The sequence below is a fragment of the Hypomesus nipponensis genome, chromosome 19 (assembly GCF_054491055.1).
Source record: "Hypomesus nipponensis isolate SF chromosome 19, ASM5449105v1, whole genome shotgun sequence".
NCBI classification, from domain to species: Eukaryota; Metazoa; Chordata; class Actinopteri; order Osmeriformes; family Osmeridae; genus Hypomesus; species Hypomesus nipponensis.
The window spans coordinates 12449754-12592208 of NC_140379.1; the positions used below are offsets into that span (position 1 = coordinate 12449754).

Genomic DNA, 142455 nt, shown 5'->3' on the forward strand with positions numbered 1-142455 from the left:
ACGAATTTCACAATTTCAAGCAGTGTAAGGGTGTCAATATGTGGCAGCCTATATCATTTAGCTTACAGAAGCCTGGAACTGTGAAATGAGCGCGCGCTTGTCTTCGCTGAAGTGGATGTACAGATTTGGTTGTCCACGAGCAGCGCTGTCGAGGTCATGAGTAATATTGGTTGTCATCTTTAACATAATACAATAACAAATAGTGTGATCAAGACGTAACACGTAGGCTACCACTAATAACAAATGACTGGGCACTTTAGGCTATCGCTGATCCATCTAATTTAGGCGAGTTTGTTGGAGAAAAACAAAAAGGTTTTAGACCTACAGTTTTTTTTTTTTTTTTTATATATATACACACACGCACGCACACACACACACACACACACACACACAAGGCTACAATTATGAGTTGCCTAATTAAGGCCAGTTTGTACACACACACATACCTAAATAGTAGGCTACAATAAGAAGTTAATGTTTGAAGTTGTTGCTGTCATACTGTTTTGCTCATGAATATAGGCAATAGGCAAGATATGTGTGTGCGTGTGCGTTTTCGCACGTGAGCGTCAGGGAGAGACAGTGAGTTGGAGGAAAAGGGAGAGTTAAAATATGTTATCTGTTCATAAAATATTATCAGTATTCAGAATGTGCCAAGATGTGCCCATACAAGTTCAAATACATTTTCTGCTAAATTCCGTATTTTACCCATCCGGGAGTGAGGTAGGCAATCGCCCAACCCCTAGTTTGAGATCACGGCCTTTCAGTAGACTAGTCATACAGCCACTCCAAATCCCGCCCCTCACGTGGAATTCGGCATGGGTTGTATTTTTTGGGATCCACCTTGATTTATAGTAAAATTAAATTAATCGTGATGTATTTGTTGCATACATGAATGGATTATCACAACTAAAATTACATCTGACGATAAATAATTAACACATCGAGAGATTACATCAGTTCTCTGAACAGTTCAAGTGTATTGTCATATGAAAATGTACTCAGTTATTGTCAATGAAGTACTTGATTCAGAGTTCCTTAACAGTGCAGTCAAGTTAGATTAGTAAGCGTAAAAACTAAATGATGAATTGTCAACATCGCCGTCATCATCATCATCATCATCATCAAATATTACAGTACTACTCATAATCATCAGTATCAATAAACCTAAATATTTACCAAGTGATGACGAATCACAAAATAATAAATGTTAAAGCTATTCATAAAATTCTATAAATCTCCGGCCACGATGTGTAAGATATTAAGGTGAAACAGAAAGTGCAGTAGCGAATTAATGACGATGTTACTATATCCTCCTGTGTCTTTTCATCATCATCTGCTGTGCCTCGATTATCTCTGCCAAAAACTGGGAACATTTTGCAGAGGCTATTGCTTTAGATTTCATCATTTCAATTAGATCAATTTTAAACAAAAAATCTGTGAATTATCATTGTACAAGTGGATGTTGACAGTTTCCTTCAATTTAGCCTAAAGTGAATCATCTGGAACTATAGTAGTCTTGCACACAATAAGTACTGCTTGGATTTTCAGGTGTTTCAACACCTTTATTTTCTTTATTACTTCTTTCGGCTACATTACTTTCAACTCCTACTGTTGGCTACTGCTGTGCAGTAGAATCACTATCATACATATTTTTTCATTTAGATTCTGAAGTTCACGAACATGACAATAGGAACAAGCCTCCTGCCAGTCATGACTCAGCAACTGGTAAGAGGGTCTGTGAAGAGAGGGCTGATCAGATTTTGACCTCTTTAGATCTATCTTTACTTACTGGAACACAATACTGGAGGTATGAGCCTAAAGTAGGATGTCACTTATAGTTTGATCATAGTTGCCACGTTGATAATACTTCCTTGGAACACACACTCATTGAGCACTCTCATGGATAAAACCCATCAGTAATCGCTCTCATTCTCCACATGTAATACGTATGTGCGTGTAGATGAATAATTGAGCCGCTCCACCTAGAAAGTTCACAATACCAAAACCCCCAGGGTTTTAAAGGGACTCATTGGGTAATTTGATATTCGGTATTGAGGTATTATTAACACATTTCCATCTCCGGCCATTTATTTGAGAGAACTCTGGGCTATTAGCTAGGAGCCTTTTGCATCAAGTTTAGCAGGCCAATTAGCCAGGGATAACCAGTTTGGTGTCAGTATGTCAGAAAAGGTGAAAAGAAATGTCTGCTTGTCAGTGGTAAAAATAATTGCATCACATTTTAAGATCTCATCACGCAGCTCTTTTGTTCTGCAATAGGCTTAGCTTATCTCAGACAAAAAAAGAGCAAGTTGATGTCAAAACAGTTCATCTTTAAGACATAGCCGTGGAAGTCAAGGAGCAAACATGTTCTGATAATGTGATTTCTGCCAAGCCTATTTCAAGATGATGGATAAGGAATGTTCTAAAGGGGTATGACCATACTGGGCTATGCAGTGTCAAATAGTAATGTAATGACATTTTAAATGTGTCAAACCAGATTCTACCTAGATCTCATGGGGACATTTATTTAGGTGATTGACTTTTGCACAGGAGCACAATGTATAGGCCCTGTGCCACTGTTGTAATACTGTACTTTTAAACACCTCAAACCAGACTCTGGAAGATCTTTTAGGGAAATTCATTCAGGTGATTGACTGTTGCACAGCAGCACTAAAACCTTACAAAACCTGGAACTGGGAAGTAGGCCAGATTCCTCTCCACAGTTTTATCTCTAGACAACTCCTCTGATGTTGTGACCTCTGAACTGCAGTGCTATGATCTATTTCACTAACCTGAGCTCAAGTAGAACAAAATGAGAGACTAAAAGTAAATGTCACAGTAGTGTTTTTGTATTGTGATATCCAGATCTTTCATGCTGTTTGAGTTAAAACACAAAAAAATTGTTTACTTAAGGCCAGTTTCTAATTCAAATTGTCACAGGATGTCCCCTTTAAGACTATCCCCAATATTGTTCACCCAACCTCTACAGACCTACACGGAGATGAGGCAAGGACAAGTTCAGTGCCGCAAGTTTAATTCAGAGTAAAGATAAATGATAGCTGCTGTCACACCGGAGCCAAAGAAGGATGTGTCTGATGGAGAGCTGGACAGGCTCTCATGCCTGTGTTTAAGAATGATTGATTATGCTGACACACATATGAGGGGGCATCACTGCACCATCCCTCTTCCTGGTACTCTGCATAAACAATGTTTCAATGTTTCAGACAGGGGCCCGCACTGCACTAGCCAGTAGCAACATAATTTCTCAACAACTTCTAAGAGTAGCAGACTTGTTCTATGTGATAGAGTACTGCAAGTGCTTTTACCAGCCCTTCTGACATATGATTTAGTTCATTTGATTCAATCAATGCATTTATGTATGAAATACATACCTGTATAGAATGAGCACATGTGGGCATGACTATGCAGAGACCTGTGCTGTACAATACTAAGACATTTAAATTGCTCTTCTGTCTTCCAAGGGAAAGGATATTTCTCTAAGTCGAAACTGTTGGTTTCACTAAATTCTGTACACACCTATTTTGGGTGGTAGGTTCCAATTTCCAGAGTCTGATGTAATTTTAATGATTGATAATCAGAAAAATTGTACGTTCACATAATGAGTACTTTCATTTCGTTATCAATCCATAGATGGGGGCAGGTACTTTGTAGATTGGAAAACCCTGTGAAATAAATGAGGTGAAATGGAAGTCTATGCTTCAGAGCGTTCACTGTTACCTGAGCTCATTGGTTTGCCATCCATTTTAATCAAAACCATAATAAGACACTCCTCTTTTGTGGATGTCAATAACTCATAACATGAGGGAGGCTTTCCTGAAAAATCCCAAATGTTCCCTTTGTAATATGGCATAATGTTCACATTGAAAGAGGCCATACATGGCCAGACAAATCAAAATAAGTTTTATGTATTTCTTATGCTGCCATTGATTGACCAAATTGTTTTAGCTTGAGGTATGAGCACTTTTGCTTCAGGTGAAAAAGTGGACCTCATTTAGTATGAAACAGCACTCCCTCCGCTGACGTAGCATGAGTAAATATTTGGATTTTATTAACAAGCTTTGTGGAAAACCAAGTTGAGTTTATGAAACTGAAGACTTGGCCAAGGAAAGAGAAATGATAATGGATCTTATTTATCCACTGCTGGGCTATTTAATCCATTTTCTAAGCAATGGTCCAATGCCAAGTGTTGGGGACATTGAATCTTTCTGTAAATGGTGCTGGAACAATGTGCTGTGATCGGGCGCCTTGAATCTTCCAACAACATCTGCTTTATGCACAGCAGGTGGGCAGAATATAGCACCAGTTTTACAAAATGTCTTGGGCAGGTGTATGTTATTCTGCCTATTCAGTGCAACTGTACATTTTGGCATTTGAGCAGACACAATCCCTCCCTATGTGATGTCAGATTTTGCCAGTCAGAAACGTGATTATTGGTGGATTATTATTTTTTGTTTTTTTCTCCCAACCTGCTGTTACTGAATGTGGGGCCTTCCTGGAGTGCTTTCTATTCTCAAGCCGACTTGTGTAACAGCGTTATGGTCATTTATAACCCCATGAGGTACATACACAACAGATTACAGTCTTGTGTGTACTGTGTTATGGGGCTACTATCTCTCATTATGATTCAAATACTGTATGTGTGTGTGTGCACGCATGCATGCATGTATGTGTGTAGGTCTCATTGAACAAATTGCTTCAATTCTGTGGTAAAAATTTACTCCTGGGCCAAATCCAGTGATTTCCCATAGTTTCTTTGTTAAATCCACCATCTTTGCACATTTGGCCAGCTGACAAACTCAACAAGCCTTTGGCTTGAATAGAGGGGTCTCCCCAGTGTGCACTCAACACGACACGCTTCCCTTGTGTACCATTTCATCACAACAAAGAAAAAGAATCCAAATCAATGTTGTAAGTTGTATGAACAGGAAACACACAACTATACAATTTAATTTACAGTATTGAGAATGCAGGTACAATATTGCATTACCATGTCATTGGTATATTAAAGCAAGAGGGATGAGATTGCCTGTAGAAGCATGAAGAGGACTATATTGTTCTGGGAACAGTCATGTAGATGTAGTGGACCTTCATACTCATCACTTCACTTCACTTAAATATTTGATTCAGCTGGAGACAAAAGTAGTACCACACTGAAATTAAATTTTGATCATAGCAATTTGTATTTATTTTGCACATGCACATACTGTAGAATTTATATACTGTAGAATTCCCATGGAAAGCAATGAGTATGCACATTTAAATTGCAGTAAAGAGAAATAAATTGTCTTACCATATGCATGCACATCTGTAGATATGCAATGTTGAGTCAATGCACATGCATGCATATGCATTAGGTACAGAGCAGTGTGAGAAAATGTTCTACAGTACTAATCCCCTCATTATGCCAAATGTTTGCAACAGAAACCAAATATCACCTTCTACGTTTCTGTAACACTTGTGTAAAACACTTATTACCAAAAACTTTGTGTTGTCATAAATGTTGTCCTTATGGAGGTTATACTGTAGCTCACCATGTGAATAATGTATGTCACAAAATCTATTATGCTTTCGATTAACACATTGTCTTATGGTGTATCTGGTATATGGCACTCAGTAATGGCTGGTACATATATCTAATTGAACAGTTGTGAGATCCATTGCACAGTGAGGGCTGGGCAAATGTGGCCAGACATTAGCAGTATGATCCTTTGACATGAAGGTTTTTTAATTACCACGTGGGCATTTAGGTAGGTATATTTGCCTAAAACTGATTAATTGATTAGCCTACAATAGATTATTGTAGTCTTTACCCATCCAACAAAATTGAGAAATGAAAGTCAATTTCAATAAAGGTGGATGTACAAAACCTGAAAAGAGAACGTGTTAACTAGTTCTCATGAACACAGGTCTGAATTGAGACATTAATGTCGAGCACATTTACACCCTTTTGTAGATACCTTGAGGCATACAACCAATGTTGCATAAAAAAGGAGGAGGAGGGGGGGGGGGGGGGCTCTTGCTAGTCTAGAGTAAAGAATAGCGTGCTAAGCTATTTCGCTCTCTTTTTTATAGTTCACTTGAAATTCTGTGCCCTCTCGCCGTGGAGTACAAAGGCAATGCAAAACAGCCTGAGTAAATTAAGTGCAATCGACTTTCTGTGGTTGTAGACAGCCTGACTTCAAATTAAGGCTGCTAAGCGGGGGAGTCAAATTGGAATTCAAATTCTATTAAGCATCCTTGCCCTGCAGCGAAACTCTTCAAGTAGGTCCGGTAAGAAAGCGGAGACTTGGCCTTGGCTACAGGAGGTACATGTTAAAGCGCTGCTAAAACGTTCACTACTGAATTTATATTTAACTCAGCAAAGCTCTTGCGATAGGCAAACAACTGACACGGAGTCGTTTATTGTCAACAACTTAATCTATACGCTTGTGTTGAGTCACTCACCAAGCCCGATATAGAAAACGCGCTGATTTGGATTCAATCGTCAGATTTGGCATTATACAATTTACATTATATATTGTTAGAGAGGAAGCCTGGTGCTGTTGTCCGGACATTGTTCATGAGTGGGAGACATAAGAGGAACTCGTGGAGGGGGAACAGCTGGGTTCCAATCTTCTCTGGCTGTTTAAAGAGCCTGCCTCCTGCCCCAAAGGAATAGAAGCGCCACCTAGGCATCGGATGGAGAGGTGCAAACTAAGAGCCCTCGTCAGGATGACAGCCAACTTTGGTGAGTTCTTCAAGAAACACAAATGTATTCAAGTATCCTTTTGGAGTTTGGAATGTAGGTGCTCAAAGGCCAGTTTATAGATGGTTAGTTAAGGGAAGTACTACAGATCTGTAACACAGATTATGCCAATTAGACACTTCTGTCAGATTGGGGTATTGCAAACATGGTCAGCCTAACTGAAGTTAGAACACAATTACTTTTTTAAGTTAGGTGTCATGGAAAACTTGTGAAAACTGGTGGCTCACTGGGTAAGAACATAGGCTACAATCGCTAATGCCTAGTGCAGGAGCCTGGGTTTGAATTCAGTTTATGCCAATTCTTATATGTCCTCCTGTCTCTCTCTGACTGTCCTATCAACAAATAACACTGAAAAAAGACCCCAAAAAAAGACTAATTATTATATTTGGTAAAAGTATTGAAACTTTAACAATGTAACTAGTCAATCTTTGACTTTAAAACTTAAATACTTTAAGGTTGCACTTTCATATAATTCAGTATCTGATCAAATGAAAATTGCAGACACTCTGCATTTTGAACTTTAAACTATTGTTTAAAGTATTAAAAAATACATTTATGCCTCCCTCGACACCAAAAATGTGTTTATGTTTGGAATGCATTTGTGATAAAGAAACATCTTCAAGAGGACTTGAACAATTCCACTGCAGAATTACAGTGCATAGGACACAATTTCTAATCTCAATAATTCATGCCTACAAAGAAGTATTAAATAATTAACAAAGTGCAGTGGTGATTCACCAACGGCGTAAATAAGAGGTATTGCTGTCTGTACAATTATGCTTATATTTCCCACCATATTGTTCCTGTGAACAAGGACTGCAAATGTATCTTTGTTAATGGGTGTAAGTCAATGGTCAGGTTATTTTTGCTCCAAAGGGCATGTTTCAATTTTGGGTATCTTGTGGTAAATGTACTAGTTTCCCATGCACGGATGAACTGATAGTTGTAGCCTATGAAACACTTTTGGATCAAGAGAGTTTAAATATGTTGCTAATGTGATGGTGTAGTAGGCATATGGTTCTCTCTGTCTTAAGATGAATCAGTAATAAAGTGTCTTGATCATTTCATCACATCTCCCAGTGATGAAAAGGAAACTACAAAGCCAAGGTATAAAATTATAATGCCATATGATTAGCACTCTGAATAATTTCAGCAGGATGCATTTTAATAAGGCGCGTCGCATAAATTTGCACGCAGCAGTATTTCCTAACTAGGAATAAAGCTCTGGGATGTAGATGATATTCTGGAATAATTTCCATGATTGACTTCATGGAGAATATATAACAGTCAAGAAATTAATACAGTTTCAATAATAACAGCTTTCCATACATCTAATTTCTTTGACCGATCCAATCTGGTAAGATTTCAGTTAAAAACAGTGTCATAATAGTAGAGTGCCTTTCACATTGTTCTCCCAATAAATGGCAGGTAATTAAGTATGCGTAGACAATACAGTGGTGCATCTTACTCTCTGCCATGGGGTTTGGTCTAGATTTCCCAAGTGATACCTGGAACATTTGCATGAAACCCCCTTTGCTATTCTACAGTGGCACTGCAAGTCAGAGAGGTATTGGAGAGACAAGGAAACAGCTTAATTTGTGATTTGGCTGCATACCAAGGTGTGTGTTTACCCCCATAGGAATTCATTATATTTACAGGTTCCTTCATTTTTTCTTCCTCGAGACACCAGAGATTAGTTAATTACATTTTCCATGCTGTTAAGATGTTCACAATGACATATATTATAGTCCACTGTGTATGAAAAATGCTGCTTGGGTAAAGTTTCACTAGTTTGTCTTGTTGTTTGCTTTAGTTGGCCTCTTAAAATGGGGCGTTCCTGCCTCTAGAAAAAGGAACATGTGGGACGATGAACCGGGTCTTCTGGCACACCCTGATGTGGATTTAATCACCGCAGCAAAGCTACAACCTAAACCTAGACTTTGGATGCCAAGAGTTACCATGTCTTCCTAAAAGAGTAACTACTTCAAACTCGCTGACTCTTCACTACAGTTCCCTCAACTTTGATATAAATGAACAAACGGTACATGAAATCCAGAACATTTTGAAAATATTTTTATCAAGCATGTTATGGAGTTGTGTTATCAACTAACAATGAATACAAGAGTCATGTATATGAATAATGTATAGTATTTATTCTTTTCAACATGTTACATTGCCAATGTAAAACAGTTGCCAGTTATGGATGACCATACTCTAATAGTATACTGGCTGTTGGCTCACAAAGTTGACAGAGCCCCATCTGTAGCATAGTACAGAATAACTGCTGCTGTTTAAATTATCCCACTCCATTATATTGATGCATCTTTTAAATACCTATGCTCCCCATGACCTTTCCCTCCAACGCCAGCCCAAACCGCCTTTTCACTGATATGGATGTAAACACAAGTGGGTCAAGCACCAGGGATAAATCTTCCATGGCAAGACTTGGCAACCAGTACCTGGACCAGTACGCACTGCACGGGCTGGTGTGACAGGACTCAAGCTGGGCAGCAGTTCAACAAAAGGAGGCTTATTTTTGCACAAATGTTGTCCATTTAAGTGCTGTTGTACATTCCAAGGGTTTTGAAACTTCTTGACATTCTTCCATCAGTGTCAATATATATATTGACCATAAACAGTAATAAAAGTAGGAATTATAATACTACAACATAATCATAGAAATATGACAAACATTCACATTCAAAATGTAATATTAGCATTAAGTGCCCTTATTAAAAGAGTAATTACAAGTTCTACAATACCAAGATCATTCAAATATTTTAATGATCCCAAATTGATCAAGAGCAATGGTCATTCAAACATGTTTTCCTTTTTAAAAAGACAGTTTTTCACTTTGTCTTAAAGAGCAAGGAGACAACTGTGCAGTGTGGAGGAGTAAGTGAGTAGAGCTCTGAATGAGACTGGGGCACCATAGTCTCACTATTCCAGTCTGATGCCCCATGTAGGGCCAGCATGACTGTTGGTTCGGTCCTGCTTTGAACACGTCACAGTGGAACATTAAAGCCGTGAAACCTCAGGGTCGTAAAAGCCACATTAAGATTGTCGGTTCTTGTTCTACATTTATGTCTGAGCTTTCGATATGCTCGTAAAACTGGGCTCCCTGGGATATAGGCCCAGCACTCTGTATGTAACTGTCCGGCATCATGTGTCTAGGTGTAATTAAACTGGAGAGGTTAGTGAAACTGATCATAACACTTCACAGTGTTGTTCATACACATCCATTGGAACACTTTTCTAGTGTCATGGATGCATCGTACATAGTTTCATCAGGATGGCACTACTTGCAATACAGAGCAGGCTGTATTGGAACTAGGGTCCCTTTTGCAGCAACTACACACACACACACACACACACACAAACACACTCCCAGTTCGTAACGTCACTCAGCTCTCCATTTAGGAAGGACTCGAGGGCAGGCACACCTGCGGCTGATGAGTTCTTTCCCTCCACTTGGCGTTACATAAGCACAATAACAGGCCCCAGATGGTATGAGCTAATGCCACATGAGCGCAGGCTGCTTATGTTGAGAGTTGGGATCCTTTCCCCTTGCCTCTATGAGGATTGTTCTGTAGACTGGCTCCCTCTTGCTGTGTGCTTTGCTTAGAATGTCATAAGTAGGGGGTCAATGTTCTGACCCACTGACTGGGTGTGAAGTTCACACTAGGGAGTGAGAACTGTGTTTCATGTAATACAGTGCAGTTACTAGGGTTACACAGCTGTATTATGTCACACCATCATTTTCTTTACCCTTACTTTTTCAAAAAAGCTGCTTGGTGTGCTTGGAGAGTAATGTGACTTCATCAAATTGGGTGTTGCTATATACTGAATCCAGAAAAAGGGGATTTTTTTTGTTTATGTTGCACTCCTGTCATACTCCAAAGTGTAATGGGATGTGGGAATGATCAACACGGTTGTTGTAGATAATGCCTGAACTCTGGGAACAAGTCTATAAAGTATACAACTTGTCATGTTTTCTGCAAAGACCAAAGACCGAACTCAAAAACATACGCCCAAAACCTATATCATACAAAGTTGTGACTTTGATTAAATGGGTTCTATGCTACATTTCCCTCTTTCATATTAGTGAGCGTCACTGAAAGGGGTGAGCAGGAAACATCTGTCTGAACCATTCCCCTTCACAGTGGTAATCACCAGTGGTCATGGGCAGACCAGCCCTGGCAGTGTCATAATCAATACAATTTAATAAAATGTAAAAAAAAAGGTGCACAATATAAAAAATGCTATAAAAGACAGAACTGGATTTGTACTAACATTTACCAGACACTTTTATCCAAAGCGACTTACAATAAAGAGCTTCACAAAAAGTGCATAGGTCAATGATGATAAACAACGAGAGATGGCTACCCGCAATGTTTTGGGGGCTAAGTTAGTTAAACAAATTAAAATTATCATGATCCTCGAAAGTGCTAGAGTGTACCTGGAGGAAAGCAAGCGACAATAATATAATTCAGAGCACAAGTAGTTAAATCAGTTATAACGAACCAACAAGTGCAACAATAAGTGTCATTGTGTTCCTGCAGGAAATAAACTAACATCTGATCCAACAAATCTATGTACGTAGCATTGTACTACCAGAAGGAGTGAGTCTTTAGCCTTTTCTTGAAGGTGGAGAGATAGTCAGTATCTCTGATGGAGGTGGGGAGACGATTCCACCATTGGGGGGCCAGACATAAGAGCTTGGGTTGGGACTGGGCGCTCTTGAGAGATGCGACCACCAGACGGTTGTCAGAAGAAGACAGTAGGTGGCGGGTGGGGGTGTAAGGCTGGATGAGAGACTGGATGTAGTCAGGTGCAGTCCCGTGCACCTGCATCTCTAACCAAATAAGGAGAAGGTAGTTCTCTCCCTGTGGCTTCTTTAAAACATGCATACACCTCTTCCTTTAACTTTAACAAACAGCTAACCAACAACCTGGACACACTGACTATTCTTCTGTCACACATTATGGAAAAAAAGCTGTCAACACAGTTGGAAAGAAGACTTATCACACCTCTCTCCAACAGACAACATTGAGATTGGCCAGTATGTTCAAGACTAACATTGAGAGGATTAAAACATTTGATACATTTTAAGAGGAAGAGGTCTGGTCTGTGGTGAGAGGAAGAGAGCTCATGCCAATTCAAAATTTTGAGTAATTATATTATTTCTTTGATATTTACTTTTATGATGATGATAGAATTTCAATTGTGATCTGAGTAATACAGGTACCAAAACCACTGAGAAGAACTATCATCACCAGCTGCATCACGGGCACTGCACTATGATTCAAGAAATGTGTCTGTGTCACCGACATCGCGGGCACTGTGCTCTAGCTATAATTCAAGTAATCTGTATTTGTGTGTTTCACTGACATCTTAATCACCGACTGCATTATGGTCACTAGTTCGATTTAATTACATTTATATTGCAATAGCAAAATTACATTCAGATTCAGTAAAGTGCTACATTCTGAGAAACTGCAAACAAAGACCAGTTTAGCAACTGTTATTGCTGACACCTTAAATTATTTGTTTCTTGCACCCAACCTTTAAGTCAGTAAACAGTTTGTCAGAGATAAAAAAGGGAAAACCCTCACTGCTGCAGAGGTAAACTTTGAAGACAGAATTGGGCTGAAACCACTTTAATGGTATTGTGTTTGCTTCACAAATATTTAATTTCCTTCCAAAATGAAGAGATCAGCACCATCTTCTCTTTTGTGATGAAGGGTGCCATTGTGCTCTGAAACGCTGCTCACTTTAAATTGTCAAAATGCACAAATACTTCTTAAAATCCATGCAGACAAAGCATTCAATATGCTGCCATTTGGAGTGGGAAGAATAGTGCAAGGTAGACAGGAAGTTGAAAGTAAAAAAAATAAAAAAAATATGCAAAGCTTTTTTCCCCTTGGAGTTTTTAGTCAAGCGGAACTTAGTAATCTAAGTGATTGAAGTCTGCAACAGTTGACTATGGAAGGAACATCGAGTTCCCCAGATAAGAATGATGTTCACAATCACTTATTCTGACCAATGAAATATCTGTATGGAATTTTTAACCTTGTAATGTCAGAAAAATGTCCAGTGTAATAAACACAGACAACATATTTTGTTTAACCAATGTGCACCGGCTCACAAGAGGTCCCATATTTTCTTGTCAGAGTTCATGACCGCCCTGTTACATGGCTGAAAATGCCTGATACATCAACCAAACGATCTCATGTGACTCATCAGTCCTTGTCATGTATAACCTAAAGACGATCACCTAGGGTTAACAGCTAGACTTGGGCACAAGAGGTCACACTATCTGGACAAAATGTCAGCCTTCTGGATACCTGGGCACAAGATATTACATCGCTGATGTGACCTCCCTGTTACATGGCTGAAATTGTCTGACACACCAACCAAACCAACTCAGGTGACTTACCTGTCCTTGCTGGACCTGGGAACAAGAGGTCACATATTTTGATGCCACACCTGTGCCTCGATACAATCCTCTCTCAGAGGTCTATGGACAATTCCTTGGACTAAATGGTTTGGTTTGTGCTCTGACATGCACTGTCAACTGTGGGACCTTAATTAGACAGGTGTGTGTTTTTCCAAATCATGTCCATTCAACTGAATTTCCTATATGTGGACTCCAATCAAGTTGTAGAAACATCTCAAGGATGATCATTGGAAACAGGATGCACCTGAACTCAATTTTGAGTGTCATGGCAAAGCTTGTGAACACTTACGTACATGTGATTGGTATACAGAAAATACAAGACTATTTTACAGCATTGCAAAGGGAAAAATACAAACGTTAATGTAAATATCGCCAACACCCCTTAGGCAGAATTGTACATGCAAGCACTGTATTGTGAATTAAGCCTTTAATTATGAAAACTGGCTCAACCTTTGTGCTTGTATGAACGACATATCTAGTTCAGTCAAGACAATCACGTATTAGATTTGGGCATTTATTAATACCATGACATGGACGTAGGTTTGATTTTGGCGGAGTGGATAATCTAAGGGAAGCACTCCCTGCCTCCTCGATGCTACGCATGCATACATGACATATGAGGCAGGGAGCAATAGAGATATAATCCCCCTGATGGATAGAACATACAGACAGCAAGGGGGAGAAGGGGATGGTGGAAGGTGGCAGCAGCACTGATCATACAACAACAGGGGTGAGTGTGTGCGTATCCGCGTGCCCTTTTAAGTTTTATCAGACCTGGTCCAATGGGCTTGTGCTGGCTACCACAGGTGTGGTAATGAGCGGATGATGCGCTGCCCGATTGCCCTGCCTGAACTAGCTTCGCTCATGTTTGTGATTGTAAGACACTTTAACAGAGAACCAATACAATACATATTGATCAACTTCACATAAGCAATTGATAACGTAGGAAACAGCAGACAAATAAAGGCTACGTAATCATTTGCATAAACGTACTAGACCATTAGCGGCAGGTGGTCTTTCTGCTTTCTAGAAGTTTCTTTTACAACAAAAAAAAAACTTTACCCTGTAGACTCCCCCAAGGACATTTCTGGAGGTTAGGAGAAGACATGACAAATGAACTAATTCTGGGATCTCTTGGCCTGTTGATTTCTAAACTGCATGCGCATTTAGTCCTTGTTACGACTACAGCTTTCTCAGTGTTACAACTGTATTGATAGGAGTTGGGTATCGGAACCCCTTGTACAATTCCATCAACAAAATATTGTGTACACTAAGCACTATGAAGTGTGCCTATTTCTTCACACAGCTTTGTGCACGTTAATATAAATAATTTAAACAGAGCAAATTATATGAACAAAAACATGTTTTAAAGAAGAGCATTCAGGCTATACAGCAATGAGTAAGGCTCAAAACAATTAATCTTCCTGTTAGATGTGTTTGAGAGGCTTCTACAAACACCATATTTCACCAACTTCAGTTAAGTTATTTCAGAGACAGTTTATCCAGAAACACCTGTGATAACATGAAACATATGACTGAGCCTTTTTATTTTATTCCATAACTGTTCCTTGCATTTAACCATTATTCTGGTCAGCCAAAAAGTGCATTGTAAACAAAAAACACCATTACTAATTTAGCTACAGAAAACAGTGGTATGTGAAATTCTTTTCACTGGTCTTCGAAGCCATTAGTGGTACAAATCCTGCTGATATATGCATTTTAATTTACTTATTAGATACAAATCTCCATTCAGTATGATTTTCTTTCATCCCACACAGTGCTGTGATACAATAATTGTTCATGAAGTGCATTTAAGCTTATCAAAAAAATATTTAAAAAAATTAATGCAGACCCATATTTGTATAATAACCCCATACAGCATTTCACTTAATTTAGACCATTAGCAAACCAAATTCAAATCAAACATTTGTCAACAAGTGAATACAATTTGTTATAGATAATTCCTCTCTATATTTTTCTGTTGCACACATTTTACAACCAATCACAATCAAATTGATACCGATACAATCAATAATCTTTTAACTCTTCTAAACATTTTCCATAATATTTAAGGCAGTTTAAGTGCAAACATTTAATGTGCTGGGAAGTTGGTGGTCTCATGGCTTGTTGCCCTGTTTGAGGAAGCGTTGAGATTTTTGCCTGACCATCTTATGCTGCCGTTGAGCCATCTGAGCCCTCTGAATGGCCTCTCGCAGTTTCTGATGGACAAACACATTTATGTGAAACATTCATGCTTGTATTTATTCAATATACAAATGAGAACACATCAAATTATTGGGTTTAAATGGCCAATCTGTACAATTATTTAAAGGACATTGCTGATGAAACAATAAAGACATTATGGCAGGAAGGAATTACTTTCTGTGGTTCTTTCCAGTTATCCGGTAAACACAATACTGTGGTCATTTTAGAACTCTTTGCATAGACATGAGAATCCGGCTGGTCTGGTCACCGTTTATTTATATCAACAGCTGCACAAATTATGGAAGTAAACTATTGTAGGTAGTATCATATCTGTGCTCAGATGTTTCTGTGTTCACATGTACTTCCTACCTGGGCTGTGATTGTGTTTTTGAGATGGACCATTCTCACTGGCTGCTGTCCGTCTCGCTTTTGAATCTTGAGTTTGTTTTGTTCCTGTACGAATGGAAGTTTACATGCATCAATAAAACATACCACTAGAATGAATTAGAGTTGGTCAAGTGAAAAACCCAGACTATCGCTTGAGCAAGTCCTTGGTCTGACAGTAGATTTCCATCCTTACCTTACAGTAGATTTTCAGATCACCCCCCTCTATATCCGGAGGTTTGACAAAATGCTCAAACAGGCACTCCCACTCTTTGTTAAAGTGTCCCACAAACTCAATCTCCTTGACACACATTACTCTCCTGTAACAGGTTCAAAAGAAAATGAAAACATACAACTTTAATTACGATAACTGTGTACCTCATGCTCAATTGTATTATTGCGTTAAATGTACATTACAAAAAGGGATGTGTGGTGTGTTGAATGCAGGTTATGTAAGTACCTGTTTGTCACTATGATGTTAGTTTTTCTTTGTCCAGGGAACTCACAGTGTTCCCTGAAGATCTCCCCATCCAGCTGCTTGATCTCCGACCTCTGGACAGAAGACCGAAGACATGGTGGCATGTAAGAACCAAATACTTCTTCCTACTGGACATGTAATATTTCTAATCAAGGATACGTATTTATTAGCAAATTGTTATTTTGCTGTATATGGTACTGTTCATTTGATAATTTATTCTTGTTTCCTACTTATAATGTTTTACATTTTAAATTAACATATTCTATTTCTAAGAACTACTTAATTGGACAGTAAGTGAACATCTTTAAAAACCTAAAAACAAAAAATTCGGAAATGTTGCATGTTTAAAACATTCATTCAATTAAATTGTTTTTTAATTTTTGTATAGTAACACTTTTGTGTAGTAACACTACATTTCTACTGCTAATCAATCCCATTGTTCAATTAAATCAGAAATACATTGCATCTTATTTTCACATCTACATATGGGTATTTGTTTATTAGGCTGAATAAAAATGTGTGTCACAATAAACATGGAAAGGATAATACAACTAAAACATACATTTGGAAACTTGAAGGCAATCAATTGCTAACTTTGGAACGATTCGGTTATCGAGGCTGTAGCATATATTGGATGTATCAATGTATTTATCAAATAACATCACCTGGTCATGCATTAAACATTGTTTATACAAATACCTTTTGCATAAGTTTATATTAGTTCATACACGAATAAATGTTGGAGTACAACATTTCAACATAGTATATATTGTATAAATACAGGAAATTAGTGGTTATGTACAGGTATGAAAGCAATGATTTGAAAGGTGATGTTACAAACCTTTTACAAAAATATTGCAACAACCTTCCACACTGTAAACATCTGTTTAGTAAAATAAATATCTTCCATTGTGTGCCACTCCAGGGGTAGATAGCATATGAGAACTCTTGATCAACAAAACATATTATTATAAGATACATTCTCCAGAATAAATGTAGATGAAAAATGTTTGTAAAAAAAAAAAAACTGTACTAACCAAACATTTGGCAAAATAAAATGCTTGAAGTATAGTATGAACAGATATATTTGCTTTGGCATGCATAAAGATTCAGTTATGGAGCCTGAATTTCCACTGTAATATTTGAATAGTATGTACAAATATACTGTACAAACTACAAAGAAAATAGGCCATGGCACAGACTTACTGTACTTTGTTACACAACTGTCTTAGTTCATTATAATAATAATATTAACATAAGTAGTTATATACATGGTCATCAATATCACTTCAATGACACGATTAGGAGAAAACCTCTAAGAACTGTAACAACCCCAAACCCTATTCCTCATCATGCTGCATGAAAGAGAGAGAAAGAGAGAAAGACAGAATTGAGTTTAGGAAATTGTGTAATTAACATAAAAACGAACTCCCACTTAGTATAAATCATACAGATAATCCAAATGGCCTGCTTACAAGTTAGGTACACTACTCTTATCAATCAGAAAGAATTAGGGCAGATAAAGAAAAATGAAGGAAATAAAATAGAACTTGTCTTTTTGAAGTGGACAACAACATGAAAGGTGGCTGCTTACCTGGAATAAGTCATAGCCCCGGGACTCCCCCTGGTCATAAGGTCGGATGATGCCATCCTCCCTGATCAACCTGACAGGCCTCAACTTGGTCACCTCCTCCGTCGACTCTGCCACCCTAGCAACCAATCAAAAAACATTGTCAGCACACTATAGCCATATACGTTGTATATACCAATGTCTATATACTCTGCACACAAAGTAGCACATAAGCTTTATCAAACACAAAACCTATCACAATAACTCATACTGGTCATCAATGGTGTTTGATTCAAGTTTGTTTTGGATCAGTTTCTAAGACTTGTGGGAAAACATTATGCACAAATGCCTTTTCTGGATTGGAAGCACATTTTCCAAATAGTGCCAGACCAAACATAACAGCATGTTGCCATGGCATAAAGGGGCATAAGCAGTACATGTCATTCCCAGTGCCGGTATCTCACCTTATGTTTTCTCTAGTGTGAAAGCATGGAACAATAATTTCATCAGGTTATCTAGAATTGACTAGTTATCAGGTTTATGAAGGATGAAGTATTACAGTATTGCATGGACGATGCACTTAAATATTAGGTGAGGTTGGATAAGTTTTTCGGCATTTCAGACTCACAAAGGGGAGGGTGTGAGTGGGAGTGCTTTGGGCATAACGGTTGGTTACACAGAAGCAGGATGGTGAGGTGAGGGGGGGGGGGGGCGAGGAGATATGACAAAGCTGGGGCCAAAGAGAACACCACATGTGGCAGCAGCCCTGATGAGGAGACTCAGGACCACCCCCCACAGAGTCAGCTGGGTGATTCAGCCCCGCATGGAAAGAAAATGCACATGGAACTAACATCCAGATGACAGAGGGATTTCTTTCCTCTTTCTAGAGCGCAAACCCCGGTCCACCTAGCATATACACTACACCAAGGTGCAGTGAGGATGACAAGACTGGGGAGAGATTTCTGACATACATGTAGACTCTCTTTAGACACTTAAGTATTGCCCTGTTGTACTGCACGCCAAACTCTGCATGGCAGTGCAGGGAGCTCGTGCACTCAGGCAAGCCAAGAGGAGAGAACAGCTGAAGGAGGAGAGCACAGTGACCTGGCCAGAAGTCATGGAGTTTCTGAAGAACAGCAACAGAGAATTCCAACTACGAATATGCTAGATTCTCAACTCACTGCAAGTGAATTTAAGAACATCTCAAGGTGTTTCAGATTATACTTGTGCTTATCATATGATTTTCTACAGTACATATACAGATTATATACAGTATATACTCATATGATACTTGTACTAAGACACTTTATATACGGCTTCTAAATTGATTCAACTCCTTTATAATCTGTTCAATTCTCAAGATGGCACTGTTGCTTCCACAATGCTGCAGCAGGGAAGTGGTGGGTGTGGGTGTGGTTGACTGTTGTCCCTAGAAGATTTCTGTGATCGTTAGCTAATGCATGTGCACATAGTTATGATGGCATTACATCAAATGAATGATGGCATCCCTCACTTCCACACGATGCAGCAACTTACCTGTCTTATCGGTCACTAGATAATAAGAAAACCCTTCCATGCTAGACCTCTTTCCCATTCCACAACCCACACACAACTTAATAGACCTTTTAAACTCTTGTGAAATACTCACACAACAATCAAATAAAATAGAAAAACATCTCCCAGGCATTAACTTATGAGACAGAAAATGAAGGAAAAAAAAAAAAAGTCAGCTCACAACAGTATCAACAGAGGACACAGTACATGAATATGTGGGCACACAGAGACAACACTAAACACAACAAACTGAAAATCACATAAAGCACTACATGTTATACAATCACGTGTTAAATTAAAAGATGTAAAAAGCAAAAGTGTAAAAAGTCTACATGCAACTGAGTATAAATGAAATTCATTACTAACTAAATATCAAACCAAGGATTTTTTTTACATGTAGCTAGTACTGTATGTACAATTGATAGCAACTATAAAAAGTTCAAATTTGAACACGTTTTGAAATGTGGTGTTTCCTACCTCTGGATTCCCTGGAAGGTGCTGCTGGCCATGTCTACGATGCCTCCGGTGGGTCTGGCCACTACGCCCACCAGACCCTTCCCAATGCCCTTGAAAAAACCTGCTGCTCCCTCTTTCTTGGCCCCTAGAATTGAACAGGTTGGCTTTTGACCTCATAGATGTTTTGCTACATGCTACCTGGTTGTAAGCCTAACATTGTGTGGAATTAAAGTGAGTGCCACCATCAAACTGAAAAAGAATGTTTCACGTTCACCTGTTTTCAATTAAAAAAAGTGTCTGGAAGTGAACGGGTCATTTTATGCATTTTCCATGTTGCAAACAGCACATGCTCGCTAAACAACAGACCAATAATTTAAAGGACATGGATGTACCTTCAACAGGTTTTGTCACGATGCCGGTTACCCCCCCAACGAATCCCTGGGGACAAAATAAATCACTGTCAGGGTACCATGGAAACATCTTGACGAGTACAATAGACAAAAATGGCCTCTTCACCTCACAAAAAAGCACAGTTCACAGGGAGAACAGTACATCCTGGTTTCTCATTCAGTCTGAGAAGCCTCCTTTGTGTTTTATTTATTGGGTCAACTACTTGACCTTGACTCCTGGTCAGCAGGACACAATGTACAAAAGACATCCTGAAGTGCTGCTCTTTTGGGCACTTAATTGCCTATTACATCATCATCAGAAGGTATACATAACAGGTACGTCATACGTAACAGGTAGTGAAAGGGATTTTCAGTGCTAATAACTGTAAATGACAAATGTACTGTAGATTTATTGTGGCTAAAATGTAAAAGATACGCATGTATGAGACCTTTACATGATTTCAAGGCTGTCTTTTCTATGGCAAAGTGGACCCGAGCACAGGAAATAAGCTTGGACCTTTGCAATTGTTTTGTTTGGTATTTATAAAAGGTTTGGACTTAACCCCAGAACCACTGCTGAGGACTAAAAAGGAGGTAGACAAGACCTCACAATCCACTTAACTAAATGATCAGAAAACTTTTAACTCAAATGATTAAAATGTGTATTTTCATCAAAATGAGTCCAATCCATAGGAATACATCTCAACATTTGGTCACCCCAACAAAACGATGACACAAATATCCCGTCATCTATTAGAATCAAAATCCCGACGTGGCTCAGTGTGGAGGCAGTACCTTGAGGAAGCCCTTGCCTCCCTTGGCCAGACTCTCTCCAAAGTCCTTGGGTGGTCTGTTCATCTCCTCCCTTCTCTTCTGCTGGTACTCCTTATCCATGGTGATGGCCGCCAGGCCTTTCCCCACTGAGCCAGTGATCCTGGACACCATGCCGGCAGCTCCCCCTAGTGGAAGGAAAATGGAACACATCACACAACCTGCACTGCAGCACCAAGGTATAAGCAAAGACTATAGAAGCATAAGAGGCAAAGTTTTGGTGTGTTTTTGACAACCACCAGTAGATGGCGCAAAGGTAGCGCCGCCGCCATTTTGGACAATTGAGCTAAGCCTCTTGTGCTTCTATACTCTTTGGTATAAGTATACATATACAACACTGTATACCCTCGCACTCAAACATGTACTCAACTGCAACAAACACCATGTACACATATAGTCTTACCAACGGTGTGACCGAGTAGGCTGCGCACCCCAATAACCAAGCCTTCCGCAAACTCCTCTGGCCCCTGCACTGCTCCCTGGTAAACCCCACACGTGTTAACATTTGATGTCAGAACAGGCCATGCCCAGTACATCCATTATCACAGATAAGCCCTGACGAGATATCTGGGGCTGTGTGTTTCTTAGCGTGTGTGTGTGTGATATATGTGTGTGTGTGTGTGGTATATGTGTGTATGTGTGTTACCTGAAAGGGCTCGTAGAAGAAAGCTTCCACTCCCTCAGACAAGCCTCGGATCAGCCCGAAAGGATTCCCCAGGACGTCCAGGCCCAGCACCAGCACGTACATCTGCTTCAGGAACTGCAGCCGCATGACAAAGACAGCAGAATAGGCCTTAATGAAACTGCAATGTTACAGCCATATTGACGGGCACAATAGTAAATATACAAAATAACAGGATCCTACAAAGAAATATATTAAACAAATGTTACATTATTTAAAACATTTTATGGCATGCAGTCAGTGCAAACATGCCCAAGGTGTGTAGCCCAGAGTTCCAAAGCGGTGAGCGGTCGTACAGCCACACACACGTCACTACAGTGTTATGTAATGGGACTAAATATTACAGGGGTACATAAGTGTACCAGGGTGCGTTTCATCCAACCTGCTCGCTGTAGTGTCCAATCACAGCCCACATCAGCTTCTCCCTCCTGTAGAACTGGTACTTCACTTCAAAGTAGGCGAGCCTGCAGCCATGGAAATGAAAAGGGGAGAGTAGAACACATTCAGGCGTCACTGTCTCCAAGGCACCTCCTGAAAGGCCCTGACCAGCCTGGGGTCAACGGAGCCGCTGGCGTCTCACTTGAAGATGAGGTCGTCCACATCGGTGAGGGTGGCCCCGATGCTCTTCAGCAGCAGGTTGACAGACTGGATGGCCACGATCTCCTGCTGGTCTGACTCATCCTCGCTGGAGCCCAGGGACAGACTCAAATGCAGCTGGAGACATGAGAGACATGGGTGTGAGCGACTGCTTTCTGTACCATACAATGGTGCACTTCTCTTTATGTGAAGCTCAATGGGTCTATTTGGATTTCTTCCAAGTAATTAAAATGCACAGAAGAAAAGAATGAGGGTCTCTTTGTCACTTTCTCCCCGGTGGTAATTGCACGGAGGTGAGGCTACTTGCTTTGATGGGAGAGATATGGAAGTGTTCAAAGAAGCTGAGGCCAGAGGTGTCGGTCATGGACGCCTCCATCAGCTCTGCCTGCAGCCTCTCCAGGTCCTTCTCTATCAGCTTGGTCTGTGGGACACATTGGTTGTTTTCATGTGAAATGAACATGGTTGATAAAGTCTCATGTGTTAGCCAGAGGCTTAATCAAGTGGATGCATATAGACTGAATACACTTGAGGTTGTGCTGACGGTAAATATACTCATGTCTAGATATATTTCGTACAATGTACTCTGCTCCAAAACAATCATTTTGAGAAAGTAAGTCTTTCTGGTGACAACAGGGGGCGATATTTGATATCCAGTAACTTTGCCCTAATAACACTGTTCTGCGGAGGCCGTTTGAGGTCAGGGGGTCGTGACCTTCAGCTTGTCGGCCTGAGGGTCTGTGGCGGGGGTGAACAGAGCCAAGATGGCTCCCAGGAAGCCCTGGTCAATCTTCACAGCCATCTCCTGGACCAACGCCATGAAGTACCTACAAGGTACACACATTGAACACTTAAATACTCTCGTGTTGGATTGCGATGTGACTGTTACATCTGCAAGGCAAAAAGCATGTGTGTGCTGGAAGAATCTGAAAGGAAATAGAATGAATGCAGGATGTTTTCTCAAAGTGGAACCCTTACTTGAACTGCATCACTTGACTGTGTTCATTAAACCTTGTGATGATGCTCACATCGATGAAAGGCTTTGGTTCTATTTGGAAATGAACAAAAGGCAGGGGGTTAAACTGGCCCCAGGAAATGTCATGCCACAAACCATCTTACGTTTGTTGGGGATGGGGGGCTTTAGTCGTACCTGAGTCCAGGGCGATGGACTTTGGTGGGGGAACTGGATTGAACACAATCGGAAATATCGCTCCTGTTAGCTGGTTATCCACCTGTAATACACAGACAATCACAATACTGAAACAGACTTATATGAAGTCATTCTGTAACTCAATCTTAACTATTAAGGGGGTCTTAGAAGTATCTATTCTAAGAGAGAGAGAGAGACACACACACAGAGATACACAGAGAGAGATCAAGCATCAAACAGAATGTGAAGGAGAGGGCCTTAGTACCTGGAGCCAATGGAGCTGGGCTCGGAGACTCCTCTGGTGGGGAGACTGTTTGAACTCCACATGGATCCCTGACAGGAAATTCCTCCTGATCTTACAAGCAAAGGGAAGGCGCATCGCCATGGGGAGTTTCCCAAAGTTCACCTGGATGGGAAAACGTCAAACACTTCGATCAAAGAAGTCATCCAAATTCAGCCATCTGGTGATCTTGGCTATCGACACGGCACTTTACACAGCAAGTGTGTTTGTGGTCTGACCTCTATGTTGGTCTCCACCTTGACCCACTGAGGATCAGTGGGCCCAGCCAGGTGCTTCTGGTAGGCCTTCTCCAGGAGGTTGATGTTCTTCTGGTTAAAGGGCTTCCAGCGATTCTTTGGTCTCATCTCCCAGACCACCCCAGAGCTGAGGAAAACAGCTTTTATTGTTGAGCCATCTCGACTGGAGATGAGGGGTCACTGAAATGAGCCTAACCTGTTTGCATATGCATAACTGTTTGTGAACCAGATATACACACACACACACACACACACACAGTAAAGTGTGTTACCTGGTGATGCCCACGTAGGCGATCTCCTGGCGGTTGTCGTTGTTGATGAGCGACAGGCCCAGGTTCTGCAGCGACACGTTGACCTCCTGCTGGAACTGCTCCAGCTCCTCGGCCTGCCGGGCCTTGGTCACCACGGCCAGGTCCTCGGTGAACAGCAGCACGCGCTGGCGCCCGTCCAGGAACGACACCCAGTGGACCTGGGACAGCCCGTCGTACGCAAACTGACCACACTCGTCCTTGAGGTCGGCAACCACACAATCCAAACACACACACGTTGTCACCGTACACGATTAGGCGATCAAAACAACACACACACACAGAAACACACGCACACACACCCTGTTACAGTGGCTCTCGACAATATTGACTGTAATTTAATCTATATTAAATGAATACATTCAAGGTTTTGTTTCTTGGCTAAGCTAATGCAACTGATACCTAGATTTGAATGCTCTCTGTGTTTTGAGTTCTGAGATGTAGCCAACACTGTTTTGATTTTTCATGTTGGGTGATATACAAAAGGACAAACAAAGAAGTTAACTATTGTGGACATGAAATCAACTAGGGTTGTGGCTGACCTTGACCAGGTCCAGTTCTCCAGTGTGCTCCAGGCAGCTCCAGCTGAGCTTGCGGGTCCCAGCAGGGTCGTCCCAGGCAAACCTCTGAGCCTCTCCTGGCTTCAGCTCTCTGATGCCTGATGAACCACTGCAAACATAGTCCAACACACACACATATGCTGATCAACACACAGATAGACCCATAAGAACATACAGATATTCTATCTAATAAGTACAGCTATTTCTACACCAACCACAGGCTCATGTGTGAGAAGAACGTGACAACCGCTATTAATATCCCCCCACATGACAATTCAATCAATAATCCAATCAATCACTCGACCCATCTGGATTCAGTACTTAGTACCACAGACTGCGTTGCCATAGTGAGCGTGGTGAAGGTGTGTGGTGACGGCGTGTGCTCACCTCTGCCTGTAGCTGATGCTGACCCAGGGCGTGTGGTTGACGAGGAGTGCGGGGGCGGCTCCTTCGTAGTAGTCAGTGAAGCTGATCACCGTGGAGTGGTCTGACAGGTTCACATCCACGATGACGCCTCCATACTGCACCGGGAGGCCATGTGGGCAAAGAACCATCAGTGCAAAGGCAGTACACGAGAGATATACGGTCCATCTATCTGGTCACTTTGCTCCTGTCTGAGGTAGTGCAGGGATGAATCCATTGCTTCTGTGCAACCCCCAAATGCAACTCTGTGGGGATTTCTCTGAGGTCTCAACTGCAATTTAGGAACTAACATAACCACGTGGGTCACCACGACTGACACATCTGAAAAGAATGCTTGAGTCAAAGTAAACAAATGAGTTTGTCAACAGAGTACGTCACATTTTCATTGTGCTGTTAGCCATGTAAAATAAAGCACTTACAACATCCATGCCCAGCAAGGTGCCGTTGTCTTGCTTGTTGAAGAAGAAGGACTTGGAGGAGGAGTTGGAGCCCACTACTCGGACACACAGCTTCCCTGTGGTGGTCTCTGGCCACAGGGGCAGACACTGGAACACAAGGCTACAAGTCAGACACACCCACACACACACACGTCTTACTATAACCATCAGCAGGGGTGTAGGTTTCAATACACACATTTTTGAAAACTACAAATATGTCCCCTCTCTTTGATAAAAGAAAATGACTCGACAGCCACGGCACCCCAACAGCCTGTCCCCATGACCGTCCCCTCAGGGCCTGTCCCCATGACCGTCCCCTCAGAGCCCGTCCCCATGACCGTCACCTCAGTGGAGGAGATGTAGTGCCACTTCCCGTCGACGAAGCCCTCCTGGTCCGGCACCTCCCCCACCTCCAGCTCGTAGGAGGACTTGTTGACCAGGGTGTAGAAGGGGCTCATGGTCACAATCCGGGTTAGGTTGAAGCTGCTCATCTGGATGCTCACTCCAACCTACAACACAGGGACTGTGAGACACTGCTGTGGGATTCTGCAGAAGCCACATTCAACACAGCTGTTTTGGCGACTTGGTTGGCTGTAGTTATATGTGGATGTGCAACCTAGTGGCTGGGTGAATTCTTTAATGCTCGCTAACTGACTATTATAATTTTGTTATTTCAAATCATTGTACGTGGAGCCAGATATGATGTGTCTTCCTACCAGGAAGTCCATGGTGTTACCAGGGCACCTCACACAGCCATAACTCCCCACGGTGTCCAATGAGAAGCCATCTGACCAGGAACTGGTGGACACGCAAAGTTGGATCTGCAACACAACAAACACTGTTACTCCACAGTCGGACACACGTCAAATGCCTCCATATCATCTTTTGAAGAACATTTCAAAAAAGTCAAAAGAGGCTCATTTGTATTAGGTATTGTGGTTGACCAAGTGTGGAGCAAGTTATTCTCTGCTGCTGGGGGCAACACTTCTATTTGTTGTTTCTTGTGATGTCATGACCAGGCCCAAACGTAATACGCTGATTTTTTTTCACATTTTCTGCAGTTATTCAGACTGGAAATCTGCGGAATTACGCTAGCCTTCCTGTTCTTAAGTCGGAGCGACCGTAGATGTTCCACAACAATTTGACGGCAGATATGGTCGATTGAATGTTGACAGACTTTGCAAAAAAGTGTTGATCCATCCTCATAAAGATCGGCTGAAAACTCCCTGGCCCTGTCTCTTGCTGTAATTTGGGTCGATAAGGGCCTCCTTTTCAATTCTTAGCATTTCTGGCTAACGTTTTAATAATAGAGACGTACTATGAGTTGAAAAGTGTATTTACATTTTGCCTCAGACCAATGCGTTTGGGCCTGGTCATGACTTCTGACTAAATCTACATTTCAGCAGCGACCTTGTTCTTGCTAAAGATGTTCTTCTTCCTGAAGGAGAAGAGGATGACGTCTCGGAAATCGGCCGGATGCTTGACGGCCACGTCCTCCGCCCGGTACTGGAGCACCCTGGACGTCTTGTTGATGATCCAGTAGGGGCTGAAGACGGACAGCAGGAGGCGGCCGGGCGCGCGGACCACGTGCACGCTGGTGTCCAGGCTCAGCTTGGGGTCCGACTCGCAGGTGAAGCACACCTGGAAGAACTCAGGCACGTCCTGGCTGATGCGGATGCGGCCGCACCAGTTGCGGCCCTGGTACTTGACCAGCGCCAGCTCCATGATCTCGCCGCCGATGCGGGCGTTGAGCATGTCGGACGTGCTGCCCTCCTGGAGCTCGTGGAACTCTGCCGAGCCCTGCGGGGGGGGGACGGGGGGACGACCGGGGCGTGAATGTTTGAAGTCATATACAGGATGTTCTGAGTGTGGATCAATAGGCAAAAAACGTTAAAACAATTTGATTCTATATTGAAAGCAAAAATGTATCTTCTTTCACACAAAAACACAGACAGTGCTTAGGACTGGTGTGTGCTCTCTCAAAACGGTTCCTGTGTTTTTGTGGGGAGCAAAAATAAGCCATTTTGAAAGATATTTTTTGACACGGCTCATACTCAGGGACTCAGTCCATGTCCAGCTCCCCTTACCTCCAGTAGGTAGCGTATGGTGTAGGGCAGGAGGTTGCGCAGGGTGGCGGTGGGATGCAGGTGGATGATGTAGGCAGGGTCCCAGTCGTCCTCGCCCTGGCTGGAAATGTGCCGCAGGTCGTCGGGCACGGCCAGCGTGGTCACCATGAGGGGCAGGAAGCTGCTGTCGGTCGAGGGGCACTGCAGGAGGGAGCGCACCTCTGAGCTGAGGTGCACCTGCTCCTTCCAGGCCACGCAGGTGGAGGAGGGGCCGTACTGGCCCTCCAGGGAGCCCGCGGGGCGCAGGAACAGCTGGCACCTGGGGGGGGGGGGGGGGGGGGGCGAAGAGAGCAGAGGGTAGGGTCCAAAAATAGATCACGTGTGCTAGCTACATCTTGCTACAAAGACCTTATCCTTTCAAAACATATCAATCAGAGAGCGTTCCAGCTTCAGCAGTGTGTGCTGTACCTGTAGGACTCCAGAGCAACGTGGAACTCTTTCTCTGGCTCGGCCACTCCGATGGCGACCAGGCTTCTAGAAGTAGGACAGTACTTCAGTAAGGTGAAGGGCACCGAGAAATGATTCTTGAACTGGAATGAAACAGCACAAAATGAGCCTTCAAAGCTCCCACCCATGTTCGGAAGGGAGTTGAATCAGGATTTGTATTTGTGCCGCCCCGTTAATAGCTTTGAACGGGAGTCCAGCAGGCGTCTGACCTGGAGCGGCGAGCGCACTGTGATGACCTTGTTGCCCTCTGAGGCGTCTATCTGCATCAGCACCGACACGGCCTCCTGGGTCATGGGCCCGCGCACATTGTAGAGCCTGCGGCCCGGCTTGTCCACGGCAATGTTGGAGATGTCGCTGTAGCCTGCGGGCACTGGGGGGGGGGACACTTGCATCACATACAATGGCAGTGCAGACTATGCTGGAGATACTTAATCATTGCTGAATGAGAGCGCTTAATGGTATAAGAGAGAAACCACAAATCCCCACAATTGTGATGCAGTCGTCAATTTGCCACGGCACATTATCAATGGAATCAAATGGACAATTCTCCCTTCAACAGGTGTGATTTCATTCATTTGACATGTTTGACAGCAATTCCCTATAGTCATGCTGGAACCAAGAGGATTTAGCATGGGGATACAACTAAAGAGGGGTGCAAGGGGTGAATATAAGCTCATGAATTTAAGGGTTGCACTGACCGATGCTGAGGTTGAACAGGCAGCTCTCCTGGCGCTGCAGGGCCGACAGCTTCCCTCTGGAGGACTGGTACACAGAGTACTCCAGGTCCACACTCTGCTCCACGCCCACCTCATGCAGCTTGCCCTGGGCGGGGGAGTCCAGCATGCGCAGGCTGGAGCTGTGCTGCACGATCAGGGGGATGCCCAGCGCGTTCCTGATGGTGAAGGGGGCCCTCTCTTTCAGGGAGTGGTCGAAAGTGGAGGCAGTGCCCTCGGAGAATGCCTGCTCAGAAATACCAAGATGTTGACACTGTATATAGTAGGCTACACAAAGTCTCAAATAACTGATGAATGCATGAAATGTTATTAACAGAGGTCTGGATAATTACACATACTCCCTATATTTTCTTTTACACAAATGTTAACTGAAGTAAAATACTAAGTAGGTAGCACTTTTAGGGTCCTAGGTATCTTTTTATCTTCGAACATCTCTGACTACAAACAAAACACAGCAGCTGATCCGGTTGTGTTTTGAGTGACCACATGCATACATACCCTCATCTGCAAGCAGTACAACTCGGAGAGAAAATGAGGCCACACAACAGACTGCTGTATGTACCTAGGTCTTATTTAATCAAATCAAAAAGAGCAATGGCCCTAACCAATTGAAATATCTTGCTTATAACACACAATCAAATCCCAATTGGCTTTGTCGGGTGTTGAATCACAAATCTAATCTAGCCGTATTTACATGCTTTATTTCCTGTTCTCGGTTGACCAGGCCTCTGGATTAACATACAGAGCAGAGTTGTGTGTACCTGTGCCAAGTTGTTTAAGACACTGAGGCAGCACTTTGATATGGTGATGTTCATGGTGTCCTTGGAGCAGATGTTGATGGCCGTGCGTGGCTCAGGGAGAATAACAAAGTCGTCACCGGGCATGGGGCTTTTGTCCTGGACCGGATTGTTCTTCATCTACAGGGGAAATGATAAGGAGGCAATGACATTTTGAAAAGAACAAAATCACCACTGTAAAATGCAAACATCACTGCGATAGAAACGATGAGCCGATTAGGGTTCATTCTTGTAAAATGATATTGCTATCTGAGTGTATTGTTAAACATAGTGATTATTGAGGTCAGAGGAGTTCATAAACCTCCCAACTTAATATATGATAGGATGTCAGTAACAAAGCTAAATGGGTTAGGCCAGGTCACTGAGTGATCTGTATTGACATTCTGAAAGACTGTGGCAGTTAACTACTGTACTGTCCTCGTCAGTGTGATCGCTGGAGCTCTCGTCTACCTCCAGTTTGAGGTTCCATCTCCTCCTGCCGTCATCCACTCTCTCAATCAGGGGCTCCCACACTGCATGGGTCTCGTTGAAGTAGTTCACCTGAGGCCAGACGACACACACTCAGCCATCAGCCTTCCTGCACATGCCTGATGCTTACTGGGACCACAAAAGCAAGTCGAGTAACAAACAAAATATCCCACACAATCTGTCTGAAAGTGTATCGGAAACGGGTTTCCATGAGAAGGTGTCTTCAGTCTTTTCCCCCAGTCTCACCTCTAGGGTCATGTCGGCGTTGAGGTGGAGCAGAGACGACCAGTTCTTGGCCGTCCCAGAGAAGGAGGACTCGGCCAGCAGAAGCGGCACCGTCCTGTGACCCAGGCCCGACTCCATGGTCACCTGGACCACCTTGACGTCCACGGCGAAGCTCTCGCCCATGTTCCCCCCGTCCTGGTCCCTGAAGCTCTCGGTCACCTCCGAGGCTGTGTCCACCCCCAGGAACCAGTAGTTGCAGGCATAGATGTCCATGACCGACCACAGGGAGCTGACCTCCTCGTTGGTCTGCTCGCTCTGCTCGTCCTTGGATTTGGTTGTCATGGCCGCGGTGATGGTCATGACAGTGTTGAGGATGACTGGAGAGATCTGGAGAAGACGGATGTTTGAAAATGTTACCAACGTGGGAAAAGTGTGATCAACGTGTGATCAACGGTGTGTTTGTTGCTTAGCGTCGGACCTTAACAGTACAACCTACTTAATATGTACCTTAACAATTACTTCTTCAACAGTCACAGATCCATTTAGAGGTTGATTGGGCAGGGTTGTAGTTTCCAGGGCAACAGAACACGGCTTCAAAACCTATGAAGCAATACCCAATGTGGATTACAATGAGTGAGGTGAACAAACAGCCCCCAAAAAAGAACAATCTACAAATGTACATGTATCACAAATCGTCGTGGTACCGTGGTGACAGACTTGTCCTCCTTGTTCCTAATAAAGGAGCAGGCCAGGACTTTGAGCTCCCGCAGATTGGCCCTGATGTTCTGGGTGCCATTGTCCTGGGCCTGCAGGCAGAAGTCACACTGGAAGGAGGCCACCAGAGCCGGGGCGTCTGCCTTCATCAGGTTGGCCACGAACACCACCTCTGGGTCCACCACCACCGCCCGCAGCTTGGTCTTGGGCATGGCTGGGGTGGAGCAGAGAGAGGGCCAAATGGTTATACAGTTCATATTTCTTTCAGAGGAAAAGTGCTAAAAAAGCCTATGGTTTGGATGTAGTCAAATACTATACACTACAATGTACTCTAGCTAGTTATTCATTTTCTCAGTTCACTGCGATGTCACAGCAAAAATGCTTATGTTTTATTTTGGAGGAATCCCCAGATGTCCTCACCAGAGTTGGTGCGAGCGCGAGGCTCTGCAAGCTGTTTGAGTGGCAGCTGGACGGTCTTGTCGGGCTGGGCGCTGCGCGCGGGCACTGGAGGGCTCTGGGGCATGGCCTGGATGAAGAAGTCCGCCACGGCCATGAGAAACTCCACGCTGGCGCACAGGTAGAGATTCTGCAGCACAGCGACCACCTCGCGCTCCTGGGCGCTCTGTCGGTACGTCACGTCGATCATGGCCTGGTCGCTCTCTTCATCACGCTTGCCCACCATCCTGCGGGTTAACAGGAAAGGGGTAAGTGCTGTCATGTAGGTTCAATTTCATTCGGACCAACAATCAAGTCAACTAAATGAGCGGGTGAGTTAGAGCGTGTGCATCCTTCAACAGAAGCTGCTGTTCAGTCACCACCTCACCAGAACATGGACCCAGGACATGACCCAGCAGGTCTGACCTGATTCTCTCTCACCGTGAGGTGACCCTCTGGAGGCCCGTCCTCAGGTCGTCCAGGGTACAGGCCGTGAGGATGGTGTTGACCTCCATGGTGTCGTTGTTGAACATCTTCCCTGAAGCCTTCATCAGATGGAGGGTGAACTCCCCCAGTCGCATGCCACACTGGTGCTGGCTCACAGCTGCCTTCTGTCAGGGACCACGGACAAACAGTTCACTTGGCCAGCAAAAAATCAATAATTGCTGAACCGTTGTGCCAAACATGTCAGTTAAGCAAACCTAGTAATTACATCCAGTTCACTGCTTGGAACAACAAGTTGCTAAGCGTTCAGATTGAGTGTTTATGTTGTCACACGTTAGCAATAAACTACGTCTGCTTAAGAAAACATTGCCATTCCTGAGTAATTAGTACAAGATACTAACTAATGTGTTTATGTTTGTCCTTGAGGCTTTGTGCATCTATGAAACCCTGGGCAGCTACCTGTTTAGGATCGTCACTGTAGAGGACCAGCCCAAGTGACTCGATGTTAAAATTGAAGGTCATCGTTGCCAGGGGCTCCTCTTCCTCTTGGTCATTATATTCATGTTGCTTCTCAAAGCCACCTTGGGGAGAAGAGAAAAATATCAAGATATTGAAATACATCAAATTAACACACACACACACACGCACACACAAATAACATTTACATCCCGATATCCACGGACTGGATTCAGTTTGTGTTCTACGGTTTGCTTGTGCCTTCTAACCTTTAACAGGGGAGCCCGTCTTCCACTGTGGAGTGGTTGCCAGTCTCTGAGAAGCGTCAACACTGGTCTGGGGTTCAGAATGCAGGCCGCTAGCTTCTCCAATGTTCTCCGTCAGGATCTTCAACAGGACTGTCAGATCGCCCTGACTCAAGGCAACCTGAGGAGGACCCAAGGACCAACACTTGGCTTAAGCTACTCTTGCTAGTGAAACAGGGTAAACAGTTGACTGTAAGGCTACTTTACTGCTGAATTTAAGGCACATTCCCAATAGATTTCAACAAAAAGTCTGCTTTGTGACACTATTGTAGCATAGACCCTTGCACATACCCTTGTTCATAACTGGCGAAAAAGAGTGTATGATGAAACTACGTACACACAGCTAGGTATACACGTACCTTCATGGGTTTTAAGTCTCCATCGATCTCGATGGCGGCCATCTTGGGGTACCATGCAGCTGCCAGGTTCCTCTTCACAGTCAGGACCAGGTTGAGAGGCTCCAGGAGCTCAGTGGCAGGCGGAGAGGACTCAGTATCCAAGCAAATTCTGAGGGAACATTGAATAGTAAATAGACTTACTAACGTATGTAGTTTTGTTATAAGAATATAACATATGTGATGAAATATTAAGTATATCTTGACTTTTGCTAAATGATGGCATGCAATAAAAGAAAAGCATACCTGGAAAGTTTAAGCTGCGTGAGTTGTACGTCCATGTTATCAATAACTGCAGGCAGAGGACAGCCCTCTACAGGAAGCAGAGAGAAACTGTTGCCCACGGTGATCAGACCCAGGTCCACCTCCAGTGCATTGTGGGAGTCAGAGGACTGTGGTATGATGATGAGGGGGGCCTTCAGTCTGATGTCCATGGAGAGACGGAAGCTCTTCTGGGCAAAGTCCCTGACGCTGGAGGCTGCCTTCTCTGCTGCCTGAGCAGTGGCTGCACTCAGGGCCTCTTTGGCTGTCTGGAAGTTGTTGGTGAAGTTCTGAGAAAAGAAAGAACATTTTCAACATATCAATTTTTGAAAATCAAATACACGTAACATGTCATCAGGAAGGCTGCTTCGATGTGAAAATGAACATGTGATGACGTACCAGTAAAGACATGACAAATTTGTGGAGGTAGACCACTTGGATGCAGCCCACGTTCAGCTTGAGCTTGCCGTCCACCTTTGATGTGTCGGCGTATCCGGCTCCTTCCGTAGCTTTGGGGGTCAGACTCATGGCAAAACTGAACACCTCGTCCCCTACTATTGAGATAGCCTGCAAGAAGAAAGAAAACAAGTTACAAGCTTTTTCTCAGTACTAAATGTCAAATTCCTGTCCTAAATTAAATGTATTGACAGCAGCATTTACCCATTATAATGATGTATTTGTCCACAATGATGCCGCAAATGCCAATATTACAAAGTGAGTTGGCAGTATAATGCCGTTCTTGCCTTTTTGTGAATACTTTTAGGATCCACATTAATGACGATGAAATCTCTCAGACGGGAAGATATGTGTGTTTGGGGTCCTTGCATCAGCAGAGATCCATCAATGCCTAAACAAGAACAAAACATTTTCTATTTAAGTCTTTACACACGCTCAAGTCAACCATCATGTTGGACAGAAGTCCAGCACCACATACATAGTAGGTAGGGGCGTTCAAATGAACTTGTTCAGAGTTCAAGGTTATAGTTTTGAGTAAATGGTTACCTTGGATCTTGATGTCGGCCATGTTGCTGTTCTGGTCACACACCAGGACGTTGAAAGCCCCTAACCGCATTGTGATCTTCAGATCTATCACGTCACTGTCCGAAGGCGAACCGAGAGCAGCTGGCATGGGAACGGGCAGTGTCAAAAATGCAGTTGATCATAGAAAAAGCTATGTATCCCCGAAAACCAATACATGAGGATTTTTTCGCCGAGATAACACAATGGTGGACTCTAACGCACTCAATGTGCTGCATTAATCACATTTTGAATGACCGATACCCAGTATGACATCATGGATGGTCTGTTATGCACAGGGCCCTTTGTGAAGCTGTTTTCACACTGCATTTTCCATCATCTGGCTATGGAAGAGCAGATAGGGGGATTTGGAAGCCACCCACACTTAACAGCACTCAACAGAAATACAGGGTCCTTCAGGTGAACAAGGCTCAGAAGTGTGGGGGGTCTATTTTGAAACATTATAGACAGGCTATAGGCTATAATCACAAAGGGTCCCACTGCTCTATTGACACAGTAACCCATTATGGGAAATAGGTCAAGCAGTTAATGTTGTGTGTAACTTGTGCTTGCAAAGGCAGTAGAGTACATACAGTAGGACATGAGTATTGAATACACAGATGATGAGGTAGTGGGTTGAAGTGGATGGCCTACTTATGGTGTTTGCCAGACCAGTTTCTGGTCACTGTTTTGACTTTGCTGTTTAGAACCTGTTAGGGCAGGAAAAGCCTGTGAGACAGTTTAAACTGTATTTGTATATATCTGTTTGACTGTAGTGTGTGCTGTCTCTCTTTACTTTTTACTGTATATTAAGCCTCGCTGTGCTCTCCTCTCTTTATCTCTCTCTCACGTGTTTGAACACAATGACAGGATATTTGAACACACACACACACACAATACAGTAATTACTTACCTCCCAGAGATAATCGGGCACTGTTTTCTCACCAATGTGTTTGAATCAAGTTGGGTCACATAACAGGAATTTGGTATTTACCCTGGTCAAATCCCTGCCCTACCTTGTGTGTGTGTGTGTGTGTATATGGGGGAGGGTATAGTTCAATGGTAGAGCATTTCCCTGTTTAGCAAGTGATCCCAGGTTCAAATCCACCCCGTAGATGTCACAAAAAAACTAAACATGTCTGAATACATGATTTATTATTGCAACGTGTGTGAATGTGGGTGTCTAAATGTGCTTACTTGACTTGGCTGAGACGGCCCTGCTCTCCTCAGCCCTCTGTCTGGGTTCCCTCTCTGGTGAGGGCGGGCTGCTGGGGCACAGGGCCGCAGACAGGAAGTTCATGGTGGACAGCAGAGCCTCAGTGTGGAGCAACAGGTCCAGAGATGAGAATGTCACCTGTACAGAGATGCAGGGGGGTGGCAATGGAAGAGAGAATGAAGTTGGAGATGGACAGAAAGACAAAAGGGCGAGAAAAAGAGAAAGGAAGATATGAGAGATCCGAGATGAGGCCAGTCAGAGTCACTGTGTTCAGTCTCCCGGGCAGATCATTCAGCTGGGACATTTTGCAGTCACACAAAGAGACAGGGCTGTCGGCAGGCTTCACACAGGTTTTTTTTATGACCTTTCAAAGCCATAAAGGAATTGCAATGACTGATGTGTTAATAATCTTACACATGAATGCAAATCAAGCGTATGCAGACAAAACTGTCATTTAATGGCCAACAACAGTCGATGGGCTCACTTACATCCATCCTCTGCTCGATGTTGTTGTAGATTGTTGCAAAATTTGGCCCATTTCGGTCAGCCTGAAGAAAGAAAAAGAGCAGTCACAAAGACCGTGATTGACAATCTTGCTAAGCGATATGTTAAAGAAATGTTATTCCACCTCAACATTTATCAACATATTTGAACCATTCTCACCCCCTCCCATTTCATCAAGCATTGTGCAAGCCTGCATCATCGTCATCACCATCCCGGCCGATGTTTGCTTGTGACATTAACAAATCTCTGAACTGTCTATAATGTAGACCATTACTGTACCTAAATGGAAGTGAACTAAAAAAAACACCAGGACATAACAGGGTTGCCCTGACGCCAAACACCACAGGTGCTCAGCACAAAAAGCCCGGCCTTAGAAAAGGCTGTCATGGGATATGATATGGCAGACGCATGGCATCATGCCTCTGTCAACGTGATTGTCTGTTTAACAAGCCCGGCTGTCTATCCTTCAGCTTGGTGAGTCAGAATTCAAACCCTAGCATTGAAATACAAAGACAAAGTATGAGTCACCTTAAAGTATTGCACTTTGAGAAGCTCAGCACCAGGCTCTACAGAAGAACTGATCAGACACAGCGGCTCGCCACTGGAATCTGCACAGAGAAACCATACACATTTTCAAGAGAATACTCCACAAACATGTAAGTGTATAAGCAAAAATAATAAGGTGTACGGTGGCATGCATTTCAGACTCGGAAACTGAAACCGACCTGCAAATTCCAGGCATTTCATGGTGATCTTCTTGATGTATGTGGTGGCGTCCATGTCGTACTTTCGGACTTTGGTGTTTATACCTAGGTGAGCCACATGCAGAACCAGGAATGGATTCTCCTTCTCATCCCTGGTCTTTTGCAGTTTCAGCACCACCTGAAGAGATGGAAATGAAAAAAAAAAAGAAGCTCTGTATAAGCTGTCATCTACAAAAGGACAGTTGGGCCAAATGGATTTCCTTGGATGGTGGATAAGGCCGACTAGAATAAGGTGTAGGGGTCCAACTGTACTGTACCTCCTTGATTTCAAAGTTGAGGAGGACATTGACTGTGTTTTCACTGGGACCTCCGTTTGTCAAAGCATGCCGACTTTTAGAACCAAGTGGTAAAGACACCATGTCTATCTGCTGTTCGACCATTTCTGCTTTCTCTGTAAATCAGGAAGTCCAATGGAGGCAAAGACAGACTGTGTAGTTCAACTTTCAAGGATGTAGGGTAATTTTCATTGTTGACTGGTTCTGTCAATCATTCTTACCTTGTGCCACCTGCCTCTTCACATCTATGCTGTGCTCTTTGCTTCCCTCCCCTATATTCTCAACCAGGATCTTCATCAGAACTGCAAAATCTTCTTGCCCAAGTGCCATCTGAAACAAGGCAAAAAAGCAGGCTTAAAACATGACAAGAAAACATGCCATGCAAACTTTGAGAACTCACTCAGAATATGTGTGTCTTCTACTAGAGGGGATTTGGAGTGATGGAGGTGGATGCACCTACGTTCATAGATGTGAGAACCCCCTGGACATGGACCCCAGGGATCTTTGTGAACCATGAGGCTGCCAGGTTGCGGTGGACAAGCAGTTCCAAGTTTATTGGCTGGAGTATCTCGATGTCTGGCTGTGGAGAATCTGGTTTCAAACTAGTTCTAAAATAAAAGATAAGATACAATAATTAAATGATAAACTGTACTACCCCACAAGTATATATATATGCTCACACAAACACACACAAAGAAACACCTGGACAACTTGAGGTGGGTGAGCTTCACATCCATCTTCTCTACCACGGCTGGGAGAGGGAGCCCTTCGGCTGACATCAGACTGAAACTGTTGCCCACGGTGATCAGACCCAGGTCCACCACAAAGGCATTGTGGGAGTCGGAGGACTGTGGTATGATGATGAGGGGGGCCTTCAGTCTGATGTCCATGGAGAGACGGAAGCTCTTCTGGGCAAAGTCCCTGACGCTGGAGGCTGCCTTCTCTGCTGCCTGAGCAGTGGCTGCACTCAGGGCCTCTTTGGCTGTCTGGAAGTTGTCCACAAACCTCTGGGAAACATAGCAGATTCCCATCAATACTATACAAAAGGTCTCAGATTGTCTGTGCATGAATCCATAAGTATGTAAGCCATGATGAGGATCAAGAAAACACAGTTAGAAGGAGTTGTTGGAAATGTGTGAGAATTTCACGACCCCAAGGTGATTTGGTGATAGGTATTCATGCAAGAAAATATATTAAGTAAGTAATACAAAGGTTTAGGCTAGTTAGAAATGACTCAATGTCAATTTACTCAAGTGAATTCTCACACGTGTATGACAGGGAGAACAAGAGAAGGAAGAGAACACTGAGTAGGCAAGTTTACAAATGGCAGTTGAGTGATATTAGAAGCGTTCATGAAAAAGTGAGGTTTGGTTACTCTTACATGTTGTGTATGAAAAGCATTCCTTTTTCGTGCTCAGACAAACCATTCCAGTACAGAGAACTACCCAAAGTGCTGACAAGATACTAAAAGGCAGGAGCCATACTAACATGCAAACAAGACCCATAGCATCATATTCAGTGTGTGTTTAGTGTCAAAACACATCTGCATCCAACAAATGCATATATCCAGCTATAGTTTGCTAGCCTCAATCTCTTCTACAGCATGTGCTCATTCGCTTAATTGCTGTTTGTACTCCAAGTTGATATGAACTTTTCACAAATAGGTCACTCTCCTTAAGTAAATATCTAAAACGCAGCTGTACAACATTTAGTAGAATACGGATACCATACCAAATACAATCTGAATTCCAATCAAATATTAATTAGGAGTGCTTTTCATTTTTTATAGTTCACACAACTCAACAATTAGGTCACACAATAGGAGTGGTGGGGAAACACACAAAAAAGGTGGACCTAGCAAGATGATAGTCATCAACATTGAGACTTCTTCCTGTTCACATACATCAATAAAAACTTTCCACTTCATATCTGAGTTGGTGTTTCGGTTGATGTTTGTGAGTGAAAGGTCAGGCCGGTGTTTCAAATACCATTGATTTGCACAGTCAACATCCTAAAGGGTTTGGATGGAGGCTTTACTCTAACTCTAACCCTAAAACAGGGGATGCATGTGTCTCACAGTGACTGGGAACACTAAGGACATGGTTTCCTGACAAAGTTAAGCCAGATCCAAAATCAAACAAACTTTCACCTGGAAAAACTACACTTAAGATGCATTTTGGGAATAGTGTTAGTCTTGGGGAAAGTATTAGACCACTTTCTCTAGTTCCCCCAAAAATGGTCTGGCTTACAAAGTGACATTAGCCTAAAGTGTGGATTTACGGGTGTGATAGCATCGTTGGATAAAGCTGCAAAGCAAAGGTTTAATGCAGTTTAATGCTTCATGCCAACGCATGTACCTCATCAGGAGAGGGATACTGATAGCTAAAAGAGGCCTGGAAAGAACAAGACAGATTTAGGAAGGAGAGAAATAAATGAAAGCAAATACACAGCAAACATGCTCTGTCTGATACAAGAGAGAGAACAGGGAAGTGTCCTCTGGATGATTTCCATCATAAAGAGGTCGAAAGGAGAATCTTACAAAAGCTTAAGGACAGTTTTGGCAAAGAAAAGTGAATTGTACAGTTTACCACACCAACAAAAGCATTATGGACGCTTTGCTTACTACACATTTAAGATCAAAGGATACATTGCCATCCATAATAATAATAATTTGCTAAACATACAACAAACTGCTTTAAAAATAATAATATTTGCAATTGATCTGCAGTCAAACACTCAGTCACTGAGCTATACCCATCCCCATTTATTGTTATCTTGCTCAACTCTACTACAATCGGTTTTGTGTTTGTAGGAACTAACAGATATGCGATGCTGGTATAGCTCGCCCTCACCAGCAGTGACATGAGAAACTTGTGGAGGTAGACAATCTGGATGCAGCCTAGTCTCATGGTGACCTTGCCGTCCACCTTGGAGGTGTCAGAGTAGGCCTCGCCCTCTGTGGCACAGGGGTACAGCGACAACTTGAAGCTGAACACCTCCTCCCCCATGATAGACACCGCCTACAGGAAGTCACACAACATCATGTTTCAAAACACCGTATAGCAAACACCTGTTAGATTCACGAAACAGAATAACGTGCAGGATTCGTCAATTAGGTACCTACTTCTCTGTGTAAAACTCGCAATTATCGACACACAAGTAATCAATGCAGCAAGAGCAATGTGTGAACCAATGGGTTTTAAAGCAAAAATGCAACACACGCAAAGTAAAATACATCTTACTTTTTTGTGAATTGTTTTGGGGTCAACATCCATCACTACAATGTCTCTGAGCCTTGCAAACACTTCTGTCTGTTTGGCCTGAACCAGCACAGAAGCATCAATACCTAATGAAGGAAATGATAATGGAAGGTGTACAACAAAATACATTCATCGGAAGTGCATATTAATGAAACTAAATGGCCTGAATCATTTTTCATTTCACAATCATTCCCATTATATTTAATTCCATTTAACAGAAGCTTTTATGTAAAGCAACATACAAATAGTGCATAAACAGCTGAAGATCCTGGGTCTGAAGTGCTTAGTTCTAACAGTATAATTGTCAGAGTGAAGGACCAGTCTGCATTTGGGAGCCACAGTGCACAGTAGCACATGAAGCTGCTTTTACCTTGGACTCTGATGTCAGCGATGTTCCGTCGGTCATCACAGACCTCCACGCGGAAACAACCCAACATGGCGAACAACTTCAAATTGAAGACGTTGGCATCTTTGGATCCTTTCAACACTGCAAAGCATGGGGAATTGTAAACTAAGTTCTTTGAAATCCTCCAGTGACCAAATACTTTTTCCCCTTTTGAGGGATCATTAAAATGTTCTTGAGACAATATTTGGCTGATGAAACCATATGGATGTTGAGACGGTCCAATGTGAGGCTCCTTGAGGTGTATGAGAGTGTGGCCAGGTCAGTATACCTGTCCTGCCTTGTCGGCCTTTCTGCACCCGTGTCTTGGCCTCACGCTCCTTAGTGGTGGTGAGGTCTTGGGGCACGGCAGTGTTCAGATAGTTTATGGTAGACAGAAGAGCTTTGGTATGGAGAAGGAAGTCCAAAGAGGAGAACTCCACCTGTATACACACACGGTCACATCACTCCAAAGCTGCAGGCACGACATATGTTTGGAACAACAGCCTGACCACTATAGACTACAGTCCAATCCGATTATTTGTGTATAAAATAAATAATCACGAATCTGTCCAAAATTTAGATCTGCCAGGAAATTAGTAAGCCTCTATTAGAAACATTTAATTAAGGGAACATAAAGTGAATCAAACAAATAATTTACAAATATTTGCAACCTCTAAATAAGTTTGTAAAAACCTATTTTGGTAAAACAAGAGGCGTTATATAATCTATATGGTATAGATAATCGGTTATGATCATGTGGAACTTGCCACAGTGATGACATGGAAAAGTGAGGACCTTAAATGCAGCTTTAAGTATTTAAGTACTTTAAGTGTATAAAATAGTTCCATGCTAAGTGTTTTATAGTCTGTCAATGCTAAAGTACAGAGCTGACAAATGGTGTTTGATAAACACATTACAGGGCACCTCCTCATGCAGCATCTACTGTCTGTTGTCTCGGCAACAGAGAAGAAACACCAATGAATCACCCACCTTCAGTGTTTGCTCAGTGTTGTCAAACATGGTTTGGAAGTTTGGACCATTAGAATCAGCCTGGAAAAAATCATTAAACAAACCAAAACAAAGGGGTGAAAACAAGTATGGGTCTACTTTGGGGCACAAAGAAAGACCACAATTATGTTTTAATCATAACATTTACCAAAATAGATACTTCTACTTGTTCACTTTGCGTTAAAGTGCAAAGCTTTTGGAGTGAATTAGAGGCAAATAGAGGGCTTGTGAGGTCCACTTACTTTGATGTATTCCACCTTTAGTAGGTCAGAGCCCTGCTTGTCAGAAGAGCTGATTAGGTGAAGAGGCTGATTTTGAGCATCTGAGAGACAAAAAAGGAGGTCAGAACTTGTGTTCACTCAAGGTTGTATGCTAATATGCTAATAAAAGAGCGTTTCCACTGCAATAACCTGATTGGAGCTGTTACTCTGAAGTTAGATGCAGAATCATCTGGGCACATTAAAAGGACTGTAGTAAGTGAGACAGCTGTCGTTTTTTAGATGGTACCATTGCCAAACACAGAGAAAATTACCACTCAGATGATAATGTCTTTACTGTTTGGCCTTTTTGTTTCAAAAAGAGGGGAAGCACTCAATGACTCACAGAACCAAGTTTGTGCGTATGTGCCCACCTCTGATCTCACAGTAGTCCAGGCCTACTTTGCGGAGGTAGGAGGTGATGGACAGATCATAGGTTCTCATCTTGCCCTCGGCTCCAAGCTGGGTGACTCTGAGGGCCAGCACGGTGTTCTCCTGGTCTGCCTGACGAGTCAACTCCAGAAGCACCTAAGCAGGGACACAATGACACACACACACGTGCACACACACACGTGCACACACACACACACACATTACAGGTAGGTGTAAGTTTCTTTTACAAGTAACTAAAGAAAACATGATTGTTCGACAATACGTCATGTCTAATCTAACAATTTGATGGTTCCTGCCTAAGACGTACTGTCCATCACAAATAGGCTCAAGTCCACTACTAGTGAAAGTTGTATCTCAAGATCACAACACACCAACTTTTTCTCAAGTCGTGATCGTGAGAATACAAAAACAAAATATCTGTGATTTATAGTATCTTTCATCCATATGTCTTCTGTACCGCTTTGACTTCAAACTTGAACTGCACGTCAGTGAGCTCCTCCCTGGCCGTGTGCCGGTGGTCTTCATCCATCATGGACCTCTCACTGGCATCCTCATCAGAATCTATGGAAGAGCAGAACATGGACACAGTTTTCTCACACTGCATTACGATGCAGTGTAGTGTACAAGTCATACATGCAGCAACAAATAGTCACCAACTATTGACTAAAGAATTCATGACATGGAAATGTATACCATCTTATTTACACTTATAGGGGAATATACCCTTCCTAAATCCTAATCTACAGCCTGTTGTTTTCTTGTCCTAGGATTAGGGTTGAAATCCAGTAAGGATAAGGTAATTCTGCATCTGAGCCCAAGGGCAATTTGTACCTCGAGAGGCAGTTGTGGGGATAATGGTCTCTCCAGTCACCTGGTGGGGGCGCTGTTGTTTCACAGCTCTTCACTGATCTTTGTCACTTGCCAACTGTCCTTGCCTATACCTATGCTAGTTTATCAAGAGATTGAATGTACATGCAATCAATACCTGTTTCCATTGCATATGGAAGAGTTGAGGGGTTTATACTTAGAACTCTTGGTCTAGCATTAGCTAGCGACACCACCTAGAAACACATGAATTGTACACATTTTCCACAGTATTTACAATATTATTCCTAACATAACCCCAAAACGGCCCAGTGTATCTACACAGCCCTAAAATCGAGTGTGTGTGTTTTTAATGGACTGTACTAAGTGTACCTTCCCAGTAGGGGTGGAGGGGGTTGAGCCCATAAGGGGAAGGGGGATGCTGTTGACCAGGTCTAGAACACCTTGGATCTTCTGGTCTGAGATCTTCACATGGAGCAATGGCAGTTCCCCTGACACTTTGAACCTGTCACACAAACCAATACCTTACCTATATTTCAACGTCAAAAACCATTGTGATGCTAGTTTACAAAAACAATGAAAAGAGGTATTAATGAATAAATAATTTACATAAAAATGTGAGGCCACGACCAAAATGTATCTTTGGCCTGAGCCGGTGTACCTGGCCATTCTGGCGTCGTTGTCCACCATGCATTTTGCCAGCTGGACGGTGAAGTCCATTGGCTGAAGGATGTGCTGGATGGACGAGCCCTGGAGGCGAGCAGTTTTCCATGTCTCCCCTGGGGAGAGAGAGATGCAGAGAGATCTGCATGGGCACCAAGACAACTCTGCAACAACACCATCATCTCCCAAGGTAGGCCAATGTAGGTACACATACAGTATTATGAAATATAACTAGAAATGATGAATACATTGACACATTTGATAATCATTATGTTTCAATCGTATACTCCTTTTGCCATTTTTAATACTGTGTGTGTGTGAGAGAGTGTGTGTGTGTGTGTGTGTGTACCTGACTTGCTGTAGAGGACCTGGACACTGCGTAGCTCCAGGGAGTACCTCTCATAGGCTCGATCCATGATCTCCTCCAAGGAGGAGAAGCTGGGAGACGTCGGCTGCTGGTTACCTTGGTCCACACTGTTTAACTACATACAACGCACATATGAGACACACATACACACACACTCGCACAACATTGCTAATAACTTCAGGTTCCTTGACTCACTTGTAAACTACCAAAGTCGATGATCATCAGGTCAGTCTTGGGTTGGTAAAACCCAGACTTGGGCACCAGCAGGTAGGAAGGCTTGAGGTTGATCCTCAGGTCCAGAATCTTACGGTTCTCAATGATGTGTGACAGGCCTGACAGAACATCAAGGTGATAAGCCCCAGCAGCAGCAGAGCAGTCCTCTCGTTTGGAGTACAGGAAGTCAATTGTGCTTTGAAAAGGATCCCAAACATCGCTCTTTGAAGGCGTATACAAGAGTGTGTTTCTAGGTGTTTGTGCAAAGCTCGAGCTGGGTGCGTACCAGTAGCGGTTTTCTCCTTGATCTCCTCCAGCTTCATGAGGGTAGCAGAGGTCAGCACCTCCAGGTCCACGCCTTTCGCCGTCTTAAAGAACTCCGCCATGCTGTTCACTGTCAACTGGTGGGCCGATGTCAAAACACATCCATGACATACATTCAGTACAACATGCAGTAAATTCCTTCCTAACAATATGTTGTATTTGAGCTGTGGTGTATAGTAAATCATAAATATCGACCCTTTAGATAACCCACTACATTATCCACAACATTACCCACTTTGCCTCAAGGGAAAATGAAATTGATTTTATTAACAAGGCTGGACAATGTCTGTTGGTCTGCAGTTAGATACAGGGGGGGCATGTGTGTGTGTGTGTGTGTGTGTGTGTGCACGGGTGTGTGTGTACAGCTGTGAGGCGAGAAAGAAGAATAGTCAGGAAATATCAGGTCTCTTGTATGAGTTCTACAGGGTGGGCGAGAGGTCAACGGGAACAGATGTTAGCATGAGTATCTTTGCGTATGTCCACATGTAAACTACACCGAACCGCAGCACACGTGTGCATAGAGTGCAGTGTGTACTGTAGGTGTCAGAGTACCGCGTCATAGATGATCTCCACAGGCTGCGAGTGCACACGGAGCAGCTGGTCGGCCGGGCTGTCCTCTGGGTTGAGCTCAAACAGGATACTGAGCAGGGAGGAGGTGGAGCCTCCCACCGAGGCGATGAGGGAGGGGACCTCCCCTTGCTGCTCCAAGCCAGTCACGTACCAGTGTTGCAGCCCCGCCTCCACCCTGAGGGGGACGAGGAACAGGGGGAGAGGGAGAGAAGTGAGTGAAAAGAGTGAGAGAGTGTGTGTACTGTAGAGTGGGACACCTGGACATAATGTGTGTGTGTGTCAGGGAGTAAGTCAATTGGTTTATGGGTTTTCAGTCACAAAGTGTGTGTGCATGTGTGTGCAACTTGCACGTGTAACTACCGTGCAACTGAGTGGCAACCATCTAATCTTGGTCTAGAGCTATTGCAGGCTAGATAGCAACTGCCATCGCTGTGAGCCAGTACTATGTTACATTAAGGTTTCATGTGCATATTTCCGCTGTTGGGTTACACCCAAATCAGCGCAGGGTTTCTGTTTGATGTGCACTGATGAGCTGCTTTATCTGATGGGAGAAGCCCAGTTGTTGGACTATCCACTTGACACACATTGACAGGAGTTCATGTGGTCCTTTCACAGCGTGCGAGAGAGAGAGAGAGAGAGAGAGAGAGAGAGAGAGAGAGAGAGAGAGAGAGAGAGAGAGAGAGAGAGAGAGAGAGAGAGAGAGAGAGAGAGAGAGAGAGAGAGAGAGAGAGAGAGAGAGAGAGAGAGAGAGAGAGAGAGAGAGAGAGAGAGAGAGAGAGAGAGAGAGAGAGAGAGAGAGAGAGAGAGAGAGAGAGAGAGAGAGAGAGAGAGAGAGAGAGAGAGAGAGAGAGAGAGAGAGGTGGACCTACTTGATAGCCTGTGCCCCGGGCCTCTGAGATATGCTGGTGCTCAGGTCGATCATCTGGACCTTGAGGATCTCTGGAACGTTAGGCTCCTCCCTCAGCGTGATAGACGTTCTGAAGAGCTTGAAGGTGATGATCACCGCCACGTACTGGAACACGTACAGAACATCAACACCCAAATGATGTGTATGTGTTCCTGTGAGAATGTTAAAATGGTGCGCTTCTGATCCTTCATGTGTGTCTCTAAGAATACAAATGTCTGCTAAATGAATAAAACGTTAGAAGTTAGTGTGAGATTGTGTGTGTGTGTTTCCAAGCACCCACCTGCTTAGGTAAGGCCAGGTTGTGTGAACTGCCACTGTACCCGATGGCAGTGTAGAGTTTGGTCTTTTCATCAGCGGTCATCAGCTCATCCAAGCCCGTGCCTGATGGGTGGGAGAGAAGCATCCGGTAAACTTTCAGTCCAAACACAGTGTACCACTACCACAGTGCATATACAGTATTAAAGTGGGTTGTATAGTCAGCTGAACACTGCGTGAGCTAGTATTATGCTGTGCGGTATTTAATACAGCGTTATCTGCTTTTCCCGCGGCAAAAAGACTCTGTGGGTGACACATGGGTACAGGAGGGGGACATGAAGGGGGACTCACTCTCCTGCTCCTGGGTGTCCTCCAGCTCCTTCTTCTTGCCCTCCTTTCTGCCGAACAAGCTGCTGAAGAAGCCCCCCCGCCCTGCTTCTGCCCCCCCGCCGCCTTCTTGGCCACCACCTTCTGGCCTGACCGGATCACCTGCGGAGCGACGGGAGGAGGGAACGAAGTAAGGAGGTGTGGGAGGCATGGGAAAAGAAAAAAGGCATGTACAGATGAGTGAAGGGAGAGCAGTAAAATATACTGTTTGTTGTCCTTCATAAAGGATCAATATAAACTGAGGTGGAGGAAAAAAAAGCTGCTTTTCTGTACCAACCTCCATTTGCGCTTGCTGTCTGGCCAAGGTTATGTTGAATACATCCAGCCCTTTCTCCAGGTCCTGTCATGGACAAAACAGGTTGAGAACAAGGTTTTTTTGAGATTTCACCAAAAGACTGGACCAACTCCTCTCAACTGTGTCTGGAACTGAAGAATTACCTGGATCTGTTTCTCCACATCTTCTCTTGGTTTCCCCTGTGTCAGCAGCTTGGCTTTGTAAGCTGCCTTGTAGGCCTTCACGTTCAGCCTGTGCTTGCGGATGTTGGACCACGACCACATCTGGTTAAAGCGTCTGATGTGGACCTCAAGCACGCTGGTCATGCAGTACTTCCACCTGCAACACCGTAAGATGAAACTCTCCAGTCGTACCCTGACTAATGCAGGTCTACTCTCAAGTGGTTTATGTGTTCATTATAACACAGACATTTCTTTTGAGAGGTTGAATTGGATTTTGGATGCAATTACCAGTGCTTGGCATTCTGTCTCACAGGGACATCTGGTCTGAACTTCCTGTAGGGCCCATTCTTCACCATGCAGTCGATGGACTCTAGAAGGTCCATCATGGTGAGGTACTGGGGAGGTGAAGATCAGACCACATCAGCGTTTGAAGGACAGGACAGAATCAGGATGATTCATATGAGGATATTCAACATCCTTTCCAAAGTTTCTGGTCATGATTGGTCACCATGAACATATATCATTTGGCAGAATAATGTAACGAGATGCATGGATTGTTGCAACCCATGTTCATTAAGAGTACTTTAAGTACTGTAGTTCCCATCTCCACACTGAAGAGGGACTAACAGACAGTGCATGTGTGATTACAAGTCTGACGGTGAGCTTTCTATAAACAGGAACGCTGGGTTGCTAACCATCAGATGTGTCAGTGAACAGCAGACGACCAAAATGTCATAGTAGGTGAGAATAGCAGACGTTTCGTAAAACATGCACGTGTAATATGTTGGATAATGCAGCAATTACATTTTCTTAGTCTTCACAAGTTCAAGTGCTATTTGTAAGGGGTTTTGGGTGTGGGTTAGAATTGGAGTTGGGATTTAATGATAGTTTTGCGGTTAGAGTTACGAGGGACAGGGTTAAGATTAGGGGTTTGAGATAACAGGATGTTGGGACTGAAATGTGAGTCCCCACAAGAATGACAATGAAAACGTGTGTGTGTACCTGAGGTTTGGTCATCTCTATTGCTATGTCCTGCACCTCCAGGTACAGGTTGGCTTTGGGGGACTTGAGCTCGATCTCAGCATTGGGGTTGATACACATCTTAGCAGAGGCAAAGATGGGTTTGAATACTACAGAGCAACAAAGAGAGAGACACAAAACAAATGGTGAAAATGGTTTCAGCTCATGAACAGTTACAAGACATGCAGTATGTCAGGGGATGGAGAGCAACACCTTCACGTCCAGAATTTTTTTTGTAACATCCATATTATCCAAGAATTATACAGAAGAATACAACTTCAGGTGAAAAACAAGAAGTTTGAAGCTAACATTGAAACAAAATACGACAGGTATTGTGTTTGTTTTCTGGTGTGAATGTATAAGTGTGGCACCAAATGTGTTCCTCATATCCACAGCATTCTGTCTGCACGTGTGTGTGTGTGTGTGTGTGTGTGTGTGTGTGTGTGTATGTGTGTGTGTGTGTGTGTGTATGTGTGTGTGTGCATGTGCACTCAGCACCCAGTGTGTAGGTGTCACTTGGAGGTGAAGATAAAAGCTGTTAAAAGATAAAAGGTGGAATATCCATGATTTCCTGTTAAAATAGTAGGGTTGCCACAGAGGGAGAAGGGAAAGCATTACTAGAAAGAGAACAGAGAGCGTCTCTTCCTTTTCACATGCTAATGGTGTTAATTGTGTTAGGAGCGTTGCACATACTGTATTGGTAGTCTTTGAGCTCCTGCTCTTTGGTGCTGATGCCTGCTTTGAGCTTGTCCTGTAGACACAAACACAGAGGTTGAGGACAAAGCATCATAGTCACAGTTTCCACCTGACCCAGTACACTTACCGGCTCACAAAAGATTGTTTCCGCTGTTACTTCAAAAGGGTGGGTCACATGAGGTTCTGAATTGTTTCAACAATGTGAGGTATTTATAATTGACAATTTAATGTTTTTTTTGTTGCAGCCACACAATTTTGCAGACAAATAATTGGGCATACTGTAAACAAACAAAACACGCAGTTCTTCAGAACCAGAAAAACATATTTAAGAAGAAAATGCATATAAAACAGATTAGTCTTTTTTGTAATATCATCGTAAACATGGTTCAAGCTAAAGTCTTGAACATTTTCATTACTGTCACATTCTGAAGTCTAAATTTAAAGTGACTACAAATCCCAGAGAGCTTTTTGTCATTATACAAGCACTCTGTCCTCTCTCCACACCAGCACAGCCTCCCCAGCTGTCATCCCAGGTGCGTCAGTCGGCCCCTGACAGCAATGTACTGTACACTACGTCAGTGTTTGGAGACGCTCTTTATTGCATAGTGCCGTATTGAACAGTTACCCAGACAGTCAACGCACACAGGTGTGTGTCAATCCAAATTCTGACGTACACTGAACAGACAGTTCCACAAACAGTCATTTGTAATGGCCACCAGCAAGGTGGGTAGAGATAAGCAACGACGAAGCACTTTCAACCAGACACCTAGGGAATGGTTACAACTACAGAAGAGCCACAAAAGACAAGGTTCATCACTGAGTCTGCATGCAGATATGTGGGTTGGGCATTTAGACCTACTGTCGATGTGCATATGTAAAGTGAGGTGCAATGAGTAATTGAAAGAAGATCATATATAATGAGAAGCGAAATATGCTTGGTGTGTTAACACGTCAGTAGATAACGGGTTTTGCTTAGAAGCAAATGCTTACAGCAGGCTATCTGCTATCTGTGACACTGGCCTGCCTGTGCTGTCCTGTCTTAACAGTAAAAACAAGTCAAAGTGTGATGCCAATGGCAGTTCTGTTGAAAATGTATATTATATAAATGATTCATATCAGTTAGTCGAAGTGGTTAACAGGCTCATCGGCTCGGAGATTGAGAAAGATACAAAGGTCAAAGGAGAAGGACAGATAAGAGAAAGAGAGTGGGTGCTTGTGTTGAGTCAAACCCTCTGATGCACACATCCCTGGATGCGGCCGAGGGAGCCTGTTATCCGAAGACCATGGTGACATGGTTTGTGTTGACTATTACCATGTCCATGAGCGGAAAAAAAACAAGACAAAAAAACAAACATGTGATGCGATAGTCAGCTGTGCGAGCTGGTACTGGAGCCTGCAGTCCTGTTGACATACTGGACGCACAGTTGAACCTGATAGCGTTTAAGCTACAATCAAATAAAAGGTCCAAACATGATGAATAACAATGGTTGTCAGTCAATAGTGCCTTGGAAAGGGACCCAGAACCCCATGGATTCTGGCCAGGTCAGATAACATTTTCAGGGAATTCATTTGGACCAGGACCGAGCTTTGTCACTGTTTATTGTTTGTTTAGTTTGTAACTGCAGAAACAACTCCTGTGTATATATACTGTGTATATATGCATATTCATAGTAATCTTACACCTTACCACAATACATTAGGATCCAACTCCTTGTTGAAAACAATGAAAACCAATTTCAACACTGTACTGACATTTACCTCATCGGCTAAAATGCTGATGTGAATTCATGTGAAAAGTCAATCTCATGCTCTAGGTGACACACCTGGGTCACTTGGAGCGTTAAAAGGGGTACGTCAGACCCCTTAAGGTTGACAAGTCATTGTGGAGGAGTGGATCATGTTGAGACGAGGCAGAGCAGGGCGATCTGGTTTGTGCCGGTCACATTACCCTATGTCTACTCTAGTCATCACCGAGTCTCCATAATGCCTTAAAGCCAAAGGCTACAGTCCAAACAATGATGTGGTACAGTACAGCTTGGGGGAAAAAACCCTCCATAAAAGGGTCATCTGTTCTCTGGTGTGTATGTGTGCCAGAGTGTGTGTGTGTATTAAATGGAGATAAAAACTGTGTATAAAAAAAAAGAAAACAAAATGAGTGGATGTTGTCTGGTGTTTGAGTGCTGTGTGTGTGTGATGTGTGCGTACCCTTCTAGTCTCAACTAGCATCTGGAAACAGCACAGACTATAAACTAGGATCTGACACCCGGCCAAGCCCTGATCCATCTATTACCAGGCTGGCACAGCTGAGTCAGGGCACATGGGATTCTGGGAAATCAAATCTGGTCGGAAAGAGTTGAAGGAATCATTTGTTTTCCTGACCCATTTCATCTTACAGTTAGCATCAACCTCTGCACCATGCGACACTATGAAGAAGTGTTCATTCTAAGAAGGCATTTCTTCAGGGGATGGGTACAGCTCAGTGCTAGAGCTTATTGGTTTCAAATCTCCCCTGTAAGTCCCATCGTGAAAGCAGTTTTACAAAGTGTAAAAAGTATAACATAAAGGCTAACTACCTGATGAAAAATTACCAGCTATGTTGTCACCTTACATGCCACTTCAGTGGGGACAATAACATTTTAAAAGCATTAACATGTGGCTGGTTTGTGATGTTCATGACAACAAGCTTCTCTCATGTCTACACCAGCATGTGGAGAAACTAACACAAATATTCATTATACTTCCTAGATGTGACATTTAACAAGAAAAACAAGAGTATGAAATAATCATCCATGGTTGTGGAAAAAAAAAATGTTTACAACAGAAGTGTGTATTTCCCCGATGGTCATTTGCATCATAAATTCATAAATGGCAAACTAATGACTGTGATACAAGAGCTTGACATTAATATTTGGTGTGGAAATGTCACACACACATTAACAATGCCTGTTGTGTGCTGGTGTGTCACATGCAAAGTCCACTGGGCCTTCTGTGCAGTGTGAGCTCATAGCTGTGCTAACATGTGGCTGGGGCACGTAGAATGTAGCTGTTGCATCATAGACACGGCAAGACATGGTTGTATTGCCTGTTCTAAAACTGGTTGTTTCCATCTTTGATTGTGATTGGCTATATTGCGTTCCATGCCGTTGTAAAATCCAGTATAACCTTACAGGTTGTCCTTATAACATTCTTTAACATTCTATATTACTGGGCATCAAATATTTCAAATAAAAAAACACTGCAAAGGTGTCCATCTGGCTGTTGTGTGGCAACGATTTATGTGGGAACTATACTTTGTAGTGGCGGAAGAATGACGGTTTATTATTAAACTACTTTGTTTCTAATTGTTTTTATTTATGAAACTATATCAAATATTTGTAGTAACAGTTTTAGAAAAGCCGCTTCACGACGTGCCTAACAACTCCCCTCACCTGTTCTAAAATCAGCGCAAAACACGGCCTCTTGGGGCTTATTGCTTAATTCAACCATGCGTGGTATATTCCAATTCTTTCATTTGCTGTCACCATAGTCTCAGTATCTGAATGGAAGTTCAACCAATCATGCATATATATATATATGGTTGTTTGTTGGGATATCAAATTTATCATGTGGAATCTGCAGAATGGCTAAAATGTTGGGAAATGTATTCAAGAGGGAAAGGTCAAAAAAAGTAGCGTTGAAATGTCTTACCACTATCTCTTCCCATGAGTCATTGTAGAAAAGAGGGCTGTTGACGTTCCAGTAAGCACACAGACATTCAAGTCGACCCAGCTGGGAAGGAGAAAGACATAGTCATCATAGTAGCATTAACAACATACAGTCAAATAAAATGCAAAGTAAAACATTATGAAAGTCATAAAATATGGGTCATAACGTTAACAAGAATCTCTGAGTTGCATAGTGCAGAAAGACAAATTATGTTACCTTGTAGATAATCTTGGCAGCCTCATTTAGTATGCATGTCTTCCAGTTCTCATCAGCTGTCTACAAAAACAAAGAAAACCACACATTATTTATCAACCTTTAGTTAGTTTTCTTGGTAAATTTGGGTAATGATTTCTATTTATTCAGATTCTTTTTGAAAACAGCATGTATGAAAAAGTCATTGAGAGGTTTCTGAGAAGTGGTAATGATCACAGTGATTAAATTGTTACACGATGATTGCTTTGACTGATGATCCCCCAATTTACCTCCATCGTATCACATCTTTCTATCAAAAAACATGGTGTGACAGTGTACGCATGTCTTGGAAATGTTTTTGTCTGGTTGTGTTTGAGTGTGTGTTTGTCACACACCTGCAAGCTCAGCTCAGCGAGGGTGACTCCCATGGAGAGTGGACAATGGGGGTCCGACAGCTGGAACACACAAATCAAAAAGCCCATCACACTCTCCCACCATGCCATTAATGACATGAAGTCAATTCACAGTATGCCTACCCCCCAGACATTCTAGTTCCTTTCTTTTCACTGATGGGAACTGTGGGAGCAACTTAGGTAGGGTCTTGAAAGAGCGGTCAAAAACCATGACTACCAAACCAAAGGCCCCTAACTGAATGACAGCCAGCTGTTTTATACCCCAGCTGATACAATTATTGCCTTGCTCAGCTGATTGACAAAGTGCTGTGACTACATGCCACGCTAGAGACCAACTAACATGCACAATTCATAACAATCCCATAAAGGCAAAAGGTTAACATTGAAATAAAAAATAAACATAATTTTGGCTCCAACAGGAACCAACTTTTTCCTTCCTTTGCAATGGGTGTGAACACTGGCAGGTGAAAGGAAACAACATTTGAAATGAAGCGCAGCCAAGGAGACTTACATCGTCCTCATATCTGATATGAATGCTGGTGATCTTGACTTGCAGGTTCTTGATGACTTGCGTGGCCATCTTCTCAGCAAACGTGTCCTTCTTCTCATCCTGAGGCTTTTCTGAAATGTGCACAAAATAACAATATAGCATACTATACATCAAATGGAAAACCTATCAAACTAAAAACTCTTGATGTGGAATCCATCCACAATTTGTTTTTTTTTCTTGTAATTGAAAGCAACAGAGGTTAGAATTTTGAGGCAATGTGATAGATACTGCAAATTTCACCATCAAACAACCACAACACAGTGGGCTACCTACCTGGTTTGTGCTCATGTCGTTTAGACTTCCTAAAGCCTTTTTTATGCTTTTTAATCTTATGTCCTTTATACGATAAACGCAGCAGTAAGAGGGAAAGAATTTAGGTCAAGCAAGCAGTGAAACCACACAAATATCACACAGGAAGTAGAAAAGGCTAGGCAAACATTGACAATAACAGAGGAAGTTGAAAAAGATGTGAAAGTGTTTATTTCAGTGTTCTATTCTACAAAAGATTTAAAAATCTGAAACAGGCACGAGTTATCAGTTATCTGTAGTAAAGTCTCGAAAGGAAGGTGGTTTGGAGGGGGATTTTCCAGTAATACCAACTGCAACATCATTTTATTTTCCAGCCTTTTATCTATTAATATCCTAATTCTATAGTCGGCTTTGGTGTAGGTCAAATGTAAGCTAAAACGTACATACAAAGATAGCAACGGTTTTGATGGTGCGACCTTAGTGCAGTCTAATGTTTTCTTGGCCTATAGGTGATGCTCAATTGCCCAATGCTACGATCCTGACTGCTACGATATGGAACCTACCGTGCATGGGCTCCTTGTACACAACACTCTCCAGGTTAAACAGAAGCTCTCCCGTCTGAGAGTCTGTGTCCAGCGTTAGCACAAGGCAAACAGCAGAAAATACACACATTAAAAATCACCCATTCATCATTTTACATGCCGAATAGCTTGGTTTATTCCCATCGAAGGACAACAATTTTCTTGTCTTGTGCCAATAAGCTGGTTAGACAGGTGGTCTCAAAGGACATGGGCTTTATTTATGCATTTCATCCATTATATAAACACCTTTGGGCAGTTTGCACAGGTGGGTCAGTGAGGTAAACATTTTAGAGCGACAGAACAAACTGCCATGTTTTCATCTACCACCAGGCAAAAAAAAACTGACGTGCTGAGGTGACTCAGCAACATTAAATTCATCCCTGATCAAAGGCCATCAGCTAACTGGACCATGGATCACAGGTGGATATCGAGCCAGTTGCCATGGAAAACCAAGCTGATGGGTAAAAAAACAGCACCACCACAGGGGCTTTTGGTTTTCTTTGACCCTGTCTGCTTCAACGGACTGCCACAGGAGTATGTGTGTCTGGGTGGACACTCAGACATGTAGACTAACTGCCATATATGTAGATAAAGTGATTCAATACTTGAATCATGTTGAATAACTAACTACTTCTTCTCTCAAGAATGCATTATGCATTGTGTTAGAAAAAGGGTGACGTTGCAGAGGAGCAGAAAAGGATGAAAAGGAAGATTCAGTGAGTTTCAGTGTAAGCTAGTTTCATACTACACATTACCACTTAGGTCAAAAATAATTATTTATTTTTGTTAACAGTTGTTGCCAGTAATATTTTGGAAGAAGCAGTGTGCAAGTCTCTCCAGATACTCCAGGCTCCAGTTTGAAAACAGTAAAATGGCTAAAAAGCCAATGAGTGTGACTATGGCATAAGCGTAGTCCTAAATACATTTCAAAAGGCATTTTATTTACTAGAACCCTTCTGTCCATGTGGGCACCGAGTCTAGAACGTACACGGAGTGATCCAATCCAGGCCTGGTTGGAGCCACGTCTGTGTGTAGTTCTACGGACGTCACATGTGCGGTTGTGCCTTACCTCTGCGTGCAGCCATCTGCAATGCCTCTTCGATGCGCTGCAGCTCCTTCTGCTTGGCCTCCTGCATGTATCTCTCCTCCTTGGCTGCGTCATACTTAATTGCTGTCAAAAATGAAAACATGAATAACTAAAACAAGGACACAGTGAAATCAAACAGCACAATACTGCCAATGTGATTACAATTGAGGTTTTTCCTCTGGGGAGAAAGTTTGAGAGTCCAAATGTTAAATAATAATTAGGAAAAAGAGAGGGTAGGTCAGTGAACTGTAAATTACATTTTTTTTGTATTCCCATGTTTCCCAGAAAGTAAAACTTTTAGAATGCACTTTCATCCAAGGGTGACGTACAAAAGTGCAGACTGTAGTAAGTGCAGCAGGTGAGGATGTGCACAGTTCTGACAACATGACAGAGGTGAATGCTAAGGAACAGCACGTGTATCCTCAAATTAAATATTTTGAGAGATCCATTTATAAAACAAGATTTGCATTTTCCTTATACTTGGCACAGTGTGCTGGTAATTGTACTAAAAGTAGTTAGCGTGGCATATGCTATGAGGAAGTGTGTTCATGTGTATGAGAGGTTGGGACCATCTGCCACTGGGTCCGGTTCATAATGAAGGCATCGAGTCCAGCTCCAGTTTGGTGTAGCGTGATACAGACATCCAACATGTGTCCAACATGACCCTCTATATGAATGAACACACAGTTCATTGAATAGCTTCCAGAACTGAGACTGAACTTTTCTCATTCTTGGACAGTGATTCAGGACTATCCATGTGAGTGATAAGTGTGTGTCAGTTCTTCACAGAAGCAGCAGGCATGTACAATAGTTTGTTTGTACTGTATGAATTCAATGCATAAGCTGTTGTTATTATTGGTAGTATGACTACAATTACAGGAGTGTATCTCTGAAATAGCCTTCATGAAATAATCCACCATAATCACATATTAAAGGCAATATATAACTAAATATTGCTGGATTTCTATAAAGTTTTTGTTTTAATCAGCCAATTTGTATGAATATACAATTTTGTGTTTTATTAGTTTTAAGTTGGCATGTATGTTGACATTTCCTGAGATTTTATCTTAAGCCAGCAGAGTGAGGATCAATATTTAACTTTACTGGATGGAAGACTCAGAGAAACACCTGTGCTGCTAGGCAACCACAGGGCACATCAAGCTTATGAATAATCCACTGATCACCCAACATGAATACAGCCCAGCCATACTCTCCCTCATTTTACTTTCAAATACCTCTCATATTTCCAGACTAGATGCACAAAAATGCATAGAATCTCAGGGCACAGAATCTCAGGGCACAGGATCCTGAGATAAACGTCTATTTGAACAGACAATGTCAAACCAACACCAGATACAGAAGACATGATAGAGAATCAACCATCCTACCAAGACACTACACCCAGAACTATACTACTGATCATTGGCCAATCAGAAGGCTGAAATGGGTAAACAGAGAAAGATCAGCTTGATTAGCCTCCGTCCACCAACATAGACCCAGACACTTGGGCGATCTTACCATTGTGAACACTGGTTATCACCCGTGTCTCAGCTGTAATACACAGACAGCACAGCTGAACATTTCCTTACCTGGTTGGATTCTAGTAAGAAAGTCTAACTACTGTATCAATGATGTATCCCATGTGGTGGACGGTATTGCATTGAGAAGTGGTCTATACAAAACAACAGGCCTCTATTGGCTCTTTCGCGAATGAATGAGGAAGATCATTTCACAGACTTCTGATATTTAAGGTGAGGTAATACAATTCTGATAATAAAGGGAGGGATAAGGGTATGATACTTATTTAGGAAATAGTACGGTCAAGATCACTTACTTGCTCCAGGAACCACAAGCAGATACAGACCATCTAAAGTTGCAACCACTGCATCATTGTACAGGTTCTTCCAAGGTATCTTCAATGTAAGCTTTCCTGGATGAAGAAAGATACCACTGTTATATCAACGGAAAACCTAAACAAGTAAATAGATAATATAAAGTAAAATATAAAATAATATAAAGTCTGAATATATTTGCTACACTGGCTTCTTAGGTTTGCCTTGTACATATTGTGGTCATTTTGCTATTTTTGTTCCTCTGTGTGATTAAATTACACCAAGAATAGCATCCAGGCTCTGCATGTTCTCAATTATAAAGACCATTCAATACCAACAACACAAATCGTGAGTTTTGGATAACATAACTCAACCAAGGCCAATGCTAAACAGACCCTTCAAATGTCACAAATGTGTAGAAATGATTTCAACATTCCACCCATTCATTCATAGTCTTCTATATTTAATGAGGTACCTTAAGTGTACAACACAAAAAAAGTGAAAGAATCTGAATACTTTCTGGAGGCATTAACTAATTAACAAAGTAATACAATGTGTCTGAATTCCCCTCCCCCCTAAAATAACAAAACAAACACAAATGTATGCAGTGCATTGTCACTGGATCCAAGGATGTAAAGATTCAAATGCATATTACCCCTGCCCCTAAATAAAGACCTGATAAAGTGGAACATAGGCTAGTTGCCATATCATCAGAGCCCCACTCCGGCCCAGACATCATGGTGCAGACTGGGAGATCTTGGCCCATTAGCCTAACATCCAGAGTTCCTCAGCAACCCCCTAGCCCATTCACTTCCCTAACGACAGACACCTGGGCCACATTGTGAACTGGAGATGCTGTGTCATTTACCCCCACGCTGCTTAATAGTGCAACAAGGCCAGGCAGTGGAGAAGTGTCACTTTAAGAGGGACACATTTAAGACAGGACTAAAAGCAAACTCTGTTGTCTTTTAGAGAACACATTGCGTTTCTATCTACCTTTGGCTTGTGTATGTCCAGTCTTTTATGTAAAAAAATCAGTCCTAGTCTATTTACACAGCTTTAATACCTAATCAAAACTTCATAATTACACTTTGCAGGCAATCAATAGATGGTTATGATTACAATGGACAAAGCCATTCTAAGCTAAACAAATTTAAGTAAGAGAAACTGTTTCATGTACTGTATAAAGCTGGCCAAGCTCTGATCTACGTATGCTGGCTAATAGTTGAGATCATCTTTTAAGCAAAAAGTGTTACGGTAATATAATATGCAAGGAATAATAATAAAAGAGTGAGGCATCATTGGTTGAAAAACACCACCTTTCTGATTTAGACTCATCTTTTATTAACACCAATCCTCTTCAAAAGAACCTTGAGTTCCAAAGTGCATTAGTGGGAGTAAGCTTCCTCACAGAGCTGCCTGCTTAGTTAATTCAATCTACTGAGTGGACTTTCTGAATAATGGTAATAAAAAAAGGACCAATTTCAATGTTGTCTACCGGTACTCATTTACACAGATCCTAATAACAATGTATGTAGCAAACCTTTAACAGTTGTATTTATTGCTTTGGGATTTTTTAAATGTGTCAGCCTAATTGTCAGACTAAACTTGTCACAAGACACAAACTTTGTCTTCAATGTGACACACACACTTTTGTCGCCGCACACAGTCAAATGGTGGTTTGCTAGTGGGCTTATCTCAGGATAATAGATAGATAGCTTGTTAGTAGTTAGCTGGAGTTAGAGCAGTTCATTGAGAGACCAATTCCCCTACAGCATTGATACAGTGCTCACACACTTTGCTGCACCATTGTGCAAGCTTTATATAGCCTAGTCATATAAGCCCTCTGACATTGTCACAAGGCGGTTTTAGCAATCATTCATGATTTTCAGTATGCTGATACCAGGCTCAGGTTTTTATAGTAATAATTATAATAATGTATTCGCTGAGCAGGTGCTTTTATCTTAAGCAATATACTGGGCCCCAGGGATTCAAACCTTCAACCTCTTGAGTCTTTGACACTGAGCTGTATCCATCCCAGGTATTTAATAAGGTGTTAGCATTTATTTTGTCAATTGTCAATGGAGATGTTAAAGCATTGCACAGATACTCACCAACCTGCCCTGCCTTCACTTTGAATGGAACATCAAACTCACTCTGTAACAGAAATAACACCATGGAGTTAAACCACAGTCACGTTAGATGTAGTACACAGCTTAGTGTGTTCTTAATATCTGATGGGACATTTCTAAAAAAAGTACAGTAACATAAGTCTTGTTAGCCATCACAGTCTATCTGAAATTGTAATTTTAGTGCTTGAGATGGGAGCCCTGTTCCATGGACAGTTTGTGTTTAATCACACTTCCTCTGACTTAACACCGGGCTTCAGCACTAGCTTGGGTTTAACAGGCATGACCACAGCAAGCTGGAGACATCCTCACAGTAGACTTCCTGAGTCACTGGTGGCCTATCTTTTGTACGAGTGTCTGGGTGACCAGTGACAAAGGGGCTGCCAAAACAGCCCTACACTTTCATATGCTCTTGGCTACAAAGTTATTTTTAATTGTGTGTTTTGTATTGAATATTGCCAGAGCATACATGACTTGGTCTTATTGTGACACCTCATAACATTGGGCTTTAACAGTGAGGGACCTATAGGCTAACTGTTGAAGTGGGTTACCATTCTGTTCTCTGCACTTGATTAGCTTTGAGCAACAACTGATGCTACAAGATCAATACTTACCAAAGCATTTTCCTTTACTTTCAGATTTTCAAGAACAACATTTCCTAAGCAAAGAAAATAGGATTAGTGGTTTGTATTTTATAGGCATATGATGTCCAGTAGGAAGTAGCTCTTTGTTGTTATTCTGCATGGCAAAATAAGAAATTAGCAACAAAGTGTCAAGTCTGGTCTCCGGTTTCTTCCATTTCTGCAAAGGTCATTCTCACTTGCTTGTTAGAGAGCATAGTGGAACCAGTGCTACTGTTCCCTGAACAAGGAAAAATGCAGTGATTCACTTCCTGATCTGAAGTGTGTCAATCTAGTGAGGATGAGAATATTTATTAATTTTTTTTATTGGTCTTTTCAAAGTGCTAAACTTTTCAAGTAAAAAAAAAAAAAAAAAAATTCTATGTTGTCACTCAACAAAATGAAAACAGTTGTTTTGCTTATGGTCTCTGAGCAGCAATTACTGTGACCCCTCGTATTGCACTTTGAGAATTTAACAAGTTAGAATCTTTTGTATAAAAATACAGTGCTGTTTGTAAGGCTTCACAACACAATTGCTAACCTGAAACATAATCTAGAAACAAAGCAAAGCCTATGTATGTGTACCATGACAACATAGCTAGCCTAAGCTATGCAAGTCAAGGAGCTCTGCAGGAAGAAGCTGACATTCTTGCCTAAATGGTATCCCCATGACAAACAGGTTTATAATCTGGTTTATCTACCTAAACATATCTGTTTTATGTTATGTAGAACATTTATGTTCATGTGACATTTAGAGTTTCACTGAATCTTTGTGTTGCAGAACAATGACATGCCCTTGAGAATGTGATCAAGTTTACAAAAAGAAAGTAACTGGAGCTCTTAATGTGTGTCACGATAGGTGTGGCAGTTGTAGCGCCAAGCAAAGTAAAAGTTCAAGTGAGCTTCCTCCTATAGTAAACATAGCAAACCCTATCAAAAGCCTGGACACTTTTTCCTCACTCCCAAACTCACATAGTGCCTGAGTCTGTTAAATAAGCCAAACAAAAGGAGGGGATATACATCCATGAGTATGGGTGGCTATGGTGACACCAGGGCAAGGAGAATGGCATTAAATCTTCTCAGTTTTATTGAGTGACATGCATGCATTTAGTCATTTTAGAAATAATAGGGCACAAAATAATATAAAATAGGTAAAATAACCAGACAGATCAGGCAAACAGGCCAATGAATGTTTACACAAGCTGCAGTGCCATAGGAGACCATGCACCGTGCACCGCCTCTCGAGCATTCGTGACACAACAACATAATTTAGTTGTTGGGAATATTTATTTATATGCTTAGATTTACAGTCACCTTATACATCACAAGAAACCATATAGGCAATGGCAATGTGAACATGATTGGGCACAGGGCTGACTTGCTATAGATGATAATATTTACACTGGCTAGCTAGAAATGCTAGCTGTACGTACACAATTTCCTCAGAAGGCTTACCTCCCCAAATGCCTATCTTGAGCTGAGACTTGTCCAGGTTTTCCACATAATCCCCGATAAACTTGTTCAGTAAGTCACTGACCAGAGATTCAAAAACCATTGTTGCTTACGCGGAACACCATGTAAGTATGCACTACCTATGTAGGCTACTAACCTACGTTACCAAGACTCGTGATCTCGATTAGCAGTGGATAGATGACAGCTCTGAAATTGAAAACGATTCGCTCGATAATCGACTACCAATGAGCTCTGCTAGTGATGTCTGTGGTTGTACTGTTGAGCAAAAGCAAACCTTTTGTGTAAATCTAACTCTCAGCATGCGTGGTCACGGAGAATTATTAATTTGTTTTAGGTATGTAAGAATATTATTTTACCTTAAATATTATATAACAGTTTTTAAAAGACTGAGATATTTATTCTTAGAATGTTTTGCTTGAAGTAGAGTTGTCCGTATATCCTCATATTTTAAGTCCTTAATGATGGCCACCAAACAATAATTTGCTCACTTGATTGTGCATGCCATGGACAGTTAAGATAGCTTCTAGATATTGTATTATGCATTTCAGGAGCAGACGGATCACGCATCAAAAGCCCTTGCCCTAAAGGTGTATGGCATGTCTTAATATAACAGCCATATTTCTTACAAGGAAAACACTTGGTTTAACATGTTTTAATATAATTTGAGTAGTACAAAAAGTATGTTGGAATACATTCTTTTAAATAGACTTGCTCAATACACTATTAAGCAAAATCTCACAGTCCCCCAAAATATAGTCTCTTTTCATTGTCGACATCTTATTCACCACTTTAAATCGCAGAGACCTAAGGTTGATCTCTCCTGCACAAATGCCGTCAAAGAAGAAGTCCTCGTTAAAGATGGGATTACGACTTTTCTTGATGACTGTGCTTCTTTGCTTCTGGACCTTTCCTGGCAAAAGACAGACACTAATATTACAGTTGATGCTCTTAGGGTCCACAGACATACTATACAGTCCCTCTGCACTGATAAGCCTCACTCTAAGTCTCTGGTTGTCTGAACAGTACTCAGCCGAGAGTCGTAAGGTACCTTCCCTACCTACTGGAATCAGACACTCTTTCAGCACTCTCTCTCTGTACATCACCAAGTCCATAGGGAAGATAGCGGGAGGGGCCAAGCTGAAGGTATTGGGCAAGGTCTCCACCAAGCCCTCTGAAGCCCTCCTGACAATATTGGGGCTATTGTCTGTGGAGCTACACTCATCTGTGGAAAGAGAATTGTTCCTGGAGAGTACAGCTTTTTTTGCAGCCCTAGACAGCAGCTTCTCATGACTCAGGGCCTTGAGGAGGCAAGATTTGGCCAGAGGTCTTGCCAGTAGAGGGGAACTGAAGGGGGATGAGTCAGTAGAAGAGGTGGTGTCACTGTCCAAAGTGCTCTGCCTGTGCAATGCTACCACTCGGGGGGAAAGTCTGGAGGTAATTTTGTTGAGACTGTATGAGGCAGTGTGGGCAGATCTGGAGTAAGTGCTTGATCTACCTCGGGATGCCACTAATGGGATTCCGCATGAGTTGGGGTCACTGTGGAAAAGTGACTCCTTTCTTCTGGTGTGAGGGCTTTCCAGTAAGGTGCAGAAGCCATAGGAGGTCTGAGCTTTGGCAAGGTGAGGAAGAGAAAGTGCGGCTTGACTCTGGGGGTCTGCGTTGGTGCTGTCCTCGTCACTGAAGCCATCATAAGATGCCTCATCTACATTTTCCACTTGAATTATGTGAGTGTTCATCGTTTCTCTTGCTGGTGCCTCCTGCTCAAGGCCATCAGTCTCAGGAGAAGAACCTTTCACTACAGGAACATGCTTACTCCAATCCACTGTCTTCAGCTCTTGTTGAGATGTAATCTTAGGTGGGATGCAGAACTCAGGAATGGTGTTCGGAGTGATGATATTAGGACATAATGAGATCTTTTTCCTCTTCTCTGGGTCAGTTTTCTCACCAAACATGTCTGCAAGTCTGAAGCTGTATTCTGTTGCAGGAAATGCAAGGCTGTTCTTCTCCACTGACACACGGATCTGCTCCAACACCCACATGGGCTCAGAGTCAGCTACTGCTCTGTCAATAGAAGAGGATAATTGTGTCAGATATTAGAGCATTTACATCAGACAGATACTGTATCTCAGTCAGACCTATGTGAACTCTGAGATTTGTACATGTATGTTTGTCATTTTTAAAGGGATGCACAAGTAGAAAACAATATTTAGAAGTTCAAAAGCATTTTTAAAAGTTACGTATAATGTAAATTACCTTAGATATGAGAGGAAGATCAGGAAAATTGGTCAGAGATGGGTTGCTTTGGTATTAGCAGCTGCTTTATCAGTCTCAGAGGTGGTGCCTTTAAGTCATGCAATCCCTTCTGTCTGCGAGATGCTGAATACAGACAGGCTGGTTAAATAGTGCTATACACAGAGTGGTGGTCAGTGCACACACCCACTTCTGATGGAGATCCTCCTCCTCCGACTGAAGGTAAGCAGTCTGTTTCCTGGTCTGTTCACATGTGCATAAAACATCACAACAGTGCACCCTGGAGTAACCCGCATGAAATAGCACATCATTAAATTGTAATTAAATATATTTTTGACAGACTTTCATTGTTTAGTCAGTCTCCTAACTTTGTAAATATTTGACACAGGTAACAAATGTGTGGCCTACTTCCACCCTTGTAATTGGTAATATAATTGCATTTTTGACATTTATTAATAAATATTTACCACGGGACAGTGAGGAGATGGAATTTTCTTGAAGGATACGGCATTCCCATCAGTGTGTCTAAATTTACAGTGCTAATTTATTGTATTATTCTGTGTCCACTTTTATGGTTTATAGACGTCTTTGAATTTAGGTAGTAGCAAACCAACTTCATTAGTTGGAGAGAAAGAGAGTGTGTGAGAGAGAGGGTACCTGGGTTAGAGAGGGGGGCATATTAGAATATTTCTATTTACCAAATTATTTGGGGCTTTATTGCATATTGCACAAGGAACAGTTATACCACTGAGGATTTCCCAAATGGTGTTATCTGGCCATGAACAATAGGCTTAATTTGTAGCTCTCTAGGATGTGAGCTAATAATTAGGCCTATGTTATTTGGGTACAACCACAACAGTGATTACCACTACAACACTCGTGATTACAGCCTATGTGTGATTCTGATTAAATGTCATGATGTCAAATATTGCCATTCGGAACTTTGGGGCTTGGTATCCTTCACTTTGCTATATGTTTTCATACATTACAAGTACTACTTTGGTAATGATGGGTCTCCAATTCAAAGTGGACATGCTGCAAGGGCTGGATTTAATATCATATTTTCAATGTTTCTTCTTGATTTTATATCTAACTATAGTCTTAAAATATTGGGACATTCATTGCACTTTGGATAATCTTAAACGGATTGTGCTGCCTTGACAATGGGCTACCTAGACTGATCATCTGCATGTGTTGTACCACTGTTTGCTGTCCACTGTACATATTCCACTGTGTGCAATTGTATAATTGGCCTCCAACACAGGACTGTTAGGCAACACTAGTGCGGTATTTGAAAACTCAACATTTGATGTTGACAATGCATATGGGAGAGTTGAACACCAGCAGAAGAAGATTTCTGTCACCAGTTGCATGGAAGGCAAGGCGTACTTGTCAGGACTCTATGGGATAGGCGCCACCCATTCTAAGACACAAGAAGTTCTGGAAATGTTTAACTGTAATTCTGCCAAGCTCTGGTGGCATTGGATGATGGAGTAGACCGGCAGTAACTGTAAATAGAAATAAAACAGACATATTGAAGCATTAGCGGTTGGCATAAACAACACCATTGAACACATTCAATCCTACGTTTTAGGTCACATTTGAAATGTAAAGATTGGATAATTCCGACACCTGCTTTCAATGAATGAGTTATCTGATTAATACCAATTTAACTCTTGTGTATAATCCCATGCATGTCTAAAAAGACAAAGCACTTTGAAACCAGATAGCAGATGGTGGAATATTAATCTACAGTAATTTTCTGAGTGTGGATAATTTAAAAACATTCGCAAACTATACAATGTACTGTGCCAATAGAACTTGCAGTGAATGTTTAGTGAAAATTTAAACAAAAAAACTGTATATGTGAGCTGTCTTATATTGGTAGAAATAGCTTGAGAAATCTACTTCCAAATTCTTTGAATTAATCTTGAAATTAACATTACGGCAGTAATGCTTTTTTTTGGGGCTAACCCTCTCTTGCAGTATAGATGCAGACACAACATTTGATGTAAATAATGTATGTATATTTGTAGTATCCACTATCAACTACTATTTAAATGGATCGAAAGAATAAGAAGAAAAAGAAGAAGAAGAAAGGAAGGTTGATATAAGGCAGATTTCATCTACCATATGACACACATAAATCACAGTAAAAAAGTTAAAGGGTGTTTGTCCAAGATAAGCAAGAATCATTTATAACTTGGCCTGGTGCGCGAGTGGCAGCTAAAATGTAAATTCTGATCTGGTGTCACTCACCTTGCAAAATTAAGTGTGATTTTGTAAGCTTAGAATTAGAAGGTCATATTTGCATTTAGCATTGTTCTGAGATGTTGAGCGTCAAAGCTTTCACATAACACGTGAAATTGTGTAATAGTACTTGTTAGTACTTACAGTATTTATTTATAATTTTATTATGGTATTTTCACTTTTTCAAGCCTCCTTGTTACGTCTACATGTGATACGCAGTTTCTGTACATGAGAGATTGTCTCTTGCTGAGGTCCAGAGGCCATACAGTGAGGCCCCTTACAGTCCACATATAGAACCTGCTATGCACTATGGTCAGACTCTCCAGACACAGGAATCAGGAAATATGCAGAAACTAACTTATTAGTAACGACATTGTCACGTGTTTGCCTGTTCTGCTTTATCCATGAGTTGACTGTGCTTGACCATGTAAGGAAACGTTCTGTGCACACTATATTTGAACTTGTCCATCCATTGTACATAAGTACGTTTGTGAGACCTGTTGCCTCCCTCATGCTGACCACTCTATCGTGGAGAAGTCACATGATCCGACCTCTTCTAAAAAACGTCAACCCTTTTTTATCATCGTGCAACTCTTTCCGGCCTCTGACTGATGGATTTCATCCTATCAACATGTCTAGCCTAAAATGCAATGCAACCCTCTAGATATGGTTCAGATTTTTCATTATATATTTTTGTATTATAAAAAAACTGTCAAATTGAACCATTTAATTCTGAGCTCTAGATTTGCATCCTCTTATTACTCAAGAGTGGCCATCAATACATAGCTTTGTTTAGGCCATCTGTGTCCCTGAATCTCTGAGGGGATCCAACTAGCTTTTAAAATGACATAAGTAGCCTGGTAAACAAGCAAAGCCATTAGAGCCAAGCAGCTCAAGCAGATGCAGAATCATAGAATTTGCCTGTTAGCCAGCTAAGAGTCTCAAGTGTTACTCCAACACCACTTATAAGTGCAAATGAAATGGCTGTAAGTAAGAAACAAGTGTGGCACAGATGTGGGAGTCTTAAGATTATGAGAAATTACCTAATAATTGGATGCCCCTATTCATGACACTTATATAAACACATCACACTAAGGTGCTAAAAAGCTGGTCCTTGGGAAGATTGACAGAAGACTGTATTGTAGCTTGTAAGATAATTTAGGGGTATAGTACACACAGTAAATGAAACCATTTCCAGCCAGATCCACAGAGACCAGTTAAAATAATGAAATAGCAGTGGTGTGCATTCTATACTTAAAACACAACTGCCCTCATACTCATCTGTGTAGTTTCTGGAATCTGAACTTCTGCACCACAAAAGATGTATGGGAATGGAACAAGCAAACATATATATAGGGCAGGGTATTACTATTGTTGCACTACCTCCATTCTTATTTATTATTTTGCTCATACTGGTAATATCTGTCCTTGTATTGTTTTTCTGTTTGTCTTGTTGTTCTATTTGTGATGCTATAGCCTGCATGGAGAATACCAAATCAAATTCCTAGTATCTGTATACATGGCAAAATAAAGTTGAATTGAATTGGTAATCACACATGGACAACATCTGGGTGATTAGTGTCTCTGGAGGAGGACTGAATTCACTGAATTGCTACACCCAAGGTTTCTTCCATTTTTTCTCATACAAATATGTTTTAATCAAAAAACAAGATTCAAAGCTGAGAAGATATAGATTGTATTGTAACGAGAAATGCACCAAATATCAGTCACATCTGAAACCAACATCAAACTGAAATGAAACATGTAAGGGTGTAGCTCAGTGGTTAGAGCACTTGGCTTTAGATCAAGTGGCCATAGGTTAAAATACCCCTCTGTACTCTACATAACTTTGGATAAAAGCATCTGCTAAATGATTATAATATTATTTTTCACTAGCTGATGAAACAACCAACAAGTGTCACACTTGAGTTAGACAAAACAACACATTTTTCATTGACTCAAACACTCCACTTGAACTAACAGCAGATGAACTGTCACTATCATGTAGTTTTTCTTGAGACATCAACTCTGTTTTCCAATATCATTTTTCATTTCAGAAAAGTATTTCTGAAGTTCTGAAAGGCATTTACACCAAAGAGCTTCCAACAACAACAAAAAGCCTATCAGGGTCATAGTTGGTGCTGCAACGCAACGAAAATCCTTCCATTATCCTGCAGGGCTGCTTCTAAGGAAACCAGGCCCACTTGAATACTATATGAATATTAACATTGAATGTTAAAATGTAGTCTTATTTTTAGGCCAACAAAAGATACTTGGTTAAACCTCAGTTTCTTGAAGGCCAAGGCTTTGCACCAACTATAGTTTTGATACTCAAATAGGTCTGCAGTTGTCAGCACAATGTATTGTAGCTAGTCTCTTTTTGGGTTTTTACCAACAGTTTTTATAAAATAACCTCTATTAAAGTCCACAATGCCACATTATATAAAGTCTTACAGTAAAAAACATAAGTAACATTTTTAAATATTGTTCTCAAATTTTAGTTAATGATTGGTGGTCCACAACCACACGTTTTTAGTGAATATTAAAAAAGGAACGGAGGAATATTTCCTACTTGCAATTGCTTACATGAATGAAGTCACTCCAACATGCCAAATATATATTTCAAACTTTGCCAATGTCCCTTTGCTTGACGGGTACCATTTGTCTGTATAGGCAACCTGAAATATATCCCCCAAATTCTGTCCATATTTCAAACACACAGATATGTGGTAGAGTGAGTGGCACAGATTGAATAAAACAGACCAAACAGCAATCTTCTGCACAAGCAAGTTCTATAAACATGAAATAAATAAGCAGTAAACATTGACAAACAGTTCAGTTCAACAATCCACAACAACAAGCAGTGGCAAAATGTAAACATCAGTGATTCTCATTGGAAAGTCTTGGCTTGTCACATTAGAATCCGAACACTACAAGATTCACAAGAATTTAAGCCGTTTTTTTTATACACATACACTGTATACTGTACATTATTTGATCATATTTTGAAACGTCAACATGAAAACAGTCATTAAGAGAGAAAGTCATTAGGAGAATTTCGAGCCAATTATGACAGAAACAAGGTGTTTGTAAAGGATTACCAGGGGGCTGGACAAGACAGTATAGAAAATCTAGAATTATGCTTCTGCTTGGCAGCGACAAGTTTGTTTTCAGTGAGGATGCACCCAGACAAAGCAGTGAACCTGGTTTACATAAAAAACTAAAAAATCCCTTTGTCAGTCTTTTGAAGTTTGTATGATCTCGCTCTTAGTATGTACTTGTCTTGGAGCCAGGAAGATGCACAGGAGGACAATGTCAGTGGTACAACTCCATATCTTGTTTTGTCCATGGGCAAAGAACCTTTGTTTTCATGCGGAAGACTTCTACGAGCGAAGTGTTGACAACAGGGTTACAGAAACAAGGTTTCAACCTTTCAAATTTCAGCAAAGTTTTATCACAGAAATTTACACAACATTTACTAAACACATTAGTTTAATAAATCAGTATCTATATATTTGCTACTGACAGATATTCAGTGTCTGAAATAATCTATATAAATACATCATATTGTATATTATTTATACAAATGTATATGCCATTATACTGACACAATACTTGATTTAAAGATCACAATTTCAAATATTCTACTTTGTCTACTACACGTGCTCACATGTTGATGATGGAGTGGGTGGTAGAGAAGTTCTCCATGCGAATGCGTACCACCTTCTCCACAGGGGGAGGGGGGTAGATAAAATGGCAGGTGAAGACTTGACGACAGGCCTTCCGGAAGTTCTCAGACAGGAAGGCGTAGAGGATAGGGTTAACACAAGAGTTTCCGTAAGCCAGGCAGTGAGAGACGATGCGGAAGGCGAATGAGGCGTCGTTCAAGGGGAACACGCCAAACTCCACCCACATAGCAATTATATGGTGAGGCATCCAACAAATCAAAAAGGCTGTCACCACAAGCAGGACCGTCTGAGCAGTCTGGAGGACAGGGTAGAAGAAAGATAAAGTTAGGGAAGTACAGTATGTTATTAACTACATGCACCTCATGTCAGTGGTAAAATTATAAGGAAGAAAGCCTGGTAGTGACTGTACTATGTGGTTTTACAGTTTAATCCATGTACCTATTAGTTTAAAATAACACATGCAGAAAATGCATAAATTAGTTGAAACAACAAAAGAAATGTCATCAATAATTTATCCTTGAGAAGATTGTTTCTTCATTATTTGTATGTAATCTGTAATATTTGTGATAATTTAGCTACAAATAAGTCTCTGTGACATTGGGTCTTGTTGACTGTTGCTAGGTGATGCTTGGCGTAAGTAAATAAACTGGGGGAGAATGGATGTGCTCTGTTGTCAAAGGAATTGATGGCTCACTTCACAACTAGGTATTGAAACATTCCTTACTTAGAGTATGTGTGCCAATAAAGGCTTTGAGTGGGAAAAAAGGGTTTCCATTAAGAATGGACAAACCTAGATTTACATAAACCCCTTAAAATGTGACGGCTTCAATAAAAAAAATGTGAATACTGAAAGAGGTCAATTGAAGCAATTTAAGTGTGTAGAATGATTTCTAAACATAACAGTGAGGAGGAATGCTGAGAGATTAAGTCTTTCAAAAACGCAAATATCCCCAACATCAGGCAGTAATATCAGGCTGTTTTCAGCATGAACATTGTTCCAGTACACATTTCACTCAAATGTGACATCATATTTCAGATGTCAGATGGTTGAGCGGTGAGGGAATCGGGCTAGTAATTAAAAGGTTGCCGGATCGGATATCGCTGTGCCATATGACGTTGTGTCTTTGGGCAAGGCACTTCACCCTACTTGCCTCGGGGGGAATGTCCCTGTACTTACTGTAAGTCGCTCTGGATAAGAGCGTCTACTAAATGTAAATGTTTTATTGAGCAATTAGTTCTTATGACATTCTTTATCTAAATTGAAATGTCCTCAAATTCTTAATCCAGTCTGCAATAAAGAAAGGGAACAGATGCATTTCTATTTTGTGTGATACAGTATTATGGCCTTTGTGACAATTGTTCTAAACACTTGATGACTCAATTGTGATGTTAGCAGCTGATGTAAAGGTTTCATTAGAATTCATACAGGCAAGATTACTGATGCAACAATATGATCTGCATTGCACAGTACAGAGATTAGAGAGATATCATTGATCGCTTGAGTATTACTTCAATAACTACTATTTATCTTTGGGTAAAATTCAAAATAATATAAAATTGCGTTGATAACCACAAATTGTGGCCTATAAATCAGGGTCCTCCCATTGAACAGGACAGACATTTTGCTGTAAACCAAGTTTCATAATATTACTGATGGATAAACAGTCTGGGCCAATGCACTATTAAAAAGGAACTGTGAAACTGAGATAATGTTTGACTGTATGGATTTCTATGTGACAGATTTATTTGCTAGTGATTGTCTAAACAACACCAGCTATATTGGTTTCCTTCATACTCAGTTCACACATTCAACTCCAAAACACTCTTCCAGTACCAGGACCAATAAGTACCAACAACTAATGGAGACTTCCATAAACACAGTGCCAGTCACCTTCACCCTCTCAGCTCTAAACAAGCTAATCTAGTCTGGACAAGGTGAGGCAGGGGCACTTGCATACTCACTGTACTGTACACACAAACTACATTCAGTACTTTACACACACAAAGGATTCATCTGTGTAATTACCTTTCCCTCAGACTAACTGTTGTAATTATTGTAATTTCCTCCTCCTGGCACAATGCACCAAGCACTCTGTTGGGTCTATGTAAAGGGAACAAATATCCTTGTTCTGTCCTTAATTGTGCTGCAGGAAGGGGTGGCGTGTTGAACAATGTTTGCAACGAGATGGAGCCCTCTCATCTTTTTCTCCAAACAACATCCAGTTGGCAAGCTTTTTTTCCACCACAAACAAATACAACAGTATTTGTAAAGTGAGAATAAAGGGCTGAGATAATATTCTATTAAGGACTTTTAAAGATGAGGAAGATATTTTTGAAAAGCACAGTTTTGCCTGTGCCTTTACACCCCATCACTGGTATATAATCAGCATTGAAAGTAATCTTGTTATAAATTATTTACATTTAGTCAGTTAGCGGACGCTCTTATCCAGCTTTTATCCAAATTATAAAATTATTAAAATGTGAGGTGACTACAAAAATCCGAAATAAATGCTGATCATCAATATATCCACAGTACAGTACAGTGTTTTCAATGTAAAAGTCTGTCCTTATGCTCTGGTGAAGTTATTTTTACACTCATATATCATTGAGAGAGGAAGACTTAAAGCAGCATGTAATAAATATGACTGCTACTTTGTGTTGTGACAGAAAGCCTTCTCCTTGACAGCCTGATGTTTGTGTGTTAGGTGCTCACACACATCATTAGCTACAACTATGTATAAACAGATCTGCTTGTGAATCATATTGTACAAAGACACACACACAGACATACACACACTTTCTGTCATGTCTGCCAATGTTATGTCATGAAATAAACCATGACACTATACCTCTTACGAGAGAAATCTAGGCCTACTAACTGTTTAGAGAAGGGGTCCACTCTTGTGTGTCTGATGAGATTATACCAACATTGAATACCATGATCTCATACAAGGTGCTCATTTACACTTTCCCTCTCTGTAGATTTCCCTCTGGAGACGCTGAAATGCGAAGACACAGAATATACCCCAGCATATGGGGACAGTATTTCCTGAGGGCAGATGGCAAAATGATGGTAGGATTATCACTGATGCTTAAACAGCTTGAGTCAGGGTTTGTGGATATGAGGTAGAGGAGTTAAATGAGTGTAATTAGTAAGTGCTTTATCTAAGGCACCAGATGTTTTGACTTACACTTTTAACTTTTGTTGCATGTTTCTGACAACAACAACAGTTAAGTCCTCAGTTCTCTTTGAAAGAACAATCATTTTTATCTGTTGAATTGGTCACAATGTTTGATCACCTTTGTGACCATCAGCTCAACTTCTAGCCACAATGATGAACAATAATGACTACTGACTCTAAATGAGATGCTACTCAAACCAGGACAGTTACTGCATCATGCCCTCACGGGTGCATGACTGAAAGAAGAACAGAAGGAATGCCTCTGTGGTTGATTCCTATTCTTAGCTAAGGCCAATCCAAACATTGGACAGTACTGGTGTGTGTGTCTGTTCCATGGTTCTCAGAACAGTGGGGCTCCCCCCTCCCTCTTAAAGCCTCAGTAAAGAGCAGGTTTAAACTCTGTACTGTGCCATTTGAATTGCTGGTAGACAGGACTGAAAGTATAGAGGAGAGTTAACCCCTTTCGATACTGAAGGTAGGCAACAATAGTACATCAATATATGACATTTATACACACTGTTTAAACAGTGTTTACACTGTTTAGTTAGTGTTTACAAGTCTACGTAGATTCCAGTGTTCCTCTAGTGGTCTACACAGACCACAACCCAATCACCTTTTTACACTCGGTGCTTTGTCCAAACCGCAGGTTGATGCGTTGGCTTTTGCTTTTGCAAGCCTACTGTTTAGACATCCGTTACATTGAGGGCTCTGAAAATATTGTGGCAGATGCCTTGTCGAGAGCACCTTGCTCTTAAGTTCTGTATTAATTTTGTCTTTGTTTTACCTGCTCTGTCTGTGTCTCTCTGCTTTCCAAAAGTGTCTCTCTGGGAACCGGAGTTACTAGGTGGCGGGGTTGACTAAGGTTGGCGGTTCCAGGTGGGAACGTTTTTTTTATGGGTGGGGGTGTGATGACCATCCACTCCACTAGGTGTCTTCTCTCTTTATTGCTGGTTGTCTTTCAGGTGTCCTGTTGGAGTGATGGCTCATCAGGCCTGATGAGCCACACCTGTGTCCGGTCTGGTTATATCAAGACTACTCTGCCAGTTCGGGGGAGAGCCCTTCCCGGCCGCAGACGGCTGTTTTCACTTGGATATTGACTTTGGCTATTCGTTAACTTAGTGTTATAATAAATCATTATTATTTTGGTCATCCCTCGTCCGTTTCCCTCGTTTGTTGACAAAGCTCAGAGTCAGGCTGCGTCACAGCCTTGATAGCACCAACTTTTGCACCTCATTAAGAATGCATCACGTCCATCAAAAGTGCAAGACACAAAATGTAGTTTAATTGGCAATAATTGGAGTAATCTACAGGTTATTGCCACATTGTAGGCCTAGAAAATAACCTTACTTTCAAAACTAAAAGAACAAATAGCCTTATTCTGTGACAATATATGATCAATGATTATTTCAGATAAGATAAAGGCAGTACTAAGTGTGAACATTTTCATATTGTCATTCACACTGACTATGCCAGTTGGGTTACCACCTTGCTTACGAAGACAACTCAAGATGATAAGTATAGTAATTAAAATAATTATAATGAGAATGGCAAATGGTGAAGGAACTCTACAGTGTGAAAGGTTAATCAGGCTTTTATTTGAACTTTGAATCACAAAGCCTTTTACTGGCCTATGGTTATGTGCCTTCAACCTTAATATAGGATTTCAACTTGCTATTTGACAGGAATCAATTGCTAAGACAGGACAAAGGGCTTCATGAAGTGTTTTAAAGTGCAATCTAAAAATGCCAGCCAGCAATATTTACATTACAAAGCCATTCAAAACTGAATGCTAAAGGAGTTGACTAACTATCTATTAATTAGAGTGCATTTCCTTTTCCATTCCAATTTGAATATATTTCACCAAGACCATTAAAATGCAAGTGATTTCCTCTGAAAAACCTGCCCTTGCTTTGGGCAAACTGTTTTTGTACAATTTCAACAATAAAGTTGTCTTTATACTTAATTTCACATCAGTTGAAGAGTTTTGTCTAATCTCTTTGACTTTGAAATGTTCCCCTTTTAGAATCAACTCCTTATAGACCTTACTTATTTTTTCACAATGAATTGCATTGAAATTACAGAACATTTATGGTGTACAAGTGAGCAAAGGTTCCCATGAAATCAAATAGGCAAATACAATTTTTGAATGTTGTCAAAGTGGGAGACATAAAATAAAATTGTAATTTACAAATGAAAGGAAAATGAAAACGTTTTGCATGTCATACGTAACCAGACATCTGAATAAATAATGAAAGACAGTCAATTCAATTTCTAATGTAAGAGTAATGGAGCTGGCCATATTCTCATTTAATACCTGCTGCTTTCCTGGTGTTTTCTGCTGCATATTATTTTCTGTCACTGACAGTTCACATAGATACTTTAGCAAACATCTGCAGAAAATTTGCAGGCAAAATCATGGTTTCATGAATAATGCTTGTGTCTACTACCGCGCACTTGTGCACTTCGAGCAATGACTTTCAGTGCTTCGGGCGCTTCACTCACAAAACCAGCAGAATTCAGTGCACTGAAAGTACCCGGATGGCGCACTGCAAACGGTAAAAAAAAACAGTGTACAACGATGGACAATACTCGCCCTAAGCGGGCGCCATCTTGGGTACGTAGCGGAAGAGGAGGAGCCCTTTTGGCAGCTTTTTCCACTTGGGGTGGAGAAGCGTGTTCATTTTGGCAGGTTTCGCGAGGAGATTTGCGTCTGTCACTTCTGCCAAGTGTTTAATGTAAGTGCTCCATTTGAGACAGCACTTATCAGTGACTGAGTTCACTGAATATGTAAGTGCACTGTTTTGCAGTGCATTGTATTGCAGTGTACTTCGTAAAGTGCGCGGTAGTAGACACTGCCAATGTGTCTTGTTCCAGTTAATAGCAACACCATAGTCAATAATTACACCTTTATGGTTTTCACCTTGAGGAGTTAACAGCGTCATTCAAGGTAATGACCAATAAAGTATCTAGGGTTCAATTGGTTTTCATATTCAGCAGCAACTCCTTGGTATAGTCTTATTTAGGTGGGTTTTCTAGAAACTCTGTTTATTATTTATAGATCAATGTCTCTATAACGGGGCAATCTAATCTGCATGCTTTTCCTCCCATAAACAGAAGTAGGCGTCACTAAAGCAAAGTAGAATGTGCTTCTGCACTGGCACTGTGAAGTGGTGACGTAAGATGTCTGCTCTCATATTTCTATAGTTAATACTGGCTTCTCACAAGTCCATCTGTAGATAAAATGTGAAGACAGATGGCTGAGCGGTTAGGGGATCGGGATGTTAATCAGAAGGTTGCCGGTTCGATTCTTGGCCATGCAAAATGACGTTGTGTCCTTGGGCAAGGTACTTCATCCTACTTGCCTCGGGGAGAATGGCCCTGTACTTACTGTAAGTCGCCAAATGACTAAATGTAAAATCATTATCCTTTGCGTGAACTTAAACAACAGCAGATAAACAGCTTTAAGGTCAAAGGTGGGTTGCCATAGATACTGATCTGTGCTATCCCATCCTACATGTGAAAGCAGGTCCTCCCCCCACATTTGGGACTCATTTAATCTCACTGCCCTCATTGCTGTCCTTGCTACCCGTGTCAGCGCGCCGGTAGTAAGGGAACGTGTTATCTGTGTTTTACTCTCACAAAAACATGATTTCTCCATTCTTGCTATGTTTTTCTCCTCAACAGCAAACAAGGTACTCTGTAGCCATTAGTAACAGTGCAGTCGGTCTATTAAAAGACATTTAGTTAGGGGAGACCACTGCTCGGCTGATGGGAGAGAGCAACAGTGGTAAGAACCAGAGTTGCTGCTGAAAAAATATTGCAATTAAGGCCAAATTATCACAGGATGTATTATGTTGACAGAAATATCATAACAATGTAGCATAGCAGGTTCGGACTATATTCCGTTTAGATTTGGTGAACTATCACTACAGCCCTCTGTCATCAGGGGCAATGTTTGCATTAAATTGCACAGTACTGAATATTTTCATATGCTTATAATAATACTACAGTATGTCTAGCCAAATGGTTTGTTTTTCATTGATCATTCTGATTCTCCATCAAACGCTAAGTTGGATGTACCATAATCTCTTCATTTACACTGTACTGCACACAGACAGTAATTGCAAAAGTAACTTTGAACCTTTTACAGACAGCATTTGTGAAAGAAACTTTGGACCCTCATCCTACCATAACAGTCTGTAAAGTACAGCGTCATTATCCAAGCCAAGGAACATACAACATTGCATCTATGATGCAATATTAAGTCCTCATATAAACAAAGTGCCAATTGAATATTGACTATCAATATTAGTCAAATACTGTAGCTACTGAATGATAACATATTTATTTTTACTAGTAAAACAGCAATACAAACTATGACCACAGGTGGTTTCAGAGAAATCACGATTACAGCAACTGGATGAGGTCAATTTAAACCTCATTTTAAGTGAAGTCTATTTAAACAGCATACTTTCCTCCATAGTGATTTTTAACAATTCTAAATAACCTCATACCTTTCGTTTTGATTGTTCTGATTTCTTCGACATATTCTTCATCTTGTTATGCAGATGGAACAACACCTAAAAGAAGCACACATATTTTCATGGCAATCTTTTATATTATTATAATAATAGATCACTACACAGCACATGCCAGTGCAAATGCTGACAGCTATAGATGCACTAGGAGTAGCTATCATCTCATTTAGAGTCAATAGTCAGGAGTATGTCTGTGTTTGAGAGCCGAGGTCACTAGTGCTATTCAGTATAGTATGCCTACAAGGTCCTATAGCACAATTATAATAGGTGTACATAAACATTAGCTTCACTGAGAGTTTGATGCAACACACTTTCAGTTACAGATTAACAATCCCAGATTTTCGATTAGATTCATGGGCAAGAAATTGAACAAGGGGTAGAGCACAATACAATTTCCCCAAACATCAAAATAGGTTGTATTTTGTACTGTATGTGAGATAAAATTATCTCCTAAAAGAGAGATTGTGATTTGAATGTGAACATGAAATGTTGTCTTACCTTTGCATAGCTGCATATTATTAAAACCAAAGGTAATAGGTAACCTATTACTAATATTGTCAATTTGTATGTGTGTTTGGAAACACCGGCAACCCAGATTTCCCAACAAAAAGAACTGTTTGGTGCATCCGGGTGGTTAGTCAGTATTTGGTGTTGAGCGACTGGCACTGCGAAAATGAATGACAGCGACCAAATAGCACAAACCCCTATCAAAGCATTTCTCTTGTTGCGAATGCAAGGAGACTTTTTAGAGTGCACCACGGCGATATATCTGTCCACTGACATTGCCACGAGCGTGAAGATGCTAACAAGCATGCTCACCGTCACAAAATAGTGCACAGATTTACACAAAAAGGCTCCAAATATCCATTCTGGCAGGGAGTAAATAGTTGCCTGAAACGGGACACAAAAAAGTAGAAAACTCAGGTCAGCAATGCTGAGATTCAGGATGAAAATATTTGTAGTACTTCTTGAGCGCCTTGACTTGATTTTTCCTATTACAATCATGACCAGCGTGTTGCCAACAATTCCAAGGAAAAATATACACCCGAAAACCACTGGAACAATGACAACCTCGGGGCCACCTTGATTCTCGTTGGCATCTATCGTCCGGTTCGTGTCCAATGGTCCCGACCAGATGAACGTTTCATTCGCCGGCCAATGCATGGTTCGACGCTTGCGCTCCGACAGAAGTTAGAAAATACCAGCGGTCTTATCTCCGGTGAAAGCGGTGACTGTGCCCAGATACAACCAACGCATAATAGTGGCACAGGCTTCCACGGTCAGGCTTCAGAGCTGTCCGAAAAGCTCACTAGCATTACTTTATTATAATTCATTTGAACTGAGAAAAGTTTGATTATACATACCAGCAGAGCAACATATCTCAGCCTGGTGCTGTACTCATTTTCAATTGTGAATCATATTGCGCTGAAAATGAGACAGGTGTCGTGAAAGACTTGTATCCCCTGGCCGCGGAAGCGCGTGCACTCAAAAAAGCGGAGTTTAACTGCTGCACTTCTAATTCAACTCTTAAAAGGAACAAACAGCGACGTGGAAGACTCGACAAGGTTTTCCATAATAACAAGGACTCATTTATATGTTTATTTGTCTGTTACATTACAAGGCGATGTGTGAATAGTTTATTGCGTCGTTTAGTATTGGATTAATCGACAGTGTTTTCCAAAGTCCCATATTGCCATGCACCTTAGCTACAGGCCGACTGATATGTGACTCGACATCATATGGAGGTTTATGAACAAAATGTTTTCCTTTAATCTAGGCTACTCCATCTGTCCATTCTCTGCGGGTGTGGTCTGGATGCCCCGTCTTTGCTAACCCGTCCTTCCCTGCCCTATAACGTGATTTGTGTTTTAATTTAGTTTAATACGGCTTTTCAACCAACCGCTTTGTTCACCTGTCTACCATATTAGTTACAGATGGGATACACATTATATCAGGCCGTTTTTTCACCTGATATATACTGTGTATATATATGTTATATATATATATATATATATATATGTTTATATATATATATATATATATATATATATATATATATATATATATATATATATACATACATACATGTGTATATATATATATATATATATATATATATACATGTATAATGTGCTGTGGTAGCATGAGGAGTGATGCGATGGCAGAACAAGAATCTTGACAATTCGGCTTTTATGGTGTCCCCTTAGATTTTTCCCATTCCTTTCTTGAAAATCTGGACTGCGGATTATACTACTCCTTTTGTTGAAGGATGAAAAGACTTAACATTATGTATTCGGTTTCACAAATGTATTGCTCTGAAACATCTGTGATCTGTGTTGTTATCTGTGATCACTTTCCCAGGTGTTGTCAACATGCTGAAGATCTGGTGTCATTTCTCAATGGTAGCTTGTGCAGTGGCTGAGGTCATAGGGGACATGTCCATCCATATGAAGCTTAGCACAAGTTCAGTCAGGCAAGACCGATCCCTGCACTCGGGCATAGTCGATAATGTTTCACTACTTACTCCCTCCGCTAAGAACGCCCTTTGATCAATAATTCCCCATGGGGTCTAAGCTCCTAACACTTGCAGTACATTTATCATTTCTGTAAATAAACATAATTTACTCATTCCAGGCCTTCTGATTGAAATCGAGTGGGCATCCATTATCACTAGAAACCTATGCCAACGTATATTCAATATGTATCCTGGACTATGGTGCCTCAAGCCACTCCCAGGGTGCTGCAGGTGGTGACATGGTGCTTTTGTCTTCACACTAGTGCACTTTTTCCACATCTTGATCCATCCCAGGCCACCAGAAGTAGGATCTAGCTCTTCCTTTCATCCTCAACATGCCTGTGTTGGCTGGCATCACTTCTGTGGCGCCGTAGAGCACACATCCATTACACACTCAGTTTTAATCTTCACTGATGATAAGGCCTGAACTGAGAGTCTGAGGCCATACTCATGTACTTGGGCAATGCAACATATTTTGCTGTCCACCATTTTGACGGTCCTGCATCGACTGGGGTCTCATCTAGGACATCTAACGTCAACGCTTGTGTAACAGACGTGGTCTTGCAAGTTCCGTCAGAGGTATACAGGCCACTGTCCGCTCCCACCGGGAGTCGAATTCACCACCTTTGACTTCCCAAGCGCCACCACTACCAACTACGCCAACGAAAAGCTAGCAATTTCCTGACGCGGGTGGCCTCTTACATACTTGAGGAGTCTCTAAAGACTCCAACTCCTTTTTTCAGGACATCTTCATGCTTTGTCACCACCGTCTGCGATGCCTCATCGTTACTTTAACCGTGTTAGATGCGTTTGAGTTTGTTCCACTGTAACTTTAGTTCTTGCAGCCACCCACTGCCGAGCAAGCTAGGTCCTCCTCCCCAGAACGTCACCAGGAGAAGTCTCAAGTTTGATTGGGACTGGATTTCATTTTGGACTCTTTGTATGTTTCCATGTCTCTCTGACTGTCTTTTCAATCAAGCGATGAGTGACATCAGGATGGGTTAATCAAATTACAAACACAGCTCGAGCATGACAAAGAAAACTACGTGCGAAAGCCAGCATGTGATTCCCATTGACAATGAACGGGGGAATTCATTTTCGCCTCTGTGGAAACTGCCCTGTTGACTTTTCTATACGTAGTTTTCATTCTCTTTTTTAGATTCAGAGCGAACTGAACTGGGGCTCCATATGCTTAAAGTTTGATCAGTTTACATGCTTTCCTCCAGCAATAAAACCTATTTTAATGGCACTTTGGCAGCACATCACCACACTTAACCTCAAATAAAAAGGTGCAGACTCTCTTGAAGGATTTAGCTTGAACCTTTCAGTGACTTGTTAGACCAAAATGCATTCATCCCAATATGCAGATTTAAACATCCAGTATCTGTTTGTGCTGGGTCTCAGGTCACCTGTTCCTATTTTGGGAGGACGAAATAAGCGTTTCCATAGAGATCTCAAGCTTTGGTGCCGTTTTGGATAGTGACTTGCAGCCCCATGAAGAATATCGACCTCTTTCTGATGCTTGGTGCATATTAAAGAATGGGAGTTTATTGAAGCACCTGTCACCAGAACATGGATTTGTCAAGACAGTTTTGGGTCTCACCCTATTCCACCCCTAGCTTTCTTAATTGTTCCATGTTGGAGGCTAGGAACATTTCTTAATTTTTTGGTGCTTATGTAACAAAGGTGATTCAGTAATCATGCTGAGGTCATAATGGGAAAAAGTAAACTAAGAAAGGACCAAAGTACTTAGCTTCAAGCCTCAATATTTAAGCTTTGAGATTTGTTTTGGTGGGCTTAGGCAGTCTTAATGTAATAAGATTGCATATTTGTACCTTCAGTCTTCTGCATAATCCCTTTCTTTTGAAACCAAAACACGGTATGCGATAACAATTTACTAAAGAGTGGGGATGATACAGTATTTAGAAAGGATTCATTGAATGAATAGTTCAATACTAAAATGTTTATTTATAATGTTATAATTGAATATTCTTTTTTGTCCTTTGTTGAATTTATTCTTTGTTGAATTTGTCCTTTGTTGAATTAATGTCCTTTATGTTGTATAAGTGAAGTCAATTTTTAAGATTTTCACAGAGCATTTGCTCTTTTGTGGACAGTCTTCATTTGAGGATTTTTAAAGACATGAAATGAAAATGATCTCCCAGATTATTATAACCAGTTCATAAAGATTGCTTGGATTCAGGTTAGCTGACTGATAAAATAGCAAGTGGAGGTGACTTGGATACCATTTGGTTTTCACTCAAAGATGGGAAATAAAAACAATTATTGATTTGGAGAATTGCACAACTTCCTTGAGGTTTGAGTAAGAGGACACAGCAAATGCGAGAGACGGGCATCTAAATTACTCGTCGAAAGCACGCAACCAGCATTCGGCCAACTCTTTAATAGATACATCACCAGCTCCCCATTCTAAGCTTGTAAACACACTTTTTCAAAGGTGAACAAAGAGACAAGGTTTAAAAAGGGGTTGAGATGTGTGATTTTGAAAAATATGGTATATTTCTCAAACTAATTAGATTTCAACGTCAATTGCATGGGGTTGTATATATTTTCTTTCTGGTCATTATGATCTGAAAATGCATATGAAATTGTCTGATGTATAACTTACATAAAAACATTGAAATAGGCTTTCTAATTTCTGGCTGATAGATCATTGTATACAAAGACCAGGTCTATTGTGCTAGTGGTAGTTTATATAGCTAACCCTAACCCTATATCTTCTTTGTGCATTCCACAAGTATCACACCATGAAGCCCGGTCCTGCTGATGCCATTGACAGGATTTTGGAATGGACGCACACTCATTTTCACAACAAGCTGTTTTTTGAGCATCATCTTGCTTTCACACAGAGTGACTCAGTGCTGAGAGCAGGTATATGCATTCATCAGTACTCATCAGTAGCTGTTTTTATCTGTCACTCTGCATGTTACACCACATGCTCGTCCATGTAGCGGTAGTGAATACTGTTCCTGTATGGGAGGGACTTGCTCTGTCTAAATTGTTAGTGATGACTTCAACCAATTTTTTGCTTATCACACCATACAGACAGGTCCATTTCCAGAGATGGACTGAGTAGTCAAGCCTAAAAAGCTATTAAGAACTTGAATCTGAAGGCGGACATGTACTGCATTGCACAAACAACAGGAACCTACTATACCATCTATACTTGTGGGGTTGTGAGTGTTGGACCCATAACTGTTTCCACAACAACCAAGAACACAGCATGCATGTGACATTTGGCTTTTTCTCGTGGATCATTACCGTTTTAAGAGCGTTTTGCTGCTCTACATGCGAATGTCAGGCATGTTAACTGAAACTTATTAAATCAATGGGACTTCAAATGCACTGGGAATCCATACTCTTCAGGGCCATCTTCATGTAGATACTTTAGAGCATGAGGTTTGTAAGATGCACATCCCCTTTAAGGCCTTTTGCTTAATGGACATAAAACTAGCCTGAATTGGATCAGATCCAGAATACCATGTTTTAGCTGACAAATGTGTATCAATTTGTTCACATGGATGGAAATGAGCAATCATGTATAAAATAGATCAAACATCCTCTGTTTTGTAATAAGAGGTTAATACTGGATACTTGAACCAAACGCCAGTATACTGTATATTTGAGTCATATCTGAGGCATTCCCTTATTGTCTGTAAACTGTTTGAACCTTAAGTATTAAAGTACATTTTAAAACCAAATGGTTGGAAACATAGAGGAGACACTGCACACTCACAGTCATTCTTTTTTCTCAGCTTGCTTTTTGCTTTAAAGAATGACATCTTCCAACACAGTGATCTTTAGCTTCAAGGAGGCAAATCACATCCACCAACAGATTGTATGTTATAGCATTGTAAAGAATTGTTTTGTTGAGGGGATAATGTATATAGATGTTATGTGTATATGGTATGTATTATGTACATACAGTATATATACACAGTATACTATATGTATATAGTACATATGTCTTTATATTGATAAATTGTGGAAAAACTGAAATAGAGACGACCCATTCCAATGACAGAATTTTTCACATCCTCAAGGCTTTCTCTGATTAAATCTCATCATTCTTGGATTAGTGTATAGATAGTTTCCTGAGTAACACTTTTCAAGTGGATTAGAATGACTAATTCAGAGAATATTTAAATTGAGATATTTTTATCCTAGACAGTGAGTGTACTGATTGTATGGTGTATAATTGCAAGAGACCGTTCTAAAAGAGGAGAACTAGCTGAATGGCAGTTGCTGGAATGCATCCTGGAGTTGTTGAATTCCCAATGGCATTCGAGAGGTGATATGTTTTGTCTTGTCAATGTAATGTAAGTATAAATTATATGCAAACTCCATCAACTCTAAAACCACTTAAATGTCTGTATTATCTTCCAAATTGGTCTTCCATAGTGATATCATAAGGATGGCAAGAATACATTGATTAACAGTGTGTGACTAGAATGTAGTTACCCATGTAGCTTTGGACACCATCCCTTTGACCTACCACTCTAAATATCTATATTTCCTGCTCCTCCTACACTCTCCCTCTTCCTGTGTGACTGGATCATTGATCCTGGGTTGATTGTAGCACTCACCCACCCCGGATTGAAACTCCCACAATGAGAGCCAAAACCACAGGAAGCCTGATGACTACCCAATCACAGAGCAGACACAAGCTTGTCATTTATTTAACTGATGAGATATCCTCAGCGAAATTACACCCACACAGTGTGAGTTCACCTGAAAGATGAGCTAACCCTGAATGTTATCTCATGAAAGAAGGCAGTGCCCACCCCTCGCAGCTGTGTCTATACCCAACAATCCCACTCCTGTCTTCAATTGCCCTTTTGGAATGGAAGCCATTGTTCTTTATTGGTTGTTTTCAATGTTGATATTTAAAGATGATGCTTTGATTTGAGGGTCTGATATCGGATTTGAGATATTCTTCAAAGCGATGCCATGTGCTACATTAAAAAGCATAGCACTGTAAATTCATTGGGTGCTTTGAACTTCATCATCCCACTAGAACTGGTAAACATCAAACTGTTCTTGATGATTGCAAAGTGGTTTTATTAAGATGGATTTGTTACTGTAGATTGGACAAGCCAAAACTCGCTCCTATCCTGTACGTTTGGGATCAACCAATACTGTTGGTTTCATGAAACCTCAAGTGTTGGTATTTTCAAGAAAAATCTCTTTATGCTGGTGACATTTACGGCACTGTACAAAAGTCTTAGGCACCAAATAACTTTTTAAGAAAAAGTGCTTTACGAATTAATCTAAAGTCTAAACATGTCCTCAACATTGCACTTTAATGCTACTGGCTGCACAAACAGAAAACAAAATATATTTTAATGATATATACAATATACTGTATACAGTTTAACATAGGCTAATTTAATGAAGACCATTTGCACGTAACAAACTTGGGTTCCTAAGTCAGTTTGCACTGTTCTGGAGAATAGACAACTGGTCCAAGCTCCCAATTCTCCTCCTTCTCATTTTAAAGCTGTTTTCTTTTCATGCTTTACATTTCATAAATATCTTAATTTTGAACCTCTTTCGTTCAATGTGTCTCTGTCTCTTTCAGTCTCTCTCATGTTCTTCCCCATCTATTCCTGCTATGTATCCCACTGGTCTCCCTTTTTTTTTTTTTTTACAGTAGCCTCCCCCTTGCCACATCTCTCCTTATTTCTGTTTCTATTCCTATCTTCACCCCTCTCTCTCTTTCTGTTTCTTTCTCTCCCTCTCTCTGACCCCCCTCAGTCTTACCTCCTTGACATTAATAAGGGGATGCAGTTGAAGAACACCTGAACATTGTCACAGGGATGGGCCCGTACCCCAGGGTAATTGAGCATTGATGCTGCATGAGGGTCATTATGAATTTCTTCTGATACCTCCACAGTGAATAGTACCCAAATCAATTAGGCTCAGGTTTTTACAAAGTGGAGGACAGAGGGTGGTACATGAGGGGTTGTGGTTTCTGTCCATGTGCCTGTGTTCGTGTGTGCAAAGAAAGACAGAAAAAGTGTGTGCGAGTGTGCATTTGTGTACGGTTGTGTGGGCTGTTTCTACTGAGTAGAATTTTCCTCACCTCTTCCTTCACCCTTGGAAGAGGTGTGCGACTCAATTGAACTGAATGCATGCATGAAATATAAGCAATCAAAGAAACACTGGTTGATAGGTGATTTCATCAGTGCAAAAAGTTACTATGTGAATGTTTTGAAAATGTTTAAGCATTTTTTTGTGTACGTTTGATCAAATCCTGTCTTGGTGAGAACCTAGCAGACCTTGTTTTCCTGCAGTAGCTAACCAGGTTACCACTCAGTTTCCTGTCCACTTCAAAGCTAATATAGAGATGTTACCATGGCACTGCTGGTTTTATGTAACAAATTGCAGCTCAGATTTGTTTTCCACTTGAAAACTAATTTAAAGTAGTTTCCATGGCAATTAGAGTTGCGAAAGAAATGGTTGTTCAGAGCCATGTGTGTTGCTTTGTTGCCATCAAGGTTCAACTTGTCTCTGGCCTTTGTATTTTGGTTTGGTGAATGTGCTTTCTCTGTTTGTGTATTGATCATCAACAGACACCTCTGTAGCTACTGTACGGCTTTCACAATAACATATATATATTTTTGTTAGATCAATACTTGGGTCAACTTCAGGCAAAAGGTGTGGGTCATACATTTTTGTTACAAAATTGGGATCTGTTTGACCAGTGGTTTGAACTTTTGGCTAATAAGTTCCTTTTTGTTTAGAGATAACTGTAACTACACCAAAATCTTCCTAAACTTTACCGCAACGCATGGGCTAACAGCCCCCCCTTCTGGATCTTTTTGGTACCACTCTTCTACCTCTACACAATAACAATGACCAGACGAGACAACAATAATGTATGTTCATGTAGTTTTATTTGATATGAAGAATACAAACGAGCACATGCCATTTTCCTTCTTAGCGACTAAAGCATGAGTGTTGATATGCTGGTCGGGTCTGGGATAATGGTAGGGGTAGCTGTTGCAGCCTTCTTAGTTGGCGGCCAGGATCTGGTCAGCCCAGGCGCGGAGCTCGGTGACGCGAGCGTAGACAGCAGGGGTAGAGGTGGAGCAGCGGCTGCTTCCCCAGGAGACAATACCGACCAGGGTCCACGCGTTGTCCTTCTCACAGACCAGAGGTCCACCAGAGTCACCCTGAGATAGAGAGGGGGCAAGAAGAGGGTTAGACTCGTCAACCATGGGATGATAGGAAACACAGTTCAAGTCTAAAAGGAAAGAATTAAAGGAGCAAATCTACAACGGAGGGAACATAAAGGGTACACAGGCAGACGGATTCAAAGAAGACAGGGTGTGAAGGTGTACGAAAGGCGTCTGTGAAGTAATGTATTCAGCTGTAAGATTACATAATCATTTAGCAGACCCTTTTATCCAAAGCAACATACATGGAGGGATTTGAACCTATGACCTGCAGGTTTGCAGTCAAATGCTAGACTGAGTTACATCCATCTGCCCATGACAGTACAATTGAAGGAAAGGAGAAAATAATGAAGCCCAGATCCTGTAGACGAGAGAGTGGGCTGGAGGAGCTCACCATGCAGGAGGTGGCTCCAGCTCCACCAGCGCAGATCATGACGTCGGAAATGTTGCTTCCCCAGTGCTTCTTGCACGACTCGTTGGACAGGAGGGGCAGGGCAGCCTGCTGCAGCAGGTTGGGAGTGTTGGGGGCTGGATGGGCGAGAGAAAGAAAAATCTAGATTTACCTCTGTTTTAGAGGCACTGAATGTGTATTTGATGGTTTTGCCAGAGATTGTGCATGAGTTCTTAACATTTCTTTATATTGGGTGACAGAAACAGGGATCCTGAGGTTATGACTCGGCTGGCAAGGACTCACCGTTGTAGCGGGTCAGACCCCAGCCGGAGGTCACGCAGGTCATGCCAGGGGCAAAGACATCGCTGGACTCAGCCAGGCACACAGGGGACACGGTGTTGCCGAGGGTCACGGGCCTGGACAGCTTGATCAGAGTGATGTCGTTGTTGATGGTTCTAGGGTTCCATTTGGGGTGAGTAAAGACCTTTGGGAGTAGGTAGATGGAGAAAATGTGTGTTCAAGTGACAGTTTGAACCTAGTACACAAACACATGATACTATGGAGCTTTGATATCGTACAAAGAAGCCGTGGATGGATGGCACTCCAACAAAAGGCTTTTGTCTGTTTGGGACAGGCTAGGGTTTTAGCTGTTCCTACATTTGATTGAAAGGTTCAGTCCACCTTCAAAGACGTAAGACCACCTCTTAAAAAGTAGTTATCGCTTGAAGGTTCACTCAGGCTGATGAAACCAAAGGTTTCAATTGGAAAATTACAGATTTACATGCACCTGCAATACTTGACATTTCTATCAGATACCAGGCCTAATAATTGATAGATGTCTCATGGATAGAGTGGCATTGTTGTATGCCTACCTTAGCAGGCTTGATGACCTGGATGGACTCAGTGTTGCTACTGTCGCCCTTGTTGTGCTCTCCCAGGATCACATTGTGAGAAGTCCTGAAATACAGCAAAGAAACCATGGACCCTTTCTCATAATATCAACTCATGTCAAGGGCCCAACCGCAAAATGTCCACCTTTCAAAATACTTTCATAATACACCTCATAATACTTTGTTTTCAGTTGCAGTATTTTGATTGGAGGTGAAAATCTAGTAACATTTAGAAGCATGTATGCAGCTATAGTTTATCTGTACTTAAACCGTTCCTTGGCACTAGCCACTAAAATACAGTCATAACTGTACACTTCTAATTCTTGATTGTCTGCTGAACTTACTACATGCAGTATTTGTAAGCTGCTTTGAATGAAAGTGTCTGCTAAATAAATCAAATGTTCTATGTAGATATGTATCTGCTAAACAGTAACTGAGGTGGCGTCCTCACCTGACGTTGCAGTGAGCGGCGGTGACAACCCAGTTCTCGTTGATCAGGGAACCTCCACAGAAGTGGAAGCCATTGGTTTGCTGAGGAAAAAATAGATTATAAGACTTATGCTGGCTATAACTTGGCCTCTACTAAAAAATAAACCTCTATATATAACATATAACATTACTTCCAGAACAATTTTAGACCATGTGTTTGTGTCAAGTGAACAACTTATTGGAAGCAACATTTTGTCAAAAAAGAGAAAGAACTTGTTTAATCAGAGGGTGGCATTGACTGGCACTCACCTGCAGGGACACCTGCCAGGGCCAGGAGTGGGGCACGGCCTCCTCACCGTTGACGATGCGGGCATAGCCGGTCACCTCGGGAGAAATGGCAGGGGTGCCGCAGCCTGGAGAAAAAGCGGAATTATGGCATGCACATGGGCATGTGGAGCATTTGACTGCATATCAAGAGGTCCCAGGTTTAAATCTACCCCTATATCTCATTTTGGATGAAATTGTCCCTTGAATTAATACTTTTTTACATAACTCGATTTGCTGATGTCTACCCTACATCTTATATTTAATTTTGTTACGTTCGGATAAATGCATAAATATTTAAAGGCTGAAAGTAAAAAGCTTAAAAGGCCTTTTGTACACAAATGACAGTAAACTTACCATAGGCTGCACTGACGAATGCGAGGCAAGACACGAACCAGAGGAAAGCCATTGTAAGAATGTACAGATCTGGGAGTAGGGGACCCTATTTATCCAAAAACCCTGTCCCTGGTCTGCCAATGGGAGGCCAGAGTCTGTTTGGCAACTATTCGTCGTTGGGTGAACCTGGAAAACCTGGAGCAGCTGCTTATCAATGTAGGCCCATCAGACTAGTCGCAGGATCTTCTCAGGAACACATTTTGTCCACGTGTGGCTTGGTGCACCTTTCTGTGAATATTGGTCAGTACTCAGTTTCCTTCAACACGGACACTTCACTCAACTCAATAGAATAACGTCATGTTTTTATTCAGACTAGAATCCTTGACAGATGTGATTGTGATTTTATTGTTAATGCAATATCACTAATGTGAGCCATGTTATTTTGGTATATAAATATAAACTGGTGCATGTACATGTATTAATTGATCTGACTTTTAATCCCAATATTACATTTACATTACATTCATTCATTTAGCAGACGCTTTTATCCAAAGCGACTTCCAAGAGAGAATATAATATACAAAGAGAATATAATGTACAAAAGTCCACATGGTAAGCGCAGCAGACATTCAAGCATTTATAATGCACAGTTCTCTCACCAATATAGGGAGTTATGTCAAAGGACAGTCTGTGTTGCTAGACCATTTATGTCAATTGTTGCACTGTTGACTTGGGATGTTGATGCACTCTGCCTGGTGAAATACAGACTGCTCCCTGGCACTAACCACACAAATACTGTTCAACCAAACACTTCTGATCCTTGATTATTACATGCACCATTTATATGACTATTTGTATGAAAGCATATGCTATTTAGATACAAATTTAAATAGCTCTAAAACTATTGAACCTACAACTGCTTGCTTTCAATTTCAAAGAAATTTACTTGTAACACTGAAGATTCTGCCATTACAAAATGAAAACCCTTTAATGCATAGTATAGTATGAATGCTGAGTATCATGATCTAAATGTATTCTTGTTTTTAAAGTAATTGCTAGTAGTAATGTAAAGAAATGTAGTAGTCAAATAATTCATAATGATATGATTTTTATTGTTATTTTGTAAAACCAATAAAGGCATGTGAGAAAACGTTCATTATTATCAGTAAAGCCTCAGGTTTCATCAGGGGTAAGGACACACAGGGGGCATGCAGTACCTGGTTTATAGTGCTCCTAAAACAAATCCACAGAGATTGATAACCCCAATGCTAAAACATGGCCTTCCTCTGGTTTGTCTCCTGTCTTGCCTTCATCGGCTTTGTCTATGGTGAGAAAGCGTGTCTTTGAGCAAACTGTTCAGTGATAATATGAACCTGAACTTTAGAATAGCAAGGTTTGATTATGGTAGACCTAATAGACCTAATGTCAGAAGTAACTTGTTGAAGGTCAATTAAAAGCCTTTTTGTTTGTAGGCTGTGGTACTCCTGCCATCCAGCCTGTCATCTTTGGCTAGCACACTCAGGAGTTCTACTGTAGTTAAATGTGATAACCTGACCATGGGGTTCTATCATTAGGCTGTGGCTCACCTGCCGTCCAGCCTGTCATCACCGGCTACGCCCACATTGTCAACGGTGAGGAGGCCGTGCCCCACTCCTGGCCCTGGCAGGTGTCCCTGCAGGTGATAACATACCGGAGCTGAACACGAGTGACCTTCATGATACCTGTGCGTAGCAGCAATAATGTTTCTATCAGGACTACACTGGCTTCCACTTCTGCTGTGGCTCCCTGATCAATGAGAACTGGGTCATCACTGCTGCCCACTGGGGTGTGACATGAGTGCTTCAACCTGCAAAATACATTCTGCAAGAACTTCTAATACTGATTAGATAGTAGCCTACTTGATTGTAGTGCTTGATGTACTTAAAATGTGAGCTGTGTACCAAACATGGACAGAAATGAGGAGTCAACATTGAACCAAATGGCTCATCGTTTTTGGTTCAGGACTTCTAACCGTGTCATCCTGGGAGAACATGACCACTCCTCCAATTCTGCGGATATTCAGACCATGATGGTCGGACAGGAAAAGTTGGCCTTTTAACCGGTATTGGAACAGTTATTTTGATTGTGTAAATATATGTTATGAATATATTCAGTGGAGTATGCTCATGTGAGGCCTGAGTGTATGCAACACAGTCTACATTTACATTTAGTCATTTAGCAGACGCTCTTATCCAGAGCGTACATACAGAGCGATACATACTGGCAAATAGGCAGAACATTTTGTTCCATTCCATCAACAGGTCTTCAAGCACCCCAAATACAATGGCTTCACCATCAACAACGACATCACCCTGATCAAGCTGGCCAGCCCTGCTCAGATGGGTCTCCGTGTGTCCCCTGTGTGTGTTGCTGAGACCGGTGACAACTTCCCTGGTGGCATGAAGTGTGTGACCTCTGGCTGGGGTCTGACCCGCTATAATGGTAAGCAGGACCATGTCACATGTCCATTGCTGAACATCCCTGTGGAAACTTTACTCAGCCGAGCATCTTGACCATTATGCATGTCCATTTAACGTTGATGCCCTTCGTGGTCTATTTAACCAAGGGATTTTCTTAACTGAAATGTTCCTAAAATAACATTAGAATATTAAGATGTCTTGTATAAAATGTTGTGAGACGTTGAAATGTGCAAATGTAAACACAATATTATCTGAGTCATGACTAACCAAAAAATTGACCAAGGAAATACAACGTACTGCAGTTAGCTATTTAATTGAGGGAATGAAGGAGGAGCAGAAACGTTTTAGGGTCTCACCCCTCTACACTTTTTGCAAAGGAATGAAATAGCACAAATTGTACATTGTTAGGAGAATGACTAGGTTTGTTCCAAAATCAAATGCTTAAAGAAATGCATTAATCTAATAATTGAAGACTTAATAGACTAAAGACAGAACATGTAGTGGATATGGTGCTCCCACCACGTCCACAACAGGCTTTTTTCATAATGAGGATTTTGCATGTACAATACAGTATGGGTAGCATTGCATATTTCTCAGGAGAAGGCAATGTCCTGGGAATGGGTCAGGTGTGTACTACAGTAGTGACCTTGTGTTGTGTACTTGTCTTATCAGTACAAAACGTACAAGTGTCAGTCATCATATTGATACTTTAAAACTGTTTGGGTGAAACTGTTTCAAAGAAAATCTTCCACTGAAGCCCTACCATTGTCATTGAATTGAATCTCAATCCAAGAATCATAATTTGAGGAACCTTCCAGGCTGGAAAAAAAGCTCGACTGTTTATCTCTCAAGTTGGAAACCAGTCCAGTTGACTGTATTTTGCTACTGTTGCTGATCCTGACAGATTACTCACACACTCTGCCCTGAGCAAGCACATTTTCAAGATGCATATATTTAAGCAAGACAAGTTACGCCTGTACATTTGGGAACAATTGAAAAAATGAATTTCACTTACTCCTCAATGGTAAATATCAGAAAGCATGGTGACTGCTAAGGTCATGGTCTATTTTTATGGAAAGGTTTGTCATATTTCCATTTCAAGGTGTACATTATCCCACAAGTCTGGCCCTCGGGTATAAAAGACCCTCAGAAAAGGAAATCCCACCAAGCTTCAAACATGGCCTGTCTCTTGATCTTTTCCTGCCTTGCCTTTGTTGGTGCAGCCTACGGTATAAGAACTTTAAGACTTTCTCTGGTTTTGTCACTGAGTGGTACTGCTTGTAATGCTCTTACTTATGGCATAGGAGTTGAATGCTCAAGGGATTTGCACTCTTTGTAGTTTCTACCTGTGCAAATATTTTTGGGGTGTCTTAATGTTTACTAACCAAATTTACACAAATTAAGACAACAATGTTGCACACTCAGGAGTTCTACTGTAGTCAAATGTGATAACCTGACCATGGGGTTCTATCATTAGGCTGTGGCTCTCCTGCCGTCCAGCCTGTCATCACCGGCTACGCCCGCATTGCCAACGGTGAGGAGGCCGTGCCCCACTCCTGGCCCTGGCAGGTGTCCCTGCAGGTGAGGCGGAAATTGACAGTTTTTATAAATCAGCAATCCTTTGAAATGTTCAAATTTTGTAAACAATAATAAGATTCAAGTAATTATCCTTACAAAATAATGTATTATAATGTATCTGAAACTAGATGTATGTTTGAAATGGAATTAACTTTTTTTTTTTTTTGTATTTTATTGCAGGACTTTGCTGGCTTCCACTTCTGTGGTGGCTCCCTGATAAATGAAAACTGGGTCATCACTGCTGCCCGCTGTGCTGTGAAGTGAGTTCTTATTACCTGTTATGGTCTCCATGGTGATACAGATCATGAGGGTTCCTCCGGTAGGAGGATGCTATTGTTATTGGTGGTAATATTATTATAATGCTGGTTCCATGGGAGTCAATGGCAGCCCCTAGACCAGAAATGTAAAAGTTGAGAAATTTGGCATGTTAAAACTACAGATCATTGGTAACTACCATACCAAACATGGCCCATGTGAGACAATAGATGGCACTACAGGCCAAGCCCCAATTTGTCCATTTTCAAACTGATACCATCAGCAGCCCAAAGGTCCCAACATTCAGATATTTAGTATATATGCCTTATTTCTAACAAAAAAGCGTCAAGAAGCTATAATGACCCATATAGGATTTTCCTGTACAGTAAAGATGTGTCCAAAACCGCCATCCGCCATGTACGGTGAACATTTTGAAAAACGTGTATTGTATGTGTAGGCCACAGCACAGTGTCATCCTGGGAGAGCATGACCGCTCTTCCAAAGCGGAGGACATTCAGACCATTAAGGTTAATGAGGTAAAAAACAACAAGCAAGCTGCACAATACTTAGTAGAATGAAACCATTTCTAGCTGGCTGGTACTGTGGACTGGGATGCTGATTGGGGCAATATGATTTGACTGACAGGTCTTCAAGCACCCCAAATACAATGGCTTCACCGATAACAACGACATCACCCTGATCAAGCTGGCCAGCCCTGCTCAGATGGGTCTCCGTGTGTCCCCTGTGTGTGTTGCTGAGACCGGTGACAACTTCCCTGGTGGCATGAAGTGTGTGACCTCTGGCTGGGGTCTGACTTGCCACAATGGTAACGTATAATCTTCATTTCAAGCTCATGACTGCACCATGTCTACTTATGTTCAAGGCCTCCAATCGTTAAGTATCAAATTATTTAATCGGTTACAGTAACTGTGAAATATCAACTATCAATGAATAACCATAAGATGGATTGTTGTGACTTTTATGAAGGCCCTCTGTTCTTGTTATAGAAAACAAAAAAACTGCTTTTTTATGCTTTTTATTTCCTTACTTATGAATGGGTCGCTTTTACATGAATGCCCTGTGCCTTTCTGTAATCAAAATCAAAAATGTTTTGCATTCAAATCATCTTTTTCTGACAAATGGAGTTGTTGACTTCAGGAATGTATTTTGCACATTAAAATATGATTTCTCTCTCTCCAGCCCCTGACACCCCCGCCCTGCTGCAACAAGCTGCTCTCCCTCTGCTGACCAACTCTGAGTGCGAGGGTTTCTGGGGCAGCAACATTCGCGACTCCATGATCTGTGCTGGTGCCTCTGGTGCCTCTGGTGCCTTCTGCAAGGTGAGACTCTTTCAAACTTTGTCCCCAAAGGATTATACCAAGAGAGGATGTCACGTTACTTTGAACATGTTTTAAATATATCCTTGAAGTCCTGTGCTTGGATTATTGAATGCAGACTGAACTCAAAGCATATTTTGTGTATTTCAGGGTGATTATGGTGGCCCTCTGGTCTGTGAGAAGGCTGGTGCCTGGACTCTGGTAGGTATTGTGTCTTGGGACAGTGGCGACTGCACTGCCTCCCTGCCCGGAGTGTATGCCCGCGTCTCCGTGTTCCGTGACTGGGCCGACCAGATCATCGCTGCCAACTAAAGTTGTGATCATTGCTAAAATGATCAATGATCAATAAACATCTTTGTTTATCTAAGATTGTTTACAACTATACAATTATTCACTTGTTGTTGACCAGCAAAGCATGGAAGGCAGACTTAAGTTTTAGACTTCAATGCAGCTCATACTAGCATCTAAAATGTGAGTGCGAGAATATGTAACTATCAATTAAGGAACAGTATTTACTATATCATCGTTTAAAATGTCAGTTTAAAGACAACTTGCTTTGCAATTACAAAGATGTTTTATTGATTAGAGTTTGATATAATTACAATGTTCTATTTGAACAAAATAACAATAACGCAGGATCTTTTCAGGAACACATTTTGTCCACGTGGCTTGGTGCACCTTTCTGTGAATATTCGTCAGTACTCAGTTTCCTTCCACACTGACACCCTCACTCAACTCAATAGAATAACGTAATGCTTTTATTCAGACTAGAATCCTGACAGACATGATTACGTTTTTATTGTTACTGCTGTATCACTAATGTGGGCCATGTTTTCTGGTATATATATAAATATATAAATATGATATCATATTTTCCATATGTTGTCTGTTGTGTAGTGTAATTAAAGTGGCCTTTTATTTCATTCATAGTATTCTCATTGTGTGACTTCTTTAGTCATCTGAACATGAAGAAGGTATTCAATAGTTCACCACTTCATCTGTTTGACATTGCGATATTCCACAACCATTACTGTCAACACATTTCATTTATGGTTACATTTCTTAAGTAAATATGCTTACATTTTAAACATGTTTTCTGTTATTTACATAATAGTTTTACATTTACATGTATTAACTTATCAGACTTTTATACCCAATATGACATACAAAAGTCCACATGGTAAGCGCAGCAGACAATCAAGCATTTATAATGCACAGTTTTCTCACCATTATAGGGAGTTATGTCAAAGGACAGTCTGTGTTGCAACACCTGTTATGTAAAATGTTGCACTGTTGAGTTGGGATGTTGATGCACTCTGCCTGGTGAAATACAGACTGCTCCCTGGCACTAACCACGCAAATACTGTTCAACCAAACACTTCTGATCCTTGATTATTACATGCACCATTTACGTATATGTCTATGTGTATGAAAGCATATGCTATATAAATACAAATTTAAATACCTCTAAAACTATTGAACCTAAAACTGCTTGCTTTTAATTTCAAAGAAATGTACTTGAACACTGAAGGTTCTGCCATTACAAAATGAAAACCCTTCAATGCATAGTACAGTGTTCTTGTGTTTATGTGTTCTTAAAGTAATTGGTAGTAGTAATGCAAAGTAATGTAGTAGTAAAATAATTTATAATGATGTGCTTTTTCTTGTTATTTTGTAAAACCAATAAAGGCATGTGAGAAAACGTTCATTATTATCAGTAAAGCCTCAGGTTTCATCAGGGGTAAGGACACACAAGGGGCATGCAGTACCTGGTTTATAGTGCTCCTAAAACAAATCCACAGAGATTGATAACCCCAATGCTAAATAACATGGCCTTCCTCTGGTTTGTCTCCTGTCTTGCCTTCATCGGCTTTGTCTATGGTGAGAAAGCGTGTCTTTGAGCAAACTGTTCAGTGATAATATGAACCTGAACTTTAGAATAGCAAGGTTTGATTATGGTAGACCTAATAGACCTAATGTCAGAAGTAACTTGTTGAAGGTCAATTGAAAGCTTTTTTGTTTGTAGGCTGTGGTACTCCTGCCATCCAGCCTGTCATCTTTGGCTAGCACACTCAGGAGTTCTACTGTAGTTAAATGTGATAACCTGACCATGGGGTTCTATCATTAGGCTGTGGCTCACCTGCCGTCCAGCCTGTCATCACCGGCTACGCCCACATTGCCAACGGTGAGGAGGCCGTGCCCCACTCCATGCCGGGAGTGTACACCCGCTTCACTGAGCTCCGTGCCTGGGCTGACCAGGTCATTGCTGCCAATTAAAGTTGTCAGCATTGTTTTCCGTATTATTTCATCCTGAATAAAACAAGTTTCTAGTCAGTATTTTTATTAGCCTTTTTAACCAAGAGATTTACGTGAATGTTCCTAAAATAACATATTACAATATAAAGATGCCTTGTATAAAATATTGTGTGAGAGGTTGAAATGTGCAAATGTAAACTGAGTCATGACTAACCAAAAACTTGACCAAGGAAATACAGCGTACTGCAGTTAACTATTTGATTGAGGGAATGAAGGAGGAGTAGGAACATTTTAGGGTCTCACCCCTCTGCACTTTTTGCAAAGGAATGAAATAGCACAAATTGTCCATTGTTGGGAGAATTAATAGGTGTGTTCCAAAATCAAATGCTTAAAGAAATGCATTAATCTAATAATTGAAGACTTAGTAGACTAAAGACAGAACATGTAGTGGATATGGTGCTCCCACCACGTCCACAACAGGCTTTTTTCATAATGAGGATTTTGCATGTACAATACAGTATGGGTAGCATTGCATATTTCTCAGGACAAGGCAATGTCCTGGGAATGGGTCAGGTGTGTACTACAGTAGTGACCTTGTGTTGTGTACTTGTCTTATCAGTACAAAACGTACAAGTGTCAGTCATCATATTAATACTTTAAAACTGTTTGGATGAACATTTTTAAAAGAAAATCTTTTACTGAAGCCCTACCACAGTTGGAATTGAATCTCAATCCAAGAATCATAATTTGAGGAACCTTCCAGGCTGGAAAAAAGCTAGACTGTTTATCTCTCAAGTTGGAAACCAGTCCAGTTGACAGTATTTTGCTACTGTTGCTGATCCTGACAGATTACTCACACACTCTGCCCTGAGCAAGCCCATTTTAAAGATACATTTAATCAAGCAAGACAAGTTTTGCCTGTACACTTGGGAACAATTTAAAACATGAATTTCACTTACTCCTCAATGGTAAATATCAGAAAGCATGTTGACTGCTAAGGCCATGGTCAAATTTATGGAAAGGATTATGTAATCTTTCCATTGCAAGGTGTACAGTATCCCACAAGTCAACAGATAAGATACCTCTGGCCCTCAGGTATAAAAGACCCTCAGAAAAGGAAACCCCACTAAGCTTCAAACATGGCCTGTCTCCTGATCCTTTCCTGCCTTGCCTTTGTTGGTGCAGCCTACGGTATAAGAACTTTAAGACTTTCTCTGGTTTTGTCACTGAGCGGTACTGCTTGTAATGCTCTTACACACCTTAAACTTCCTTACGGCATAGGAGTTGAATGCTCAAGGGAGTTGCAGTCTTTGTAGTTTCTACCAGTAGCTACAAATATGTTTTGAATGTCTTAATGTATGCTAACAAAATTTAGAAAAATCAATACAACAATGTTGCACACTCAACATTGTTGCACACTACAGTTCTACTGTAGTTAAATGTGATAACCTGACCATGGGGTTCTATCATTAGGCTGTGGCTCTCCTGCCGTCCAGCCTGTCATCACCGGCTACGCCCGCATCGTCAACGGTGAGGAGGCCGTGCCCCACTCCTGGCCCTGGCAGGTGTCCCTGCAGGTGAGGCGGAAATTGACGGTTTTGATCAATCAGCAGTCCTTTGAAATGTTCAATTATTGTGAATGAAATACAATTAATGATATTCAAGTAATTATTCTTACACACTAATTTATCATTATGTGTCCAATGAAACAATTTTCTTTATTGTGTATTTTATTGCAGGACTACACTGGTTTCCACTTCTGCGGTGGCTCCCTGATCAATGAGAACTGGGTCATCACTGCTGCCCATTGTGGTGTGAAGTGAGTTCTGTATTACCGGTTATGGTCTCCATGGTGACACAGATAATTATTTTCGTGATACAGCTGTGTACTGACAAGAAAGGTCTGTTTCAGGACTTCTCACCGTGTCATCCTTGGAGAGCATGACCGCTCTTCCAACGCTGAGGACATTCAGACCATGAGGATTGGCAAGGTAAAAAAAACGACAAGCAAGCTGCACAATATTTAGTAGAATGAAACCATTTCTAGCTGGTTGGTACTGTGGACTGGGATGCTAATTGGGGCAATATGATTTGACTGACAGGTCTTCAAGCACCCCAAATACAATGGCTTCACCATCAACAACGACATCACCCTGATCAAGCTGGCCAGCCCTGCTCAGATGGGTCTCCGTGTGTCCCCTGTGTGTGTTGCTGAGACCGGTGACAACTTCCCTGGTGGCTTGACGTGTATGACCTCTGGCTGGGGTCTGACCCGCCACAATGGTAACGTATAATCTTCATCTCAAGCTCATGACTGCACCAGGTATATTTATGTTTTAGGCTGCCTAAAACTGTGGAACATCAACCATCAATGGATAACCATAACATGGATTTTTTTTACTTTTATGAAGGCACTCTGTTCTTGTTATAGAATTTTTTTAAATCCTTATATAGGTTTTTTATTTCTTAGCTTTTTAATTAATTTATTGTCGTTTATTAATGAGTTATTCCATTGAGTCACTTTTACATTAATACCCTGTGCCTTTTTGTAATCTAAATATAACATGCTCTGCATTCAAATCATTTGTTTTTTACAAATGTATTTGTTGACTTGAATGTATTAGGCACATTCAAATATGATTCCCCTCCCTCCAGCCCCCGACACCCCCGCCCTGCTGCAACAGGCTGCTCTCCCTCTGCTGACCAACTCTGAGTGCCAGCGTTTCTGGGGCAGCAAGATCACCAACCTCATGATCTGCGCTGGTGCCTCTGGTGCCTCCTCCTGCATGGTGAGACTCTTTCGAACGTTGTCCCTGAAGGATTATACCAAGAGATGATGTCACAATACTTTGAACATGTTTTAAACATATCCTTGAAGTCCTGTGCTTGGATTATTGGACGCAGACTGAACTCAAAGTGTATTTCAGGGTGACTCTGGTGGCCCCCTGGTCTGTGAGAAGGCTGGTGCCTGGACTCTGGTTGGTATTGTGTCCTGGGGCAGCGGCACCTGCACCCCCTCCATGCCCGGAGTGTACGCCCGCGTCACTGAGCTCCGTGCCTGGGCCGACCAGATCATCGCTGCCAACTAAAGTTGTGATCACTACAAATCAATGTCATCAATAAACATCTTTGCTTATCTAAGATTGTTTAAGACTATAAAATTATTCATTCGTTGTTGACCAGCAAAGCATGGAAGGCAGACATACGTTTTAGACTTCAATACAGCTCATACTAGCATCTAAAAGGTGAGTGCGAGTATATGTAACTAAATGAACAGTATTAATGCATACAAAATCACCATTTCAAATGTCAGTTTAAAGACAACTTGGTTTGCAATTACCCCCCCCCCAATTTTTTTGAATGAGAGTATGATACAATTGCAATGTTCTATTTGAACAAAATAACTATATTAAGGTAAACTGCACAAAAAAACCAACAAAAAAAAACAACAACTTTTGTCTAAATCTTTCCTTTTAATCATGACTTCAATTCTCCATCAGATGAATAAACATTAGACATTAGCCTCTTGATCATGAGTAACATTTTCTGTTTCATTACATTGTAAATCCAAACCAAAGGGATTATACACATGTTAGAATACATACCAAATGAAATCACACACAGGAATAAAGAATAGACTCACCCATTAAGCCTGCATATATTTTTAGTCTTATAGGAATAAATATACCTCTAACACTATGTTCAGTATAGTCAGACTTGGTTGGCAATGGGACAAAGATGGGTGGAGGGGGCAGTGGATTGTACTAAGTGCGTCCATGGGTACAGTCCTGTCCAACCCGGCGACAGGAGCAATAGGCTCCGTAGAAGCGGCAGTGACAGGTGTCACACGGTTCACAGCAGGGCAGGTGGTGGCCCTGCTGGCAGAACTGAAAGTGGGGGATACAACGTCGAGGTGAACGCATAGCTCTGCTCTGGAGCTGCACTGCCTCAGCAACATCCTGGTGACACATTGCACACACACGTGCATAGACACACACACACATGCAAACACATACATGCACATATGTAGACATACACACATACAGAAAACAGACAAAACAAATACATACATAAAACATATTAGACTTAGTTCTGAGGATTCAGTCATATTATAAAAATAATGTATTGTTCTCATCATTTATAATACTTTTTGTTTTGTCTACCAGATGGTCTGCTATTATTATCATTTTTAATAAAATCACATTAAGCATTTATGATGTGCAGTTGAAAAAACACCCTTTGTATCATAGTAGCTTTGTAGTACGCTATTTTATTGTCTATATTCTAACACATATTTATGTAACTTATCAAGCTGATTATTGAAGGCATTGTTTTAATTTACAGATGATCACAACAATATATCAAAATAAAACAATAATAATTATGTACAGAAAAAATAAAAATCCAAAATAAATAAATAAGTGAAACAAGTATTGTGGGCTTGTCATCTCATGCCGTTAAGTTTCTTAACCAACTTATTGTTCATCTAAAAATATATGGTCACTACATCCTTATGTTACTCATACACATTGTGCACACACACAAACCTCATCATAAGATCCTGTGTCCACCATCATCTGCTCCTCCTCAAATTCAGTTCTGAAATGCACTGGATCCACACTGGATACTGAGCTTTTCCCTATGGAAACACAGTTTTCAGTTAAGTTCCTCCCTTTTTATTTCCCCATAAAATAAATACAAATCGAAGAAACTGATTGGAATCAGTGGGCGGTGCAGTCGGATTCTAAGGCATTTTAGTGTTTCTCACATTAAAGTGCAGTATTTGTATGCATTGATCATTTCCTGATGCTACTTGTAACTGTTCCCTGGTTAAATGAATGTATTGTTGGTTAAATTGTGACACCACTAACCTATATCTGGAAGGAAAGAGTCCTCGCTCCTTCTCAGGCTGGGATGAGTGTCATCCAAACGCATGTTGCCATGGACCAGCCCAGATGCCACGTGGATGAGATTGAGCGTCCACCAGAACAGTATCATTGAGTTGAGCATGTTGACCGAATGCAACAATCCAAAGTTGATTTCTGTTTGAGGAAAGAAAGGATGGGTTTGACGGAATGCACATACTGTAATATTCGGTCACAGTCTCATCATGCAGTTGTTTAAATTGACTGGACCTCAAAGTCCCATGTACAGAACAAAATGACAAAGATTGCTAACTTGCTAGGACAGACACAAAGAGAAAGAGAGGAAAACAAAATGTTTCCAACAGAAAAAAAGAATAAAGAAAAATAACGCAAAGAGAGAGAGTCAGAGAGAGACAGAAAGAGAAGTGTCAAGTAATTCCTCTGACCTGTAGTCCAATGAATTCCTCTTCTCCATTTAGAACTCTGAGGGTTTCTTTATAAAGAGCCATCCTTGATCTAATGCAGTGGTGGTGGAAGGGGAGTGGTCATCATGAAGCCTCTTTTTCAACCTGAAGAGCCTTAGGGCCCATAATAAGCACACACAAAAGTCAACATTAAAAACATGAGGGTGGTGGGAGTGTGGTTGATAATAACAATGACCACCATTAGTTCACTGTCCGGTGGTTTGGCCTCAAGGACATATACAACTTGACTTGTGGCATGCACAGAAAATTGGAAAGTGCAAGTATGAATCATCAGTAATGAATCAACTAATTCATCAAATTGTGTGTTGGAATCAAAGTTTGTGAATGACAAAGACATAAAAATGTGTTTTTACCACAATAATGTTCTGTAGTGCCAATAATATTTATAGACTGGGTCTCTGGTGTTGATATGGCCCATTGTGCTGCTTGAAAAAACATAAATACCTCACGTGCATGATAACAGTGCATGATAACAGGGACACAAAATATTAAGTATCCTCTGTGCATCCTCTGTGTGTCTTTGGCTCAACTAATTGTTTTCTCTGTGGACATGTTGACATATTGATCAGAATGTTATGGTTCACAGGAAAAGAAACTGCGTCATTCTGGTTCTTCCATTAGAAGGCACCCACTTAGTGTTGGAACTGGAACATCTTCCGATAGGAGCTAGTTCATCCACCATATATGCCACTTAACCTTTTTGTGAAATACCCAGAATCCAAATCACAGTCACATTGTCCTGTAATGAAACTCAAAATGGTGCACTTAGCACAAATCAAATAAATGTTTTATGTGTGCACATAATCTATGTGGATTAAAGTTGTTATTTTAGCTGTGATACATTCATTATATAATTCATCAACAATTCTGCAGTACAAAATGTAGGCCTTTATCAACTCAAATGCATCTGTTAGATGAATAAAACCTGGCCCAGGTTCATTGCAATTTCTCCATTTTACTATTATTGGGAAACGTGTCACAGGAAATGTCATGCAACAAACCCATAGCATTGATTTTGATGCTTATAGCCTATGTTTAAAGTTCCTCTATCTGCTCACTTAAAGGCTAATGCCACTAATAGTTATTGGTAGGCCTGGTGATGGAAGGCTGTGTGCGTTTTCTCTCAATATTATGGTGCAATCAAGACCAGTCCAGGATGTAGCCTGGGTTTTTGTTTTGCAAGAATATCTTAGGCTACAATAGGGCAAACATAAATTAAAAAAAATAGTATACACATTTTTTCAAATTGTGTCTTCATAATCACTCAGAAAAATACTGTTGTCATTGAAAACAGTAAGACCATCATTATTATATCTGTGCTCGTTAAAAGTAGGCACACGTTGAAACTAGTCAAACTTTTGTCAATAAAAAATAGACAAGCTTCATTGCTTTACTGAATGCATATTTAACGTGAATGCATGTTGAATCAGATGTGTTGTTTGTGCTCACGTCAGATCCCAACTCACTAAATCGTAAAGAAATACAAATCGTATCTAGTTTTACAGTAACGTCATACTTATCAGATGATGAGTCACATGGTTATACCCAGCATATCACGTGCCTGTCACAGCCGGGTATCTACTTGCCTGGTGCTGCAGCTTTTTAACTAGCTAGCTAGCTAGCTACGGTAGCACTGTATTTTCTATTAAAAAATACTCGTATTCTAAGCCGTCGACATGCCTTTCTCGGAGCTGTATTTCAATGTTGACAACGGGTATTTAGAGGGATTGGTAAGGGGGTTCAAGGCTGGAATTCTATCCCAAACTGACTATTTGAATCTTGTCCAGTGCGAGACACTCGAAGGTGAGTCAGTGCTAGCAAGGAACCCTTCAAGTGTAGCAAAGCTAGCTTCGTACCACTACTAGCTGCCTGTAGATTAGATTTGCGACGTTTAACACATTTGTCGTTGCTGCCTAAAATGATTTTTGGTAATCCTAGATGTTTGTGTGCCAGCGAATTGAATTAGATTACTTGGATATGCCCCCCATAAACACACTACTCTAGCCCAGCGTTGCTAACTAGCGAATTACTCGCTTAACGCTAGCTAGCTAAGTAATTAATCGAGCAAGCTTGGCCTGTTTTGAGAAGCGACTCAGAAGTGTTCCCTGTTCTTCATTTCATTCTGGAATCAACTCATTTAGTTTGGTCTGATCGCACATTTTTTCATAAATGTAACCTACGTTTTTACACATGAAAATGCCGTTTCACTGCAAGCCGTACAGTTCAACCAGCAGCCACAAGACCGGGCTGTCATTCCTGACCCCATGACCACATTGATAAACATTGGGATTTTAAGAGGAAGCGAATATTGCCCAATGACATGCAGCAGTGTAGCTGTCATGTTGCCATCTGTGCTAAACAGAAGGCAGCTTTTAAAATAAAAATAATAAAACATTGTTAAAAGCATTTACTAAACCAGCCTTTGTACCCTTTTCCTGTCTTTACAGACCTGAAGCTCCACTTGCAGAGCACTGACTATGGGAGCTTTTTGGCAAACGAGGCTTCTCCTCTCACTGTCTCTGTCATTGATGACAAGCTCAAAGAGAAAATGGTGGTTGAGTTTCGGCACATGAGGAACCAGTCTTATGAGCCACTAGCCAGCTTTATGGACTTCATCACGTAAGTTCCCCCAGAATAATGCCACAGATACTACAACATCTGGTCCCATGTTGTTGTCTCACCATGTGTTGTGCAGTGGGTGCAACTCAGGGTTCACAGTGGTACTAATTTTACAGTAAGAATAACCTTGTAGGATATTTAGCCTATGATGAATCATCCTACTTACAAATGATAACCCATTCTCACAGAATTACTTAGACTAATGTAATTTTTAAACTAAATTTAAGATCCTTATATGTTTATTGTTTGCACTTTCCTGCCACAGTAAATTCTGTGTTTGTGTAAACCTACATGGCGAGTAAACCGGATTCTGATTCTGTTTCTGCCTGAAGCTTTTATTGCCTTTAAAGACAAAAAGACAGAAATCCAAGCTTCAGTTTCAAATACATTGGTCCTTCAGATTGTTACTTAGCTAGTCCACTCGTACTGAGCTCTACTCACTTATTTTACTCTGTCACCACAGTTACAGCTACATGATCGACAACGTCATCCTGTTGATCACAGGCACTCTGCACCAGCGTGCCATCTCTGAGCTGGTGCCTAAGTGCCACCCCCTGGGCAGCTTTGAGCAGATGGAGGCTGTCAACATCGCTCAGACCCCAGCTGAGCTCTACAATGCCATCCTGGTGGACACTCCCCTTGGTAAGGGCGGGCGAGGACTCGTGGGCCGGTTCAGAGCATAGTCATTGTTGATTTACCACTTCTTATTCATCAGAGAGATGTATTGTGGAAATGCGTAGTGGCTTCCTGTATTTATCTGGTGTCACTTCCTGAAAAAGGGATGTCTCGTTTCCTGTCGTGTGCATAAGGGGGCGCCAGTGCATTGGATGTGTTTAATGGCAATTTCAGCAAAATCCTATCCTTTTAATTATTTGTATTTTATTCATTATTATTTAGCCGCATTTTTCCAAGATTGCATATCTGAGCAGGATTTGGATGAAATGAACATTGAGATCATCCGTAACACTCTGTACAAGGTGAGAAGCATGATTTACACATGGATAGTCTAACCTATGGTCTGTGACTGCATTTGAAACCAGTGGGACTTTATGTGAATCAGTCCTACCTGTTCTTCTTCAGGCCTATTTGGAGGCTTTCTACAAGTTCTGCTCCAACCTGGGAGGAACCACAGCAGATACCATGTGTCCCATCCTGGAGGTCAGTGTGTTTCATGAAGAACTTCATCTCCTTAGTCTCATGAAGTATTTCCAAACATAGTGGACCCCATACATTGTGTCCACTTTTGAATATGTGCACCTATCTTCAGTTAGATTACCTTTCATGTCAACACAAATAAACTCAATATACAAATAGGTCAATAATTGCTATTTAACTTCTACCTTTTCCCTGGTACCCAGTTTGAGGCAGACAGGAGAGCCTTCATCATCACCATCAACTCGTTTGGGACCGAACTGTCCAAGGAGGACCGGGCCAAGCTCTTCCCCCACTGTGGCAAGCTGTACCCTGAGGGTCTAGCCCAGCTAGCCCGCGCAGACGACTACGAGCAAGTCAAGGCCGTGGCCGACTTCTACCCTGTGAGTAGACATCAGATGTCAGGGAAAATGACGGAAGAGTTTTTTTAGTTCACATCAACTACACTGATACCAGGCCTCTTTACAGTTAGGCTTGAAAAAGAATGTCTGTCTTAGCGCCTCCCAAAACCTGATTTTGAATCATAGATCATACATTTTCCCTCCACTCCACCAACAATAGGTCTTAACATCATGTATTCTAACAGTTTTAGTGCCTCCCCTCTAACAATTAGAGTCTATCCTTCCTTTTCTCCCTTTCCTTGCATTTCTCAGGAATACAAACTGCTGTTTGAAGGTGCTGGCAGCAACCCTGGGGACAAAACACTGGAGGACAGGTTCTTTGAGCACGAGGTAAGACACGGGACACCAGTTTCTCCCTCACTCCCAGTACAGACATATATTATCACTAACTGTCACACACACACGCACGCACACACACCCATTAAGATTTTAAACCATATGAGTCTATTTTACACTGCCAGGAAACTGTTGAGAGGAGCTGTACCAAGACTTCCAATGTACTTGTTACAAATGGAAAATTAACCTGACCTAGAACACACACACAGTGACCATACACCTAATGAACATAACGAGGCCAATGTGCTTATGCTTATTTTCTCCTGCGTATGGTATTAAATATATTTTTGATGGATGGGCTTTTTCTCTGTAGGCAGTATAGTCAGTGTCTGTCCCCTAGCTGCTGGCTCATCTGGTGGTAGAATCCTGCTTTTCCTTGTCAGAAATATCAGCGGCCCGTACACAGATGTATACTGGCACGATAGCAAGCAAAATCTTACTGGTCAACCCTGCTTTCCAATGCTCTAATGTCTGATCTTCATATTAACCTGCTGATGATGTGTTGTTCTCTTCAGGTGAAGCTAAACAAGCTGGCGTTCCTCAACCAGTTCCACTTCAGCGTGTTCTATGCCTATGTCAAGCTGAAGGAACAGGAGTGCAGGAACATCGTGTGGATTGCTGAGTGCATTGCCCAGAGGCACCGCGCCAAGATCGACAACTACATCCCCATATTCTAACCTTCCTCCTTGACACCCCCTCCCATTGTCTCTCTCTCATTCTCTTTCTCTCTCTCACACACACACACACACACGATTACTGTCCATCTCCACTGCCTGATCTCTCACATTTTTCTTGCATTCTTTATTTACATCAAAGCTGTAATACCGCCTAATACATCCTGACTCGGAAAAAGAAATCGCTTCTTGGTCTAAATCAAGAACATTGGGAGAGAAGGAAAAAGGGATGGCCTATCTGCAATTTATATGTAAAGAACAGTGTTCATTTGTGTGTTTACTGACGCATACAGAATGATTAACGAGCTCTAATCAATTGCCGTTTGGTTTTTTAGTGAATTGGCTCTAATTACCACCCATTCCTCACTCAGATGTGAATTTGTAACGTAACCTGCACCCGATTTTGGTTTAGAAAAATATCGTAACAGTTATGGACAAATGACCTCTGAGGGGGTGTATGTGTACCCTCCTGTTTAGTGTGATTGACTGTCCTTGTTGAACAAAAATGGTAGTTCTAGACCAGATCCTAATACGTTTGTTTGCTGCTTTCTCCTCTCACATGACCAAAACCAGTAGCAGGGTCCTGCCTGTGGTAGTTGGAGCCTGGCTGCCAAACCTAGCAGCCACATGGGAAAGTTACCGGGCTGCTGCTTGAAGGCTTGTCAAACAACACTACCCTAAACTCATCAGGCAGAGCTGTTTAGTCCATAGAGGTTGTGTCCGACTGCACCACAAGGGCACATAGATCACCTTTTACAATACATCCTCAACCCAGGATGCAGATGACGAGGCCTGAACATAGCAGGGCAGATACATGGTCTCTGTACACATGAAAACATTCCATTGTTTAGTATTGGTATGTCTTAATAGTCAAAGGTGAAAATCAAAAGGAGGATGTTTTGTGTGTTTTTTTTGTTAATGCATTCAATGGTATGGTCTTGATCTTTTCTGAAAGGCAGGAAGGCTCTTGATCAGTTGAATAGAGTGTGGTCTGTGCAGCTTACCTCAATGGAAAGTTGGACCACAGATAAATCCCCTGTTAACTTTTTCTTCAAAAGCATAAAAACGCTTAGTAGGATCAACTGAATCATACTAACACCCATTTCTGGTAGTTGTTGTTCTTTGAAGCTTCAATGCGTGTTGACTGTACTTTCCTTTGTAAATGAGTAAACTATTTGACGTCAGATGATTATGTCTTTGAATGGGAAGAAAATATTGTATGTGCTTATAGAAAGATGTAATAATAAGTATACAGCAATGATGTGTACATATATATTTAAGATTGAATACATAATTGACTCATGCTTGTTAAAAAAAACATGTAATGCTGTCGTGGTGTATGGAGTTTCATGGAGTTTTATGTCTAATTTGTGCAATGTGTGTTGTAAATGTCGAGTAAAAATGTGACAGAATTTTGACTGTTTTTTTATATCGTGTTTTTCGTGTGGACAGTGGACACAAACTGCTTTCTCTGGACTTCCCATAAACGTTGACCCTAAATGTTTGTGTTAGTCACGAGGGGGCGATAAATCCAAACTCACTGCTAGACCTTTTGCAGATGGCGAGTATGGCGGCTTTACGTGCTGCTAAGCAAGCCATGAGAAAAGAAATAAAGAGACGCGTAGCATCCCTGGACGATTATGAGAAACTGCGCCAGTCAAAGATAATCTCTCAAAAGGTGCGTAGCGGATTTATAATTGTTAAATGTGTCGAAACGTTTTGGCAACTGAGTACAGTTTTGTTACGAGCGACGTAAGCAACTGTAGTTGCGTAAACGCCTGGACGGCGTAGTGGCAAGGAATAATTGGTATAAGGCTATGGCTTGTGCGTTTCTAATACGTTTATTCAAATTCGTTTTAATGCCAACGCAAATAGAAAACTAATTTAGACAAAAAGTCAGATGTCTTGCATGAGTCTAATGCTTGGGTTTACTTAGGTGCGCTGCCCTCAAGTGGTGGACCACCAAACATGTTCTCTGCGTAAATCCTTCCGCTCTGAGGCCTGAGGTCCATGTCCATGAATTGTATTCCCTGTTATATTCAGCTTTTTAAACATCCCAAGTATGCAAGCTGTGAGCGCATGGCAGTGTTCCTCAGCATGGCCGACGAGGTCAGTACGGAGATCATCATCAAGGATGTGTTTGAGCAAGGTAAAACCTGCTTCATCCCCAAGTACCGCAGCACAGACAGTAACCACATGGACATGGTGCGTCTGAACAGCCTCGAGGAACTGGAGACTCTGCCTCTGACCTCCTGGAACATCAGGCAGCCTGCTGACGAAGACCACACCAGAGAGGAGGCCCTGGCCACGGGTCAGTCCCACGCATCAATAGTCTCTCTCTCTCTCTCTCTCTCTCTCTCTCTCTCTCTCTCTCTCTCTCTCTCTCTCTCTCTCTCTCTCTCTCTCTCTCTCTCTCTCTCTCTCTCTCTCACTCACTCACTCTCTCTCTCTCTCTCTCTCTCTCTCTCTCTCTCTCTCTCTCTCTCTCTCTCTCTCTCTCTCTCTCTCACTCACTCTCTCTCTCTCTCTCTCTCTCTCTCTCTCTCTCTCTCTCTCTCTCTCTCTCTCTCTCTCTCTCTCTCTCTCTCTCTCTCTCTCTCTCTCTCTCTCTCTCTCTCTCTCTCTCTCTCTCTCTCTCTCTCTCTCTCTCTCTCTCTCTCTCTCTCTCTCTCTCTCTCTCTCTCTCTCTCTCTCTCTCTCTCTCTCTCTCTCTCTCTCTCTCTCTCTCTCTCTCTCTCTCTCTCTCTCTCTCTCTCTCTCTCTCTCTCTCTCTCTCTCTCTCTCTCTCTCTCTCTCTCTCTCTCTCTCTCTCTCTCTCTCTCTCTCTCTCTCTCTCTCTCACACACACACACACATACACACGCACACATACTTACATACTTATTCATTCATCATTTTATTTCCAAACCAGAAGGTTATACAATACAGGCATCTTGTCAAACATTACCTGCAAATCACCTTAATTGTTTGTGATATCAAGCAAAGCATTAGAACACTGGGCAGGCCATAAAACCCCATTCCACATCTTACCAAAAATGATCTTTGTACATGTTTACCAGTAGATGGTGGTATTGTGCTACTAACATCAGCCAAGCTACGAAAGATATACTGTACTAGACAGGGTTGCTTTTCTCACAGCTATATGAAAACAGGCACATATCAGTGGGGAATCAGGCCTAGGTTACATAACACACATTTTAATCACATTGGCCAAGTTTAGTTTGATAAAGATCAATATGGCTGTGGCGTATTAGCATTTTAATCTCCTGCATGAGCCTGCTTTAGAATGTCAACTTCTTTTCTATTTTTAACCAGACACTGTTTTATTAGTTGGATAGGAAATTAAATACCAGCACCAGATTGGTATACTGCTTTAAAAAAACAGTGAACTCCCTGACTGGCTAGTTTGTCCAATGATACAGTTGCAATTGGATGCTCTCTTTGAAAGTGAAAAATAATGGAACAAATCCTGCTCAGAAAGTATGTGTGTGTGTGTGTTTTGGGAAGAGTAGTAATACACTGTTACCTGCCTGGATTGACCCCCTGCTGTGCATCTAAACCAGATAAAAGCTTTTTCCTGTTTCTCTGATACTCCTGTGTGGTGCTGGAGAACAGAGAGAGAAAGAGGGACACTGCGAGGGAGAGAGGGAGACAGAGATAGGGCTTGAAAGAAAGGGATGTCCTTCAAAGATGGCTGACATGACCTCAGTGTGAAGATGCCAGGACCAGAGCAGGACTGGGTCACTGTGGGTGAGCAGACGTCAGATCCAGGTTCTGATGAAGGTCCACAAAGCAAGAATTGTGTCCCTTACCTGTTTAACAAGAGGCAACAAGTGGGATGCCTCTTTAAGTGCATCTATAATGCATGAGTTGGTATGATCACCAGACTGCATGACGGCATCCCCTAACCCTGCTGTTGTTTTTGAAGAATTGATTCATAATGTCCTTTTAATCCACTTCTTTTATTCATGAATGGCGGACACATGAATGTATGAAGGGCTACAGGTGGAGGGTGGGAGGAGGTCTGGCCTCAAAGCCCGGACGTCACATGTCAGACTGCTTCTAGATAAGGAATGGACGTGTTTGTTCTGACGGCCCTGTGATTGACATGTAAATAATGACAAGTTGGCTTCCTCCCAGGCGTGGATATACACACATGTAGGAAACGTTTGGTTTTGGCTGGGGTTGGCCGTCACTCATGTGTAGTGCTAGCTGTCACCATTTCCTCAGTAAACACTGTTTACAGAGAGCTGAAGGCTGCCTGAGAACAAGGCCCTTCTGTAACCAGCGCTTGGTTGGTTCGATTGAGTATTAAGAATTGATCATGCTCTGTGTTTAGGGTTCTTGAAATTGGAAAAAGGTGTTTTTTCTTTTTACCAAAGTCTTGAGGTAAGACATAATGGAATTTGAACTTTTCACATGAAGAAGACATTTAATATATATATATATATTTTTTTTTTTTTTTTTTTTTTTTTTTACACCAGACCGATTTATGTAAGAAAGGCAGACGAGTACAACTCCTCTAATTCATCAAAGCCTCAAAAAAATAGCCATTGTCTGTCAATGTCATCCTTGTCCTTGCATACAACCAGAGGGTACTTTAACTGTATTCAGTTCTGCAAAGCACTGCACTTGAACATCACACTGAATGTTTTCCATTGTCTGTGGTTGTAGTTGTTAAACATGAACTACTCCAAAGATCATTGAGGCAGTACAATGGCTGCTGTTGTACCTCTCTCTCTCTGTCATCTGAAGCAAGTCATGGAGCCATGTCCATCTCTTATCATCCTGTTCAGGAGGTCTGGACCTTGTCCTGATGCCAGGGCTGGGCTTTGACAGGAGTGGGAACCGGCTGGGCAGAGGGAAGGGTTTCTACGACACTTACCTGGATCGCTGCATGAAACACCCCAAGGGAAAGCCCTATACCATCGCTCTGGCCTTCAGACAACAGCTGTGCCAGGAGATCCCTGTGGATCACAATGACGTCCTCATAGACGAGGTCCTGTACGAGGACCTGGAGTAGTGCACCTGTGGACCAGGCCCTGTGGACCAGGCCCTGTGGACGAAAGCTGGAAGTGGACCTGAGGGCGTTGGACTGCATTCTGAACCACTTTCCTCAGTGGTCAGTGGCTTAGATTAAGCCTGAATTGTTCAAATGTTTTAACATTGATTTCAGTTCAATTACAATGTAATTACATTATTGATATCATCATTAAAATGATCAAATACAGCATAAAATTGTTTTCTGCACTGTTTTTGAATAAGGGACCTTCCTGTGGACATCTTAGTGGTCGCAACCAAGAAATGTAGTCCTCCAGCGAATTAATGTCACCTTCTTACGCGCTGAACAATACATAAGTCATCTTTCTCCTCACTTTGGTGTTGCTACAGTTTCATGTGTGATAGATGTCCCTTGTGTGAGCCCCACTACACTCACTCCAACGCTGGTAATGGTGCTAGCATGACATCATTTAAAACTCTGGTCTCAGAGGACAGACATGTGATACCCTGCCATCCTGATTCTCTGGGTGCTGAGATGAGGAGGACTCCTGAACACATGACCAACCAAACAGCTCTAATGCATGCCTCAACAAGACCGCAACCAACCATTGCTGACTTAAAAATAAATGTGATTTAGCTCCTGGTTCTGATATATAACAATGAGCAGGATTTTACTCCATCCCAGCTTTAAGCAGATCACATTACTGTTTACACTGAAGATTAGATATGTGTATCTGTCAATTAGAATCAGCTGGGCTGGAAAAATAGCATAGCAGAGGCTGTATTCTAGGAGTTGATTCTATTTTTAAAAGAGCATGGAGGATTTGAAGATGATCTTGTTTAGGTTTATCAAGGGTGGATAAAGATCAGCAACTACCTTCCCAGCTCTTATTACCCCCATGGATTACTCACCAGCAGGAATCATTGAACACACAAAGGCAGTTGAACCTCGACCACACATTTACTAGCGTTACACACACTTTCACATGATGTGATTTACATTGATTAGAGTCTCAAAGCCCTTGAATTGCTTTCACTGGCACTGGGCAGTATTTCTGTGAGCTTATATGTTTCTGCCCAGCACTGGGTTTAGAACTGGAATAGGGGAGGTGGACAATCTATCACCAGCAGAACTGAGTTGTGCGCACACACACATGCACATACACACACACAGACAGATTGCCTCTTACTATCAGCCAGATTTATGGATCCGCAACACTAATATACTGCAGTGAAGAATGTGTAATCATTAACGTTACTAAGCAATTCACCGTTTTACTATTGTTACATAATTACTAAGGTGAATTACGGTATAACATCAACAATATAGATTACACTGACTGAAAGGTAGGAAATTGTTGTAATCGTAAGAGGAGCCATACCAATTGATTTTATGCAGGTTTAATAACTGAACTAATAGAAAGAGAACCAGGAATAAACATACAATACAGAGCAGAATAAGAAAGAAAGGGCTAAATAAAATATACATTGACAAATCATCAGAGATATGACTGGAGATGGTTACTTAAAAACATTGCAATGCCAAATGTCAATGCCAGGAGAAGTCCATTGCACCTTGTGCGGTGTTGATGTCCTTGGTTAACAGTGGATCCACTGGACAGTGGAGACAACAGCAGCAGGGTCTGACATGGAAGAATCTCAGAGCCGACTTGCTCCGCAGGAGGCGTTGGAGGTCACATGAGTCGACCAGTCGACGGTGAGGGCTCAAAATACCATTGAACTCACATGACAGAGGGTTTGGTCAGATAGACTGCTGGAACAGGTGATGTGCTTTTGCAGGATCCAGACCAGGGTCTTGGTTGGTTCAAAGAATCGTATTCTGGCTCTCCCTCGTGATTGATTATATGTCGGTCTGTCGGCTTGTCTCTCTGTCTGTCTGCCTGTCTCTCTCCCTGTCGGTCTGCCTGTCTCTCTGCCTGTCTGTTTGTCTGTCTGTTTATCTATTTCTCATCTTCTTTCATTCATACACATTTAGACACCAAACGACAGGTTAACCCGAAGACCACAGTCATTTGTTGGAGTCTACAGTCCTGAGGAGTGAAGTGCTGCTCCTGCAGCAGCAGGCTGTGTGTTGTCTCCTCTCCTGCTCCTCTCACTTCATTCTTAGTCTGCTTGATCTCTCCTTCAGGGCTGAGGCTGGCTTCCTAATCAGAGACGTAGGGAGCCAGGAGATGATTAATTAAAGAAATGAAATCTGTTGGGATGGCAGCAGTGCCAAGCCCCAGCACGGGTGCTCATTACACACATCTAATCCAGCCTTCCAGGGGCTGCCAGGTGACAGGCCCAGGCAGTCTGATGCAGACAGGCGCTCTGATGCCACCCTTTCCTGGTTGGCTCCGGAGGCAGCAGAGCATGGCCTAAGACCAGGGTTATCACTGCTCCAAGGTCCACACCAGTGGACCAGGAAGAACTGCACTTTTTGTAGGGAGCTGTTTCTAGTTTTTTTGTTGTCAGTATGTTGTTCTGTCTATGATGTCCTTTGAACCTGTTCTGTATGTCCTAGTGCTCATGGTGTGTTCCTTCAGCTTTTGATCCGCGTGGCCCATTAAGGCAGAATCCCTAGCCACCTCTAAACTGTAAATGAGATTGCTCTCTGCTCTCTCCTCCTCAGTCGCTTGGCAGACTCCTTGCGTTCAACCTGTTGATCTCTCCCCAGAGAAGTGTGTGTGTGTGTGTGCAAATGGCATGTGGAGTGTGCGCATGCCTGTGTGTGTGTCAGTGTGATGTTGGTGCATGGTGTGTGAGATGTGTTTGTGCGCATGTCTGTGTGTGTCCTCTTAGCAATATATGTGTGTGTGAGGTGTGTGTGTGTGTGTGTCCAATGAACCACAACAGTGAAGGGCTCTTCAATATTTCATGATCAGGGAGGGGTGTGTTTCACCTCGAGGGACTTCACTGAAAATGAGCCTTGTGTTCAGATTCCCACTACAGGCAAGCTTGAACAGTATGTGTGGACACCAACACATTGGTCCTGTTTTCACTGGCATGACTAGATAAACTAGCATTGTTTTTCTCTTGTATAATTGTATTTCATGTGTTTACAACAGTACTGGAAGTGCTCAAAAATTGGTTTCATAAAGAAAGGGATCTTTTTTCAAACATGAACCAGATTCTCTGTTGACAGAGTCTGGCCTAGTAATTATTTTTAATCACATTTACTGGATGCTGGGTGGAGCCCGGGGTGTGTGTGTGGGGGGGGGGGGGGGGGGGGGAGGGGGGGCTGGGTCTGTGACTGCAGATCAGACAAGCAAAGCCTCCCGTACAGGTCATCACAGAACTGGGGTCCAAGCCCCTCTCCCTGTTCAGGACATCACCACACCACAGATGGTGAATCAGTACCCAGACTCCACTAGCAGGCATGGGGTAGTTGCAAGGGTTCACACTAGCATGGCTGTAAATCTATAAAGCTGACCGATAGCAGGAGGCTGATGTTGCAGATACACATACACACTCACACATACACAACCACAACCTCACACACAGACATACACTTGCGCATACACCAACACACACACACACATCCCTTTTAAAGCTGAGTGATGACAAGTGGCTTATGTTATACGTGTGGAAGCGTGCCTGTGGAGGCATTTCACAGACAGGCATATTTGTTCTGGGGGCTCATGGATAGAGAACAAAGAAGTAAATTCACTCAATCGCCAGAGAAGTCATTAGTCTGATCCATGACCACTGCAGTTCTGAGACAGACAGAAACACAGACACACTGTATTTAATTTGTCACATGACAAGTGCATTATTTCATGTTTAATTATTCAATCAATGTGATTACAGTCGTGTCTTGAGTTCTCTGATAAATCTCCTACATTTAGTCAACCTGTCAGGCCTCTATCAACACTAATGAATATATTGTACATGAATTCATCTAAATTTATGAAATGAATATTTATGATACATATCTGAAATGACATCCACGTCTGAGTCAACAACAGGCCCATCTGGGACTACAGTCTCTTGCGTGCAGTGAGATAACAGAAGGCTGGAAGGGATGTTCCCAAGGACTTTTTGTCCAGTAGCTGTTGATTTACCATCCTGTTTTTAGCCTTTCAAACAGGTAAGGAACCCCAGAGTGAGTGTGGTGTATTGCCAGCTTCAGGGCAATTGCACAACCCTGTGGACTTGAAGACAGAGAGACAGGACAGAGAGACAGGTTTTACTGTCGGGGTGTAAAACTGGTGGCTGAGCGGTTAGGGAATCGGGCTAGTAATCTGAAGGTTGCCAGTTTGATTCCCGGCTGAGCTAAATGACGTTGTGTCCTTGGTCAAGGCACTTCACCCTACTTGCCTCGGGGGAATGTCCCTGTACTTACTGTAAGTCGCTCTAGATAAGAGCGTCTGCTAAATATAAATGTAATGTAAAGACAGATATCCCCACGTCCGCTGTATGGGTCGTCTCCAAGTTTGTGTGAATGAAAGTCTTGCCAGTGTAACAAATATGGGTCGTTCTTTTTCTAAGCAGAGAACGTTTCGATGAAATAGCATCCCTCGACAATTTAAAAAGTAATTACATGGACACAATTCTAGTTCTTGAACTGGGGGAGGCAGTGAAGAGGTGAAATGTGACTGTGTCCTGTCCTGTCAGCCTGGCCGCTCAGAAGATCTGTTGAGGAGAGATGCTCTCTCTGAGTCACCACGGCTGCCCTGCAGAGTACAGACAGGAAACACTGGAAGTATGAACTGTAGCTCTCAGTTCAGCAGCCAGTCCATTTATGGATTTTATAATAGATGAGGCTCCAACAAAGGAAGGGTCGGCTCACATCACAGAAGTTGGCTATTTGACTTGGGTTGCCAGGTTGGCCCTATTCATCACTTTCAGCTGCCACTGAAACTCCCCTGTGCTCCAAACCCCCCATTGTGTCTATAGTTTGTGTAGGTGTGTGTGTTATTAGTGTGCTGGTCTGTGGGGCTAGTTTCTGTTTAGGGACGCTCTGTGAATTTCAATCTACTCTTGAGAATTTTTGTATTGTAATGTATGAGTGTGTGCCAGGCAGACAGTACTCTGTGCCATTCTGTCACGCCATGTGGGTGGAGTGATGACTTATCTAGCAAAATCTGGGCTGTTAAAGCTAGTCAGCCTGAAGACACTCTCTCTTACTCTCTCTCTCTCTCTCTCTCTCTCTCTCTCTCTCTCTCTCTCTCTCTCTCTCTCTCTCTCTCTCTCTCTCTCTCTCTCTCTCTCTCACACACACACACACACACACACAGACACACACACACACACAAACCCTCCCTCTGTCTGAAACAGAACGTGTCCTGACTCCTGATAGTGGGATGAAAGCCAGGTCAGACAGTTGAGAGAGAGATGGAGACGCAGGGAGAGAGACACACAGAGAGAGACAGATAAAGAGAGAGAAGGCCAATGGAGGGAGACCCCTCACTCCTGTGCTTGGCCTCAGTATGCGTTGTGTGTTTAGAGTCAGAGAGAGCAGAGACAGGACAGAGTGTGATCTCTTTCTCTCAGCTGGGAGGCCCTGACTTCATCAACACCTCCTCCATACCACCCTCTGGAGGTGGAATCTGTCCCTCCTCCTCCCACCATCTTTCCACACGCCCTCCATCTATACCTTTTTCTCGTTTTGCAATCTATCCGTTTCCTGCTTTCCTTATCAACGTTAACTTTCTCTCCCCTTTCCCCCTTTTCTTTCTCTCTCTTTCTCCTTTGCTCCCAACAGAGGAAAGAAGAATCCCACCTGGGCCAGTGATCTTCCTTCCACCCCTCCTCTCTATCCCTCCTCCCCTTCCTCCCCCCTCCTCTCTGTCACATGGTGAGGTGTGGAGGGGGACACGCTGCTTCGTTTCCGTCTTCCTGCCTCACCCCTGCTCACCTCTCTCCTCCTCTCCTCCCTCCTTCTCTCCTCCCCCCTCCCTCCGTCTAACCCGACAGCGGAGGGGGTGAAAGCATGCTGATGTCGAGACTGTCCCTGGACACCCAGCCTTCCTCTCCTCCCTGCTCTGCACATCCCCCTTTCCCTTCCCATTTCTTCTCCCTTCTTGGGTCGCCCTCTTCCACCATCTTTTAGCTCCCTTTTCTTCACACCCCTCCCTCCCTCTTTCCCTCCCTCTCTCCTTCTTTCAGTCCTGCAGATGGTCCCTCAGTTGGCTTTCCTGTATCACAACAGCCCAGCCACAGCTCAGCATGACACACAAAACACACACATGCACAAACACACATAGAATTCAGTCTCCTGGCAGTTCAATATGCATGGCAGGCAGGATTTGGGATGGAGGTCGTGCCCATGTGACCAGTACAGAAAGATGCAGATGCAATAGCCTAAATACACTGCAGTATTATGCTATACACACAATACACAAACACACTATAGTACCTTGGCATACATGTATTACATACATACAGTACTTTACCATGAAGTACACACACTACCTCAAGTTATTTTGTATTCCATTTAGTAAAGAACTCTGATGCTCCCAAAACCAGGGAGGTATTGTGACCGGTGTCCTTGGAGAATGGTGTCTAGATGATTGTGTGATACATCCTATTTCATGTCTCCACAGGTTTCTCTGTGGGACTTAGAGAGGACTTCAGACCCATGGCAATCTCAATCTAGTGTTTTTGATATTTACCGCTGTGCTAGAAGTGTGTGTGTGTGTGTGCGTCTGTGTGTGTGTCTGGGTGTGGCATGTGCCTCTCTCCACGGAGGACCATATTCTTCTATATCACAGTTTCATCTTAGCAGTGTTTCCAGCAGTGTCCCATGTGATATTCAGTGAAGAGTAATTATTCGAGATATCCTCTAATATCTTAAGAACACATCACACAGCCCCCCAGACACCACCCCCACTTCAGTCTCAAACCCCCAAATAAAAGCCCAAATGGATCTTTTACTTGAGACCTGATTCCTTGTCTCACTCAACATCCTGCACCACAGACAGGGCCTACAAATGGGGGCTACTTCTAGTTCTGGTTAGGAGTGGAGCTGTAAAGAATTACTCAATCATTCTAGAACCCAACGTCACTGGCTTTTACTGAAAAACGAAATGTTGCACCTGCCAAACTTCCCCTCACTTGTGTGATGTACGTTTCCCCTCCAGACGTTATTAGGACATGTAATTTGTGCATAGTTTACTCAGATATCTCTCATCCCCGCTGAGAGAGAGATGAGAGTCCTATCTAGGCCATGTTGAATTATTCAGAGTGCCTTCCATTTGTATATCTGGAATTCTATTTATTTTTATTTATCAGCCAATTCTTACTGGCAAACCAATATTTACTAGGAGAGGTTTGAGTATTTCTTGAAGGCCTATCCTTTAAAAAAACAATTTTAATGACACACAACCACACACACACACACACACACATAATCATCAACTATGCTCAGATTCCATCCTGGTGTCTGTCAAGGTTGAGAGGAGGAATCTCAGATCTCAGAAACACAAAGATATGTGTGCAATTTTCTGTCATGGTGTGTCTAAGGTTCTGGTCGATGTAAGGCTCTCGTCTGCCTTCTCAAGCTTCAAAGCAGCAGTGTTAGGAGATGCTAAATGAGACTTCCTGTGTTCAGCTGTCTTTGCCTACTGATCTCTGGAAGTAGACTGGCCTATTTCCGCACTTTTTCTTCAAGTGTTCCTTGATCTGAAGTCTGTAGGTTTGCTGGGTCAGATCAGAGCAAAGTAACAGATGAATATGTCTTCTGAATGACTCAGAATGAACCAGCAACAGATAAGCATGCACAGGAGGATGAAACTTCATGAGTTTCTTAGAGTTGACTCAATGTGCTAACAACTCAGCTCTCCTCCTCTCCTCTCCTTCCCTCCCCTCACACTCTCCCTCCCTTCCTCTGTCTAAGTGACAGAATGATGGAGAAACTGAGACTAATGAGCTTCGTCAAGCAAACTTTGTTTAGTCCACCTCCACCCCCCCCCCCCTCTCAGAGCCATTGTCTAGACAGGTGTCTACATAATGATATTACCTAAGAAATCTGGATAAGAAGGAAGATGATGACACTATTTATGGTGCAAGGTGTGCAATACGTTATACACTGGCACCCTGACACCGAGATGATTGTAGGAGTTTGTCTGCCGCTTTTTTAGATAATTAGATGATCCTCAAAGGCACACATCTTAATTTATGAAAGTCACTTTTTGGAGAGAAGCAGAACATGTGGCCGTGGCCCTCCCAGCACCATCCCAGAGCTCTCTCCAGTCCCAGGGGCCCACCTGAACACAAAACCCCAGAACCCAGGGGACTGAGCCAGGAGCATCGAGACTCTCTCTCTCTCACTCTATATCTACAGACGGTATATTCCTCTCGTCTTTTCACTCTCTCTCTCTCTCTCTCTCTCTCTCTCTCTCTCTCTCTCTCTCTCTCCCTTTCTCTCTCCTCTCTCTCTCTTAGTCGCACTCTTTCTCTCTTTCCCTCTCTCACTGAGGGAGTTGAAGTCCCCACTGAACACTGTGAAGGATAACGTAGCTCGGTCTTTGATGTGCTCACATCTACATTTAGCCTGACAGGGAGGCTTGTTCCAGGGCTTTCCGAGTCTCTCTTTTCCCTTTCTGTCTCATCTGTAGGATCTCAACCCAGTTTCAGCTCAGCTGCCTCGAATTAGAGGAGGCTGGGAGGACAGAGGGTACAATGTCATACCGCACACTGTACCCTGGCCTAATGTTCTGCATGGTTAGGTAGGTCCATCTGTAAAGCTGCTGTGTGTGTGTGTATGTGGATGGGTGTTCAGGGTTGTCATGATAGGGGTGACCAGATTCAAAGGTGTGATTGTTGGTCACGTGGACCAGTGATAGGACTGCAGCACCATCTGTTCACATTAGTCTCTGCCCACGGTGGTGCTGGTTACTGGCACAGTGATGCTCCTGCTTCATGGCTTGAACACACACACACACACGCACACACATGCTTCATGTTTACACGTGCAGACACGTGCATTCTCTCTTATCGACAGCAGACAAGTTTGATGGCCTCCTCACTGAGATTGATGACAAAGCAATCAGACCTTAAATGAGTGTTTCGTGGCAGTGCTCTGGGCACATGATTCATTCAGCATTATTAATGAAGTGTTACTCCGAAGATGGATTGAAGAGGACCAGGTCTCCCAGAGCACCAGCATGCACAACTGCACCAGAACACCACCATCCAGACACAGACCCAACTCTCTCAGCCATGCTAATGTATGCACTCATTATCCCAGCTAAATAGGCACATTAATTGTGTGTTTAGTCTCGGTTTTGCTATCGTTCCATCTTCCCTCAGGGCAGGTGAGATGGTGCGTTATCTCGTCCTCCGTCCCACCGTCCTGTTTGGGAACTGACGTTGTCCTGTGACAAATATTCTCACCGAGTCAAATCATCTGGAATGTGGATATGTTGACAGTGTCCTAGATTGAGGGGAATGTGTCGACAGCGACTGACATGTTGATTGTTGAATATTTTCTGATCCCTTTTGTAGAGGACATTTAGTCATCAATCTTGTACACGGAAAACATGTAAACATGTACTGATGTAATGGGATATATCTAATTAAAACACATTTACAAATTGACAGCATCAACATGGAATTTGGACATTTAAGACTACCATTCCATGCTTGAACTGACTCTTCCTCCACTAGAGCACTTTTGTTTGTGACGCTAAACAACCCTGAGACAAGAGAGCTGCTTTGGGATTTGAGCTTGCCTCCAGACAAGCGATCTGGGTATGGAACAATCAGCATCACGTCCTGACGGAAGGTTCTGTGATGATGATATCATCCTCTCCTCCAGCTCTCTTGCTCCACACCATGACTAGCTGCCGTCAGGCTCGCCACAGGCATTCCCACACAAAGCGCATGCAGACAGCATGCGCAGCAGTCCTGTCCAATCATTCCCTGGTCTTCCCTAGAGGCATTTCCTGCTTCGGCACTACACTTGCTTTGTTGCGTAGGAAGAGACACACCACCCCAGGCTTCATCCCAGTCCGGAGGCTAGCATTGTCTTTGTGTCCAAAAATAGAACTCCTCCCCTCCTATTACACATTTGAGAACATGGAGATAGTAAACCAAATGTGTTTGTTTCGTTCCGCTGCTGTCAGCAGCTGTTGCTAGCTGCTCTATTTAATGCCTGGCTGCAGCCCTTCCTGCCGACACGCCTGTCTGAGAAGCAAGGCGAGGGGGGGCCGTCCGTCACAGCAGGAACAGAAGCCCTGACGCAGACATCCTCAGGAGAAAAGAGGCTCACCTCCTCCTCCTCACAGGGGTGAAGGGAACATAATACTGCTCACTTATCCAGTCGGTTCTTCCAACATGCCGGCTCATAGCTGCCTGAGTTGATACCTCTCAGTGTTTTTCGAAAAGCTTGATCAAGAATCAAGGCTTGTGTTAGGGTGTTGACATTTTAGCTGGGAGACTGGGATCAGGGAAGCTTGAATCAGGAGGTTGGGAGATACTGTAGGCAGAGGTAATTACATCAAATCTTCAAGGTTAGAGTGACTACCCACAGCACAGAAAAGGCTTTGCTTGGCTGGACCCCTGTTCAGTTTGAACAGCAAACCACATAGCATTTCATTGCAATCTGCCCAGACAGAGAGTTGTCTCTTATCTGTCTTCACTGTTCTGTTCTCATCATTCTGTTCATTCATGTTCTGCTGATCCTTTTCTATCACTCGCTGCTGGTCAAAGTGACCTTTTGGAGGATGACACAAGCCTCTGACACAGGCCCTGAGGTCTGACTCAGGTTGGGCTTCAGAGCCAGATCATCCTTATACTGTATGAGTGGGAGCACTGGTGTGTGCGTGTTTGGTGTGTGTGTGCTTGTGAAAGTTGCATTCATAGTTAATCAAGCATCGTTAATCAATCAAACTGGATTGCTTCCTTCAGTGGGTATTTTCTCATTCTGTATTTAATTCAGGAACATTCAGGGAGAGGAGGCTGTAGTCTAGCATATAGCAGCCAGGCAGAGCTGGTCTCTGTGGGTAAGAGCAGTGTTATGGAGGCTGCATGGATGTGAAGGTTAAGAGGGGGTGGGGTGAGGGGCGCACAAACGAGTCGAATGTTGCAGTGTAAAATTGAATGGTTGGATGATTTATGACTCAATTATGGTGGAGAGATTTTTAATCTGGGTTTTAACAACTACCCAATTTACTGTCTATCCATTCATCCTTCGCTCTCTTTCTCTCTCACACACATTCCTATTGCAGTTAGCAGAAATAGCAGCCCATCAGCAAGGCCTTCCACACAGCGTCACAATCACGATGAACAGCTGTTTATACGGCCTACGGTCTTGCACCTCTGTTTCACTAACCGTCTCTGGAGGAGGGGATCACACACGGAAGTGTTCCTCCAAATGTTTCTCCCATTTTGTTCTCAATTTTTTTTCGTCTCCCTTGAAGGTTTTAGGTTGGTTATAGGTGGTGATGTGTGGCTCCTCTCAGTGCTCGTTGAAAGGGCTACATTAGTTTTTGAACCAGAGAAGCAGAGACTAGAAAAACAATGTCATTTCAAGATGGCCAGTGAAAAAGGCAATGCAGGGTGTACAGAAAAGCGTTTGAATAATTCAACCAGGATGCAGCAGAACCCAGGAGGCTGTAGTAAGCAGTCTCAGGTGGCTGAGAAGTCAGCCGGGGTAAAGGTCATGGTCTTGATGCAGGTAAAGATGTTCCCTTCTCATAGATCTGAGGTCACTTCAATGTTTTGACTCCCCTATTTCCGTGGAGGGATACACCTCTGTAAACTCTGTAGACTTACTCATGTCAAAGTGACTAAGGGGGAAGCTTTGTTGTGGAACTATTCACTCCAGTCCTCGTGTCTTTCTGTCTAATTAAATCAGCTCCCAACATGTTCCTTCTCTCACATATCACTTCACAGCACAGCACCAGTGGAGCATGGCAGGGGGAAGGAAGAGGGGGATGCAGGGCCAAGACTTATATAGAGTGGGACCATATGCATGTATATGAATAATTGAACTATACACAGTAGGTATTGAATAGATGCTGTTTAAACACGTGAGAATCAATGCTGAGATATGATGGCACTGTTCATTCTTTCCTTTGAATACAGTGTAAAATCCATCTAAAATAACACTAATAGATGGTGTATAGTAGTGGAGTACTGTACTGTCAAGAACATGTGTGTGTGTGTGTGTGTTTTGTGTGTGAGCATCGGCAGCAGGACAAGCACTATTGGATTCCAAAAGTTCATGACCTTTAGATTCAGACACATAACTCTGGCTGTACGAGCAGGAGGGAGGGAGGGGGGGAAAGAGATTGGAGAGAAAGAGAGAGCTTAGATGCAGAGAAAGAATGGAAGAGAAAGGGGGAGAGAGACAAAGAGAGAGGAAGACATGTAGATAAAGGGTGGATGGAGAAGGAGAGGAGCAAGCAGCTGTGTACGAATGTAAAATACTGTAAGCAGAGTGGAGACAACCATGAAGGTACAGAGGGCCCTGACAAACAATGTCTGTCCAAGGGGTGCTCTGTCTGACGAAGTCTCCTCCAGTGGATCTTCACTACCAACACTTGCTGTAGAGACACATAACACAGTGAGCTGCATTTAAATTGAACATTACCTTTTACAGGGTAGATGGACTGGGGGGTATTACAGTAAGAAGGAGAAAGAGTCTGAAGCAGGAACATAAAGAGCATGCAGCTGTAAAGTATGCTCTGGGGTAATGTAGCACTGTGGCGATTTGGGCCATGAAACTATGATGAATTGCATACCAATGATTTTTCCCCTGATAACTGACGAGATTTAGAACACCATTGATTAGCGAGGAGAATACAAAGTCTATATGTCTATTCAGCCAGCATGTTAGACTGACACTTTTTCTGGCTGTATTGAAATCCCCTCTGTAGAAGCTTTGTTGAACACAACCTACCAGGTCTGGGTGGTCACTTTCTACATCCCCTCCATGACACCTACTTTACACACACACACATACAATGTGGACCTTGAATGTGTCTCCTCTGAATACGAATGAAGCAGAAGTTCTATGATGGAACCCAAAAGATCTACAAGGATGTTCCAACAGAATGCTGTAGGTTCTGAGCCGGAAGGTTCTAATTGAACCACTGCTTCTTCCTCCAGCACAGTATCCTGACCTGAGGCACATGGTAGCAACTATACAGTAAAAAGGAGAGATTTTACTGCTTTCTTATCTCCTTGTCAGCCCTCATGTGATATGAAATGGCAAGCTTCGATCCAAAAGTGTTCAGCTGGGCTGAAACCAGGACACATTAAAGTAGACTGTATTATGTGCAAGTGCAAATGAAGGAATACAACAGAGTAACTGCAGTTGGCTTACTTCATCACAGCAGTCACACTAGCGTGTAATTGACTGTGTAATGAAATGACTGTCTTGTGACCAACTGCATGTGGTCATGCATAGCAGGACAATATGGGGAAATGAAGATGAACAACAGAACAATGAGTATTCAGTTCTGTACGTATTACTGAATGTATTTGGGAGCAGGACGTATGTGGTGAATGTCTTACCAGACCACCAAAGCCTCAGTCACTTCCTCCCTTCCCTGTCCTCTCCTCACACTCGGTGCAGCCCCCCCCCCCCCCCCCTCAAAAGTTAAGTTTTGTCAAACTCATCCATCCATCCAGCATTACTGACACTTTGGGTAATTGCTGCACTTGTCCCATAAATACAAAGCTTGTTGAATACAGATAATTTTGTTATTCATGCAGACAAAATTACTGGGTAAGCAGTGAGGTCCAAATGGGTTCTGAGAAAAGGAAAGAGGAAGAGAGAGAGTAGTGGAGAGGGAGAGAAGGATGCTCCAGAGTTGTTCATTGTCCTCAACGCCTCAACACTGGCATGACCTGAGAACAAAAACTGTCTTTATCATGTTTTCTTTTGTTTCATAGGGCACAGCTCAGCTGACTTCATAAGACATATGGAGGGGTAATTTCCAGGCAATTTTTGTGTCATTTCACCGTACAGAAGGGAGTCGCCCCTCCCCCCCTCGCACACACACACACTATTCCAACAACCTTCAGACTTCTAATAACAGACTTGTCATAAACCAGTGGTACATTTCTTAACAAGAGTTTAGGTTCAAAATATTAATTACATGTACTTTTTTATTTCTAAAAGCATGCACAGAGTGTTCATCAGGTCCCGATGGATCTTGGTGGTTTTTCATTTTCCGTTTTGCCTCAATGCTCATTCATGTCATTTGTGTGTCTGGGTAAAGCAGCCTATGGCAGGACACACTCAAACACTTCGACAAGCTCTGGCTTGTTTATCGGCTGTGTGTCCTTCACTGCCACAAATTGGTTTATGATGTTTGAAAGGTCATACAGGAAAACTAATGTTACACTTCTCTAAACACCAACACACAAGCCAGGTCCTACGAGTATTTAGCTCACGATTATCACAGAACTGACAAATATGGCCACAGAACCAGTGCTTGCTGGGTTTTTTTTTGTTGGGGGGGGGGCAGGCCTGATCTGTTAGAGACTACATAAGGGGCTGTGGGATTGGAAATGAATCCTATATTACGAAGATCACTCAATCCTCTCTCCCGAAGAGAGAGAGGCCGAGTGGTTTCTGACCTTGCTCAGTACATCAGTGGCAGCCAAGGTTAGTGGTTTTTCTGTCTCAGCTTGTGGCTTTACGCTGAGTGGTTAAGAGTGGCTACGTTAGGCTCAGAGAGGCTCATGCAGCCATCCAGCCCGGTCTGAGGACTGTAGCAGACTTGCATACAGTTGTTACTGGTCCCTCAGCTGATGCTTGGTTTCACGCTGAAGCAAGACTGATTGGCTGATAGGCCTGCATTTGAAATGCCCCACTGAGTCAAAAAATGAACATAAAATACATGACTCACAATGTGCTGTTTTGACAAAGTCCATTGTTAGAGAACCTTGCAAATCATCAGAGGGCTAATGGACTATCGCAAGAGGAGAGAACCATCAGACACTAATGACATCATATCTCAAGGCAAATGATCAAATGCCTTTTTTGGGGGCCTTGGGATAATGTTTTTCAATTACCATAAATGGCGGGCTAATTTTCACAGCCCACAATTCAACAAACCACTTGAAATGCTTCCTGCCTGAAATAGCCTGGATAGACAGAGAGATACGACACCATAAAGTTGAGAGCAGTTGCTGTGTTTCGTCTTCTGCGTAATTGTGTTTCCATCTTGGTAGTCTAACCTCCGAGATGATGGTTCTTCAGACTGCAAAGCTGCTCAAGCTGTGCATGCCCAGCTGGTCCCTCAGTGCTTGACAAAATCTCGCTGATTAGGCTGGCATTTCCTGGTTGACTTAGACACTGGCAGAAAAACAGCAACTATCACAAAAAAAAGGTTAATACATCATTTCCAGGACAAATATTTAGTGTTGTAGCTTTTTGTTGGGAGCTGCACTATGCTGTCCCCATCCCTTCTCTCTCTCTTATCTGAAATCAACACTGGAAATGTGTCAGAACTCAAAACTATAATAACAGTAAGTGAAATATGATTGGTTAAGTACCAATTGCATTTGTTCCAGTCCAGCCACTTGTTTGTGAAGAGATTCCAGTCACACAGATAGCAACAGTCAGAACAGTTTGCTTTTATTGTAGTTATATTCCAGATGAACACCTGTCCACATGATGTGCCTCCAACCTGCACTATATACAGACCTCTACAGGGTGCCAAGGCTCCAAGCCCCAGTGCTGGCCAATCCTCTACTGTATGGCCTCTCCTGGTCAGATAACACTAACCCAGTCAATACACAGCATCTACTGTTGGTAACAGGGCGACAAGCGTCTACTCCAGTATGCCCTAGAGAGACAGAAACATCAGCTGACAAACAGGATTTGAGGACTTGGTTTTGCCTGGCTTGACTTGGCTTTGTAGCCCCTGGTTTACATTGAACAGTAACTACAACAGTTGAGGACTTGGTACAGTGAACAGGGAAGTTTGTTTTTCTCCCCGGTCCTTTTTCAGGGGCTCTTGGGGCTTCCATCCTTTCAGTGTTAACAGATTCGAAGCTCAGGAAAAGGGAGGTAAAAAGTGGAACCAAGCCTAGGAGTTGCGACGTTATTGTAAAACTTGCACTCCGGTGAGGTTTCTCCTTCCTGTCAGAGCCAGTGAGACAGCTGTCTAATCTCAGCGATGCTGCCCCGAGGCCTCAGGCTGCTCGTCAGATACTTCAGATCTTTATAGAGACTCATATAGACCAATAAAACAATAGACATCTGGAGAGGAAAAGGATAGGTAGAATAGATCATTCACCTGGACCGTGTAAATTATCTGTCCTGCACACTTACATCAGTTGTCATGAAGGAGGCAGATACAAGTAGACAAGAAAGCGAATCCAAAATACTGGGACATGGCTGCGAGTAGGCAGTTTGTATTCAGTGGTGCTAAGGCCTTCTGGGAGATGATGGCTGGGCAGGGATGAGGTGTGTGTGTGTGTGTGTGTTTTGGGGGTGGGGGTTTGTGAGCCTGCAGGGTGGGCCAGTCAATACTGCTGACTGAACCAATACCACTCAGCCCTCCCTGGTGAGCTGGGCTCCTCAACTGTGGAGGGAAACTTCAAGTATTCACTGAATAAATGACCTAGAAGGCAAAGAATAAGAAACACCATTTGAGATAAACAGCAACGTGCTGTTGGCTAGTTGTCACACAGTGTGAGGCAAACAAACATTCAATACCTTGCAAGAAACAAAGATTTTCTCCATCTTTTGGTGTTATTTTTCAATACATTCAGGTTGACTTTACAGTATTGTACTTGCACCTTTCTATGTACCATTATACAACTATGGTTAACTAGTACCTCCAATTGTTTCTATATAGAAAAAATAGTTCCCATTGATTAAACCCACGGATTAAAACTCCTGTTATCGATGACAGAAATAAATCTTGTTTGCACTCAGCACATTCTACCAGATAATTCATAAAAATAACTCTCATTAAAATACATTATACTGCAATTATACTAAAATAAAATATCATACACTGGTTACCAAACACATCCAGTTGTCAACCATTAACCATTGTAATGTAGTTTACCATCTCCCAACTGGAAAGTCAAACAAATAAATGTTTAACCTCAGGAAAAATTGTACGTAAAGACAGATATAATTACTGTAAAATAAATACATTGTGTATTTGCCATTTACATTGCTACTGTACAATAGCCATCTTGAGAGGCAATACATAATTTCACTATACAGTAGGCAATGATATATAGAAAAAAACGACTTTCCTCTGAATTCAAAGAATGTTCCATGTTCATGTTCTCTAACACAACCAATAACGTATAAATCAAAATATGGGTGTGAAACACATAAATATGCTTCAACCTTTCAAATAGCCTACCCTATCACATGGTCAGTTGGAGGTGTGACCATGCTGTGTGGCTGTGTCCTCCCGGCAGTGTGAGGGACAGAGGAGCATGAGCAGAGAGTCGTGCTGAGAGCAGCCCCTCCTGTGCTTCATGTCTTCATGGTGCAGATGGGCACCACGATGACCAGGATGACCGTGCAGGCCGCTGCAGCAATCAGAGCTCCAATCTTACACACTTTGGCTCTGCGAAACTCTGCCTCTTTCCTTTTGAGCAGCGAATCGTATCCTGGTGTGTAAATGTCCTCCATCCAGTATTCCAGGTTGTTGGGGTTCAGAGATTCCTGGGTCTGCAAGAAGAAAAGGGAGAGAAGAGAGAATTTAAGTGCAGGGTTGGAAAAAAACTTAAAAGGATAGATAGATAGGATACATTAACAGAGGGTTTTTGAGTGTCTCTCAAATAGATACACTTGTTACATCGAGTAAATATTTCTTATGGGAGAGTAGGAGGGATGAAAGAGCCATAATCAGCTTTTTGTCCTCATCCACATAGATAGAGAGGAAGAGAGAGAGGAATGGAGAGAGGAGACAGAGAAGAAAGACAGAGAATCCTGGGGAGTTTTATATACTCTTGCCTTTCACTACTCTGCAAGTAGTTTGACATATGTCAAAGTTAGTCCTCTTTGACGTAATTTCCTTGCTGTGTTAGAGTCTCAGTAATGAGAAGAGCAGAGACACTCAGCATGTTGGGAGGCCCACATGCCACACACACACCTGCCCTGAGGTCAGCTGTTCAGGTTAGGCTATAGAAACACAAGGCCAGCGCCAACGGCAGTTGTGACAGTGAAGCCTGGCCCCAGCCCCAGCCCCAGCCCCAGTCTCAGCCCCAGCCCCAACCTCTGTAATCTCCTAAATGCATTCTCAGATAAACAGGAACGGCGAGAGCAACAATCGATGGCAGCCGACTGGGATGCTTGTCCTTGTGGATGCTCGTTTCCCACTGAGCCCCTAGGAGGCATGACCAAGGCAGCCTGACAAACACTGCAACACACTGACTCACTGCCATGGTGCAGATTTCCTTTCCTGAGAGAGAGAGAAAGAAAAATAAAGAAAGAACCAAAGTAGGAAAGGATGGAGATGTGGAGTTAGAAAAAGAGAGAGGGGTGCGGGAGAGGGGAGTGACATTGAGAAAGAGAGAGAAGGGAAGAGGGAGAAATAGAACATGCTATACTGTAGATTGTAATTATAATCACTCTGCTGTCTGTTCAGGCTATTCAGAGTAATTACAAATTAACAACACAAAATAAAATGTTTATTCATGACTATTGCAGGCTGGTTTAAGGAAATGCACTGGGCTAACAATTATGGAATTACATACTCATTACCCAAACAGATGTGCGAGACTGTCCAGAATATGATCATTTATTGAGCAAAGGACCAAAACGTTCTCCGGGTCGTGTCTCTCTCTTCCTCCACTTTGCCTCCATGTTTGTTTTCTGTCTGTGTGATGCCTCTGAATAGGACCACAGTTTCCCCTGCCTTCCCTGCCTGTCTGCGTGTCTAGTAGCTGGAGGATTAGATGGTAATCCTGTGTCTTTGGAAGAGGTACACATCCAAGGGTAATTATATTGCCTACTTGGAAAACTCTCTGAATTGATCATAAGAAAATTAGAAATCAATGTTTTTGAAGGTGACCAGCCATGGTTGTTTGCCTCTGTGAAGTTGACCCTGCATCTGTCATTGGCTCCATGCCAAGCCAGCTGGGATGCAGGGAGGTAGAGAGCTGTTGATGGGAGGCAAGTAGCAGACTGAATATTCAGTGTAACAGTCTCTGATCTACAGCAGTAAACTGTTTGGTTTGCCAGACCCAATTAGTTAATGTGGAATATAATGACTAGTTTATAGCCTGATTAGAGTCACTCAACACAGCTATCTCTGCATGCTTACTGTATTACCCATCCTCACAGACGTGACAATCTGTGAGAAGGTAGGTTCACGAGACAGCTATTTGACCAACACACAGAATCCTGGCTTTAACATCACATAGTAACATTTGTAGACACAATAATCATCTTGTAATTGGGTCACTTATCCTTGAGTGTGGCTCCACTGTTTTAACAGTGAGTGTTTTTGGAGAGGAGTGTTCAATCATAATAATGCAAAATTAGTTTATTGAATTCCTTATCTTGTTGTGTACGGCACACAGGGATAGATATTAAATTGCATTTCTGTTTGTGTCTTTCTCACTCTATCTCCCTATTTTGCCTTTCACTCACCTCTCCTCTCTCTATCTCGCTCTCTCTTTCCCAGTCTGATCGACAGTTGGTTACTATTCTTATAATGATGCCCCAGTAAGTGGAGCAGTCTCGCCATCCTGTGAAATATGTAGAAATGTTTTCTTGTCAACTCCCGTCCTCCTTAAACTACAGGGATTCATCTTAAGGTTAGAACTCCATTTTTTAAGAATTTATAAAGAACAGTGGAAATACTTCCACTGTGATTTAACATTCTCAAACAGAGGTGTCAGTCAAAAGCTATTCAACACTGATATTATAAGCTATTTACTGATTATCATAAAACATATAAGAATTGCACACAGTTACTGCTGAACAGTATAGGCGAGAATTTGATCTGTGCGACACAATCTGTGTCTAATAATTTGACTTTCAGCCGATACTGAAGGTCAGATACTGTAAATATATCTGTGGCTTTGTTACAAGTGAGTCTTTTGTCAAGAAAGAGTGTTGTTGCACATTGAAAACCTGGTCAACACAAATACTCTCAGATAAGATCAGGAAGCAACGATGAGGAAGCAAAAGATAACAAGAAAGCCTCAGTGTCAGCAGTCGTCGCTAGCACTCCTCCAGGATCCAGGCTGGACACACAAGCCACTGCAACACTACTAGCAGACACCGCAACACCACCAAGCAGGAGTAAATAGCATGACCACCAGGGCTAAGTAGCAACACCACTAGCATGGCTAGATAGCAGCACCAGGCCAAGCATTACACCAGATGTTCCATCAAGGCTAGCATCAACACCAAGGTTAGCATCAGCACTACGACTAACGTTATCACCTGGACTAATGTCATCGGCAGAACTAGCGTCACCCATTTTAATACTTTAAAACAGACTCATTCCAACATAGAAGTGGTGTGTTCTGCTTGAGATGGGATCAAGACCAAGTCCATATCCCTCCTCACCTGCAGGTCCAGAGCTGTGAGCTGCTTGCCCTTCTCTCCAGAGTTGCGTTTGTATTCCTCGATGGTCCAGGAGGGCTGTCCTCGTTTGCCATCAGACAGGGCGGTCAGCCGCAGGTCTGTGTACAGGGGGCTCCCCTTCATGTGAGACTTGACGGAGGGTGGGAAGGGGTGCGGGGAGAACACCTGCTCCACCAGGTAGGAGTCCTTGGGGGGCTTGGAGGAGCGATGGGCCTGGGGGATCTCGTACTGACGTTCACGCTCCAACTGTGGAGGGGGCAGAGAGGTCAAAGTTTAGAGGGGAAACCTTAAGTGGTGTAACGTCCTGCTGCAGTGGTGGTTGACTTTGTAGTACCTCAAAGACATCCAACAGTAGTTTGAGAGGAGACCCATCTGAGCGTGAACAGAGGACTATGATATTCCTAAGCAGCCATATAGTACAAGTATCCTGGCTGAAAAGCATGGCACAGCCATTACAGCTGCAATGTCTCCTACAGACCATTAAATGAGAAACATACTTGTGCACTATTTCTCCCCACAGAACAGCAACTTAGGTAATCTGTAAGCAACACACCATGTTATGAAGCACGATATTTGTTTTTAATATCTGAAAGCCAGATGTATGATATATGCCCTCAAGGAGAGAGATGAAATATGAGAGTTGGTCATTTTTGGAAAGAAAAAGAAACATATAAAATTACTTTCTTTGTGTAATGATTGGATGCACAGATGTATTTGGTTGACTAAGCAGAAACACTTATTTTACTAAATCCGTCACCTCCTCATTTGGTCAATTACTCTGAGGAAATGACTTTATTAAACCATGGAGATTGAAACCTTACAGATGATAAAAACTGTCGAGACCTACTTTTTCATTGGCACCATAAAAACGTACATTATTCAATACTAATTACTGAGAAAATGGTCAGACTCAAATTAGATTCATTCCAAAAATCTTATTTTATATTCCCGCTCATGTGAATAGCCATTCCTTCTGGTTGGAGAGATAAACAACATTCCACAACCTAGTGTATTGATCTCATTGATCTTCGGGAAGTTAAAAGAACATTAATTTAGATGAATATTACATTTTTATGAGCTCGCCACAGCTCTCCTCAATCCTTGAAAGACTGTTCAAGTAAACATCCATTTAACCAACATCGGTGGCAGGCCTCCCCAGGGTCAGAGAAGGTGACACAAATCTGATCCTGCCATAGTCTAATTTTCTCTGTATACAATGGTTGGCAGTAGTGTGTGAGTGTGTTTATGTGTGAACTTACAATTTCCACTAGATTCTCATCCATCTGGAGAAATCTCTCTTTTTGATGTCACTGGTGAGCTTTAGGGAAAGAAAGCCAAGGCCATGTGTGTCGCTCACCTCCATGCAGATCTATACACTCCCTTAAGCTTAATAGCTACTAGCTAGCTGTGAAAATCTCTCTAAGAGTGAGTCCATGAAGTGGTACGACAGAGTAGTCTACTGTGTACTGTTTTAGTAAATACAGTGGCAGCTACCTGAATAAATTAACTGCACTTAAGACCCTTTTCAACTCCTTGTTTTCAGCATTGGCACTGAGAAATGCAAAACAGCATAGTGGCAGCTCAGGATGTTTGTGACAAGACTGATACATGTATGTGTTATGACAGCTTTCCCACCACTGTCACCTGCCTCACCTCTCTCTGGCTGTCAGTCCTGCTGTCTCACCTGTCTCACTGCTATTCTCACTCCTATTCACAGGCTTTGAATAAAGAAGCATATGCAATCGGGAAATGAGAGGGAAGGTTGGGTTGAGGAAGAGAGGAGAGGAGAGGGAAGGGTGGACTGGGAGATGAGAAGGAGGGCTGTTTTCCCTAATCGTCTCTAAGGGTTTAGGTTGGTCATCAGTTGATCTGTGATGGGCATTTGTGAAGCCCTTGGTGACATTTATTGTAAAAAGGGCTATCGATCACAAATACAATTTGATTGGCTGATTTGTGGGGCATTGGTAAACTGACCAGTCTCTACCTAGATTCTTACAGACCCACACTGAACACAAAGCCTTTACTGGAGGACCAGCGAATACCAGTAATGTAGATTACATTATTTACTCCCTTTAGTCATTTCCTACTCTACCATTCACTGCAAGTCAACATTTCATAGTATCGTCCACCTCAGGCAAGCATTTCACAGAAGCAATGGCTGTATGGGGACTCCAGAAGGCAGTAACAGTGGTATGGCTGAGTTGGTTGTGTGGCAGCTCTGTATATATGGGTTCTATACGTCCACAAATGACAAGGTTGGGTATATGGCAGCTCTGTGTGCAAAGGTCTACACCCACATCCCCAAATGGCAGGGAACTGAATCAGAAGAAACTGGCTGACATCCATCTTGGCTCCATGCCAACAGACCTGAAGAGAGGAGAACGTGGGGAACAGAAAATAAATAGGAGGAAAAGAGAGAGAGAGAGAGAGAGAGAGAGAGAGAGGGGGAAGAGAGAAGGAGGGAATAAATTAATGTAGACATTGAGAGAGAGAGGAACCCTGAGAGATAGATTGACAGAGAGAGTAATAAGCGAGAGAAAGAAAGTAGAAGATGAATGTTTCTGTGAGGATTTGTTTCGAGCAGAAAGCCAATAATTGATGTTGATGGGATGGTAGGGTGGTCAATTGGTCAAATGATCTTGGACTAAATAAAAGGTATGGATTAAATGCTAGTTAGTAGCTAGATTTGCATATGCAATATAACATATGGTTGTATTTACAAGAGCCTTTAAATATCTCTCACTGATTTTCTAGAAGTGTGCATAGACTAACTACTGGACATTTCTCAACCAGTAAGACTGGTATTGGGGTTCAAACCCAGTACTGTATATGCATCAAGATAATCCATAAAGGGAGGCAGCCATTACTGAATGACACCATTCACATACCATAATCAGTCCTGGTCAGGCAGACACACAAGCAAACACACACTAATTGATATGGAGGGGCCATGCTAGCCATGCCATGCTTTGAGAGGTGCTTACACAGCTCTCGGGTCAAGACCCATTTCAGATAACATGCGCTCCATTTGGCTTCCCAAGGAAAGGTCACTGGGAATCACTGGTCTGCAACACCTGACAAGATGGACTGGCATTTCAACTCCCCTGTTTAAGAGCCTGTCTGCCCAGAGGTGGGCAAGGCCTAGTAGGAGGAGAAGAACACAATTAACATGTCAGTCATGTGACTAGAAAATGGGAAATCTACGGCCTTGAAGAACACAGTTGCTGGGGAGTGAACGGTTTTCACCAGGTACTTCACAAATAATGACAAACATGTCTCTGATGCTGCTGTCCTCAGCACCCTGACTCTCTGTGGAGGCTGTTTCCTGTGTGGCACCACGGCAGGGCTGCCTCTGTCCTGACAGGTGCTGATGAATGGAAGAGAGCCCAAACCTGAAAGTAGCTAAACACCTCGAGGCTGAAGATCCATCCAGAGTCCGTCACCTCTCTCTCTTCCTGATCCGTCAACATTGATATCCCCTTTCAGTGTAAATGGTCTTTGTGAACTGGACTGTGATAAAGGATTGGTATACAGTCAACTGCTCAGGTAGGGTCACCATCAGTGGTCATAACTGGAGCATCTGTTCTTTGTGCTGCTGTGTTGTTGGAGGGAAGCGCTGAGACAATGGGTGTGTAATTACTGACATAATGGAGTTAGATTGAGGTTCACCACATGTCCCAATTTCCTTCTGCCACCTTGTCTACTCATCAGCTAATCTAATGTGTAATGCAGGCTAGTCAGTTGTCTTCTCTGAATACAAACTTGCTATACTAGCCACTCACTTGTCTCTACTTTTGCATCCCACCCGCTCCCCATCTCCTCCTGTACTCTCAAACTCCTCGTTTGCCACCCAGGCACCTCGGGGGGGCATCGGCCAAGCTTCAACAAGCCCAGTAAGACACATCCTCCCCATCCAGAGTCGTCTGCCTGAATAACTCTTACTGACTCCATTCATTCATTCATGCTTGTTCCTCTTTGAAGTCAAACTAAAAACTGATCCAATTGTTGGTGTGCTCTTGATCACAACCCAGCTTGTGATCAGCTTAATCACCTCTGTTGAATACGCAGATGTTTCTACATGTACACAGACTATTGAGTGTCAGATCATCTAATTCCACATAAATGGGAGATAAGGATTGAAGTATTATACAAACATGTGTATAGCCAGCTATAGACAGCCAGCTGTCTCCCACAGCGTTATATATACGTACAGCTAATGTGTTTTATTTTTGGGGATCTGAATACTCAACTAATAGATATACTAACGTGCATTCAGCAGTTCTATGACTGTTATGTTAACTACAGTATTGAGGCTACCTATGTAGAGTAAACAACGATGTACACTAGGATAGTGATCTATGGTTCTCACCTCTTTGGCTTTCCTGTGTCTGTCTTTGTTGTCTCTGTCTCTGTCCCGCTCCCTGTCCCTGTCCCTGTCATGGTCCCTGTTACGCTCCTTGTCTTTGCACTCGTCTCCGGGGTGGTTAGAATATGACACTGTCCTCCAGTCGCGCGGGGAGTTGGTGATGCTGGCGACCTTTGACTCTGTGGCGCTGTTCTCCTCGTTGAGCGAGCGCGAGGACCTCCGGATGAACATACTCTTCTTCAGGGCTTTCACCCGCAGGCTCTCGCTGTTACTGCCGTCCGAGCAGCACCACTCCCCAGAGCCACTGTCCCCCTTGATGGTGTGGCCTGTGGTGTGGCATTGGAACACATGTGGGGAGAGGGTGGGGTCTTGGTGGGGGTGGAGGTGGTCTGGGGTGGCATTGGAGCCCGAGGCAGACGCTGTGTCCCCAGGCCTCCCATTGGTCTCTGGCTCCTGGATCTTGTCGTCTAGCTTGTTGAGTTTGGAGAGCACCTGGGAGATTTCCCCTCGCACCCCTGACAGAGACTCCAGCTTCTTCTCGATTTCTCCGATCCTCATCACCAGCTTACACACGCTGGACTTCAGCTCGTCGTCGGTGCTTTCCAGGGAGTTAAACAGTCGGTCCAGCTTGGACTTGGCCAGTTTGACTGTGTTGCGTTCGGGAGAACTGTCGCCGTCCGACTTCAACGTTAACTGAGAGATTGATCCGTTACTGTTGTAGCAGGAGGACTGGATGATGCCCAGAGAGTCACACACACTCATGTCATCAAGGAAACGGAATATATCGCTAATATCGTCGCTAACAATCTCCGAGTCTTCATCTGAGTGCTTGAAGGGGTGTCTCTCTCTCTCGCCATACTTAGCATTTCTAGTTGCGTACTCTTTTAGTTTCCTCTGCTCTGCCTGCTCTGTCTGGGTTCCAATACTGGATGAGCAGTCTATGTTGCCTCCCTGGAAAGAGGTGCTGTGGCTAGTTTTATCTCTGAACCTTTTCCCCACCTCTCTTTTCTCCACAACCCGGTCTGGCCCACACCCCATGGAGGCAACATCCTTGCTCTTCAGCCCATTGGTTTTCTTCGCAAACCCTGAAGGGGACGCAGTCACCTTCTCCTTGGCGTTCTGAAAATGCTGCTCATTGTCTTTGTTGATTACACTGACTTTATGGCGGTAGTTGTCTTTCAGCGGTTTGCCGTTGAGAAAAGACCTCTCAAAGTCCGGAGGACCTTCCTCTGTGTTCAGACTCAGGCTCTTCACCGGCCAAGATGGCTGCTTCCCAGGTTTACTGACTCTCCGGGTGTTCACACACTCAGAGACTGTTGTTGGCCCAAAATACGTAGATGCTTGGAGGTCATCCAGACTCTCGTGCTTTGCTCGTCGTTTCTCCTGGATGGGTGAGCTGAGGGGGGGATCAAAGTAGGGGTTGCTGTAGGGCAGCTCAAAGCTGTGGTTGAAGAAAGTTGTAGGTTTGTGGAGTTCCCTCCGGTGGTATCCTCCACTGGCTTTACTGGCAAGTTTGGACTCTGAGGTAACAACCTAAACAATAATGTTACATTAATAAAGTGCTAAAACACTGTAAAAGAACATTTACCTGACATCAATTCATAAGATATACTTGGTAGTTGAATTGTATAAATTCATACAACTTACATACAAACATTGTTCAGTATATTACAATGTTTTTAATAAGTTAAATCAGTACAGTAAAAATGTATATAATATATTTAAGATCAAAGTAAAATTTAAATTGACTGGTAAATTCCAGACCTGGTGACCAACGACATTATGTAATTGTGAAACTAGACTGTGTAGGACTAAGATACCGACCTGTGGAGAGAATGCTTGGAGGTTGTGAAAGTCCTCCTTGAAGATGTTTCTCTTCTGGATGCAGGAGTGGACGGTAAAAGGCTCTGCATGGTTGATGTGCTGCAGAGAGTCCTGGTCTGTGGTGGACTCACTGTCGATGTCCATGGGAAAATAGGTGCTCTGCATCTCACAGGGAGGTGACGGAGGGCTGCCACTGGAGTACTGAGGCAGATGCTGCAGCTTGTCCAGCGATGCTGCTCTACATTTCAAATCCTTGTTGACGCCCAACAGGAAGTTTGGGTCGGAGGTGGGGATGAACTGCTGGCAGTTGTTGCAATCCGATGTAGGACAGGGGGGGGTGTTCTGGGGCAGAGGGAGGTGGTGATGCACCCCCCTGGGATGGTCCATGTGGTCGTACCCTCCCCTCTCGCAGTCCTGGAACTTATAAACCTCCGTGTCTGACCTACATGACTCGAAAGACTGGTTCTTGTGGAACTTGGGTCTGTGCCCCATGGGCAGCTTGTCTTTGGCAATGCCCCCGTTCATCTGGATGAGGTTGAACATGGTGACGATGTCCGCCGCCACCATCAGCTTCTTGGACTGCTGGTCCTCCACGGAGCAGCGCATCTTGTCCCTGAACAGAGTGGCGGGAAAGGCAGGGTCCAGGCAGGCCGTGTAGAAGAGCAGGCTCCGCAGCTTGGCCAGGTGGACCAGGTCGAAGCGGGCACACAGGGACTTACACAGGTCCTGGTAGGACACGGTGCGGTGCTTGCTGTCCAGCTCCTCCAGGATCCTCACCAGGAAAAGGGAGTACTCTGGGAGGGGGTCCATGTCTCCGATCTGAAAAGAACAGATGTGAGACCTGTGCAGGAGGCGGTGCGTTACAAAATGGCAATTGCTGTGTTTTTCTCACAATTAAAAACCGAAATGTTCTCGTGCTAACTTCTCTTTTCGTTGTTTAGAAACAAGAACAATTCGTTCGTGACTTCACGTCAGCTGCAGTGTTCGGAGACAGCAGTGTGATAACACATGCATTCATTATACACACACACACACACAGTTCATGACTGTTTTTTCAAAATAAACAGTAAACTGGCACCAAATGTTTTAACATATGTAAAATAAACTGGAAAAATAATATTTTCTCTGTGTCCTCCCAGGTTTTGAAAAGGACCAAATGCTATTCCAAGCATTAATAAGCATAGAGGCACTTAAGTATTTCATTAGCACTCGCATACCCTCACATTCACCCTTACTTCAGAAAAAGAAAGGAAAAATCATTATCACCGCACCACTCCCGCTCGCAGTCCTAACAATCAACAATGGGGGTAAATAAACTCACTTAGCGTCCCGTCCTGTTAAACGATATCCGTGAAAGGATCCAAAAATAGTGACTATGCATCAAAGCATCCAAAACATTAGGGTAAAGTTTATGCACACATTCATCTGACAATTGAGAAATAGACCAAAGACAAATACATTCCATGTGGAAAGGCTATTCAAGACAAACAATATTATCGTATATCATCGTTCAAATCAATCCATTTTCATAATGTGTTGACAGCTCGAGCTCTTCGTACTTCACATCATTCCATACCCTCGGGTTTTCTCTCCCTTCTCAATCCGCAAAAGCTGTTGGAACGAAGCTGTCCGCGTTCTGAGGCGCGCTTGGTGCTGAAAAAGAACCCAAGCTGCTTTGTTTCCACCTAGAATGACGTAATAACACCTATAACACCAACTGCAAAGGAAGATACGCCAAGGAATTCATATTTATCATAATTCTAAGCACAAATTGTATTGGCATTGAAATTGCGGATTATTCAGCATTTTCGCATTGTAAAATCTGCATTCATGAGAATTCATGGGACTGCAGTCAATGCAAAGTCAATTGATTCGTTGCGGGTCCAGTTCTACTACACATATGGAATAGTTTATATGTAAAAACCCAGCACAAGATCGTAAAATGTGAGCTATTAATTTGTATGGATTCAAATCGATTAATCGTAGGCTGGTATCTATTTTGAAAATGAAAGACGTAGTACAGCCTGCTTCATTACGATATTTAATCAGCCGACTTGGACCCCTCCACATTTTCTATGCCCCCTTTTTCCTTGAAATACCAGCCCCTACTATATTCCAATCTTTCATGATCTCACACCGAAACCATTGGCCACAACATTTACACTATCCTGAAGTTGTAGCCGCTGTC

General features: G+C 42.2%; 10 protein-coding genes across 12 annotated transcripts; 4 read left to right on the forward strand and 6 right to left on the reverse strand.

The window, feature by feature from the left end:
- Positions 1–13726: 13726 nt before the first annotated feature.
- On the reverse strand, positions 13727–62352 carry vps13c (vacuolar protein sorting 13 homolog C). The gene is given in 85 exon segments (XM_084681612.1): positions 13727–15445; positions 15801–15884; positions 16012–16135; positions 16276–16367; positions 17888–18002; positions 19895–20018; positions 20266–20311; positions 21058–21221; positions 21497–21572; positions 21740–21853; positions 22158–22239; positions 22356–22489; positions 22680–22793; positions 23085–23196; positions 23348–23417; positions 23520–23601; positions 23785–23925; positions 24039–24183; positions 24329–24564; positions 24907–25033; positions 25312–25445; positions 25767–25892; positions 26129–26293; positions 26501–26605; positions 27195–27584; positions 27872–28169; positions 28319–28440; positions 28567–28727; positions 29056–29317; positions 29853–30008; positions 30339–30428; positions 30603–30968; positions 31089–31181; positions 31286–31509; positions 31716–31978; positions 32172–32341; positions 32634–32755; positions 32900–33056; positions 33295–33442; positions 33577–33881; positions 33991–34158; positions 34335–34438; positions 34594–34713; positions 35806–35962; positions 36313–36372; positions 36857–36936; positions 37054–37210; positions 37350–37483; positions 37589–37697; positions 37828–37975; positions 38070–38374; positions 39725–39760; positions 40220–40387; positions 40610–40713; positions 40998–41114; positions 41302–41452; positions 42003–42062; positions 42263–42342; positions 42652–42805; positions 43128–43231; positions 43656–43731; positions 43868–44000; positions 44157–44274; positions 44508–44640; positions 44721–44857; positions 45025–45139; positions 45615–45807; positions 46502–46644; positions 46820–46920; positions 47146–47221; positions 47224–47283; positions 47459–47521; positions 47620–47794; positions 47926–48032; positions 48640–48767; positions 49351–49408; positions 53041–53121; positions 53275–53334; positions 53646–53705; positions 54175–54284; positions 56113–56214; positions 57965–58060; positions 60077–60119; positions 60706–60749; positions 62167–62352. Coding segments are annotated over 85 exon segments (11169 nt in total). The 5' UTR covers positions 62267–62352; the 3' UTR covers positions 13727–15343.
- A 530-nt stretch (positions 62353–62882) lies between these two features.
- Positions 62883–64734, reverse strand: LOC146247077 (C2 calcium-dependent domain-containing protein 4C-like). The gene has a single exon (XM_084682762.1). The coding sequence runs from the start codon at positions 64221–64223 to the stop codon at positions 62883–62885; it is 1341 nt and encodes a 446-aa protein (XP_084538888.1). The 5' UTR covers positions 64224–64734.
- A 4119-nt stretch (positions 64735–68853) lies between these two features.
- galr1b (galanin receptor 1b) lies at positions 68854–79505 on the reverse strand. Its single transcript, XM_084682263.1, has 3 exons — positions 78592–79505; positions 78070–78135; positions 68854–70668 (listed from the first exon to the last, which is right to left on the reverse strand). The coding sequence occupies exons 1-3, from the start codon at positions 79255–79257 to the stop codon at positions 70351–70353; spliced, it is 1050 nt and encodes a 349-aa protein (XP_084538389.1). The 5' UTR covers positions 79258–79505; the 3' UTR covers positions 68854–70350.
- Positions 79506–87511: 8006 nt separating this feature from the next.
- On the reverse strand, positions 87512–90256 carry ctrb.3 (chymotrypsinogen B, tandem duplicate 3). Its single transcript, XM_084681767.1, has 7 exons — positions 90202–90256; positions 89830–89933; positions 89543–89622; positions 89074–89158; positions 88505–88685; positions 88205–88338; positions 87512–87807 (listed from the first exon to the last, which is right to left on the reverse strand). The coding sequence occupies exons 1-7, from the start codon at positions 90251–90253 to the stop codon at positions 87646–87648; spliced, it is 798 nt and encodes a 265-aa protein (XP_084537893.1). The 5' UTR covers positions 90254–90256; the 3' UTR covers positions 87512–87645.
- A 1199-nt stretch (positions 90257–91455) lies between these two features.
- On the forward strand, positions 91456–96121 carry LOC146247080 (chymotrypsin A-like). 2 transcript variants are annotated; one of them, XM_084683066.1, is made up of 7 exons: positions 91456–91507; positions 94117–94220; positions 94398–94477; positions 94930–95008; positions 95118–95298; positions 95673–95812; positions 95960–96121. In XM_084683066.1, the coding sequence occupies exons 1-7, from the start codon at positions 91456–91458 to the stop codon at positions 96119–96121; spliced, it is 798 nt and encodes a 265-aa protein (XP_084539192.1). The 2 variants fall into 2 exon arrangements, with proteins under 2 accessions (XP_084539192.1, XP_084539191.1); XM_084683065.1 differs by lacking the exon at positions 91456–91507 and adding an exon at positions 93807–93868.
- Positions 96122–99187: 3066 nt separating this feature from the next.
- LOC146247081 (chymotrypsin A-like) lies at positions 99188–101206 on the forward strand. The gene is made up of 7 exons (XM_084683063.1): positions 99188–99256; positions 99539–99642; positions 99805–99884; positions 99978–100056; positions 100168–100348; positions 100721–100854; positions 100993–101206. The coding sequence occupies exons 1-7, from the start codon at positions 99205–99207 to the stop codon at positions 101152–101154; spliced, it is 792 nt and encodes a 263-aa protein (XP_084539189.1). The 5' UTR covers positions 99188–99204; the 3' UTR covers positions 101155–101206.
- A 312-nt stretch (positions 101207–101518) lies between these two features.
- Positions 101519–104846, reverse strand: agrp (agouti related neuropeptide). The gene is made up of 5 exons (XM_084683067.1): positions 103769–104846; positions 103377–103508; positions 102937–103107; positions 102613–102704; positions 101519–102024 (listed from the first exon to the last, which is right to left on the reverse strand). Exons 3-5 carry the CDS (start codon positions 103073–103075, stop codon positions 101830–101832), a joined length of 426 nt encoding a protein of 141 aa, XP_084539193.1. The 5' UTR covers positions 103076–103107; positions 103377–103508; positions 103769–104846; the 3' UTR covers positions 101519–101829.
- A 124-nt stretch (positions 104847–104970) lies between these two features.
- On the forward strand, positions 104971–110009 carry atp6v0d1 (ATPase H+ transporting V0 subunit d1). Its single transcript, XM_084682693.1, has 8 exons — positions 104971–105218; positions 105863–106034; positions 106498–106676; positions 106932–107011; positions 107115–107192; positions 107393–107569; positions 107840–107917; positions 108439–110009. Exons 1-8 carry the CDS (start codon positions 105092–105094, stop codon positions 108598–108600), a joined length of 1053 nt encoding a protein of 350 aa, XP_084538819.1. The 5' UTR covers positions 104971–105091; the 3' UTR covers positions 108601–110009.
- A 117-nt stretch (positions 110010–110126) lies between these two features.
- On the forward strand, positions 110127–113835 carry mthfs (5,10-methenyltetrahydrofolate synthetase (5-formyltetrahydrofolate cyclo-ligase)). Its single transcript, XM_084682694.1, has 3 exons — positions 110127–110275; positions 110641–110908; positions 113394–113835. The coding sequence occupies exons 1-3, from the start codon at positions 110156–110158 to the stop codon at positions 113618–113620; spliced, it is 615 nt and encodes a 204-aa protein (XP_084538820.1). The 5' UTR covers positions 110127–110155; the 3' UTR covers positions 113621–113835.
- A 15440-nt stretch (positions 113836–129275) lies between these two features.
- Positions 129276–141080, reverse strand: minar1 (membrane integral NOTCH2 associated receptor 1). 2 transcript variants are annotated; one of them, XR_014732277.1, is made up of 5 exons: positions 140268–141080; positions 138447–139976; positions 134060–134323; positions 133133–133230; positions 132315–132639 (listed from the first exon to the last, which is right to left on the reverse strand). XR_014732277.1 is itself a non-coding variant. In XM_084682514.1 (4 exons), the coding sequence occupies exons 1-4, from the start codon at positions 141075–141077 to the stop codon at positions 131009–131011; spliced, it is 2802 nt and encodes a 933-aa protein (XP_084538640.1). In that variant the 5' UTR covers positions 141078–141080; the 3' UTR covers positions 129276–131008. The 2 variants fall into 2 exon arrangements, 1 of the variants encoding a protein (XP_084538640.1); XM_084682514.1 differs by lacking the exons at positions 132315–132639; positions 133133–133230 and adding an exon at positions 129276–131206.
- Positions 141081–142455: the final 1375 nt, after the last annotated feature.

What these genes read in the sequence shown, in the direction of transcription:
- LOC146247080 (XM_084683066.1), top strand. Translation starts at nt 91,456, where the DNA reads ATGGCCTTCCTCTGGTTTGTCTCCTGTCTTGCCTTCATCGGCTTTGTC. An exon ending in CTTCATCGGCTTTGTCTATG is followed by an intron (nt 91,508 to 94,116) that starts GTGAGAAAGCGT and finishes TTCTATCATTAG; the next exon opens with GCTGTGGCTCTCCTGCCGTC. An exon ending in AGACCATTAAGGTTAATGAG is followed by an intron (nt 95,009 to 95,117) that starts GTAAAAAACAAC and finishes TTTGACTGACAG; the next exon opens with GTCTTCAAGCACCCCAAATA.
- LOC146247081 (XM_084683063.1), top strand. Translation starts at nt 99,205, where the DNA reads ATGGCCTGTCTCCTGATCCTTTCCTGCCTTGCCTTTGTTGGTGCAGCC. An exon ending in CTTTGTTGGTGCAGCCTACG is followed by an intron (nt 99,257 to 99,538) that starts GTATAAGAACTT and finishes TTCTATCATTAG; the next exon opens with GCTGTGGCTCTCCTGCCGTC. An exon ending in AGACCATGAGGATTGGCAAG is followed by an intron (nt 100,057 to 100,167) that starts GTAAAAAAAACG and finishes TTTGACTGACAG; the next exon opens with GTCTTCAAGCACCCCAAATA.
- mthfs (XM_084682694.1), top strand. Translation starts at nt 110,156, where the DNA reads ATGGCGAGTATGGCGGCTTTACGTGCTGCTAAGCAAGCCATGAGAAAA. An exon ending in CAAAGATAATCTCTCAAAAG is followed by an intron (nt 110,276 to 110,640) that starts GTGCGTAGCGGA and finishes TGTTATATTCAG; the next exon opens with CTTTTTAAACATCCCAAGTA. An exon ending in AGAGGAGGCCCTGGCCACGG is followed by an intron (nt 110,909 to 113,393) that starts GTCAGTCCCACG and finishes CATCCTGTTCAG; the next exon opens with GAGGTCTGGACCTTGTCCTG.
- agrp (XM_084683067.1), bottom strand. Translation starts at nt 103,075, where the DNA reads ATGCTCAACTCAATGATACTGTTCTGGTGGACGCTCAATCTCATCCAC. An exon ending in CTCTTTCCTTCCAGATATAG is followed by an intron (nt 102,705 to 102,936) that starts GTTAGTGGTGTC and finishes GTGTTTCCATAG; the next exon opens with GGAAAAGCTCAGTATCCAGT. An exon ending in ACACAGGATCTTATGATGAG is followed by an intron (nt 102,025 to 102,612) that starts GTTTGTGTGTGT and finishes ATGTGTCACCAG; the next exon opens with GATGTTGCTGAGGCAGTGCA.
- ctrb.3 (XM_084681767.1), bottom strand. Translation starts at nt 90,253, where the DNA reads ATGGCTTTCCTCTGGTTCGTGTCTTGCCTCGCATTCGTCAGTGCAGCC. An exon ending in AGGTCATCAAGCCTGCTAAG is followed by an intron (nt 88,686 to 89,073) that starts GTAGGCATACAA and finishes CTACTCCCAAAG; the next exon opens with GTCTTTACTCACCCCAAATG. An exon ending in CTGGAGCCACCTCCTGCATG is followed by an intron (nt 87,808 to 88,204) that starts GTGAGCTCCTCC and finishes TCTCTATCTCAG; the next exon opens with GGTGACTCTGGTGGACCTCT.
- atp6v0d1 (XM_084682693.1), top strand. Translation starts at nt 105,092, where the DNA reads ATGCCTTTCTCGGAGCTGTATTTCAATGTTGACAACGGGTATTTAGAG. An exon ending in TCCGTAACACTCTGTACAAG is followed by an intron (nt 107,012 to 107,114) that starts GTGAGAAGCATG and finishes GTTCTTCTTCAG; the next exon opens with GCCTATTTGGAGGCTTTCTA. An exon ending in CCGTGGCCGACTTCTACCCT is followed by an intron (nt 107,570 to 107,839) that starts GTGAGTAGACAT and finishes TGCATTTCTCAG; the next exon opens with GAATACAAACTGCTGTTTGA.
- galr1b (XM_084682263.1), bottom strand. Translation starts at nt 79,257, where the DNA reads ATGCATTGGCCGGCGAATGAAACGTTCATCTGGTCGGGACCATTGGAC. An exon ending in TAATATGCAGCTATGCAAAG is followed by an intron (nt 78,136 to 78,591) that starts GTAAGACAACAT and finishes TGCTTCTTTTAG; the next exon opens with GTGTTGTTCCATCTGCATAA. An exon ending in CAGAACAATCAAAACGAAAG is followed by an intron (nt 70,669 to 78,069) that starts GTATGAGGTTAT and finishes CCTGTCCTCCAG; the next exon opens with ACTGCTCAGACGGTCCTGCT.
- LOC146247077 (XM_084682762.1), bottom strand. Translation starts at nt 64,223, where the DNA reads ATGTGGGTGTTGGAGCAGATCCGTGTGTCAGTGGAGAAGAACAGCCTT.
- minar1 (XM_084682514.1), bottom strand. Translation starts at nt 141,077, where the DNA reads ATGGACCCCCTCCCAGAGTACTCCCTTTTCCTGGTGAGGATCCTGGAG. An exon ending in TCCAAGCATTCTCTCCACAG is followed by an intron (nt 139,977 to 140,267) that starts GTCGGTATCTTA and finishes ATTATTGTTTAG; the next exon opens with GTTGTTACCTCAGAGTCCAA. An exon ending in GACACAGGAAAGCCAAAGAG is followed by an intron (nt 134,324 to 138,446) that starts GTGAGAACCATA and finishes CCCCCTCCACAG; the next exon opens with TTGGAGCGTGAACGTCAGTA.